General features: G+C 36.4%; 1 protein-coding gene across 1 annotated transcript; it reads right to left on the bottom strand.

Moving 5' to 3' along the window:
• Window positions 1-49,283: 49,283 nt before the first annotated feature.
• Window positions 49,284-123,540, bottom strand: LOC131069050 (protein NAR1). The gene is made up of 12 exons (XM_058004362.1): window positions 123,222-123,540; window positions 112,747-113,011; window positions 100,276-100,358; window positions 90,587-90,743; window positions 84,441-84,627; window positions 78,395-78,521; window positions 69,151-69,331; window positions 68,950-68,999; window positions 68,642-68,813; window positions 68,418-68,544; window positions 68,205-68,296; window positions 49,284-49,774 (listed from the first exon to the last, which is right to left on the bottom strand). The coding sequence occupies exons 2-12, from the start codon at window positions 112,858-112,860 to the stop codon at window positions 49,622-49,624; spliced, it is 1,443 nt and encodes a 480-aa protein (XP_057860345.1). The 5' UTR covers window positions 112,861-113,011; window positions 123,222-123,540; the 3' UTR covers window positions 49,284-49,621.
• Between the last annotated feature and the right edge of the window lie 20,639 nt (window positions 123,541-144,179).

Raw genomic sequence — 144,179 nt, 5'->3', positions numbered from 1 at the left:
GTCAAGGATTAATCCAAGTGTAAAGGCTTTTTCACTTTGGTGAAAGGCCCCAAAAAAAAATAAACCAGTTGTGTTATATGGGGTTGAACATAAGGTGGGAGATGTGGTGATCAAGACCTTGGCTGACACTTCATTTGTAGAGGCAGCAAAAATTTCATATCATGTTGCACCTTTTTCAAAGCTGGCAACAGAGGAAGAGGAGAAGAAGCATTAAGTTTTGAGGAACAGACACGTAGCCCTCACACATGACCACAATAAGTTATTTATTGAAAATGTCAGGTTAACAAAAGAGTTGGCAAGTAGGGATACTATGTCTTTGATAGGGCCCAAGCCTGAGGATTTGGAAAAGTTAAAAGAAGACTTGCAAAAGGAAAAAGAGGGTGCAGAAAAGAATTATTTTGAGATAAGGAAAACTATAATTATGCATATTTGTAATAAAATCCTTGATAGGTTGAGTGAGGTTCATATCTCCTATTCTTTGATGTCACGGCTCCTCGGCCAATTGGATGAGATTATTTTATTCTTTCAACCTATAAGGGCTACTTGGTTCCCCAAAGGTCAAACATTAAAAGAGATTCTTTTGGTAGTTAATAATGTGCCATATGCACCCCAAGTTGTGGGGACAACATGGAAAAATTACAATTTATTGATTAAAGAGCTTCCCCATGTTAAGGAAGAAAAGAAAGTATTGCATGACAGGCTAGAAACATTCAAGAGCCTCCAAAAGTGGGATATTCCCACTATTTGACAAGGCAAGGATAGATCAAATATTTGGATGAATGGAAGCAGGGATTCCAAGATGTCATCAATGTAGTCTTTGAATTCATTGCCTAAGGACTCTGCCCAAGGTGATACATATCATTTAGTTATTGACAAAATCATGGAAGTTGATTCTATGTACCATAAATTCACCTTGGAGACCGCAACTCTGCCATTTCATAGGACAAAAGAGGCAATGAATAAGCTGCAAGACTTGAAGACATTTTCCAAGCCAGTTGATGAAATTGACACATAGCACAAAAAGTATTGTTCTCTAGAAGAGAATCATCCCGAGGAAGAGGACTACTCTGAGTTTTTCCATTTTTGCACCTCCTACATTTTTGGACAAGTTTCCTATTTGGGATGAAGTGATAAGAGTATTCATTTTTCACTCATCAGCCCCCAACATACCTAACAAAGTCAGCACCCAAATATAATTTGACCTCAACAGATGATGCTATAGAAGAACGCCCCTGCACCAGTCACATCAAGCATGTTGCTCCAGTCTCCAAAAGTTGTCAACTTTGTCGCCATCATTAATGATATTTGGGAGTTTTTGAAATTTACATGTAAAGCTTCCTTAAGGCAGAATCTAGCATATAGGCAATAGAATTTTGACAAGTATCTTACTTGGCCTGAAGCTTGTTTTTGCTCCCTTGTCCTATAAAAGGGAAATCGAGGCCAGGTAAGAAGGATTCTGAAAAATCATGGTAGTATGTATTAGGAAGTGAAAGTAATAGAAGATAGTGTTTTACCTACAAGTATTTGCAAAGAAACTCTTATGTGATGTATCTCATATCTTTTGAAAATCAATAAAATACATCACTTTCAGTTTTCTCTGATTCTTTTGTGTTCATGTTGTATGAATTATAGTGTTAACGATGTTATGATTTGTCTTCTCTTAAATAGAGAATGTATGTTTTTCATGGTCAGTTTCATTTCAAGCAAATGAATTAAATTTTGTTCAAAGAACATTGTAACATATCCATCGGGAGGGGTGAGGAAATTTGAAGCGGCCACTTGAATATTTTATGTTAAGTATGGGATATTAGAAATATTGCTATAATATTGAGTTTCCATAGTGTTGTATGAGATTAACTTGCACTTAGACTATGTTTCCCATAGGATAAGCACTGATCGTATTACCCATCCAGGATCATTCTTATTTCACCTTTTATATTTTTTCCTTTTATGTTTCTGCATTAGGAGTAGTTGTTAGTTTAGAATCATTCTCAATGTATACAAGAATGACATGAAATAAGGTTAGAGCCATAACCAAATGTTTATTAGTATTTCCTTGGTATATTTTCATTGAGAAACCTGCTATGTTTTGCAGTTTCATAAGCCTAAAAAGTTGAGAATTATTTGGACACTGTATAGGGAAACCCACCTAGGTTTTGCTGAGCTTGAAGTGTGAAAGACATCATTTTTCAACTAAGTCTTGTTCGTTGGCCAAGTCTCATTCTGATTTTTTTGACAAGTCAGTGGCTATTTCTTTAGAACTTAGAATCAATTGATTTGGAAACCAGCAAAGAGTAAGCTCTTTATAGGAGTAGCACTAATTAGAGATTCAGAGTAACTCAATAGACATAAGACTCTTACACATGACCTCTATCTCATGCACCTCATATATAGGAGATACAATACAAGAAACCATCAAATGGTATTACAAAACCATTGGCTAAAACCACCCAATAAAGTAGAGCTGACCTTATCTCCAATCTAGACTATGGCATGTCAAAACACATCAACATGTGTTCCTCCCTTTTACAACTCATTTATGTGTCCAATGCATTTTATATTTCTTAGTTCAGGAGTCCAAACTTCTAGAGGCCATAACATGTGAACCGGGTGTTTGATTTACAAACCGTTTGAAGTGTTGGAAAGATCACAAAGTTTTCTATCACCTCGTAGCCCACTATGCCAATTGCACCTACTTTTTAGGATGTTTTAGAGGGTCTAAAGTACTAAAAATTAAATTTAAACCTTTCATCACACCTTCCAAAAATGAAAACTTTAATATCTTCAAAATTAGTTGTAATATTGTGATGAAAATTTACCGACATGCTTATCTAACCAATATAAAGCTTTGGAGAGATTTTCGCACCATTTCATGCTCAAATAAAAAATTAATATAAATAGTAACCTCATGTAAATGTCGGGTTGAGCCTCTGAGTTGTGAGTAGCTGAAGAATAACCATAAAATCTAGAGGCTTCTTGTGAAAGGGGGTGTTACTCCCTTCATTGAGAAAATGTAATGAGTTAACAAGGATGTTATTTCTTACTTTAATAAGCATTGGAAGGATGGCACCATTAATATGCATGGGTGCAAGATTATGGTAGATGAGAATTTCATTGTTGAAGTTATGGTTCTTTCCTTTGACGGCATGAAATACTATAGAGATAGGAATTACATAGAGACTGTGGTGCAGAATTTTTTAAAATCTAAGAAGGAAAGGGGGAAGTTGGTGAAGAAGACTACCATCTTTTATGAAATCAGTGTTCTCAAGGACATTTAGTCCAAAAACCTTAAGGTACTCATGGATTACTTTACTCTTTATGGGTGTTTTACTAGGGTTTATGCCCACCATTTTGTTTTGTTAAACCATTTATGCCATAGTGTTAGGGTTTCTTTTCCTTTTTTCTTGATGTCCTCTCTCCAGGCTAGCTTTAGAGCTCATAGGAAGAATCTGGCCAAGAACCCTATATCCTTCATGAAGGGTTGCTTGTGTTAATTGATAAACATTATCAGGCCTTTCATGCCCCTTCTTCTTATGTCCCCACTTCTTCAAATGATAATTCTAGTGTTGGGGAGTCTGGGGATGAGGAATCCATTTCAGTTTTGGATTCGGAGGATGAGACTTTCTCTCCTAAAAAAGATAAAATTAAGAATACTCCTAAAGCCAAATCTATTCTAGGAAAGGGTAAGAAGGGTTTGAAGCAGGTTGTTATCTCCTCCTCTTCTACCTCTGATGGTAATGAGACAGCTTCTTCTAGTGGTGATAGGGGCAATTTTGAGGACAAGGTAGTCAACAAGAGAGTTAGCTTGGAGCCTGGGAGTCAGAATTATGAGATTCCACCTTCGTCTCTTCATCAGGAGACTATTAAAACTATTGGGGTTGTAGTTCAGAAGGACCTTCATGCCAAAAGTGTTGAGCTTAATGATAAAAGGGAAGACTATGTGGACATCCTGGGTATGGCAAGAGACCATGCCATCAATACTTTCAGTCTTTTTCAATGGCTCTTCCATGAAATCAAAGAGGTTAAACTTAACTAGAGGGATATGAGTGGTAAGTTGGAAGTTGTACCCACTTAGACTTGTCAGGATAGACAAAATGGTGATGGTCAGTCCAACTAAGGATGAGAATAAATTTGTTGTGGATTGTATCAATAGAGTTGTTGAAGGTATTGATCATATGAAGAAAGGTTTTGAAGATAGATTCACCTTTGTTGAGGAGAATTACAAGAAAATCCAGGCGACCCTCATGACCATTAAGTCTAATAGTCATAGATTTGTCAAGCAGATGGTTGATGTTGTGAATATCATGGTGAAAAATCTTGACAGTGTTCATCAGGAAAAGATGATGGTCAATTTGGATGATGATAAAGACAAGACTCAGGGGGATTCTGGCCCTTGTAAGCAGACTAGGGGGAATTTGAAAAAGAAAGATGCTACCCAAAGTGTGGACTACAAGGAGCAGAGGTTTGTTGCTAACAAAATGAATCTTCTAGAGGTTGAATTCGCTGAGACCCTTAAGACCCTTATGTAGTTTTTGTTCTCTATTTCTCTCGTTCTCTCTTTCTAGTTGTTGGTCTATGGGTCGTTATTGGTTTTTTGTTGCTCATTTGGACTTTTTCTGGTTCTTTGGCTATCATATGTATTGTTCTATCTTTTGCAACCTGTTTTGTTTTGGATTTTGTTTTGATGTTTTGATGTTTTGATTCTAAGGCTTTTAGAATCTTCTTTGTAAAGGGTTTTAGGTACCCTTCAAAACCTATTTTTGCCTTAATCTGAAACCTCATGCAAATGCAAATTTTTTCCCAACATTCTCCCACTTGTCGAACACCTTTAAAGAGAAAAGGGAGTATCGACACAATAAATTAATTGCAAAGGACCATGAGGCCCATAGAATCTGAACACCATCTGAACTTCTTTGTGCTCACAACCTTAGTTAAAGAATCTACAACATTCATCAAAGTCTCTACCTTAACCATCTTCACCTTGCCATCTTCGACCATATCTCTAACAAAATGATATTGAATATCAATGTGTTTGGTTTGGGAATGAAATGTTGGGTTCTTAGCTAGGAAGAAAGCACTCTAACTGTCACTACACCTTGTTTTATTCCAATACCTGAACACGGTCTTTTAATCCAAATAGATTATTTACAAGCATGAGTAGTTTCCATATACTCTTCTTCTATATTGGTCAAAGAAACCACAACCTATCGCTTACTCATCCAACTAATTGCACCACCAAATAAAGTAAACACATAAGAACTAGTGGATCTTTACTATCAGTATCACTTGCTCAGTCTGAATCCACATAACCATGAATATCAAGGAAAATCATGTCTCCTACCAAATTACCATGATAACACAAATAATACTCTAACGTACCCTTCAAATATTTGAAGACTCTTTTGACTACATCCCAATGAATTCTACTAGGATTAGACATATATTTGGAAATAACTCCCACTACTTGGGCAATATTTGGTCTAGTATAGACCATAGCATACATCAAACTTTCGATTGCACTTTATTAAGGTACTCTACTCATGTCTTCAATCTCTGATGGAGATGTAGGACAATCTAAAACAAATAGTTTTCTTCCAATTGTAAAAGGAACACACAATGGTCTAGAATCTTGCATGTTGAAACTTTGTAAAACTGGATTTGCATACTTACTTTGGCCTATCCATAGCTTTTTGTTCACTCTATCTCCTCTAATTTCCATCCCAAGAATATTTTTTCTACACCAAGATATTTCATCTCAAAATTAGCAACAAGCTGAGACTTTAGTTCTGAAATCATACCTTTCCCTTTCCTAATAAATAACATATCATCAACATATAATGCAATGTTTAGGAAATGATCACCATTAGATTTATAATAAATACAGTGATCTGATTTAGAACGTTCAAATCCCAAACTCAACACATATGGATCAAATTTATGGTACCACATCCTAGGACTCTGTTTTAGTCCATGCAAAGATTTCTTCAATTTACAAACCAAATTACTTTTACCTTTTAGTACATAGTGCTCTGGTTGTGTTATATAAATATCCTCCACCAAATCACTATGAAGGAAAGTAGTTTTCACATCCATTTACTCAAACTCTAAATAATAAGAAGCAACAATAGAAAGAAAAAATATAATGGATGTCATTTTTGCAACAGGAGAAAATATCTCACATAATCAACACCCTCAACCTGAGGGTAGCATTTTGCAACCAACCTTTCTTTATACTTCTCAATGCTTCCATCTGAACCAATCTTTTTCTTGAGCACCCATTTACAACCAATAGGTTTTTGTCCTTCAACCAGTGGTACAAGATCCATTGTATCATTCTTTATCAAAGATATTATTTCTTCTTCCATAGAAATCTTCCAGGATTATACATCATTCATACCTAATGCCTCTTCTAAGAAATCTAGGTTCATCCACATTAGTATTCAAAGAAAAAATACATCTCCAATCATCGGGTGAATACCTTTCAGGTGGTTTTATATCTTGTATACCTTCTAACAATTTGATTTGGAGGTTCTTCCTCCTCTTCTAAAGATTCGAAGCTAGATGAGCTCTCCTAAACTCGTTGCCTATTTAGGGGTCTCGATTCAACTCTTTCAAGCATAGAAGGGAATTGAATCACATCTTCATATTTAGTCTATTTTGGCTGAAATGTAATAGGAGACTTAATTTCTTTAAAAATAACACTCCTACTATGTATTAGCTTTTGTGCAATAGGGTCCCAAAGCTTATATCCTTTCATGCCATAATTGTATTTGATGAAGATATATCTCACAACCTTGTTCTCCAACTTTGTTCACTTCTCCTTTGGTACATGTGCATATTCCTCACAACTAAATACTCTAAGATGTCTCAATAAAGGCTTGCGACCCAACCATGCTTCCGTAGGCATTTTCTCAACAAGAGCTAATGTAGGAGACTTGTTAATCTGCTAGCAAGTAGTGGCAACAGCTTCAGCCAAAACCTTTTGTTCTCAAACAGTGCCACTTAGCATACTCGTAGCCTTCTCCATTAGCGTCGTGTTCATTCTTTCTGCAACTCCATTTTTCTATAGAGAATACAAAATTATCTTCTATCTATTAATTCCACGGTCTTTAAAGAATCTATCAAAATCATTAAAGAAAAATTCACCGTAATTATCAATCCTCAAACATTCAATTTTCTTTCAATTTTGCAAGTCAACCATTGCTTTCAATTCTTTAAAACAACTATAAAACTTCAAATTTACTCTTTATAAAGTATACCCATATCCTACTAAAACCATCAATAAATGAAAGATAATATGTGGATTTTCCAATGGAAGGAACATCTATAGGACCACACACATCAGAATGAATAAGATCCAAAACACCACAAGATTTATGAGAACTCGATTAAAACTGAACACGGTTTTGTTTTCCATAAATGAAATGCTCATACAAATCAAAGTCAAGATTACAATTATTCAAACCTCCAACAAGGTTTTTATTTTTCAAGGTCCTTACACCCTTTTCTCCAATGTGGCCAAGTGTCTAGTGTCATAACATAGTCTTCTATGCATGAACCTGTAGCGTCCTAAAATTGCACCCTTGGACAATTTTGAACTCATTGGCTCCATACCTTAATGTTTGTACCCTTGGGCCTAATTGGGACCTGATTCTGCTCGCACAATGCAAGAATGTCTTTATTTTGACCCTGCACATTCTCCTCGCACCTTGTCCTAGCCTTAAATTGGGGTAGGACTAAAGTGCCACACTCTAGTCCTCCTCAATTGTGGCCTCTTTAAAACCCTTTGCCTTATTTCAAATTTGAGCTAGATTCCTAGCTCCCTATCAGCTCATCTCAAAAAATTAGCAAGGTTTTCGATAGGAAAGTATAAAAGGAATCTTTCTCCTCTCATTTAAACATCCGAAATCATAATATACACACATGAGATCAATAATTCAAGCATTCAATCAATTGAACAAGTAATTAGTCTTCCTTCAAGCCTTGAAGTAGCAACAAAGTCAAGATTCAATCATTGAAGTGGAGATTTACATCCTACTTTATCAAAGACTTCATGAAACCCTAATCCCATGTGGAGGCAAACAAAACTTCACATAGAGGTATACCATTTGGTTTTCAGTCATTATTCAACATATCCCTCAAAAGGAGAATCTTCATTTACAACAATTCAATTATCTTTTATCTCTATTTCATGGTTAATTCTAAAACCAAGGTTTGACTTAGGCAAGCCCCTATTCCCAACTTATTTCCCTTTCTTTCTATGTGCATAAAATAGGTACAGAGCTGTGATCTTTAGAATAGGCATTATTTGCAAAGATAAATCAACCCTTTTTGGTGTGCAAAAAGTTAGGAGGACCAGAGCGACGAGCACTCTGGTCCCATCATTTTTAGAGATTTTTTTGGGATCTGATTTGAATTTATATATACTACTTAGATCTAGGTGTGTGCTTCAATTTGATGATTCTAGCTCACTATTTCGGTGTTTTTACCTTCATTTTTAGCACTTTTCCTTAATTTCAGCATTTCAACTCACAAAAGAGGGCAAATCAATTCACACCCCCTTGAATCTAATTAGTATTCGGTCCTTATCATTACTGATTTGTGATTGAATCTATTGGGTTCACCCCTGTTTTGAATGTAATGGCAAATTAGTGTCTTTCATCCCCCTCATGGTGGAAACCCTAATTTTCCACACATTACATTTTGGTGAACCCAACTTCTTACACCCTTAATTCTGATTTTTGTTCTCAGATCTAAGTCTTTATACAATTTAAAATTTAAATTTTCATTTAAAAGTTTGATTTCCTAGTGGATTTCAGAAACTTAGTGGTTAATTTCAAAACCCTAATTTTTAAATTTAAAATTGAGCTTGTGAATTGCTTAATTTGGATTATTTATTTCAGATCTAAGTATTTTCATTTCACACTTCAAGTTTTCACTTGCAAGTTTAATTTCCAATTAAATTTTAAAAATTTTGAGGTTATTTTCAAAAACCCTAATTTCTAAATTTAAAATTGAGCTTGTGAGTTGTCTAAATTTTGGATTAATTATTTCAGATCTAATTCAAATTCAATTGCAATCTTAGATCCAATTTCAAAATTAAATTTTAAAAATTAAGAGTTTATTTTTTATAAAACCTTAATTTTTTTTAATTTAAATTTACTACTGGGTTGCATGCTCTTTATGAATTCTTTTTCAAAATCACAAATCAATTTGCTTATTAATTGTACAAACATTTTTACCCAGTGTTTGCATTGTTTAATTATTTCAAATTTTAAAACTCAAAACTCAAATTTCAAATTTCAAATTTCCCTCCCTTAGTGCATGAGTTTTACTACTATTAGTCCAACCTATAATATCTTCGTGAGAAGAATTTGTAGAATTAAAGCTTACTAGGGTTCAATTACCAAGCAGATGGGGCCTAATTTAGATAACTTGTTCCTTGAGGATGTTGGTGATTCTTTCAACCCTATAAATGACCTTGTTTATCCTCATTATTTCCTTAGTACTCATGGTGCAGATCAATCAGTAACTAGGGTGTTCATTGACCAATTGAGGAAGATTGAAAATAAATTTGAAAATCTTCAACAATGGATGAGTCAACAGTACCCAAAAAATGAGGCTCTACCATTAATTGAAGGATTAAAAAGAATGGTTCAAAGTGATAAACTTGGTGTTGATGTGTTGCATGGTATTTCTGATATTTTTAATACTAATATTATGCCTATGAAGAGTTGTGTTGAAGTCCTTGGCTATACACAACCTCCTTGTAAAGTTAATCATTCCATTCCTTTAGCTACTCGTATGGATAGTGTTACCACTTTTAGATCTAACATCATGGCTACCTCTACACAAAATGTCATACCTACACATGTTAGTCAAGGGGGAAACTCCTCTAATCATAATTCCTTCATCCCTCCTCATATGATTCTTCCATTTGTTGCCCAATCATCTCCCATACCTACCTATCATAGTGTCCCACATCCTTATTCTCAAGATCCTCCTTCATTCAATAATGTTACCCCTCCTTCTCAATCCAACATGTCCAATTTCAATCCATCCACCAAAGCTACCATCAATAAGCTAGCTCAAATAGTGTCTTCTTTACAACAACAAATAGCTTCCATTAATTAATCTAAATATAATGTGCCCACATTTGATGTACCGAGCCCATTATCCATTGACATTGTTCGTGTTGTCCGTACTAAACATGTGGAAGTCCCTCAATTAGAGCTTTATAATGGAAAAGGTGATCCTTTGACTCATGTTAAAACATTCCAAACTTTGTGTAGTGATTTTGCTCATGACCAAAGATTGTTGGCTAAATTGTTTACTAGAACACTTAGGGATAAATCCTTGCAATGGTTTTGTTCTTTAACTCCTTATTCTATTACCTCTTTTCAACAATTGGCTAATGCTTTCATTCAACAATTTCACAATAATACTGGTCCTAAGATTACTTTAACCGATTTGATGCATTGTATTGGTAGATATAAACATCTGTATTCTCAAATTTCTTTTCCTATGCCTGGTCAAGATATTCAAAGAATTTTCATTTCTAATTTGCAAAGAGATATTAGGGATAAACTTCTCTTTTCTGAGTTTACTTCCTTTATTTAGTTGTGCACAGTACTTCATAATTATGACCTTACCGTTAGTGAACTGGAACAATAATCTGCAATGGCTCCAAATGATAAAAGTGAAAGTGCTCAACAAACTTTTGTGAAGTTCAAACAGAATAAGTGATTCATCAAGTTCAATGACAACATCAATACTCAAGTAGCAACCGCAATAACACGTGTGCCTCCTTTGTCCAAATACTTTAGAAAATAATTCACTCTTAATGAATCTTTGCATAGAAGTATGTCACAATTATTACAAAGGAATGTGTTGAAACTCACCCCTATTAAACCAATTGACACAACTAAGCCCTTGTCACCTTCCTTTGATTCCAAAGCTTTTTGCCAATAGCATAATCAACCTGTTCACAACACTGAAAAGTGTTATTCCTTAAGGAGTGAAATTGGAGACTTGATTGATAACAATACCATATATGTGGCCAGTGTGAATGATAAAGGAAATAAATCAGTAGCTCCTCCTAGTCAAAATCTTCAAATTTTCATTGATCCCTTACCTTCCCATTCCACTAATGTGATTGAGACTTATCATCTTTCCTCTCTCCTAATAATCTTGGCCTTGATTCTAATAGTGTGGTGAACCTTATTGATAAAAATGAACCTCCTAAGGACTTATGCATCACATTTGATCCTAGTGGGACTATTGAAGCACTTAATGGCTGATTATATATCACTATGAGAATTAAAGGCATGCCCTCTTGAGAGGTGCTCATTGATCCAACTTGTAGGTTTAATGTCATAATTGAAGAATTTCTTTATACCTTATAATCAAATCAAGTGACATATGATAAATTTGATGTGGTGATTAAAATCTTTGATGGTTTCTCTTGTCCCGCCATTGGTTCTATTTCTCTTCCCGTTGAGGTTGGTACTAAAGCTTTAGATATTGACTTTTTTATAATTCCTACATCAGAACAATTTCATTTGAAGTTGGGACGTCCTTGGCTCTCTTCCATGAAGGAAATCCCTTCTACCATTCATAAATGCTTGAAATTCCCTCTTGATGACAAGATCATAATTGTTAATCATAGTATGTACCAACCCACAATTAGGCAAAGAGATGTTTGTCTTGATTATTTTTGGTCTGAGCAATTCCAACCTCTTAAACCTATAAATGATCCTCTTTTTTAATCTTATAAAAAATGGAAGAATGAAATGATATCATCTTTGAATGAACCCAAGAATCCAACACATAGTCTTCCTCCTACAAAGGACCATATTCCTTCTCCTCAGGATCCTCTCCCTCTTCCTCCTAAGACTAAATTCATTAGTCCTCCTAATAATGAACCTATTATTCTTCCTAAGGATAAACATATCATCCCTCCTAAGGATAGACCCATTCCTCCTCATGATGGACCTAGTCTTCTTCCTACACCTCTCATTCCTCCTTTTATATGGTGTCGTTTTGCCTCCTAAATCTTACAAAGGGAAGCGCCCAACATCTCCTATTGTCCAGCCTAAAAGACCTTATCCTATCCATCCTTCCTTAAAATAAGAAAAGAAGCCTATACCTAATGAACCTAAATCTTCACAACCTTCAGCTAAAACTAAACGAAACCGTTGTGCGAGAGAATGTCGACAGAGACGTCGTTCTAGAGCTTTCGAACTTGTTTCTCAAAACATTTCTTCTCCAAAGACACCAATTGTTGACATAATACCATTTTCTCAACCTTCTAATGAAGAGGTTCAATGTAAATCTCCAAAGCATAAAATGATTAAGAAAAACAACGATTTAAGTTTTATTCCTATTAGAGCTCCTCTTTTTGTTAATCTTGATGAAGAAATAGATGAGAATGTTGTTCATGATGAAAATGTTGATCCTAATAATTCAAATGATTAATATGAATATACTGATGTTGATAATGATTTATCTCAACAATTTTCAAAAGCATTAATCCTAGCTCCAAGTAACAAACAAAGTTACTCATCATTAGAGCATGGTCCTTGTTTGGAACTTGTGACAGCTCCATCTACTATGCTCGATGTTGCTCCTCTTGCATTATGTCCACCTTCCCAAAATAGTGATGAGCAAGATGGGTAGGTGGATGTTTTGTGTGATTAGCTTCATTTGTGTCGTAGATTCTCTCTCTCTCTCTCTCATCTCTTGCTTGTTTGTGATCCTATATTTGTCTCTCATTTCTTCTATTTATTGTCCCTAAGGTTGTCTACTTTAGGATGATGCAAAGCGTTGAGATCTCTTTTGGTCTCCCACATGTTGACTCAAAAGACACATTTGCCCTTTTTCCATGGTGGTTTTCCTCTTTTGGGGGGATGATGATAATTCTATTCATATATATACATGATATATATTATTTATCATAAAAATAATACTAACCCCAGAGTTAAGCAAAACCACTCTGTGTTTTATATCTTGTGTTCATTATCCTTTGATTTGCCCTTTCTTGGGGGCATATTATTGGGATAATGTGCTTGTATTTTTGGGTGTATCCTATCTTAAAGAAATTTCCCCTGATAAGGCATACGCAATCTCTTTAACATGGGAGCATACTCTTCACTCAGTGATCTCTCTCTTTTGCATATCTTGATACTTAAGTTACTTAGAGAACTTAGACTTTTGCTTCGTAATTTTGGTATTTTTCTTTTCCTGACTCATAGTAAGAGAACCTTACTAGTTGGTAGTCATGGTATTCTCTTTCTCTTTCTCTCATGATCTCTCTTTTATCTTGTCATTGAAGTTGTAAGATCCTAAAGTCCACCAGGGGCTTGGTGAAAGTTTTTCAATGCGAACCCTTGTACTTTACCAAGAGTATGATTGACTCCATACTCCCACTGAAGTGCCAGCTAATTATAGCATCCTTAAATTGAATCCTTATACAATTTTGATTGGATTGGGTCCCTACCTTAGTGTTTGTGTCCCTAGGCCTGATTGGGACCTGATTCTACTTGATGGATGCAAGAATGTCTTTATTTTGACCCTGCACACTATCATGGTACCTTGTCCTATCCATAAATTGGGGTAGAACTAGAGTGCCACACTCTAGTCCTCCTCAATTGGGGTCTCTTTAAAACCCTTTTCCCTATTTTGAATTTGAGCAGGATTCCCAGCTCCGTTTCGACTTATGTCGAGAAATTAGCAATTTTTTTTATGGAAAAGTATAAAAGGAAGCTTTCTCCTCTCATTTGAACATTTGGCAATCATAATATACACACATAAGATTGAGTATTCAAGAATTCAAGAAATTGAGCAAGTAATCAGTCTTCCTTCAAGCCTTGGAGTGGCAACAAAGTCAAGATTCAAGCATTGAAGTGCACATTTACATCCTACTTTATCAAAGACTTCATGAAACCTAATCCCATGTGGAGGCAAACAAAACTTCACATAGAGGTATATCATTTGGTTTTCAGTCATTATTCAGTATCTCCCTCAAAAGGATAATCTTCATTTACAACAATTCAATTATCTTTTATCTCTATTTCATGGTTAATTCTAAAACCAGGGTTTGACTTAAGCAAGCCCTTATTCCCAACCTATTTCCTTTTCTTTATGTGTGTAGGAAACAGGTACAAAGTTGTGATCTTCAGAATAGGCATTAATTGTAGAGATGAATCAACCCTTTTTGGTGGTAAAAAGCTAGGAGGACTAAAGCGACGGGCGCTCCGATCTCGGTATTTTTGGTTCTTTTTTGGGCATCTGATCTGAATCTGCATATACTACTCAAATCTAGGTGTGTGCCTCAATTTGATGATTGTAGCTCATTGTTTCCATATTTTTACCTTCATTTTTAGCACTTTTCCCTAATTTCATCATTTCAACTCACAAAACAGGGCAAATCAATTCACACCCCATTGAATCCAATTAGTATTCAATCCTTATCATTACTAGTTTGTGATTGAATCTATTGGGTTCACCCCTCTTTTGAATGTAATGTAAAATTAGTGACTTTCATCCCTCTCATGATGGAAACCCTAATTTTCCACCCATTATAGTAACCTTTCTTCAAAAGAAAGAGCACCCTTAGGTACCCAAAATCCATGTCCATCCACTGAAGGTGAAACCCTCGAATCTTTTGACGAAGTATCCACAAATTTACTTTTTACAGAAGTGTTATTGCACTCAACCGTGTGTGCCTCTAGCTTATACAAACTGTCAAACCTAAAACCTCTAGCAATCACCATAGCACCCTTAATCATCTTACATCCTACATCAAAAAAGACTAGTTGTGGACCTGCATCTATCAGTTTTCTCACAGATAATAAATTTTGTTTTAATCCAAGGACATGCAACACACCGCTAAGCCTATCCTTTTTATTCTACCATCAGGAAACCTGATCCTAACTCTACCATGACTAACAATATTTAAATGTGAATTATCACCCAAGTACACCTCACCTCCATTAAATTCTTCATATTCATAAAACCAATCTTTATTGATAGTCATGTGAAAACATGCACTTGAGTCAATTAATCATGCATCATTACCTACATGAGTACCAAAATTTGCAATGAATGTGAACCAGAATCAAACTTCTTCTTTTTGTTATTTTTTTCTTCTTTACAATCCTTATGGATATGACCTAATTTACCGTAATTCCAGCAAATGACTTTGGACTTTCTAGGATATTTTGATCTCCCTTTGGATTTGGACTTATTGCACTTCTCATTCTTATTGCCTTTTTCCTTGGGTCTTCCACAAATAGTTAAGGATTCCTTCAAATAAATGGATACTTTCCTCCGCGTCTCTTCATTAAGTAGGGCACCTACCACATCTTCAAAATTCAAAACAACAAAAGTACTATTGATAGCCATAACAAGAAAATCCCACAAATCAAGCAAGTAACAAAGCAAGATCTAGCATTTCTCCTCTTCGTCCATCTTAACACCTATAGATACCAATTGAGCCACCAACATATTAAATACTTCCAAGTGGTTTGTAATTCGTCCACCATCTTCCATTCTCAAGAAATATAATTTCTTCCTCAATAAAATCCGATTCAACAAATATTTCATTAGATACATTTCACCAAGCTTAGTCCATAGCTTCTATGCAGAGTTCTCTTTGTGGACATTGATCAGAACAGAGTCTGCCAAGCACAATCTAATTAGACCCTTGGCTTTTCGGTCCATAATATCATATTGAGTAGCTGCAGTAGGATATGCAAGTCTTGAGACATTTGCATCAATAGCATCCCACATATCTCAATCTATTAGCAGATCTTCCATCTTCAACTTCCATATCTCAAAGTTACTTCCAGAAACTTTCTCCACCTCTATTCTCCGTAACAAACTTTCCATCCAAAAATTCATGCAACAAGATCAAAAAGTATCATTTGCACAAACTCCCACTCAAATATGGATTATTTCAAAAACCCAACAACCCACAACTAAAACCAAAAGTGATCAGGCTTTGATACCACTTGTAAGGAAGTTAAGTAGTGTGACAACTTCCTACACTAACCTTGAGAGGAGGGTAATGCAAAACTGTTATAGATTGTTACAAAAGTTACAAAAAGCTAACAAAAATAAACACAATATCATGCATACAAAAACACAGTGATTTATGTGGGGAAACCCCTTTCGAGAGAAAAACCCCACACTCCAAAAGCAGCTTAATATATTATTCATCAATCAACAATAGATTACAATATACCTGTAGAGTAAGCTCTTCACAAGAGTACCACTAATCAAAGATTCAAAGGTAACTCAATAGCCATAAGACTCTTATACAAAACCTCTATCTCATGTACCTCATATATAGGAGATGCAATACAAGAAACCATCAAATAATATTATAAAACCATGGGCTAAAACCACTTATGGGGTTTACCTAACTTGCTCACACTTCACCCAGTTGGTGTTGCTCAATTCCACCAACCACTCTAGGCCAAGCTTTGCTCCAAGACCTCCAAGTCTTTCTCAATCTCCTCTGGGACTTGCTCTTTGCCAATCTCTAGGTGTTAGCAACAAGTGTTTGACCAGGAACCCTACCATTTCAAAGTGTTTCCCATATGCTCAATCTTGCTAATTTGACAACAACTTGTCAATGTTGAAATGTGGCGACCAATCAGCAAAGTACTGTACACTCAACATGTATCCTTGTCGGGGTCCGAGGCCAGGCCAAGCCCCGAGTAGGGGTTTAGGGGCGGCAGCCCCCGAGAAAAGTAGGGGTTCGGGGGTGGGAGCCCCCGAGCAAAAAAAATTTGGTATTTTTTTGATGAAAACCAACATTGTGATAAAACCCTAAAAAGGCTGACTTTGTTTTTTCCCTAAAAATGCATGTTATAAGCGGCTAGGATGCTTAAGGCATTGTAAGGTTGATGTACTAATTTTTGCTAGATAATAAGAAAGATTGGACGGCTGTGTATGGTGGACGTAACCTATTTTGGGTGAACCACGTTAAATCTCTGTGTTATCCATGTCCTATTTTATTTCTTTATCTTTTGTATTTAAATCTGCATATAATTGTTAGTTCATATTTGCTTCGGATTTGCTTGAAACCCTAACAGTCAATTTCACCCCAATACTATTGTGAGTCATTACAGAGGTGTGGAGGTGGCATTAACCATGAAATGAAGTCAATTTGGCTTTTTTGTGAGTTTTATCTCACTATCTTCCTTACCGATTTCACCAACTTGCCTAGAAATAGGGCTACAAGAAATGAGCCCCTGTTAGGCCTCAAAAATCCAGTTTTCAAGGGTTTTGAGGGAATCGGTCCAAAAGACCATGCAACAAGGTTTATTTTTCCTCAAACGCTCACCCAACCCTAATATATTTTGTTGGTTTTGGTCTTCCAACTCACTGTACAATGCCCTAACCCAAAAATGAGGGTTTGGTGGGGTTTCTGGGCCTTTAACCGGCAGTGACTGTTCAATTTTGTGGAATGGGAATCTAAAGGTCTTTTCAAGGCTTCTCCTTGTAGTTTCAACTCTGTATGGACCTCATGAACCTCTCCAAATGATTTGGCTAAGGTTTTTTGTTCACCTCTGCACTTTGCACTCAATTTTCACCCTATCTTCTCTAGCTGGGTTGTTCCTGGACTCGCCTAGAAGAAGGTGGTAACCATGTTAATATCCACTTCCAAAACTCCTCCTTGCATATTTACAATATAAAATGGGTTGCCTTCCATGTCCCAATAGGTCATGATGGTAGCACGGAGGGATTTTATGGGGCAACCATTTTACATGAAATTGCTATTTACAAGCCAAAACTGGTTGATTGGAAACAAAACAAAGAAAGTACTAACACACACTAACTAAAAAGCATGAAATTAATCAAACTACACTATAACACACCAAAAAACTACAATCCAAAATTGGATCAATGGATTCAATCTATTTGTATTCACATCATAAGCAAAATAAGCCAAAAACAATGATAACGGTCCGAAAATGAGTAGTTTTAGATTGTCAACCATACAAAATCAAACTTCCAACCTTGGTAACCATGCAAGAGGAGTTTTAAATAGTATTCCCCATGTGTGGAGGCATTCTATGGCATTTTTCTATCCCTAACTCCACCTCTAAGCTCCTTTAGGACAAAAGTTGTCATGACAACTTTTACAACTTTCCACATTTTGCTTTGCCAACCTGAACAACCTATTACAAGTCATTACACAAGACTTTTTAAGCATTCCTAAGACCATTCTAAACCTCTCTAATTCTCACACCAATTTATGCCACTTTTGACCATCAAGAAGGCCACTTCAACTACTCAAACTACTGCCTACTCACAAAGTGCAAACCGAGGAAGATAACCAACTCAACTAGGCCTACACTTGACTCAAATCAAACATCACACACATACCTTGGACCCTCCTAGAGTCCTTATTAGGAACCTGACTTGGCTAAGGTCAGTACAAGCCAAAATTGTGGAAGGACTATGAGCCTAAGTCCTAGGTGCTCCTGCACCAACCACCCAATAAAGTAGAGCCTATTTGGATAACTGGTGAACAACTGAGAGGGGGGGGGTGAATCGGTTGTTAACAGATTATGTGAATTAAATCACTTAAAACCTTTTACCAGAATAACTGACTAAGCATTAAAGCATAATTGAAAACCAGAGAATCAATACCATGCAGCCATAACACATAACAACATGATTTATACGTGGAAAACCCGGTAAAAGGAAAAACCATTGTTGGAAACCCTACCCATAGTCAAATGATACTTTTGTAGAAAGTATATGATTACAATAGGGGCTTACACATGCAGGAAGGCACACTACCTAGAGCGTACTACTCATCACAATGGAGTCTCATTGACTACAGAAGAGGCCAACCACCTCAAGATATTTGGACAACAATCCAGAAAGAAGAACTGCCTATGATAGCATCAAACATGCCAGATTACAGTTCCAGTGTAGCTCAATACCAGAGGTCTAAAACCTCTTACATAAACCCAACTCGATCACCTATGATCGACGAAATCCTCTGCACAAATTATTATTACATTATTCGCTCCTTGCCCATGATATACAATGAGATATTACATATATTTATACCAACACGGGACCTAACCAATTAAGTCGGCCACCCAAATGATAATTCAATTGATCCATTATATAATCCTGAAATAAAATCATAAAACCTGTCGGCCTAAGGCCAAACAAACATCATCCAGTCAATAAAACATCCTGGAAGCGCATTGGAGGATCCACCAACATATTACATGAAAATTGGTCCATAACCTAGATAGCATCAGACCTAAATTAGATCCACACACACCAAAGCAATGACACCAATTAGTTGAGGCACGAACGCAATCACCATCAGCATCTTGAATCCCTTCTAGAAGCTGCACCAACACCACTTATGCATTTCATCAAAGATCTTCAATAAAGCTTTGTCAGTGAAACCCTTATCAGACCTATAAAGCAAGGTTACTAGAACATAAGATAGCATCTAATCATCAAGTCAATACCAACTGACTCAAACATACTTCAAAAGAATATAAACCATCCATACAAACTTATTCCATCATCCAGATCATACTGGTGACAATCAACTGATAATCTTCCCAATCCAATCCTTCTACCGGAAGCCGGTAAACAACCATAACAGCTAGTGTTGATATCAATGACAAAATATCAAGAAACGCATAATCAATTCCATTATATTTCTAACAATCTCCCCCTTTGGCATTGATGGCAACACTAGATGTGAAAAACATCCAAGTGCCAAGAAATGCCAAACAAGTCTCCCCCTATGGAAGATGACCAACAATCTCCCATAAAATGATATAGCAATGTAGCTCTAAACCAAATCTGAATCAAAAGACCAAATACTGCCAAACTCCCCCTAAGGAGTGCAATCAATCTGAATGAAAGCTTTGAATCTCAAGGCTAACTACTCCCCCTGAGTAGTAGCATTATCTCATCAATCTGAAGAAAAAGATAGCTCTAATAATGCATACCGGACTAATGCACATCTACATCATTTAAGTCTCTACCGGAGGGGTAGAAACCCCCAATCTGTCTCTCAAATACTCAAATGATTCTCGGGATAAAGGTTTAGTGAAGATGTCTGCTATTTGTTCTTTAGTGTTCACATAAACCAATCTAACTTCTTTTGCTTCCACATTTTCCTTCAAAAAGTTATACTTGATTGATATGTGCTTAGTCTTGGAGTGAACTACCAAATTCTTGGATATGTCAATAGTTGCAGAGTTATCACAATGAATAACAACTGGATCATTACAACTCACTTGTATATCCTTCAACATCTGCTTCATCCATAGAACTTGAGTGCAATTAGTTGCGGCTGCAACATATTCAACTTCAGTAGTAGATAAAGAAATGCATGATTGCTTCTTGTTGATCCATGAAACTAACATCTTCCCAAGAAAGAATGCTCCATTAGATGTGCTCTTCTGGTCATCAACATCACCTGCCCAATCTACATATGTATATGCACATAAAGTAAAGTCTTCATCTTTAGGGTACCATAAACCATACCCAGTTGTTCCTTGCAAATACTGGAATATCCTTTTTATTGCACTTTCATGATTTTCTCTTGGATTACTTTGAAATCTTGATACAATATTGACTGCGTTCATTATATCCGGTCTAGTCTGAGTTAAGTATAGAAAACCACCAGTCATGGATTTATATCTTTTAGAATTTATTGGAGGAGATACATCTTTAAATGACAATTTTTCACTTGTAACCATAGGAGTACTAACCGGTTTGGAATTTTCCATACCAAAATTCTTCAATAATTCCCTTAGATACTTAATTTGATAGATAAAGATGCCTTTCTCAGTCTGAGTAATCTGCAAACCTAGAAAAAAATTTATTTCTCCAATCATAGACATTTCAAATTCACTCTGCATATTATTTGAGAATTCCATGCATAATTTTTCTTCACCTCCAAAAATGATATCATCAACAAATACTTCAATAATAAAAATATCATCATTAGTGATCTTATAATATAGGTTACTATCAGCATTACATTTTATAAAATAAAGCTTCAAAGGATACTTATCCAACCCTGCATACCAAGCTCTAGGAGCCTATTTTAATCCATATAGGGCTTTCCTTAATCTGCAAACCATATTTTTTTCATCTCTCAATAAAAATCCATCAAGTTGCTCAATAAATACTTCCTCTTCAAGTTTCCTATTCAAAAATGCACACTTAATATCCATTTGATAGACTTTGTAATTCTTATAGGTTGCATAAGCAATAAATAGTCTAACAACTTGAATTATAGCTATCGGTGCAATAGTTTCACCATAATCAATTCCTTCCTTCTGAGAATATCCTTTGCAGACCAATCTAGCCTTGTTTCTTACAACTTGTCCATCCTCGTTCAGTTTATTTCTAAAAACCCATTTAGTTCCAATAACATTGTTATTTTTAGGTCGGGGAACCAAAGTCCAAGTATTCTTCTTTTCTATCTGATCTAATTAATCTTCCATAGCTTTCATCCAACATTCATCTTTACAAGCTTCAATTACTGATGTTGGTTCAATATGACAAATGAAACATACCTCTTGATTTTCCAATCTTCTTCTTGTCATAACTACCTTGTTTTTGTCTCCAATGATCAGATTTTCGAAATGATTTAGCCTTACATACCTTGGTGTTTTCTGCTTTTCAGGTTCTCTGTGTTTCTCTTTAGTTACAGTTGAGTTTTTTGATGATGTCAAGGTAACTGGTTTAGTATTTTGTTCCAATATAGGCATTACCAGATCAGTTATGATGATTTCCACTATAGGTTCAATGTCATAAGATTTAGCTTGGTCTTTGTGCTTCTCATCCACTTTCAATTAGCACTCCCCACAATTCTCTGCAATCTTTTGTTATAACATCTATACTCTTTGATTTTAGTTGAATAACCAATAAATATTCCTTCATCACATCTAGGGTCAAACTTTCCAATGGAATCATCTCTTTTGATATAACACTTACTTCCAAAGATTTTGAAATACTTAAGAGTACGGGAATGACCAAACCATAATTCATAAGGTGTCTTACCAGTATCTCCTTTGATATGAACTCTATTGAATGTATAAATTGTTGTACTTACTACTTCTCTCCAATATATATGAGGCAAATTAGCTTCCATCATCATGGTTATGGTTGCATCCAAAATGGTTATGTTCTTTATTTCCACAATGTCATTCTACTAAGGTGTCTGAGGTGCAGATAATTGTCTCTTAATGCCATTTTTCTCACATTAACTGTTTAATTAACCAGATGTGAATTCACCACCTTGATCTGAACTCAGACACTTGATTTTTATTCATGTCTATGTCTCAACCATAGCTTTAAAGATCTTGAATTTCTCAAAGGCTTCATATTTATCCCTTAGAAAAGCAACCCACATCATTCTATAATAGTCATCAATGATTAAAATGAAATATATATCTCCTTGAAAGCTTAGTACGACCACATAGGTCAGTATGAATCAAATCAATAATATCATTAGATTTATCAGGTATTCTCTTAAAGGAAGTTATGATTTTCTTACCCATTTAACATTCCTTACATACCGAATTGTGAGGATTCACAATCTTAGGTAAATCTCTAACTACCTTAGTTGAACTGATTTTTATAATGCAATCAAAATTTACATGACACAATCTCTTACGCCATATCCAACTTTCATCAATGTGTGCAATCAAACATGTCTTTTCATCGGAGTTCAAATGAAAGATGTTACCTTTTGTTTGTGTACCGGTTGCAATCTCCAATCCTGATTTGCTAATGATTTTGTACTTTTCATCCTTGAATTGTAATTGAAATCCTCTGTCTACCAATTGTCCTACACTCAAAATATTATGCTTTAGACCTTCAACATAATAGACAATGTCAATGTTATGCTACCATCCAATGAAATGGTTCCTCTTCCTTTGATCATGCATGCCTTGTTATTACCAAATCTGACTTGACCACCATCAATTCTTGCAGGGTTAAAAATTTTCTTTTGTCTCCTGTCATATGATGAGAACATCCACTATCTATTACACATTCATCTTTGTCTTCAACTTTTGTTGCAAGGCCCTTTTCCTCATTTTTGATAAATGGTTCCAGATCATCTTCCTTCATAGCATAAAATACCCAGTATCTTCCATTGTTGGATCCACTAGTTGAATATCCTATCGGTTCTTCCTCTGAGTCATTATTTACTCCTTCCTCATCATCATAGTAGCATGATTTGTTTTTGTTTCTCATGTACTTATTCTTGATCTGATATTCAAGGTTAGGATTAAAAGATCTTCTTGCTCTTTCTTCCAATTTTGAATTCCTTTCAGGACATCTAGATGCAAAATGACCTATCTTATTACATGAAAAACATTTGAAAGGAGATTTTCCTTCATACTTACTTCCTGTCAGACCTTTAGATATCCTTCTAGCAAATAGGGCTTCAAGTTGCTCAAGTTCTTCATATTCTTTCCTAATCTCTTCCAATTCCTTTGCATACAAAACTTTTCAATCTTGCTTGTCGGTTGATGATGTAGATGCCTTAAATGCAATATCAATCTTTGTAGCTCCTAAAGGACCAAATTCTTCAAGCTCAAAAGAAGATATCTTCCCAACGAGAGTATCTCTATCGACAAAATAATTAGGCATGGTTCTTAGCTCATTAACTGCAGTTACCTTCATCTTATATGTCGGTGGCAAAACCCTTAATACTTTTGAAACAATATCCTCCAAGCTCAGAGATCCACCACAACACTGAATTCCTAATACAATTTCATTCACCCTTTCCATGAATGTAGATTTTCTTTCATCTTCCTCCATCTTCAAGCTTTCATATCTTACCCAGTAACATTCAAGTTTTGCAATTTTAACAGTGGGATCACTTTCATTTAGAATCTCCAACTTGTCCCATATAGATTTTGTCGATGATTTATCTGATAGTCCCATCATTTGCTGATCTGATAAGGCGCTTAAGAGGGCTTCTCTAGCTCTGCAGTCATTCTCAATGTTCTTTTCCAAGTCTGTCAGTGTAGGATTGCCAGATGTCGAATCATGAGGAGTGTAACCTTTCTAAGTTATTTCCCAAATTTTCTTTCCAACGCATCTTAAATGAGTCTCCATATGAATCTTCCATACTCCATAGTTTGTTCCATCAAGCCTAAGGCTATCCTTTTGGTATATAGTAGTTGAACTATTAGCTGCCATAGGATCTTACTCAAGCAGTTAAGCTTCTGCAAAAAGAGGATCAGGCTCTGATACCAATTGTTAGGATAACCAGTGAACAATTGAGAGGGGGGCGATGAATCAGTTAACAGATTATGTGAATTAAATCACTTAAAACCTTTTACTGAAATAATTGATTAAGTATTAAATCATAATTGAAAACCAGAGAATCAATACCATGCAACCATAACACATAACACCATGATTTGTATGTGGAAAACCCGGTAAAGGGAAAAACCACATTGGGAAACCCTACCCATTGTGATATGATACTTCTGCAGAAAGTATATAATTACAATAGGGGCCTGCACATGCAAGAAGGCACATTTCCTAGAGCGCACTACTCATCACAATGGAGTCTCACTGACTACAAAAGAGGCCAATCACCTCAAGATATCTGGAAAACAATCCAGAAAGAAGAACTGCATGTGATAGCATCAAACATGCCAGATCACAGTTCCGGTTAAGCTCAATACCGGAGGTCTAAAACCTCTTACATAAACCCAACTCGATCATCTATGACCAACCAAATCCTCTGCACAAATTATTATTACATTATTCTCTCCTTGCCTATGATCTACAATGAGATCTTACATATATTTATACCAACCTGGTACATAACCAATTAGGTCGGCCACCCAAATGATAATTCAATAGATCCATTAAATAATCCTGAAAAAAAAATCATAAAACATGTCAGCCTAAGACCAAACAAACATCATCCAATCAATAAAACATCCCGGAAGCGCATCGGAGGATCCACCAACACGTTACATGAAAACTAGTCCATAACCTAGATAGCACCAGACCTAAATTAGATCCGCACATGCCAAAGAAATGACACCAATCAGTCGAGGCACAAACACAATCACCATCAGCATCCTAAATCCCTTCTAGAAGTTTCACCAACACCACTTATGCATTTCATCAAAGATCTTCAATAAAGCTCTATCGGTGAAACCCTTACCGGACATATAAAGAAGGCTTAATAGAACATAAGATAGCATCTGATCATCAAGTCAATCTCAATTGACTAAAACATACTTCAGAAGCATATGAACCATCCATACAAACTTATTCCATCATCTAGATCATACTAGTGACAATCAATTGATAATCTTCCCAATCCAATCCTTCTACCGAAAGTCGGTAAACAACCATAATAGCTAGTGTTGACATCAATGACAAAACATCAATGCAACACATAATCAATTCTATCATATTGCCAACAGAACCAACCTTATCTCCAATCTAGATTCCCTATGGTATGTCAAAACACACATCAACATGTGTTCCTCCCTTTTACAGCTCATTTATGTGTCTGATGCATTTTATATTTCCTATTTCAGGAGTCCAAACTTTCGAAGGCCATAACTTGTGAACCAGGTGTCTAATTGAAAAACCGTTTGAAGCACCAGAAATCTCACAAAGTGCTCTATTACCTCATAACAATGTTGGCTACACCTAATTTTCAAGACATTTTGGAGGGTCTAAAGTCCTCAAATTAAATTTAAACCTTTCATTGCACCTTCCAAAAATGGATACTTTAGTATCTTCAAAACTAGCTATGATCTTGTGAGGAAAATTCACTGGCATGGTTATCTAACCAATCTAAAGCTTGGGAAGATTTTCACACCATTTCATGCTCAAATGAAAACCTTCTATAAATAGTAACCTCATATAAATGCAAGGTTGAGACACCATATTCCCAATATTTTTGAGGGATCATTATTACTCGTGGTGGTACAGCTTTATGTGCAATCTTACTTGATTAGTAACATAATATTCTTCCCTATTCTTGTCTCCATTCTTTGGAGGCAAGGATAGTATGTCAATCTCCTCTCTTTTTAGGGATTTACTTTTCCTTTAGTGAGTAGCATCTTTTATATGATTCTTCTTTCTTGCATATAATTGATTGTCCTTGTATGCATTTTACACTTGCTTGGAGGTGTGCATCCTTGTTTTAGGACGTCTTCCTTTCTAGAAAGTGATTTTATAAATGATCTCTCCTAGGTGTTTAAAGTGGATCCTTTTTTTCTTTCTTATCCACTTTCTCAAAGATGTTATCTTTGTTAAAGATAAACTCTTGGAGGTAGATGAATTTGGACAAAGATCTCTTGCCCCTTTCATTATGCATCCCTCAAAAGGATCCCTTTACATTTATTGCAAGATATTTATTGTACAATTATATATTCCTTGCTTCAAAAGAGTTATGCCCTTTTTAGCTTGTAGTGATGTACATTATTTCCTAAAGGATATCTCCTTGGTGATAAAGGTGTTTATCCTTGATGTTTTCCTTAATACATCAACATGTGACTATGTTGAAACCTCAAGGGGGGGCATATATATATCCTCCTTGTTTATTATTTTCAATTTAATGTTACATGATTTCTTCATGAATAGTGGGATTTCTCTTGTTACCTTAGTCCATGTTGTAGGATTTATTAACAAACAGTGGGTTTTGTTTGGGTATAATTATTCAATTTGTAGTTCCTCGTTCATTTTTTTGTAGGTTTCCTTACAAACAATGCTTTGTTTGGTTATCCTAGTTCTAGTGTCCTAGTAACACCTCCTTTGCAGTTGTTTGCCTTGCAATAAAAAATATTTCCTTGGAAAATTCCTTCCTTTCAATTTGCAATTATCAATTGCCTTGTAATAAAAAAACTTTGTTTGGCAACCTTTTGCAGGATGTGTTGACTAGCATAACACAACTTGCTAGTGTTGGCAATTGACACTCATTCAGCTTAGTTGTGTTATCATTGATGGCAACACACACCATTTTGGGTTGGTCACTTAACCGGTACTCACCGGTATTCATTGTTTGGAAATCAGCATTCAGTCATCTAGCACACAAGGAACCGGCACTGGTAGGAAAGAGAAATCGGCAATCTAGGTACCGGTATATGAGGCTAACACAGGAGATTGATTCGGCAGGTCTACATGGCAATGATTAAAGGAATCGATCTTAAAGTTTAATGAATTTATTTTTGCTTAGGCCGACATGCAAATAAATTGTAATATCTTTGTAAGCTGACATAAGGCATTTATGTTTGTGTTTGGGAAGGGTATTTAAGTCAATTCGACTAGGTTATTTTGGTAATGGATAAGGATGCTTAATAAGGTAATGGGATACAGTAATGTAATCTTGATCGACAGAATGCAAATGTAATATTTTATATTTGGTCTTAGATTTTGGTTTAGATATTTGGGAAGTGAAGCAAGATACCAATAAGGAAGGACACAGTGGAAACCAGTACAGACTGTGCTTTAACCGGAACTCATCCAGCATAGAAAATGCACTCTTAGAGTTCAGAATTTTGTTTGTAAATCCATATGTGGTGTCTATAATCAGTGAGGCTCCTTTTGTGATGAGAAATGTGCTCTAGGTTGTTGGCATGTGTAGACCCCTATTGTAATGTTTATTCATCTAACCAATGGATAGATATTGTGGCTCTCCAATCCCACCATGGTTTTTCCTCTTTGAGGTTTTCCACATATAAATCTTTGTGTTATGGTGTATGCTCTTGTGGTTGCTTCAGTTTTATTTGTTGTTATATTCTCTCATGTTTAACGGTTACTAAATTGCATTGTGGATAAGGTTAAAATTGATTATATCGGAAGAACATCGATTCACCCCCCCCCCCCCCCCCCCCACCCCTCTCAGTGTTCTTGGATTCCAACAATTGGTGTTAGAGCCTAGTGCCTTGGAGTAAGTCTAACAGCTTGAGGAAGATCTAGAATCCATGAAAATGAGTCTACATAAACAACTTGAAAGGATGAAGAATTTGAAGTTGCAATATGAATTGAACTCTACAAAGGAATTCATTCTTACCCTGCAGGAGAGGCTATCATCTGTTCAAGCTAAAAGGAAGGAACTTTTGAAAAATCCGGATGATCAAGAGAAGGATGCCCTTAAGGAACATTGTCAGAAACTAAGTCAGGAGAATGATGTGATGAAGAAAGAAATACAAGCCATTACTATAAGGATGTCCAAGGAGATTGAATATCAAAAGAAGAATGAGGAAAATCTTGGGAGATCTTTGAAAGACAAATCTAAGGAATGCATTAGGTTGGCACATCAGAATGATGTGTTGAGGATTGAGTTGGTACAATAACAGAACAATGAGCAAGAGCTGAAAAGAATGATGTCAATCCTAAGAAGTGATTTGGATGCTGCAAATGAATACATAGAAAATTTCAGGGTCAATTCTACAAGGCTTGATGAATTATTGAAGGATCAAAGAGACACTGGAGACACTAGAGGTCTTGGATTTGAGCATTGATAAAGCTTCGGTACTGCAAATCAAGGAAATCCACCAGACAACAGGAATCAAAAATCACCAGTAAGGCAACCCAATGCACATAAATTTAATGGTAGATATTTTTTTTGTAATAAGTTTGGTCATAGAGCAAGTCAATGTAGAAATAGAGCAAATCAGAATAACAATGCAATTCTCAGTCAATGTTAAAAATGTAATAAGTATGGTCATAGGACAGAAGATTGCAGAATGAATGTCAGATGTCATGCATGTGGAAATTTTGGGCATATGGCTAATCAATGTAGGTCAAAGAATGGTCAAGGACTCAACAAGGCAATTCAGAGAAATAATGTCACTTGTTATGCATGCAACAAAATAGGACATATGTCCAAATATTGAAGAAGTGAGAACAATCCAGTAGAAAATGATGAGAAAGGAAAACAAAAGGTTGAAGACATCTGGAAGGAGAATGAGAGGAAATGGGTTAGGAAATTTGAAGATCAATCAGCAAAATCAATCAACCCGGTTACTCAATCAGCAGAGCAGAATGTTCCTACACCGACAGGAAACTTATCCGGTAACTAAGGCATTAGCCTTAGGGGGAGGCAAATTATTGATAGATCTTGCATTACCCCCTATAGAGGTCTGAAAGCCTACTTCAGATCTTGGTAAAGTCAGTTTGGAGATTCATCGGTGCTGAGATAATGGATTTTGAATCCGGTAATGATATGTCGACATGCACTAATGTCAATGAGAAATTAGGGTTTTCGTAGAATAAAAGGGAAATATTGGTTCATTTTTTATCACATTGCATTCAAAGAAAAACAGAGTGAGTTCAAGGTGATCAAAATCATTTCAAGCGAATTCCAGTGCATTCTCAAGCAGATTTTCAAGAGCTTTCACCAGCAAATGTTGTGAGGTATTTTATCAGTTTTTTGAGCTATCCTTGTTTGTAATGACTTTTGGATCATCTTCCACTCTGGCAGGTGTGGCTACCCCTATTGTTGTCGACATCAAGGACCATCCACGCCCTATTTTCAAGCAATGCCCTCACATTGCGAAGGTCAATTATTTGGTTGGCACATTTTCTAGGGTTCCTGAAGGAGTTTTGTATGTGGAAGATGTTCGTACATACATTCATTGTACTTTGGAGGATTTGGGTTCTATTGAGATCAAGAACATGTATATTGGCACTTTGGTGAACTAGGATGGGTCGATGAAACCAAAATTTTAAATTCTGAAGGATCTGGGTTTTACCGACATTTTGGAGATGTCAGAATTTGAGGACGAATTGATCTCGTATGTACTGAGCTGAGTCCATGGCGAATTCATATGTCTAGACCAGCCCCACAAGATCACCAAGGAGGCTATTTGTGCGATCACCGGTTTACCCCAGATTGGTCCAACCCCTCGAAGGAAGAAGATATCTAACAATGAGGTGGAAAATTTGACTGGTACAACATCTGACAACCGGTCCATAAGAATTAGTACTATCAGAGACAAAGCAGTTCAATTTGCAAGCATGATCATCAGTTACAAGATAACCCAATCTAATCGGTTGAACTCTGTTTCCAGTTCATGCATTTTCTATGCTCACAAAATGATTAAGGAGAATGAAAAGCTAGATCTATGTCAATGGATGTATGATGAGTTGATAATAAACTTAGGGAAGATTAAGGGTGAGAAGAAGGGTACTTTCTGGTATGGCAACCTTGTTGTTTGTTTGATGCCTTTCTTTCTGAATGAGTTGCCCAGAACCGATAAGACTCAATGGGCATTTGATATACTGGTAGCAAAAAAAATCAAAGATTCTATAAGGAATATGGGACAGGAAAAGGATAGGGACTCAATTCTTTGGGGTTATTCCAAATCATTCCAGAAGGTAATGAAGAAGAGAGAAAGAGTTCCAAAATATATTGTAGATATGTACTCCACTGAAATCTGTTTTATGGTGAAAAAGGATGAAACACTAATGGAGGTAGTACAACTTAGGAAGATCTGGATAACTAAAATGGGCTATGAGGTAGATGTTGAGATCTTGGACTTGTATGCCAACACTCTTATTGATGCCCAGTAAATGAAGCAGAGAAAGCCTTTGGGAATGCTAAGCAAAAAGAAACTGAAGTTGAAATTGGATTCAGTAAGAAGAAAAGGGATAAAAGATCAAGAAGGTTGGGGAAGCTTTGCAGAAGATGTCCACTGAAATAAAGAATATTGTTGGACTAGTTGAAGGGTCATCTCCGGCAATAGTACAGGCTCCACTGGCAGCTACAACCAGAAAGGGTGTAGTAAAGAGGAAGAAACCGGAGACTTATATTGCCCCTGTTACATCTGGTTCTAACACTGATGTTGTGCCCTCATAGATTCCTAAAACTTTTATCAGGATACCAAGGAAGAAGGCTAAGGAAGTAAAGAAGCAGAAAGTGAAGGTTACCCCTCCGACAGCACCAAAGAAAATCTCGAAGGAGAGGAAGCCCACAGAGAAGAGGAAATTGGTTAATGATTCTACTTCTACTCCCAACAAGAAGAAAAAATCAGATGTAGATATTGCTCTCAAATTCGATAAGAGAATTGAATTCATTCCTCCTCTTTCAGTTGCTGAGTTGATTGATCAAATCATTAAAGATGGAATTTTGAGTAATATACAACATTACTATGTACATATGGATGATAAGGAGAAAATGGAGATAGAGGATTCAATTTTGATATACTTAGATATATATAAGAAGGCACTTTTAGAGATTGAAAAACAGATACCGGCAGATTTGTATAGTAAACTAGATGCTAGAAGGTTACCTGCAGTTGAAGAAGATAGACATATAAAGGTACAAGAATTGTTAACTGTGTGTGGTGTTATAACTGATGAAGAGATGCAGTAGTGTTTAGAGTTTGCTAATAAATCAATTTTCCGAAGCAAACACCGGGATGTGAGTCTCATGGTAGGTAGAGTGAATGAGATAGTTAAGGAGACACATGAGATTTGGGTAAAATTCTTTGTAGATAAACCAGGATTCTTTACATCGTCAGACGTCTCTCAAATGTCTAACACTCCAGAAATCTCAGTAGATGATAAGGGGAAAGGTATATGGGGAGTGGATACACCGGTTTTGGATCAAAAACTAATTGAGGATATTCCTCTAGTAGAGCCACTTGTACCTAATATAGAGATACAGCTAGATAACATTGATATTGTATAGGATATGCAGGATACACCAGAACAAATAATTCTGGATATAGAGGTCATTGATGTGGAAACAGCAAATAAGAAGGTTGAAGATATTGAACCTTCAGAACCAAATATACATACTAAAGAGGTTAAGGTTGAAAATATTATTGCACCAAGTGGCGAAGCCACCGGTGCAAGTCTTGAGGTTGAATCTTCACGAAACATTTTGGATAGTCATTCATTGTTGGCACTTGACTCATCTGATCAAGTTGATTTTGCACAAAAGAATATTGAGCAGCTGAGCAGTTTTGAGTTGATGTATGTTGCAGCTCAGAAGTTAAGGAAGGAAGGAAGGACTGAAGACAAGCAGGTTATTGAGCAGACCATTCTGGTTTTGCAGCAACTTACACAGAAATATAAGGTAGATTAGATTGGTAGTCCATCCAATAAAATGAAAGGTTTGACTGAGCATATTTCTAAAGAGTTTAAAACTCTTCAACAGGTATCAAACTGGCAGTTGGTTGAGCCGTATAATGCAGCTCGAAAAGTCACTTGTGACACCATGATTTCATCTAACAAGGCCAAGTTGACAGATGAGATATCAAAGATTGATGTGGCTCTACATGAGTGTAGCAATATATATAGGTCCTATACTGACACTAGAAAACTAACAACAAACCTTGAGGTGAAATTGAAGGCGACAAAGGCCCGGTTAGATCTTTTGGCTAACAGCTTTGATGGTACTTAGACACTGACCAATACCATTGATGGTCATATTTTGATTACAAAGTCTGAGATTTCTGGATTAGAAAAGGACATGGAAAGGTTAATCTGACGTGCAAGAGAATTAAGAGGTTTGGTGAGTCCCCGGTTGAACACTCTGTTACTTCACAAGAGGGAAAGCAAAGAGTTAATGAATAAACCTACTCTAGTAGACCTATCAAAAGAAGAGACTCATGCATATAGTCTTAATGGTTTTGTATCCATTTTAAGCACATTGAAGACAGGTCGGGATGCATATTTAGGATTTTTGAAGAATGCTTACCCGGATATTTTCAAGTATATCTAGATCCTGTAATCACATTCTAGTTTGCACAGAATTTCATTTCTTTCACTCATTTGCCCTGGCTTTGGCATTGTTGTCAAAGGGGGAGAGGTTGATGTGAAAAATGTTTAGGGACATGATAAGTAATGTATAGCTAAGGGGGAGCAGTCTTCCAACAGTTTTTGAGATCAATTTTGGAGTTTATGGTAGGAAACCAAAATAGCACTTTAGAGATCCATTTTTCACATGAGTGTTTCCATCAATGCCAAAGGGAGATATTGTTGGAAATTGACACTCATCCAGCTTAGTTGTATTGCTATTGATGGAAAAACACACCATTTTGAGTTGGTCACTTAACCGGTACTCACTGGTATTCATTGTTTGGCAACCGGCATTCAATCATCCGGCACACAAGGAACCAGAACGGGTAGGAAAGGGAAACCGGCAATCTAGGTACCGGTATATGAGGCCAACACAGGAGATTGATTTGGAACATCTACATGGAAACGATTAAAGGCATTGGTCTTGAAGTTTAATGAAATTATTTTTGCTTAGGCCGACATGTAAATAAATTGTAATATCTTTGTAAGTCCTCATAAGGCATTTATGTTTGTGTTTGGGAAGGGTATTTAAGTCAGTTCGGTTAGGTTATTTTGGTAATGGATAAGGATGCATAATAAGGTAATGGGATATAGTAATGTAATCTTGATCGATGGAATGTGAATGTAATATTCTATATTTGGTCTTGGATTTTGGTTTAGAGATTTGGGAAGCGAAGCAAGATACTAGTAAGGAAGGACACCATGGAAACTGATATAGACTGTTCTTTAACCGAAACTCATCCAACATAGCAGACGCACTCTTAGAGTTTAGAGTTTTGTTTGTAACTCCATATGTGGGGTATATAGTCAGTGAGGCTCCTTTTGTGATGAGCAGTATGCTCTAGGCTGTTGGCCTTCCTGCATGTGGAGACCCCTATTGTAATATTTATTCATCTGGCCAATGGATAGATATTTCGGGTCTCCAATCCCACCGTGGTTTTTCCTCTTTGAGGTTTTCCACGTGTAAATCTTTGTGTTATGGTCTATGCTCTTGTGGTTGCTTCATTTCTATTTGTTGTTATATTGTTTCATGTTTACCGATTACTGAATTGCATTGTGGATAAGCTTAAAATTGATTATACCGGAAGAACATTGATTCACCCCCCCCCCCCCCACTCTTTCAGTGTTCTTGGATTCCAACTTCTAGACTATTTCAACTCTTCCTTTCCTTTCCGTATGGAACACACAACATAATAAAACTTGATGTCCTATAGAATTTGTGCTTTCATAGATCACCTAGCATAACATAGCTTTCTAGCTTGTGGACTCCATGTTCCTTCCCTCTCTCTTTCATGGATCACCTAGCATAACACAACTTGTTATCTTGTGGAATCCATGTTTCCTTTCTCCTTTCCCATGAACCCATAGCATAACATACCTTGCTAGTTGTTGGATCATGGTTTCTTGCCTCATGAATTGATGTACGCTCTTGTTGTTTTCATGTGACCAATTATGCTTTTAAAATAGCATTCCAAGAATGATATTAGCAGTTGAGACATTTTGATTATCGAGGTCTCCTCAAATAGTTGACTTGGAGCTTTTTAGTACAAACCCCTTTTGTGTCTTTCTTTTTTCCTTGTTTATATTTTTGTCTTTTACTTTTTTTTGCTTTATTTTGTGTGTTCTTAAATGTGATTGTATGAGTTAAGATCCTGAGCATGGGAGCTTGTTCCCTCAAATTTAGTGATGTCTTATCTCTTTGTAATCTTTCTCTCAGTTGCTCATATTTCTCTCTCTTTTCCTTTGTCGTGAGTATGAGTGTAAACTTATACTCTCACTAAAGTGGGGGGTAAATGTAACATCGTAAATTGTAACCCTTTACAATTTTACACTTTTTGTGTCCTTTCCTTAGTGTGTTTCCTCCTAGCTCTTATCCAAGCCTATTTTCAGCCTTTATACTACAAAATAGATGTCATTTGTTTACATGGTGATCTGAACCTCTATCATGAGATGGAGTCCACTAGATTCATGCTTGATTCACCCTATTTTGGGTGGACAAGGGCACTTTGGGCATCCTTGTCCTAGATAGGGTCATTCTGGGTGCCCTTGTCCCTCCAACCTAAGGAAAATTTTGAATATTTTGATGCACATTTCCCACTAGTTGGTTCCTAATCATGATACCTCAATATCACCATTAGAGATTGGCCTAATTTTACAAAATACCTTTAGAACCCTATATAAGAGCATTCTTTCATTCATTTTTGTATTCATAATCATTCATCCATCCATCATCCACTATCATCAAGCATTCCAAATCTCAAGTATATTATAGCATATCAAAGTGGCATTTCATCCCATCATACCCTTCAAGCATTCTTTAGTCTGAGCATTATGGAGCAACAAGTTGCAAAAAAAATCATGCAATCATTTTTTCATGATTGATTCCTTTATGTCTTGTCATGTCATGTTAAGATCCGATCAAAAATGATCATATCAAAATGCCAAGATCCAATCAAAATGGAAAGAACGCAACAAATATCCAAATGTGGGCCCCTTTTAGACAGACTAAGGTGTTAGGCATGATACTTAACCAAGACTAGGACACTAGGTGTCATTGTCTATCCAAAAAGGGACCAAATCAAGGTGGTTACGAAGTGCACATGTCTAAGACATTGGATTAGGTCACCTAATGAGCATATGACAACAATTTGGATGAAATAAGGCATAGCCTCAAAATGACACAAAAGGAGGCACACTAAGTAAAAGGACCAAAAAGTAATGTGAAATTGGAAGAGGTTACAATTTATGACGGTACAACTTGAACATTTTTATGCAAGGTACATTCAAAGGATTCTCCAAGGGGAGTGGATTTTCTTCTAGGATTTTTGTTTCACCTTCGAGTGTTACCTTGTCTAGAAATGGTAATACCTTGAGTGTTTGTTGAAATGTTAGAAGGAGATTCAATATCTTTAGAATCCACTGCACCATCATTACAAAATTCTTGTTCTTATACCAAAGTTGAGATTTATCATTATACGTATAAGGTTTGTCATTTTTGTCCTTATTAATTTTCACAATACCTTTAGCAATGAGGGCCTCTTCAATGGTGATACCTTTTTCTATGATTGCATCAAATGTTTTAGCACATTGTATCTTCAAGTGAAATGACATTTTTGATTTTAAGTTTTCAACAAATATGTTGACAAGTTGTTTCTAGGAAGGTAATGAGAATATTTAATTTCTATATTTTGCAATCATCTTAAAAAGAAGCAAATTTCTCTTCATTTATTTTTTTTGTGCTATATAAATCATTCATAGAAGCTTCATGTTCAATGTTGCAAGAAAAATGTGAAATGATTTTTCTACCAACCCATGAAAGGACTTGATCCCATGAGGTAAATGTGAAAACCATTCAATATCTTGTCTTCCCAAGCTTCAAGGGAAAAGGTGCATTAGATAAGTATCATTGTAAGCTACGTTTGTGAAATATAGGAAAAAAAACTCTTACATACTCATGAGAATCACCTTTTCCCTTATATTTGTCAAATTTAGGAATCTCAAAGTATTGGGGAAAAGGTATAATAGGTGTAGATCTATCAAATGAATCATGGCATATATGTCTTCATGTGTATATATATTCTTAACATGTCCCATTTTCATGTCTACTATCTCTTGTTGCAAGCTCTTAATTTGGGATGCCAAGTAACTTAGGGGTATCAATAGATGTGAGTTGATTATAAGTGCAAATAGGTTGTTTAATTTATCAGATGCAAGTGGAGGAAAGAGGTTGATTAGGTGGAATGCAGTTTTGGTAAGCATAAGCATGAGAGGCCATTTGTTGACATTTTTGATATTTTGAGGAATGAGAGGCCATTCGTTGACTTTTTTGGAAGGTGGAAAGTGGGATGTGGTTTGTTGTGCTATGGATGAGGATGGAAGGTGAGATGCAACTTGGATCACTTGTTTAGGATTATGTGGTAAGGACAAGCCTATGGATGAGGAGTGGAAGATGTCATGGGAATGGATGGATTTGGCGTAGGTTGATCTATGATGGTGGAGATATCAAATTCAAGAGGTAACTTGACCTACTCCTTTGAGCTAGAAACCCAAAATATTAATTAGGATTTGAATCAAGTATAATTTATATCACCTTTATACATTTAGAATATTGTTAAGATTCTCTTATGTCTTCAATTGTCGATTCATGTTTCTTATGTTCTTCATAAAGAGGGTTTTATGAGATTGTATGTTCACTTTATGAAGTAGGCATGTTGTGAGAGTGATATAAAGGAAATTATTGTGAATGTGTTCCATTCTTGATTTCTCCTTGACTTTCTTCCATTTTTTTCTTATGTTGTGATCATGTGGATGACATATAAATATGTACTATCTTGAATAAGGTTAGATATCATGATTTTGATTAAAGTTATTTGTTGCTTCAAACATAAAATTGATCAAAGTTAAGATAGATCTCCAAAATGACAAACATAAAGATAAAAGTAAAATACATCAACTCTATGGTAGACAATTAATCAAAAGTGAATATATTCACCAAAGATAAGATGTATTTCTTCAACTTGGAATATACTTATGAGACCAAGGAAAAAGATAAAATGACCAAATGATAAAGCAAAATATAGCAGATCCAACTTGAACTTTAAAAAATTTGACCAATGATATGGCAAGCTTATTGAACCTTGATCTTATTCACCAAAAATTATTAGCATATGTAATTTTTGGTTCACTTTTGTAAGTTTTTTATTGTTTTAATTTTCAAGTTTGATTATTTTAGAAGTTTTGATTTCTTTGGTAGTTTTTTTTTTTGAATTTTTTTCTTTGACAAGATATTTAGACAAGATAGATAATTTAACATTTTCAAAATCATCGAAAGATAGATAAAGATAAAAAACTTGTTCATTTAAATTACTTAATTTATTTTGATACAACATGCACAAGAAAAAAATATGAAAACACTCCACCTATGGCTCAATTTGGACTTTTGTCCCCTTTGGTTTCAAGTGAGAAAGGAAATTTGAAACACAAGCACATAAAACACATCAAAAAGCCTACTCAAGTGGGATTATGAATCCTTGTCTGCACAAGAAAAGATGCAAAAAAAGGTTCAACTATTCTTCACAAGCTCAACTAGGGCTATCCTCTATATATCACAACGAAACGTTAAGGCCTAAATCTATAGATGAAATAAAATAATGTCAAATAACCAGGAGGAAAGGGAAACTCACTCTCTGCAAGTTGAGGTCATCCCATAGAGTGATCACTTCTCTAGGCAAGCCCCCTAAAAGAAAAAGCAAGATCACTTATTTATGATCACTCAAGTTTGGCACTAAGGTGCAAGAGGAAAGCATGTGTAAGTATACCTTGGGGATTAAAAGACAGTGGTTTATTTTAGATCCCAAATCCAAATGTGAAAGGTTGATTTTAAGCCCAATTTTAATGTGAGGGAGACAAACCAAGAAAGATAATCTAAAGCAATAAATGATTTTATGATAGATAGAAAATACTATGATCACTATAAAAATATAAATGAGAAGTTTTAGAACAAGTGCGCCCAGATTTAACACTTTCTAATTGTGTTTGAAAGCCCTTGATCCAATATGATGAGGTCCAAGCTAGCATTTATCAACATCAAATCAAGTGCAAAAATATGTCAAACAAGATAATCAAAGGTAAAGAAATAAATTGCAAAAATTAATTATTTATGATAATATCTCTTTTAATAATTATAAAGTAATGGTATGATGCAATAAAATATACGTAAAGAAAATATAAGCTTATCACAAGATTTTCCTATTTATTTGATGTTGTGCTTCAAAATGCCTTCCAAGACCATTAGTTTTATGGAAAGAATGATGAAACGCTTCCTATAAGAAGGTTTGAAGGAGGTTAAGAAAGTTCCATTAAGAGGATGGGATATTGTGTGCCTTCCCAAAGAGGTTGGAGGAGCGGGATTAAAGAAGATGCAGAAAGAACTTGGCATTAGGTGCTAAGTTGTTCTAGAAAATTTATGCCAAGCCTAATAAACTTTGGACAATCATTCTTAGAAGGAAATATTTAGACAAGCATAATCCTATGAGAGTTTTAACCTAGGCAAATGCAGTTAGAGGTTTGACTATTTGGAATTTTATTTGGGATAGCCATGACATCATCAATAATCATATAACTTGGAAAATTGACAATGATAAAAGGGCAAAGTTTTGGTTGGATTCATAGAACGAAGAGGAGGCTTTGACAAATTTAGTTAATTACTCAGAGTGGATTGAGGATGTCATTGGTCAAATTTGGGATGGATTGAGGATGTCATTGGTCGAATTTGGGATGGATTGAGGATGTCATTGGTCGAATTTGGGAGAGGGTGACGGATTATGTTTGTCGAGTAGAGGATGTTTCGGGTCTGCAATTTTCATGGAGGAATCTAGAGGATTTGGGTATCCTAGAGTGGGATTTGACATGTGGTGAATGGAGCTTTAAGCAAGAGGAGGATTGTCCTATCTACTGAAGAGGATGAGGTGATCTAGAGTGGATCGAAGTTAGGTGATTATTCTATGAAGAGGGTTTAAATACAAAGTATTTGTGGAGCCCCTATGGAATGGCCTAGGAGATTGTGTTGGCATAGATTTGTCCTCCCAAAGGTAGGAACTTTCTTGTGGACAACACTACATGGGCATATTTTGACAAGTGATTGACTTATGCAACTTGGAATTCAAGGTCCTAGTGTGTGTAGCTTATGCTTTATCCACGGTGAAACTATGAACCACATTTTGCTTAATTGTCTTTATGTGAAGGAAGTTTGGGATTGGTTATGTCATTTGCTTAGTTGGATGGGAGTTAGACAATATTCTCTTTTTCATTTTTTGTTGAGTTGGTTGGATGTAGTTAAGGGGAATGTATTGAGTGATGTTTGGATTTCTGCCCCATCATTTCTAACATGGCACTCGTGGAAGGAACGTAATCATAGAATATTCCAAGACAAGTTGCTCCAAACTCGAGATTTGATCAAGAAAATTGAGGTGGCAATTTGTGAAGTGGTTAATTTGAATCAAAAGGGGAAGAAGAATCATTTCTTTTCCAGCTGGGACTCGGAACTTCAAAAGAAGTGGGGAAGGTTCAGACCATCAATTCAAATCTCACAGAATCAAGGTAAGCAGAGTAAAGATGTTAAATGGTGCACGCCAGGTGCAAGTAGGTTCAAATTAAACTTTGACAGAGCATCTAAAGGTAATCCAAGGGAAGCTAGGGCAAGGTGTGTTATCAGAAATGATAAAAGTGAATGTATTTGGGCCTTAGCAAGGAAGGCTGGGATTGCTTCGAATAATGAAGCAGAATTTGAAACATTGGCATGTGGTCTAAATCTTTGTATCATTAAAGGTTTTAAGGAGATCAAGATTGAGGGAGATTCCTTACTCTGTGTTAACGCGGTTAGCAAAAATGTTGTTCACAATTGGAAACTCAAGAAATGGTTGCAGATTGTTAATAATTTAATGAATTACATGGAGAATGTGAATATAGCTCATGTGTCTAGAGAAGTGAACCGTTTTGTGGACAAATTGGCCAATATCTACGCTGAGCTTGATACAAAAGAAAAGATATGGAATTCAGAAGATTTGGAACGGATATTGTGGAATTGGAGGGATGAGGTGGCACAGCTCTGGTCATCAAGAACAGGGTACCTTTCAGACAAAATTGGCATTAATAGGTTCCTTGGTAGATTTGGCAAATAGCAAGGATATTTCCCCAAAATAGCAGAGATTTACGCATAATAGCAGTAATAGGATTATGATCCTTTCACGAGTCATGTAGTATCTAGAATGTCCATCTAGGCTTTTTATATTTGTTGTGTCCAAAAGGAATAGATACATATCTCTGTGTAGGTTTTAGGTGGAGATATGGCGAGGAGAATTTGTTTTTGAGTAGTATGTTTGTGTGGTTTAGAGGAGTTTGACGCCCAACTGAAGAGGCTTTTTGTGGTCAGGGAGGATTCGTTGTTGCAAACAATCAAAAACATCTTAGGGGATCATTTCTACATTGATTCCCACATCCATGGTGAGCTCGTTTTGGAGCACTTTTCCACTATGGTGGCGTAAGCAACAAGGAAAATATACAAGGCAGTAAGGGTGGCGAACATATTGCTCCAACAATGTTATAAGGAGGGAGTACGAGCGGTTATAAGGAGGATTGTTGAAGCTCTTGGCATCTATCGAGACGGATTAGATAGGAATATGACTATTCCCTTTGCTGACTTTGTGAAGATTCATGAGATTTGTTCTTCGCCTTTCAGATTGAGATGATTAATGTTCTTATCATTTTTCTCTCTCCATAGATGTAATGTTCTATTTTTTAATGAATGAAAATGGCATCTACTTCCTATGTTAGAGGCTTATTAAAAATAATAATAATAATAAGCTTATCACACGATTACAATTTTATTTTTTTGATCTATTCAAACAAGATCCGATTATTTTGCAATATTTTTTACCTAAAATAATTCTAAAGAAGATACCTATATTTAATTTTTAAAGCTTTCCAAAAATGTAAAAAAAAAAGGAAAATTCCTTAATTTGCACCCTAGAAAGTATATTTATGAAAAATCCCTAATTTTCAGAGATCTAATTTTTTATTAATTATTTGATTTCAAAATAAAAAAATGTAAACAAAAAGCCCCTCTATGATTTTGAGACTTTTCTAGAACTATAAAATTTTCCAAAATCTTTGTTGATTTGTGATCAAAAATTATGATTAATTAAAAATAATAAAACCATCATAACTCACTCAAAAATTATGATCTGAACCTAACTACAAGCTCCTGATATGATCCTTAACCTTCAATTAAAAATTTGTAGAAAATTTTGTAGTCGTTTCGAAGATATAGTAAAATCATTGAAAACGCTAAACAAAACAACATGATAAGGTTACAAAACCTACAAAAACATAGATCAAATAGAAATGTGGGTCCCAATGATCATGCCAAAATGAGAAAGGTATGAAATTGTGAATCAAATTAATGGAAACAATGCAATGCAAGATCCAAACTCACAATTCACATAATCACAAAGTGAAGTCTACAATCTATGCTCAAATCAAATGACAAACTGTAATACTAACACAAATATCTTAGATGACTCCATTTTTTCTTGACATTTTCTTGAATGCTTTGATATGTGGGTTGCTCTTCAAAATAGCATATAATGATGAAGGATTTATACTTGACAATTGTGTGATAATTTGCCTATAGTTAAGTGCTTAAAAATGCTACAAGGAAAATAAGTGATTGAAGGTCTTATTTATATGCCTTGCATCATATTTTATCAATGGTAAACATTAAATTGCAAGATCAATTCTTGCAAAAAATTGAGACTTTGAGACCCATAATGCACATGGATTGATGATGTGGAAGGATAAAGTAAGGTGAAAATGCATAGAGGAAATAAATAAAATATTAATTTTACTCATTTGAGGTGGGAAAAATAAATACATTATTTGTATTTATTTAATTTGAAAGGAAAATGTTAGATAATTTAATTATTTTTAAAAAATGAAGTTAATTAATATTGGCTAAAAATGGTAAAATTGATTAAATTAAAAATAATAATTAATTATGGATAGAAAGAGCTGATGAAATCATTAAATAGTTAAAAATATTTAATTAATATGGATGGAAGAATTAATGAGAAGGTGACATGATAAAAATGCATTAGTCATTTTTAGATGTCTACATAAGGCTCTCGAGATACACATTGGGGTAGTGTAACCAAAACGGTCAAGATATTGGGTTGTAAAACAACGCTCACCCTAACATTAAACCGCCCACTTCAATGTGTTCATGGTCAATTTAGCTCAATGAGAAGAAGAATGTAAAATATGCCTCCCAGTAACTTTTTACTAAATGTAAATTGTGCCTTTTACAACTTTTGAGACATCGACACCGTGATAAAATGATGGAGATTTAAAAAATTGAGAGATTATTGTGGATGGACCCTACATGCACCTATTTTCAAATGGAATGTCATATCATTGATTTTGATAAATAGTCCATCATAGTTTCATATTTTTTGCACTTAAGGCTCCTAAGAGATTTCATTGATATATTGTAACTCGAAATGATCGAGATAGATGGGGGTGTAAAATAGGTACTTTCCTAGCATCCACACCAACATGTTAATGCAGTTGATTCAATCCCATGAATGAAGAATTCAAAATATGCCTCTTAACAACTTTTATTGAACATAAATGACATTTTTTATAACTTTAGAAACATTATTGCCATGGTCAAACAACTTGGAGATTTAAAAAACAAGACTAATTTTGGAGAGACCATACATGCACCTATAGGTTCAGTTGGAGCATTTTTAGGTTCCAAGAATTACAATAAATAAATTAATTTTTTGCACTTAGGGATCTTAAGATAATGTGTCAGAATAGTGTAGTCTAGAATGATCAAGATAGAAAAGGTGCAAAATAAGACCTTTCCTAATGTTTAGCTTCCCAATTTAATGTTTTGGTACTAATAACTTGTCCTCATGATACAAACAAAAAATTATGCTTATCTACAATTCTTCGCTAAATGCAATTGACACTTTTTACAACTTTTGAACAATTGTCACCATCATCAAAATGAATTAGAGATTTTAAAAAATGAGAGAGGTTATAGCAGAGGGACTCTATGTGACCCTATAAGTTTATAAAAAAAATTCTTGTTCCACAAATTTGGAGAAATAGTTTGTCATCGTTCAACAATTTTTCACAATTAGTGCTCTTAAGATATTTTAATTAGTGTATAACAAAAATTATTAAGATATTGGGGTGCAAAATAGGACCTTTCCTACCATTCACCTTCCCACTTGGATGTGTTAGCACCATGATGCACAAAAACAATTATGCTTGCTTGCAGCTTTTCATTCGAATGTAAATGATGCGTTTTGCCAGCTTTTTAAAAATTGTTGCCATAGTCAAATAGATTGGAGATTTTAAAAATAAGAGAGGTTATTGTGGAGGGAATTTGTGTGATCTTGTAGGTTTAGATGGAAAAAATTTAGGTGCCACAAATTTTGAGAACCACACTTTTCTTTGTATTTCAAATTCTTTGCACATTGTTGGTTAATAGTGACGAAATTTAACCTCTCATTTGTGTCAAGATCCAATTTTCATATCAAACATAAGGTCCAAATATTTGATGAGATTTTAATGGAAGTTGTATAAAACACCAATGTTTTGGTAAGAGAAGAAATCAACTAGTTCAATTTTACATGCACTATATTTTGATTGTTTCCATTGCAAATATATTGTACAACCTTCTCGCCAAAATAAACCTATATAGATGATAAAATGAATCCAAGTGAAAGGATCATTACTTTCTTAATTTTTGGGAGAGTTAGAAGAGAGACACAAAGAAGACATGATAGGATGGTGGGTCATTTAAGATGTGCAAGATGTCATATTTTTTAGTAAAAGATCCTTTGGTAATATTTTAAACACAACGATTGTGCTCTCATCTAGCCTTTAAATGTCCTCAAAAAATCATTACAAATATTCTTAAGCAATCCAACTTATTGAACCATAAATCTCAATATTGAACCACTTTGTACCATATTTTTTGACACAATCACACCTATATAGTTGTATAATATGCTCAATACTTTTACAACCTTCTCACCAAAACATCCATCAAAATAGACCTATATAGATGATAAAAAGAACCTATGTGGAAGGATCATTGCCTTGACAGTTAGAAGAGAGACACGTGAAGAACATGTGATAAGATGGTGTGTTGTTTGAAATTGCCATGCCCCCGCCAAAAAGCCACATACCACAAGATATTGAAATCATAAACTATGTAATTAAAGTATAAAGTAACACCCATGTGATAAAATTTGTAGTTAATAATACGATAAAAGTAGTACTAGCAATATTCATAAAGGTAGTACTAGCAATATTCATAAGGTAGCACTAGCAAAATAATTTAATTAAAATTAAATTTGTTTTCCAAGGGCGGCAATCGTACGAGTGTTGGTGACACTTTCACCAATAGGGTATAAAGGAGAAATCATTTCATTAAAACGGAAGCAACAATTGGGAATGAATATCAGCGACTTTGTAAGTAATTGCCACAGCCAAAGAGGACAAAACCCTTCTATCAATTTATTCACTCAAAACCTAAAACTTATCTAGATATCAAGGACAAACATTCAAGGGAAAATAGTTGTAAATAGAAATGAAAATTATAGCAGAAAAACAAGCTAAGTCTATTTTCAAAACAATATCAAAGTGATAAAAGAGATTATTTTAATAAACAAATTTTTTTATTATTATATTTAAAAATAAATACAACTATCATTTTTTAGTTAGAATTATTGTTTAAAGGCAAAAGTAGGAAATTATCTAGAAAGGGACATTACACTTAGTATCAAAACACAACAATCTTGCCAACCTTTGAGCCAAAGGGCTCAAAGAGCTTTGGAGAGAGAAATTAAAAAAATAAAGGTAGAATTACAAGAGAAAAATAAGAAAATTGGTGGTAAAACCAAGATGGTTGATCAAGTTGAGCGGCAGATATTTATGGAATAAATGGTTGAAAGATGTGAACAAATGCTAAAACAACATGAGGAAACCAATCGATTACTCATATAAATGATGCAATACATGAATAATTCTCATCAAAACACACAAAACGATGGGATAGAAGTTAGTGACACTAATTTGAATAGACTAACCATAAATAACAATAGAAATGGATCAACATGACATCCTACTCAACCCACATTTCTACCTAGAACAGAACCACCTCAAGAAAAGAGTCAAATCAAGAAGCCTTTGAGGCCTGTGTATATGAATATTCAAGGATTGATCACGATTTTAGATGTGATATCCCTTTCATAAAATTATGTAATGCTAGGAATGGGTTTAGGGGAAAACAATCCATGCCACAAGATAATAGAGGCCTACAACGAAGATTAAGCAAGATGTCACTTCCCACATTTGATGGTTCAAGAAGAGCCACAACGAGAGCTTGGGTCCGAAAATTGGATACATCTCTCACTTAGTCATATGATATAAGAGGAAGCCGTTAAGTTAGCTATTCTTCAATTGGATGGGATTGCACGTGTGGTAACATCATGGAATAATCACACAAAAACGTCAACTAATTGGAACGTATGTTGAATTTAAACAAACTTATAGATAGATTTTATCAAAAGTATATAAAGCAACATTTCAAAGAATTAACATGATTGAGGCAATAGGGATCAATAATGAATCGTGGCAAAATTTCAAAGAATTTCAATCATGGTGGTGGATGTTACCAACAAATAATTCCCTTGTTCATTAAGGGTTTGACAGAGTCTCTTTATGGATTGGTAAGCACTCTTGACCCTCCATCTCTACAAGATGCAATTCAAAAGGCATTGTGGTTGGAAGACTCAACCACCAAGAACAAATTTCAGCCCAAGAATATACCAACATATTTGCATGAGAAATCCTTCCAAAATAATATCCCTTAATCAATAGAATTGCCTCTAAAACCAAAAGGGTGAAAAAACTAAGAATGAGGTTCATGGGAAGAAGTGCTTTTCTTGTAGAGAGCCATAGGAAAATACACTATATAAAGGTTCATTTTGAGGCAAACTTAGAGATAGGACCTAAGTTTAGGGCTATGATTAATGAGATAGAGTACAAAGGAAGAGAAAAGGGGATTCCATGAGGTACTCTTGCTACTCTTTCTAAAGTCCCCAAGTACCATGCAATTAGGATTTGAGGAGTCTTGCAAGGTCACAAGGTGATAGTGTTGATTAACAATGGGGCTACTCGTAGTTGCATGGATACATATTTGGGTGTAGGAAAGGCTTAGGTACCAATAACTTTAATGGGTTTATTGTTAAGCTAGTGGATGGCCATATTATTCCTTGTAAGAGGCAAATACAATAGCCTAACTTATCCTTGGAACGATATCAAGTTAAGGATTATTTTGATGTGTTAGGCATGGGTGATACAGATATAGTTTTGGGCATTCAATAGTTTCATTCTATTGGTAGATGCTGTCAAAGATTTTTAGAAGATGGAACTAAGTTTCCAACATAATGGGAAGGAGTTGATACTTCAAGGCATTTCAAATGGAGTGCCAAGTTGGATGGAGATGAAAAGAATGTTGGTACACATTCAAGAAACCCAAGCCACTCAATGCATGAAGATAGTCAAGGATCCACTCCAAATATTGACAACACAAAACCTTTCAAGAAGGAATCAATATTGTAACATGGCTGGTTGGAATTTTAATGTAGAGGTCATAATAACTATTATCTTCTTCTTAGTATTGTTCCTAGCTATTTTTTCAGCTTTTCCTATCCCTTTGGGATAACCATAAAGAAGAGGTTGAAAATGCACCTCCAACTTTTTGAGGAGGCATTTGGGAATGATGCAAGAAGGTTTCCAGCCACACTTCTTTATTTTTTAGCAAAAAACAAAATGACAACCATGACAGAATATTTAAATCTTTGAATAGTTTTATACCAATAGAGGGAATGGTTTGGGGGATCATGATCAACAAATGCAAATTCAAAGATTAACTTCACAACAATGACTTGGAAGTTTTCATGATCTTAAAGCTTACACATATGATGATAAGATCATTAAGGGAGCAATGATGTTATGGAAACTGAGATTAGTGAGTATTACTAGTAAAGAATATAATTTAATTGTAGAAGTGCCCGGAATCAATAAGCATTAAACCATGTTATGTCATCTTAGCATGAATGAGATAACAGTTTTTGGAGTTGTTGCTTAACAACAAGCAATCTTGGGAGAAATTATTTCACTAAGAAGAGGCATCACTTGGGAACGAATATCATGCCTTTTGAAGTAATTATTAAAGCCAAAGACAATGAAAACCTTTCAAATTAAGAGACTTAAGAATGAAAGCCCTTCTCCTATCAAGTTATTGAACAAAAACCCATAACTTGTCTAGATATCAAGGACAAACATTCAAAGAAAAATAGCTACAAATAGAAAGGAGAATTATAACAGAAAATCAAGGTAGGTTTATTTTCAGAATTATATCAAAGTGATCAAACTAAATAATATAATAAAATATATTAAAATAATTATTACATTATATTTATAAATATAAATAAAAGTCATTTTTGAGTTAGAATTATTGTTTAAAGGTAAAAATAGGAAATGTTTTAGAAATGGACATTACAGAGGTGCAAGTTATCACTTTGTTTTTTGTTTTTTTTTTAAAAGCACCTCTGTACTGTTTTCTGGACAACAGTTGGCCTCTCATCTAGCCTTTATATGTCCTGAAAAAAATTCATTACAAAAACTCTTAAACAATCCAACTTATTCAAATATCAATCTCAATACTTAACCATCTTTGTACCATACTTTTTTGACAGTCACACCTACACAATTGTATAATTGCTCAATGCTTGTTACTTACATCTATTTTTACAATAAAATCGATCTTAGGTAGGGAGCAAAATCTTTTGAGCAATAGATTGAAGGTATTATACGTACCTACCTTGTGAGAAGTTATTATGACAAGGGCCCTTATTCATTTGAAGATTGCAATTAATTAAAACAGTTAAATCTATAAAAAAGTATCAAAACGTGAATATATGCAGTACCATTGCCCACCATTAAAGTGCTTTGACCATCCTAGTAAAAGGATATCTCAATTAATTATAACAATCTTAATCGACATACTTATTCACCCTTGTTTTGCTGCTTTTAATATCAAAAACATACTTACTCACCCTTCAGTTTCTCGCATTTGCTCATCTTATGCAAATTGTTCACATAATAAGGTATTTGATGTGAATGCAATTTGCCATAACATTTTTTCTTTCGGTTGTCTATTAGCCTCCAAGAAAGCAAGCCTACTGAAGGTTGGAATTTACCTGCCCTATCGTTGGATCAAAGTCTATATAGCTGTGTCCACATCTAGGTTGCTTGCTCTTGCTTGAAGACGGGCCATTAATCCCTTCCTACACCCAAGCTGTGTAGTATATGATCTAAATGGTTGGAAGTAGTCTCATTTGCCCCATTACATGCATGATTTTCCCACTTGCCTAAATATTGAACCCTATTTTGCCCATGTAGACCTAAGTTAGCTTGAGAGCATTTTTTATTTAGCATGTTCCGCACTGGTTATATTAACCCTCCGAAGTAGGACTCCATCAAACCAAGATTCAAACTTTTGGTACGTATATGATTTTATTTTCTATCATAAGTGATGAACACCAATAAACAAAGACATCCTGATGTAGTTAAAACACTGGGCATGTTTTAAAGCACGATATGTCTCTTGTATGGACAGTCAAAGCAAGTTGCAAGACTATGTTTGCACCGAATGACAAAAGCTAAGCCATAAAACATCCTTTTTATAGATATTTTTATGAACTTGTGTTTTTCCTATCTTGTCTTCGCAAGTTATACCAAAGGACCGAATTCCATCATTTTACTTTTAAATGAGTTTATGCAAGCAATCATTAAGCTTCATTAATGATCCATTGTAGAGATTTGAAAGAGAAGCATGAAATCAATTTCAAAAGAATTTGAATGGAAAATTGGGAATATTTATGGTAGCTCTGAAAGGGAATAATTTACTTCCTCTTTCATATACGAGACACAAAATTGTCACAGATGTATGAGAATAAGAATAATGTCTAGAACAGATAAATCAATGAAATTGCAACTTTCCCACTAGCTAATATTATTATCATACACATTTCATTTTTTGAGAGAATACAATGAATATGAGTTGAAACTCACTCATAGGATTTACTCACCTGTGGATACCATTTTAGTCACCTCTTTTTCTAAAGAAAATTTTCATACCCTAAATATGAATTATCGTTCACCAATTAACCAACTCTGAGTTTAAACTTCTTTCGCGATAATGATATTCTGTATGCATGAACTTTTCCGCTGTCTCTGATCCAGGTTGGCCTAACCACTCATCATATAAGCCTTTTACCAAGGTGTTTTCAAAGGGATCGGCTACTAAGATCTGCCAATCAGTAAACACGATGTTGTCATGCTCTCTAATAAAATGTCAACTTGAAGCAAACTACTTATATAATTAGATAAAAAGAATCGCTTACAAATGAAATGCACATACAAAAGGCTGTCAAAATCATCCTAAAAGATAACAATGAGAATTTCCACACATGCACTCTCATGCACCATACAAGTTGGCTAAATGAAATCTACAATCAAAAAATGTGTTCCTATCCCTGTTACGACCTAAAACAATCCAGCAAGAAATTAACAATGTAAGCAGCTATATCAGCAAATGTTCCATGAAAGAAAATGCAAGTGCGTGCATATATTAAATGGTAATGATAAGAAATGTAGAAATGTAACTAAATCCAATGAAGAAACATACTTAATTAAAAACAAAAGGCAAAATGTACAGATATATAAGATGAATGGTTGGCCCCACTAAAAAAACTTAATAAAAGATTTCCTTACCATAGAATTTTCAGCCTCTTAAAATATACCCATAACAAGATAGGTCACAAGTATAACTATAAATTGAAAATTTATAATGCACATAAAAAATTTAATAATAGTCACTCATTAGTTTTAAAATATTCACTACTAGCTACAATATAAACATCTACATGAGACTTGATTATTCCCAAAGCTTCCAAGCATAGTTGAAAAACTCACAAAACTAATGAGTACTCACGAGCCAAAAGGCCAAAAGCCTTCACAAGTTACTTTACTCACAATTATTTACTTGCCTAAATGAGTATAATTTTTTTTCATGTGATGTTAAAAGTTTTATATGATTTTAAAGCCCTTTTATAAACAACAACGTGCCAAACACCTAATTTTGCTCCTAAAGTAATTAAATTGTGAAAATGGCATACACCATGTTGGTTGAAAATTTTGTACACCTGGGGGATGTACAAAATTATGGTTTCAACTACAATGTGTGAGTATGATACTCTCCTAATTTAGGGAAGGCTCCCCCTATCTACAAACTAAACTAATCTAATATGGGTGAGAGAGCAGTCTTTCTTATTCTTTCAAGAAAAACTATACTCTTTTCTCTTCATAGAAAAGTAATAGCAATTGGAAATAAATAACAGCAAATACAGAAATGGGACTTTTTTTTGTAGGATTTTTGGAACATAAAGGGAAGCAAAGTTTCCATGAAAGCGCAAAGACCTTCATCACTTCCCTAGGACGGGAAAACAGAAATGAAAGCACAAAGTCTTCAACACTTCTACTGTCCTATCAACCTTCTCAAAATGATAATAATGTACAACACGCAGTAGCTCAAAGTCTGTCTATATGATGCACTTCACCTTACATACACAAGTCTTGAAAATAAAAGCAGCAAAAAGTCTACAAGTTATCTCCTTACTTGAGCTTTCTACACTAGCTTCAAACGTGATAAACAGCTCAAAGCCTGCAAGACCAAGTCTGAAAACCAAACCTATATCTCCAAAAACAATTAGCAGCTCAAAGTCTGCAAGATTGAATTTAAATACCTCTTTAACAATATAACAAAAATCACAATCAACTCCAGAAAATGTCATCACATAACAACTTGCCTCTTTTATTGAAAGCAATTTAATTTACATCTAAGCTCAAAGTCTTAGAGTGCACATATAAACTGGCAAAATTTTGTTGCAATGCCAAAAGATCTCTATTACAATAGACACCCAAGGCTCCTCTCCTAACTAACTTGAGAAATTCTCTCAACCAACATGACTTACTCCAACTACAATCCTAATCTAACTCAACTTGTAGTTGTTTTACATGTAATTACATTTTACAAAAATGCAAATAAAAGTGACACTTGCAATTACAATTTTTGTTTTTATATGTAATTTGTATCTATTCTATGCATCTAAAGACATGACTCTAATTACATCATCCTCTGTTTTGAAAATCTTCATGCTGCTTCAGGATGCTCTATGATCGAGGTAAATGACATCTTGAACTAGAACAATAACTTGCACCCTTGATAGTCTTTGTCTTTAACCAGCAAACTTCAACCTCTCACATGCTTGGGGTAGTACTGACTTTTCAGGAGGGAAGTTCTCTGTAAGGCTGAAGTAAGAAACCTATCTCTATCTTGAACGCATCCTATGCTCTCAACCATTCATGTCACCTATCCATCTCCTTGTGTGGCTCAGTCATGTTGTTTTTCTCCCTTTGTATCATCCTCCAATCTTGAAATCTGCTTGCAAAATAAGGCCCATGCCTTAATTCATTGATTTGGTAGGTCGTGTGCGCAAACAAGACTGACAAGGTAAGGGATAAAGGGACTGCAAAAGTGGGGCCAAAGCTCAATTTCGGGTTTTGGAGACTACATTACATACGTGGAAAAACAAGAGCATTGACTTGCAATTATGGAGGATAAACATGCAACTTCATATGTGTAATGGGTAACTACAAGTTTGCACTTGTAATTGGACCTTTAAGACTTATTTTCAAGTGTTTTTTAGTGCATTTTGGAACAATTTCGGGTTTTGGAAGGCTGAGTGCAAGTGAAGACACAACTGCAATTGGGTTTTAAAATTCCGATTGCAAATAGACTTTAAATGGGAAAAATGAATGAAGGGAAAAACTTTGCAAATTCACAAGTTGTATTCAAAGGGCAAAACAACTTGGGAAGATCATATAGAAACCTGAAATCTTGCTTGAAGAATGCCCTAGACCAAAACAAATGAACTTGGGAGAAACCGTAATGCTCTTATAAATATGTAAGGAAGCCACCACGTTGGGATTCCAAACAACAAACAAATCGGTTTTGCCTTTAAACCTCTCCACAAAAATGGCTTGGAAAGAGAAGTATATTTGACTTCAAACACTCTACAATGGAGGAAAAATGCAAGACGTGTTTGCAATGTGGCAACAAGGTCGAATTTCAAGCTCCAAAACGTGGCAAAAACTTCAGCAAAAACGGATTCAAAAAACGTCTCCATGAATGCAAGATGTGTTTGCCAAAACCATTTTCTCTAAAAACGTGGCAACTACCAATGATTTCCAGCAGCATAGCAAAAATGTGGGACGGATTCAAGGGAAGAATGCCACAAAAATCGGATTTGTGAGAGCAAGGATGTAGATCGGGTTCTTCCTCTCCAACTTCAAGCAAAACATGCCCTCCAAAGATGCAATCAGGTTTCTAAAACCCCTTTGCAAGTTTTAAATTGCATCACTTTTCATTTACTTGAGCAAATTCAAGTTTCTAGGGAACAAAAGCACAAAAATAAAGAGCAAAACAACTTGCAATGGGGAAATAAAACCCCAATTACAACTAAAACAAATAAAAACATAAAGACTTGTAATAGGGAAATAAAATCCCTATTACAACTTAAAAGCACAAAGTAGGAACTTTTATGAATACTTACAAGTTCTCATTAAACTTGTAATTGAGAACTTGTAATTTTAAATTCACTTGCAATTTGTCCAAAAAGTTCCTACAAACAACTTAAAAGACAAAAAGGGAAATGGAAAAAAAAAGCAAGTTACAAGTTACACATTTTTTTTTATAAAGTTCACTTGTAATTGCTAGAAAAAAACCCTCCAACACAAAAACAAAAGAAAACTCCTAACTTGCAAAAGAAAGAAAATTTCCAACTCTCAGTCAAGAGGAAAAAACCTCGAATTTGAAGGAAAAACATAGCAAACGAACTCTGAACGTGATAAAATTTGAAACATGGATCAAGGATGAACCAAAGATTAGTCCAGTTCATAAAGAAGCGAAAATGGTGCCTCGGGAAGCGTGCCTTAAGAGTAAAATCTCCAACTTGCAGTGACTGCTCTGAAACTCGAAATTGCACAAAACTAAGAAAATGAAGGCCAAAACTTACCAAAACTTGGACAATGATGGCAAAGACACCCCTTGATGATTTGACACTAACAAATGTGAGTTTTGCACCTCGTAAAACATGTCTTGGAGACAAAAATGAGGCATTTTAAGCAAAAATTTGTAGGGGTTGTCACATTTTTGAAAATCCAAAAACGAGGACAACACACCATCAAGGTTTGTGTGGTCTCAAAAGCCTTAATTTGGGCTTGGTTGTGGGAGCTCCTCCCCTTGACTCCAGCCTGTACCACAACAAGTAGCATGACAAGGGCACTGCCCCCCGACCATGCAAAAGGCACTACCCCACGACACTGCTAGGGGTATTGCCCCCAAAGCCACACAAGGGGCAGTCCCACTCAACCTCATTTGGGGTGTTGCACCCAAACCTCCATAAGGGGGGCACTGCCCTTCATCCCCACTTGGGGCATCACCCCCAAAACCCCTAGTTGATTTTGTGTAGTATTTACGCCTTGATACATGTTAACCCTAGTGCATTTTTCATATACTTGTAAGATGTATAATGTGTCTAGTTTCATGCTTTAATTGATGAATATGTTCAGATGACTGTGCATATGTGAATGATGATAATTATGCTTTCTATGATGATTTGATGTACTTTGATTGACTAAATTGATGAAATTATAGTTAATAATATGACATCATGTTTTACTTTTGTCATGAATTATTAATTGTCAGAACTAGGCAGGATTTGGATCTAACCGATTTCCGTGGGCCAAGTGTGTGCAGGAGACCATCGTCCTCCACGAAAGGAGGGAAAGTATCATCAGATCGAGAAGTGAAAGGAAGGAAAGGACTCAATGTTGTTTGAAAACCCTAACCTAGCCAAGTAAACCTATGTTGACCTTGTCAGACCTTATTAGCCAGTGCGCCAGGTAACCTAGAGGGTCAATGCAGAGAATTTAGGGTTCATAACCCTAGGGCTTGTCGCTTCTCGAGGTAATTATTAATTATTTATTTCATTAGTTATTAATCAAGTTGGTTGGGACTAATGCTAATTTTATTATATAAATATATATTTATGTATGTGTATATATATGTTACATATATATCCTATATGAATACCTGGGTACGAGAGTACATATAAATGGTCGTATACGTACTACCACAGTCAGGTATTCGTAGGGTGTATGGGTCGCATATATATAAATATAAATAAATGTATATTTAATCAATTTATAATTTGTATGGCAATGTTTATTTTTAATTAAATAAATTATTATTTGCCAACTTTAAATTGGCAACTCTATAATCAAGTGAAGGTTATGTGAAGGGGAGATATGATGTTTGTCCCTCCTAAAGTTGCTAGGTGATTGGCTTAAAATATATTATGACAATATTGAGAGGGATATAAGTTTTTAATTAAACCATAATACATCGCTCCACCTTGCCTCGTGATTTTGTAGGATATAAGGAGGTTTGATAAAAAAATTGAGAAAGCAAATTAAAAAAAAAGAAGAGAGATTAAACGCATGAACAATACTAACTTATACATTTCGATATCAATTGAAAAGAAATTTGGAAAGCACATAATATATACTATTTTTCCTACATTTCATACTATATCAATGGGAAAAGATATTTTTCACGGGAAGCATGTTTTGAGTGCCAAGAATGCTTATCGTGTGAAGGAGAAGCTTCATGAGGAAGGAAAAATGCAGATCACGTGAGGAAATAAGCATGACTTGTGTGACTCCTTGGGCGGCTTGAGAATTCCACCTTGTATTAGGGCGTAGCAAGCAGGATAATCGTTTTGGCAAATACATAAACGAGGAAAAAAAAAACGGGACGACACTTCATTCTCTTCTTCTTCTTAGACGGCTAAGAATAAGGGTTTTGCTCCGCAATTTTACCAAATTCCGGCTCAGCCATTTTAAAATATCAAGGGTTTTGTTTGGAAAGGGCGTTTGAGTGCATTTTCTGACATATTCTACTTTCTCAGATCATGTAGCCCTACGAAATTGACTATTCTTCTTTTATCATTCTAGTTTCGAAAAAAAAATAGATAGAGGAAGTCAAAAAATGCATAAATGTTTTCTTATTATGTCTTGAAAACTTTTGGAGTAAATTGCATTTTGTAGTTGAATGTTGAAAGAGTTTCAAAATGGGTAAGGGTTAACCCTTATGCTATCAAAATAAAATATGTAATGTATCTTCAGCATTTGTAGGAAACCATAATTATTACTGTTTGAATCGAGGAAAGGTTTAGGGAGTTTGAAAATGGGAAAAGAAATATATGTACCACACATACATTATTCTATAGTTAACAAGAATTACTGGCTGTTATTTTGTAATTTAGGAAGTAATTTCTCTTCCAATCTGCTCTTAATTCATATAGAAGGGCTTATGTAGCTGTGACTGCATTTAATTATTTTGGTTCCTCTTAATATGAGTAGATGTACTAGGTTTTATACATATATATTTGTATATACATGAAGTATATATTAATATGTGTGTATAAAAAACCTACACAGCGGTTTCTACAAGTCTGATGTAAAATGTGAAGGTATAATAGAACCTATACTTCCGATGTTAGAAAAGGGTTTGAACAATTTGCAAATTGTAAGGAAATTTAGACATTATTTCCTATACTTCCGATGTTAAACAAGGGTTTGAACAGTTTGCAAATTGTAAGCAAATTTAGACATTATTTTCTGCTGTAACTATGCTGTTAGCTTCTTTCAACAACAAAACCCAGCTTCCTTCATAAAAAGATTTTGGGCAACTATAGATATCTAAGTTCTTTAACGGAACTACTGGCTCTTCATTATATCAGTGCTGGGTTATAAAGTTTATCTTCCCCTCTGTTATGAAACCTATCTACAGTAGCAGCCTTTATGAAAACCTAAGCATATAATTGCAAACCCCTGCTTACGATCTTACAGTTACGTTGCTTTAAAACAAATTAAGCCTAAACCTGAAGAGTCTGATAATGCTTAAGTGTATGTGAGGGTGCGGGTACAGATGCACATTTACACACGTACTTTGACATATATGGCAAGTATGTACCAGTGTGATTTATAACTGGTAATACTTGACGTATACGTAAAGGTATTTGTGCTCGTGTGTCCGTGTATGCGTACCTTAACATGCACTAGTAAGCATATTTTACATAATGGTGCAGACTTATACCATTCATTGGAAGGGTGTTCTTTTCCGAGACAACTTAACGAAGATTTTGACCTCTTATCCAAGATTTCAGAACTTCCTTAGACTGAGAAGACAAGACAGCTCTTAGAAAAAATTTATTTTATTGAGATTAACCTCTCTAGAATAAGGGATTAACCTATACCCTAGCCTAGGAAGGCGGTGGGTAGAAGAGCACTATTGTACATAATGCAGTTAGCATCACTATTGGGAGGTCATTCTCAAGAGGCCGGACAGCAAAGACATGTCTGGCAAGATATATTCCATACTTAGGAATTGTGTGTACAATTGGCGGCTCTTATGCCCCCTAATTTCCCAAGCTAGAAATTCGGTTGATACATTATAAAACATTGCAATTTGAATGAGAAAGAAATAAATGATAACACTTAAAGAGTTCTAAAATTGTATCCATTGAACGCTAACACAAAAGTTGGGCCTTAATTCCGTTTTGACTTCAGTTGAACTCCTAGAACCTGGACTTATTGCCGAGAAGGGTGAGATCATTGACAGCGCGTTAATTCGTGCTTACCGTGTAAAACCTTGGCCAAGGTGGTGTTGCATAATGTATGCACTTGTCTGATCTTTAGTACCAGATACACCTCTAGTCAGAGCGTCATACTAGTAGGGAGTTACCCTTAGTGTATGACCGACTAAGCGTGTAGGTCCTACCACCAAGTCTTAAATGGCATTGAGTTCTCTTTTTCCTTTACCTCCTTGCGAAGGGCCAGGCCAATCCAGAACTATATGGCACGGGGGACTAGACAGTCTGTCGTTGGGCGTATAAGCGCCCTAATGATACTTTCCCTCCTCACCAATATCATGACAGAGTTTGGAAGTTCAGAACTTAGCATCAAATGCAAAGTACTCTCTAAACCCTTTCTCTCTTTAATTTCATGCAAAGTTATTTATTTCTTAATCTTACATGTATGCTTAATTTTAATTCAATGTAATTAATCTTTTAGTTATCGTTATTCTTTTTTCCTGTTTTAAAAAAAAAATCCCTTCTTTATGTTACTTGCTATGTTTATGTTAACGGCTCTATTTGCAACGGCTATTTGAACTAATATATCTTTTAAATTTCTAGCATGTTACACATGGTATCAAAGCATCGGGTTCAACACTAAACGTAGGGCTCACCACATCTACAAAAACATAGAATAAGAAACTGAAACAAAATACTTGGCTTTTTCCAAGATGTTTCGGACAACCAAACGAAAACAAGCACGTGACCCGGTTTACCTTCGGTTGTGGAAGGTAATCAATCGCAAGTATGACTACTCATACTGCTCTTTGTCCTCTGACAAGAAGACCCTAGCTAATGCCCTGAAAAGAATCGTCAAGGAAAGATGACCCTGGGCTGCTGCCAGTAAGGCAGCAGTACGAACAAGAATATTAGCAAACATAGCACCAAAACTGGTTAAACCTGCAACTGAAGAGATGTAATATAACACATCTATCATTCATCCCGAACTTGAAGAACCAAAGACGGTTCGCATACCCCGACCTGTGTTCGGGTTGGTACCTTTTTCTGACTTTGAGGGGCAAGAAGAGTCCATCACAAGATCGGAAAGTAGCTCTTAGAGAGAGAGAGCCTTTCTTGTATATATTGAATCCTAACCCGAACTATTTTTTAGAGTAACCCCTAAGAGGGTTACATTGTATATATTGAACTTTAACCCCACTTACTTTTGACAACAGTTTAAGATAACATCTTCATGATATAACATTTTCATTGATGAATACTAAGAGGGGGGGTGAATTAGTATACCAAAAATTACTGTAAACAAACTCTTAAACAGTTTAGCAGATAATCGGTGCAACAGTTTCACTAATAAACCGGTTAAGATAAATGCAAACCAAATAGAAAACAAAGCATTCACCCACAAAAGCACAATCACCATAACACAAGATATTTGATGTGGAAACCCAAATGGGAAAAACCACAGTGAGCAGAAACTCACAAGTAACTATCTACAAAATAGAAACCAGACCGGTTAAGGTCATACAATGTTCTTCACCAGAACAGATCCTATTAGGAATCTAGATCTCTGTTAGGAGATAAGTCATGTTAAAGACTACCTTGTTAAAGGATTTCAGATCCACAGTTGTGAACCACCTTGTTAGAGGATTTACAAAGGCTTTGCTAGGCCTACCGGTTAAGGGTTTCAGACTTGTCGAAAATATTAGTAATCAACAAGTGAATGATCTAGATAATAGCACAGTATGCTTAGTTAGATCCTTGACAGCTCATTGTTAATGCATTTCAGCATTACTTCAGTCTTCAATATCTCCACACTCTGTCTCTTCACACAGACCTAATCTTCTCTTCAATGATCGCACATAACCTTTTCTATCACACATCTCTCATGCAAACCCTAGACACGATGTCCATATAATGGAAACTCATTTCATGTCGATCCAATAGGATTAGACTACAAGTTCCTAGGTTCAATGCATCTAGACACATTTGGTAACACGGCACAAAATCACCGCCAAAGTGTCGGTGGATGATAACTCATCACACATTACAGAAATACCGGTTGGTAACTCATCACAGAGTAATACCGGTTGGTAACTCATCACAAAATAATACCGGTTAATACAATATACCGATTACTAGTTGTCAAAAATGAAGACTGGTAGATCATAGTGTTCCGATCAAAAGTTAACTACCGCTTGGGTCCTTCGTACCACTTGTGATCCTCGAACCGCTTGGGGTCTCCATACCGCTTGAGCTCTTCAGTCAATCTGTGACCGATAAACATCTTCTGCAAAATACCGATAGTCTAAAGACTATACATTCAATAATACACAATACCGGTTGGAACAATTACCGGTTGAGCATAACTCATAGATCAAGAAAGTGTGTGTCCATCGTCAAGAAAGTCTGTGTCCATCAATGACAATCAAAACATCATCAAAATGCCAACAATCTCCCCCTTTGGCATTGATGGCAACACTTAAGAAAATTGACATCTAATTGTTTTTACAACAAAAATTGCCATAATCAAAATTACTCCCCCTAAGCATATACACTATCCCTTTTGCAGAAATTACAATGTACACTACTTCCCAAAATGGTAACATGAAAGTACATGAAATGGTAACATTCACCAAAATTTTAATGTACACTACTCCCCCTTTGCCAACAATGACAAAGTAACCCCTTTTTGCATATGTAACAAAATAGAGTAGATGTTCATGACAATAAGGAATGAAATTTCTCAAAAACAGATTTAAAGTCCTGCATAAAAGTTTGCATGGCCAATGTCCATGACTCAAGTAATGAGGTAGCAACCTCACTTTCAGTCTTCATCTGGAATACCAGTTCTTCCATTGCATCAATGGTACTCATCTCTTGAGTTACCGTGATAGCTTCCTGGTTGAGAAAACATTTCTAAAGAATCTGCAGTCTTGGCAATAGGAGCAGTTGAAACTCTTGCAAATCTTTAGACCGGTTGCTGATCTCTAAGTCCATCTTGGCAGTCTGATGCTGATAATGATGAACGGTTTGTCCATAGGTAGTGAATGAATCATATGGTATCTTGAAATTGTTGATATATGCCTGTAACTTCAATTGGAGTTTAGCTTTCTGGTTAACACATCGTCACAAAATAGATAGGGTTGGCAGATTTTACTCAACAGTAATTTACCTTCACCCATAGTAACACTGATATCATTTTGCTACTTCAGTAGTTGTGTCCGCAGTTCATTCATTTGCTTGACTAAGGCAGTATTGAGTGCCTTTTCATGGTTCTTCTTTGCAATGGCTTCAGCAACATCTTCCAAACATTGTACCTGGTCCTCCACTATGGTACAAAGAAGTTTGAGCTTAGAGAGAGAGGAATGGGTACTGGGGAGGTTGGTACCGAGAATCAGACTAGTAAGGGTGTCAACCGCAGTTTGTATGACATCCTATTCTTTCTTCCTCCGTAATGCTTCCAGTCTCTCCTGAGCAAGTTTGATGCTTCGAAGCAGCTCAGACTCATCTGTTGATTGAAGATCAATAGGACTGGTGGTATCAACCTGTTTGGTTTGATCACCGGTTGCCTTAGGAGTCTCTGCTTGTTTGTTCTTCTCTGCTTCCTTCTCCTCTTCTGCTTTTTTCTTATCCTCTTCTTTCTTCTTTTGCTCCTCTTCTTGTTTCTTCTCCATTTCTTCTTTCTTCTTGTCCTCTTCCTACTTTTTCTTCTCTTTCTCCTTTCTTTCTTCTTCCTTCCTCTTGTCTTCTTCTTTCTTCTTCTCCTCTTCTTTCCTCTTCTCCTCTTCTTTCCTCTTTCCTCTTCTCCTCTTCTTTTATGTTATCTTCCTCTTTCTTTTTCTCTACCTCTTTTCTCTTGTTTTCTTCCTGCCTTGCTTTTTCCTCTTGCTCTTTCCGCTTTCTCTTTGCCCTGTTTCTCTTTTTCAGCTTTTTCTTTGTCCTGTTTCTCTTTTTCAGCTTTTTCCTTGTCCTGTTTCTCTTTCTCTGCTTTTTCTTTATCCTGTTTCTCTTTCTCTTTGTCAGGAGTGACATCCTCATTGTCTAATGCATCAACATCAATAGGTTGTTCTATCACTCTTTCACCTTCATTGTCAAATACTTCATCCGGTTGGCCCGATGATAGGTCAGGTTCTTGTTCAGCCTATCTAGCGGCTTTAGATACTCAGTGCATATTGACAGCACCTTTCACATGTATGTGAGTATCCTTTTCCACTTCAAAAGCTTTACCTTCTAGTAGCCTGAGTCTTCTCCTTCTCATGAAGAAGATGCCTTTGTTCTTATCCATTATCTCAAATAATTCTGAATTAGAAGCATCAGGAAAGTATTGTGCAAAAATTTTCTCCCTGATCTCCTGTTCTTTCTCAATGGCAATGCGCCATTTATTATACAAAGAATCTAGTGTAACCGATCTAATCTCAGATGGCGACTGATCATTAACACATAAATCTTTGATGACTTCTTGTTCTACTTCTTCTTTCTCACTATCAATAAAATCATCAAAATATTCCTTTAAATCATCAAGCACTTTCCTCTTAATATTCTTTAATGTCATCTGACAATGCGTCATTGGCTTATAAGAGGAAATATCTATATTTACCGATGCTGAAGTTGCAGGAACATTACCGGTAGACTTCGCCTTCTTGCTCGATTGCCTTGTCTTCTTTGTTTGTATTTCCGGTTCAGTGTCCTCTGACTCCGGTGAGTTGGTTTTGGTTTTTTGCTTCCTCTCAAATACGTTCTCAGGTTTCTTCTTAGCTGGTGACCGCTTGGTCACTTTCGGACTGGCAGAGGTAACCGATGCAAATACCGATGGCACTACTTTGTCCTTTTTTTGTTTTGGTTCTTCAACTGGTGTGACCCTTTCTAAGTAGGTATCGGTTCTCTTTTTCTTAGCATCCAGTGGAGAGGCAAGTAAGGTAGAGGCATACCCAATCAACATGTCATACATCACTTCATACCCCATAGGGCCAACTACTTCCTTTCTCGGTTCCACTGCTTCCATTATGTAGTCATCAATCCTTATTGTGAAGCAGATGTCATCTTCATACTTCTTCACAATATCACCAAATATCCTTATTCTCTGGCTCATCTTCCGCTTGAATTCATCAAAATATTTATTCAGAACCTCAGGATATGTAGTTCCCACTATTTGTAGACTTTCCTTAATTTGTTTGGAGACCGGTAGGTTAGTAGACCATTGCACATCACCTACTCCAGGGAAATAACCTTGAAAATAAAAGAATAAGCCGACCAGAAGTTGGCCAAATCTGAACCTTAGAGAATTGTCTTGTTTGATGGACTTCAGACTTAACAGCAATTGCTTCTGTAGACAGGTACAGAGGTCAAATGTAGTGGCTTCCTTGATCATTCTATAAGCAGCATTCACCGCAGCAGCAGGGACAGAATTCATTCTACTGGCATAAAACATCCGGTAACCAATCACCATGCAAGCATATTTCACCAGATCATCTTTAATGGTGTTGACGGTCATTGCCCGTTGGTCACTCACAGAACCCATGAGCTGTGTCACTTCAGTTTTGGTGACCTTCCGTAAAGCCAGTACCTATCCAGTTTTGCAAAAACCGGTGACAACATAAATTGCTTCCAGTGTGATGTCATGCGTCCGCTCGAGATACATCTTATCACCGTGCACTCTGCATAGGATGGTGCGAATATGATCTTCTGTGAACTCTTCCAGAAAATATACCGCATTGTGCAGTTTCATCTTTTCAAGGATACTATACTCAGGTTTGATCTTCTTGTCATCCCCACAGAACAGACTTAGCTGGGAATGGATTACTAGGGATCTTAGGTCTTCCAACTTACAGTCTATATACCCTAAAATGTCTTCCTCGACAATAACTCCGACGGGTATTTGAGATAGGGCATTGTATTTCATTTTCTTTTGAAGAAATTCGGCTGAATCTACAAGTGCACTAGAACTAGAGTGTGATGCAGAAGCCATGATAAGAGAGAATTTTGAGAAATACCTTCACAATCCTAAATTTAGGGTTTGTCAATGTCGCCCACAATACACCACTTCAGTTGCTAGATTACTGCTTAGTGTTCTTCACTGATAGATTGAAAAAGATCGTTGGATTCCTCTGCAAGATTTTTGAATTCCCTTTGAATCGCTAGACGAATCGCTCTTTGTTGCTCTGCTCTTGAAAATTCTTCTCTCAAAAACTGATAAGTGATAATGATGACGAAAATCCCTTTTAAACAACTCTCACCTACCATAATAAATGCATCACCGCTAGGGCACAAACCCTAATTTTGTCTTTTACCGCTTCAAGTCTTTTGCCGATTGATAGGTAACAAATACCGGTTAAGGTCTTTACCGATATAAACCGGTGGTTCAAAATGTTTCACCGATGTGTTCCCCCTAATCTTTTCTAAGCTCAGTTTGTCGGTTCAGAGACTTCCACACTAGGTGCAGAAACCTCAGTTACCGGTTCTTGCCTAAACTGGCTGGGTCCTGGTCCTGGTCCCTGCCCGGTCCTGGTCCCAGCCTGGTTCGCCCTGGGTCCCACCCGGGTCCTGCCCAAGCGGCTGGGTTCCCTGTGGGTTCTGCGTGACAGGACCCACAGGGAACCTAGCCGCCTAGGCAGGACCCGGGTGGGACCCAGGGCGAACCCAGGAGGACCCGGGTGAACCCAAGAGGACCCGGGTGAACCCAAGCCCGTGGGTTCCCAAAAACGGGGCCCACGGGTTAGAAAGCAATTAAAAACAAATAAAAAACAATTTTTTTATTTTTTTTTTACATCTAAACCCTAATCTGCCCCTCTATGATGCATTTCATGCATCAAAACATGCATTCAACCTATTCTACTTGCATTTTTGATGATTTATGATATATCAATATCAGAATATTTATTGGCATTGGCAATTATGGATTTATGATTTATCTGTTATCATTTATATATCATTGTATGGGAAAGTTACATTGTATGTTTCATATTTGTACGTTTGAACTGTGAACATATATAATTTTGATGTTTGAAGTTTGAACATATATATATATATATATATATATATATATATATATAAAAAAAAATTAAAATATATATATATATATATATGTACGGACGAACCCGTACCCGTACCCAAATTTTTATTTTTTTTGCCGAATCCGTGAATCCGTACCCGAATCCGAACCTGAATCCGAACCGGAACCGGTAACTTAGGCAGAAACAGGTTCATCCTGTGATCCTTCCTCTAATTTCTTTTTCCAAGTTTGATTCATTTCTACTTGAACGGTTTCAACATCAATCTTCCCTTCTGGAGTGATCGGTATATCACCCGATTGATTCTTTCTCAGTCTGCGAGTTCTGGCAGTGTGTCCCGGTTTGTTGCAATGATAACATACCATTCCAGGTGTTCTCCATGGTCCATTATTCATACTACCATTCTTTCTTCTGCATGTTGCAGCAATGTGACCGCTACCACGACAGATCAAACAGGTTGCTCTCCAACTAGTTGCCGCTTGATAACCAACTGACCGATTGTCATACGTATTGTACCGGTTGGGATTCCGGTTTACAGAAGATTCAGGAATAACTCCTTGAGTCCTTGGAGGATGTCTCCCAGTGTTGTGCAAAATCGACCTGCATTCAAATGCTCTATGCCCAAACGTGTTGCATGCATAACAGTTTCCATTGAATCTATTGGATCTAGGCTTATTGTTTAGAAAATAAGGAAAATTGTTGTAGGCCTTGCTTCTACATACATTGGCAGTATGTCCTTCTTTGAGACAATTAAAGCAAACAGATTTAAATTTTTGCTTACCTTTATCCTTGGATGTCGATTGCTTCTTTGATGCTTCAGCTTTTGTTCCAGAGGTCTCACCTTCCTCATACCCAGAGAAACCAAGTCCAATGGTATTCTTTACTGGTTTTGCCGATTCCAGCTTTTGCTCTAGCTTAACAGTACTCTTATTGAATTTGGCAAGTATCTCCTTTGACTCAGTAAGTTCCTTGGAAATAGCAGCATTGGATTCCATCAAGGTTGCATTCTCAGAAATAGCCATGTTTAGTTCACCTTGCATTTCTTCTTTTTCCACTTTACTTTCTTGGAGATGAGCGATAAGGGTACTGATTTCTTGCTTTAGCTTGGAGATCTCATGATCTTTGTCTTTTACCAGATCTTCAGCTTTCCTCCTATTCTCAGGCTCCTGACTCATTCTGATAGTCAGTCCTTCCAACTCCCTTCTCAGGTTGGCTTTAGATTCATTCAGTTTTTCAACTTCTTCAACTAGGGTATCCATGTCAGCTTCATCAGAAAAGCTATTTTCAGTAAGTTCCATCAGTTTCTTAGCATGCTCTCTTCTTTTGGCCAAAGAGGCTTTATACTTGACTTTGAGTTCATCATAGGCTCTCTCAGTCTAAGTGAGACGATGAGTAAGTTCCCTCACACTGTATTCCCCCAGAAAGGTTGGCTCTGATACCAATTGATGAATACTAAGACGGGGGGGTGAATTAGTATACCGAAAATTACTGTAAACAAACTCTTAAACAGTTTAGCAAACAACCGGTGCAACAGATTCACTAATAAACCGGTTAAGATAAATGCAAACCAAATAGCAAACAAAGCATTCACCCACAAAAGCACAATCACCATAACACAAGATATTTGACGTGGAAACCGAAATGAGGAAAAACCACAGTGAGCAGAAGCTCACAAGTAACTATCTGCAGAATAGAAACCAGACTGGTTAAGGTCATACAATGTTCTTCACCAAAACAGATCCTATTAGGAATCTAGATCTCTGTTAGGAGATAAGTCCTGTTAAAGACTACCTTGTTAAAGGATTTCAGATCCACAGTTGTGAACCACCTTGTTAGAGGATTTACAAAGGCTTTGCTAGGCCTACCCGGTTAAGGGTTTCAGACTTGTCGAAGATATTGGTAATCAACAAGTGAATGATCTAGATAATAGCACAATATGCTTAGTTAGATCCTTGACAGCTCATTGTTAATGCATTTCAGCATTACTTCAGTCTTCAATATCTCCACACTTTGTCTCTTCACACAGACCTAATCTTCTCTTCAATGATCGCACATAAACTTTTCTATCACACATCTATCATGCAAACCCTAGACATGATGTCCTTATAATGGAAACTGATTTCATGTCAGTCCAATAGGATTAGACTACAAGTTCCTAGGTTCAGTGCATCTAGACACATCTGGTAACACAGCACAAAATCACCGCCAAAGTGTCGGTGGATGATAACTCATCACACATTACAGAAATACCGGTTGGTAACTCATCACAAAGTAATACCGATTAATACAATATACCGATTACCGGTTGTCAAAAATGAAGACTGGTAGATCATAGTGTTCCGATCAAAAGTTAACTACCGCTTGGGTCCTTCGTACCGCTTGTGATCCTCTAACCGCTTAGGGTCTCCATACCGCTTGAGCTCTTCAATCAATCTGTGACCGCTAAACATCTTCTGCAAAATACCGATAGTCTAAAGACTCTACATTCAATAATACACAATACCGGTTGGAACAATTACCGGTTGAGCATAACTCATACATCAAGAAAGTGTGTGTCCATCAATGACAATCAAAACATCATCAAAATGCCAACAAGAAGAGCCCATCACAAGATCGGAAAGTAGCTCTTAGAGAGAGAAAGCCTTTCTTGTATATATCGAATCCTAACCCGAACTATTTTTGAGAGTAACCCCTGAGAGGGTTACATTGTATATATTGAATTTTAACCCCACTTACTTTTGACAACAGTTTAAGATAACATTTTCATGATATATATATGTGGATACTTAGATGGTTAATAAAAAATATTATGCTTTCATTTCATGCTCGTATTTGTTTAATTAGACAAAAACTAAAACTTCATATACTGTAATAACAGGTTTAACAAGAACTATAACATGTCTCATCATCAAGGAGGTGGGGGAGAATCTGGAGGTCCGGAAACATCAAATGATAAACAAGACAAACTCATCCAGAAGGTTCAAAACACGCAAAATATGCTCCAAGACTTGGAGCAAAGAGTAACTGGCCATACTAAAACACCCAATGGGGAATATGAGTCTCAATTTAGAGACCAATACATTGAGCAGGTCTCAATTTAGAGACCAATACATTGAGCAGGAGCACACTCGTCAGAGTGGGTTCCAAGAAACACAAAACCATAACCAGAACCCCAAGGGAAAACAGCTTATGGGGGTCATATCAGAGGATATGAAGAAAGTAAAACCTCAGCAGTACGATGGGGCTGAAGGAGGATATGCTGCTGAAGCCTGGCTTACAAGCATGGAGAAGTACTTTGAGATCAAACTTACCTATTCACCTACCTCAATTCAGCTATTTACCTTAATGAGTTTGACTGTTATTCCATTCCAAGACAAGTTTGCAGGTCAAACTTGAGGTAGTGAACTTGTCCCCTTCCAGTTTAAAATTCAAAATTCAAATTTGGCCAACTACCTCACTTCACCCTTCTACCTTGGGCCAACTAAACACACATTTGGTGCAATTCGATGCTATGTGCTGGTATTTAAAGATAATCTAAGCATTCATTCTAATCATCAAAGAATTTCCTTATCAATGTGAAGAAGAAAACCAGTTACTTTTCTTACGAGCAATCAATGGCAACATGCTTCAACTCATCTATTTGGCAGGATCATTCAGTTATCATTTAACTCTCTAGCTTAGCATTCAAGTATTCTCTCCACAATCAACTTACTTTAATCTAGGCTGATTTATTGCTCATGTATATGCATTTTATTGGATTAGCCTAGATTAACCAAAAGGAAACATTATTATCCTTTTTCAATGCACAGATAGCCAAATTATAACAAAAGAAAACAAATTTGTGTAACGCTGAGATCAGCCATTCAACAAGCTATGATAACATTGCACTTCACCAAATACAAACAATTTAGCTAATTTCATTCAAGCTATCTTTCCACCATAAAAAAAGGCTCACCTCTTGCAAATATGAACGTTCTAATGACTGAATCAAATCCTTCATAGATTGTCCCTTCTTGGGCTTGATCTGACCTCCACCATTCAAGCAACCTGAATGCCATAATTTTAGAACAGGTGTTAAGATTGACTTGGCTATTAATGCAAAAATAATGCTACACTGGAATAAATTCTATAATTTGTATCATCTGGAATTAAGAGCTTGAGAAGGGACCTGCAGGACAAGCCATGACCTCCACAAAGTGATATTCACACTTTCCCGCTTTTATTTTCCGAACAATATTCTGGAGGTTTCGGAATCCATAACAAAGTGCAAATTTTAATACACTTTGTCCATTGACCTACAGAAATCAGATTAAATGTTATGCACCCTAAGCACTCAAAGTAGCCTTTAGATAGTTTTAGATAAGTGAGATGGTAACTTTGCTTTATTTTCACCTCTAAAGAAACTTCTCGGAAATCTGAATTTCTTAATATTTTGAATTCAAGTGGTCCTTCAATGTCTTTTTCAAATATTTGTTTAGCTGCATGGCAGAAAATAGTCTCGGCATAACCACCAGAACCCCCTCGAACACCATATAGGTGGCCTTCACCGTCAACATTTGTCAACCTACAGAACATGCTATCTATTGTTAATCGACATGTACACACTCTACTAATAAACATTCTGACAATAACATGACCAAATAATACTTTAATGCAATAAACTACTCCAAGTACAATACAGAAAATAGTCCACAACTTACAATCTATCAAGAGGGGCTTCTTCTAGGGACATGAAGTCAATATTTTTTGCCTGCAATTCATGCAAAATAAAAGGAGATTAATGTCCTACAAAAGTGTAAATCATTTTGTTTTAACAAAATATATCAATTATGAAAAGAAAGTCTAACACTATGAAAAGCAAGTCTAAGATATTCATTGACCGCTCCTATCACTCTCCTCACCTTAAACAAATCTAACATTTCTCCAGATGTTAAAACACAATCCACTTCAGATACCCTGGGTCCCGCAGCTTCTTGACCCGTCTCTCCTTGACGTTCAACTGAAAATATAAAATCATCCCTTGCAGCTTCCAGTTTCTTGTCATAACAGGGCATTATAGTCACATGGTACACTTTTTCTGTCCTGTAAGTTGCAATTACCTAGTGTTATTGACTCTGCCATAAAAATTAATAGAATGTGATTTATTTGAAATATCCTATTTCTGTTATTTTTGTCTTGCAGAAATGCAGTAAAAATATACTCAGAGCAAAAGGGGAAATGATTAGTCACAACTATGGCAAAAAGATCTAGAAAACAAAATTTCCCTGACTGGTATAGAAATTTGATACAGCATCATAGGTACAACAAATTACCATGTTTTTCTGTGTGATGTTTATTTCTGATATAAGAATTATCATCACCTTTGAAGACTATAAACTTTGTGTTTAATAAGAAAAATAGTTTCATGCTGGCTAGTAAAAGTGAAAATCCAAGATGACAAGTCTGTATTAGCTCAAATTTTTAGAAAATGATTTCTGGCCTAATAATGCTAGAATTAACTTAAGAATAAATGATAAAACTAAACAGTCTGTAACCCATAGAACATCTGCCAAATATGTATTGCTTCCTAAAAGAACCAAGCACGTGAAAGTTGAGATAAAGTCTATAATTTGATTCCAGCAAAGAGTTAAACCTGGAGAGATATAATCTACTATCACAAAAATGCTGGCCATAAACTCCATGCAAAGAATACAATAAGATTCTCCATGCAACATTTTTAGGTATAGAAGCCTCTGGTCATAAACTCCAAACTGCTATACAAATTGTCAGAAGATATCATGACTCTTCCTTCCTTCAATACCGTTTTCTATGTGGAATCTATGATCTAATGGTATAAACACGAATAAGATACTGACTTATCTCAACATCTGCAAAAAATTATCTTAATTATATTTCATATGTTTCTATTTTTCTTCTAACTTTAAAGGTTATGGCTAGTTATCGATAGTCTCACAATCTGCTCATAGAATGAAAGCCCTAAAATTTTCTCACACAACTCTTAGTCTTCCAAGCTTGTAGATTCCATGGGAAAAAAACAAATCTCTTGTGTTGTGTGCCCTTGGTCTCCTTGTGTTTTGCAGCCCAACGCTCGGGTTTGTGACATGTCTTAATTGCCTCCCATAGATTCATGAAGTCTCACGGTTGTATTGAGCATTAACAGGTTGATATTTTGGTGCCATGCCAAACGTGTTTCCAATAATTGTAAGTGGGAACCCACCAATTGATATGACTTATGTTAGTGTAACACACTCTAGACTCCCATTGGGTATGTACCTAGGGTTGGGACCCACCCAAAATCAAGCTTGCACTAGCTATTTGGTGGGCCGAAAACCCCTCTTAACGCTGGTGGACACCATTCACCATTAGTCCAAGCTTTTGGTGTAGTGGTTGCCTTGCTAGGTATCAAAGCCAAGGCCTCAAAGTTGAGCCTTATGGAGCGTGGTGGGTTGTGATGCTCTTACTGTACGAAAACCCAATATGTTGGCTAAACCTCGGCAAACATTCCTCTGATGTTTTGGTAGGTATGTACCCAAACCAAATGGTGGGAGTCGGGACCAACAACCACATGTCCACAAGGGGGTTGGCCAGCGTTGACACTATGGTGGGATGGAAACCCCACTCTTAACGTTGATGGGTGCCATTCACCACAAGCCTGGGCTTTTGGCATTGTGGTTGTCTTTCCCAGTATGTTGGCTAAACCTCGACAAACATTCCTCGGATGTCTTGGTAGCTATGTACCCAAACCAAATGATGGGAGTCAAGACCAACAACCACATGTCCACAAGGGGGATGGCCAGCGTTGACACTATGGTGGGATGGAAACCCCACTCTTAACGTCGATGTGTGCCATTCACCACAAGCCTGGGCTTTTGGCATTGTGATTGTCTTTCTTAGTAATAGAGCCAAGGTCTCAAGATCAAGCCCTACAAAGCGTGGTGGGTTATGATGTTCCAACCAAACAACGCAACCACCACACCAAAACCTCGAACTAATGGTGAATGGCGCCCACCAGTGTTAAGCATGGGGTTTTAGTCCCACCAGGGTGCCAACACAAGCCAGCCCCCTCGTCGACACATGGCTGCCCAATTGTGGGTGGGTCCCAGCCCCAGGTACATGCCTTGCAGGAATCCACACCACCGCAGCATTATGGCTGGAACATCACAAAGGTTATCAAGGAGAGGTCCAAGTGACCTTAAATGATTGTCAGTAAATGTCTTCCTTGTCAACTCTATTATTACAATCTACAAGGGAAGAAAAGAGGGTCATCTAAGCAATATATAAATAGAGTAAGCTGGTCAAACGAGGTATCAATAAACTAAAGAATCAAACTAGCATCAAAATGCTGAAATGATTAGGAACTAGTGAGACCTAAGAAGAAAAACTTCTCTAAAGAATAATGTCAAATATTGGAATTAAGATTTGAAACAAAAAAATAAATTTGAATACAATAAAGTTTTAGTAGTTTTTGCTTTTAGTAGGTTTTGCTAACCCAAATGAGCATTCTCAAAGATGTTTCAATTGAATAACACTCATTTTACACTAGATATTTGCTTAGTCTTGATACTTCAAAATTAGCAAAGCAAGTCATGGAAGAGAACCTTTTCTTCCCTCCTTCCCCTCAACCATCTTTCTAAAAGAATGTATCGTATTTAAAATAATGTAAACACAAGGAATACATTAACTCTCAACTTGTCTTCCAAATAAGCCCAACATAGGAAAGAATAACCAGCATATCATGATTTTGGACACATTGACTTCCTTGTGTTACCTTTTAGACTAACCAATGCCCTTGCTACCTTCCAATCTTGCATGAATCATCTATTTAACAAACAACTAAGAAAATTCCTCTAGGTATTCTTCGACAACATTCTGATTTATAGAAAAACTTGGGAAGACCACCTAAGACACATAGATGAAGTGTTGGGGATACTTAAACAGCAATCACTATTCGCCAAAATATCCAAATGTGAATTTGGATTGGAGGAAATTTTATATCTAGGACACAAAATTGGTGCCCAAGAAGTCAGTGTTGATGAAGAAAAGATTAAAGCCATACAGGATTGCCCAAGACCAAGGACGTTAACACATCTAAGTGGATTTTTGGGACTTTGCAACTACTACAGAAGATTTGTTAAAGGCTTCTCAAAGATAACTGCCCCACTAAAATAATTAAACAAGAAAGGTAAATTCTCATGGAGTATCGAGGCCCAACAAAACTTCAAAAAGCTTGTTGGGTAGGTAGGAGAAATAATATAATATAAATGCTTGAGACTTAGAAGCCTTAAGAATGCCCATGCTTATCAACTTAGTTTGTTCCATCATCAACATTTCATTGAAAGCATCAAATGTAGGCATTGTGTAGCTTGAACCCATTGTCATCCTATGGGTTTGGAAACTAGAAACAAATGCTGCATATTCTTGTGGAAGCTTGCCTATCAAGTTGAATATCAATTGAGTATCCTTTTTATCAATGCCACAATCTTTGAGTTGTGCCCTCAACTCATTTGCCTTAGTGACATAATCTTGTATAGTATCAAAGTTCTTGGGATCTAACATGGTGAGATCACTATCAATTTGATATCCCCTAATCTCATCAACTTGACCATACAAGTCTTGAAACTTTTGCCAAGCATCCTTGATTAGAGTACACTTCTCAATATGAAAAATGAGATCCTTTGATACATACTTTCTTAAGGTACCAATTGCCATGATATTTTTAGTGAGCCAATCTAAGTGACCAACTGGATCAGCCTTAGGATCAACTGGAGCAACAATAGTTCCATCAATGTAATGAGTGAGTCCTTTTTCCATAAGTTTACTCCTTGCATCAATTTTCCAAGTAGCATAATTATGTGGAGTTAAGAGAGGAAACTTAGAAGAACCCATAGCAGCAAAAAGGAAGGAACACGAGCACAAAAGCACAAGAGACACCCCCCCAAATTCACTTAATCAAAGTACCCCCCCTAAAGTGATGATTTTGGCACTTTATACTTAGTGCGATTACAATGAGCCACTTGCAAAACAAGGCAAAGTGGACTTATGATGCAAATTTTACAACTTCTCAAATGAGATACAAGAGACTTCAATCAATAGTGCAATGAATCTAACTGAGATTCAAGCAAATATACAAGTACCAAGAGAGCCAAAAATGGCCAAAATCTGAAAGTACAATTTCTACTTACAATGGCATCAATCTGATAGCATCATGTGAAAGTAGATGAAAAAATACGCACTTTCAAAAAAAACGGCACCTGAAAAGGAGGTCGGATGACCCCAAACGAAGCCTCTGAAGTTGCAAAAACTGGGATTACTCAGGGACAGTCACGAAAAACTGTATTTTCTGAAAAATTCATGCATCAAAATCAAAAAATTTCTTCACCACTGCGGAGAGCATGAAATTCTAGCCCATTTCAAAAAAAATTGCACCCAAAAAGGAGCAAAAATGAGCAAGTTATGGCCATTTGAAGTTGAACTACAAAATCAAAAAGCTCAATGAGTGGGGGGTACAAAATTTTCAAACCCTGCTGATGTGGCGCTGACGTCAGCAAGTCACGGGGTTAAATTTGACGACCGTCTGACCGTCGCAGAAACTTCGCCCTACTGACTGGGCATCCGTACCGTACAGACAAATGACGTGGCCAAGTGGCTGTGTATTCCGTACCATACGAATTTTGCTAACTGAGCAGGTCTGCGTGGCAAATGACTGTGGCATACGGAAGTCTGCGTGGCAGTGTACGGAATGCTGCGTGGCAGGGTTTGTACCACGGGCCAGTGGCCGCCTACCACGTGGCGGGCGCGGTCCTCCGGTCTCGTTGACTTGACTGGACTGCGACGCGGGAGCTGGCGCGGGTCTCGGTCTGCGGGAGCCGACGCCGGTGGTGGTGCCGGGAGGACGAGGGCGGCGCCGGAGCCGAGTGGCGAAGTCTGCAGTTCTCGGCGCGGTGGCTGGCGTCGGGGTCCCGGCCGGTACGGGCTCGGCGGCGAGGATGGGACACTGTGCACAGACCGGTACGTGACAGGCGGCGTTCGGAGCAGGGAAGTCGACCGACAGACAGGACGACGGGACGCGCAGGTCCGTACCTGCAGACTACGGAATACGGGGGGGGTCTGCGGACCCCCAAAAAACCCCCTTTTTTTTTTTTTTGATTTTTTTTTTATTTTTTTGATTTTTGATTTTTGAAAAAAATATATATTCAAAAAAGGAAAATTTTTTTTTTTTTTGAAAAATAATGGAAAATTCGAAATCCGTACGAATATAGCAAAATTGGAGAAAAAAAATTTCTCACCAAAATAGGCCGACTTTATAACCAAAATTCATGGAAACGGCCTTTTGGACGCAATGGCGAGGTCGGATCTGGTCTAGGATGCCTCCAAAAGATGCTGCTCCTCAGATCTACCTCTTGACGTCGCAATAATGCCTCTTCAAGACGAATCAATGAAGCCCCAATGGCTCTGATACCATGTTGGATTTTGCCAAGATCAAGAGCTCAATGAAATGTACAAAATAGAGACACAATATAGGACAAGAATAAACTGTATTCTCATCAATAGAAATGATCAACAATAATCAACTGGATTCACTAGTTACATACAATGTAGAAGAGCCTGCTTATATAGGCAAGGCCATATGGATGTATGAGCACACAAATATGACATGTGGCTCAATGAGAAACAAGGGTAGGTAGGAAATAGGTGTGGGTAGGTAGGAGAAATAATATAATAGTCCACATGAGGTGGATCACCCACTGAATGTGGAGTGTAACAACAAGAGTGGAGTGTAACAACAAAATCAACACCATAAAAGGTGGAATTTCTCCTACACACACTATTCCAATGTGGCACAAACACCCAAGTGTCTCATATCCAAACTACTATGAAATGCATTATCCTAAGTAAACTTAAGTAAGGTGTAATAATATCCATGATGAATAATTATTTACACCAACAAAGCTTAAGGAAATAATGAGCTCCTACCCAGTTTGGCCATTCCCGATTTTTCATTACCATTTGAGTTAGAATGTGACACTTCTGGAGAAGGTGTTGGAGTAGTATTAATGCAAAAAAAACATCCTATGGCTTTTGAAAGTAGAAAACTAAAAGAAACTCAAGGGAGATGTTCTAAAACACATTAGACAATGCATGGTGTGTCAGAGGAATAAAGAACAAAAATTTCTCATGGGGTTCAACCCCTACCTATACCTAATCAGAAGTAGGAAAGTATTTCAATGGACTTCATTACCAAAATTCCAAAGGTGCAAGGAAAGGATTGTATATATGCTGTTGTGGACCATCTGACTAAGTATGCACATTTCTTAATAATATCTACTGACTATAGAGCCCCTCAAGTATTTGATGTCTTCAAATAAATTTTCAAACTGCATGGTTTACCTAAAAACATTGCCAGCGATAGGGATAGCAGATTTCTTAGTTTTTTTTGGCAAGAGCTCTTCAAACTAGCAAGGACTAAACTCACCCCAAGTACAAGTTACCACCCACAAACCGATCGACAAATTGAAATTGTCAATAAATGGCTTGAGGGATATCTAACAAACTGTCACCGAACAGTTACACCTCGAGGAGTATTGCTATAACACTACTTATCATATGTCGATAGGAATGAATCCTTTCAAAGCCTTGTATGGGTACGAGGCAATCTCATTTGGAGATTTGATTCTCACTGAAAGTTGAGTACTATAAGCCAAAGACTTAGTACAACAAAGTGTAGATATAATGAATACACTTAAAGATAACTTGCACCATGTGCAAAATCAACAAAAGATATATGTTGATCGAAGAAGAACCAGAAGGACATTTTGGTGATTAGTCTTCCTAAGATTGCAACCCTTTAAGCAATCAACAATCAAAAGAATGGAGCCGAGAAACTGAAATCAAGATTACATGGGCCAGTGAGGTTGCATATGGATTGGAATTACAGCAAATACCAGAATTCATAATGTCTTCCATGTATCTCACCTTAAAAAGGAACTAGGACCACATATCACCCCATGTTTAGAGTAACTCTCACTTGATGACGAAGGAAAGTTGATTTTGGAACTTGAAGTCATCATTGATATGCAAGAAAAGAAGTTAAGGAATTAGACTATCCTGAGCATGCAATTAAATGAAAGAACTTGCCTATAACAAATGCCACTTGGGAAGTAACAAAAAAATTTGATCGCCCAAATTTGAAATTGCTTGAGGCCAAGCAATCTAAGCAAGGGTGGACTGTCATGCCCCCACCATAGACTCAGATCGCAGCATTTATAAATTATAAAACCTTGCCTTTAATCCAGCAAAGGAAACACAAAGGGCAGCAATTCATCCAAACAGGTGCATTATTTACCCAAACTTAATTAAAAAGGCATCAATTAGTTTTTGACGAGGAATGATTAAGATGCTTCTCTTGAAGTTGTATCCCTTGTAAAGGGTTGCAAATTAGTCTCTTCATCCCTTTATGAGAATTATAAATAGGGTGGGTCTACTTGTGGAGAAGGCATCGATTGATCATGCATAAAGTACAAAAGGGATTAAAAAATCAGAACTGAATAAGAGCAGAAATAAATGTATTATAGCAGCAACTAGACCAAAAGATAAATCTGTGAATATAGTAGAATAATAGGCATATCATATATCCATTGCCATAGAGATACTTGCAAAAGTTATTGATCTTTGTGAGTAACCTAAATACTTCTTTTTACTATGAAAATGTAATGAAAGATTCATATAATAATCCATTCAAACTTTAGAGAAAAGGATTGCAAATAGGAAGGGCAGCCAGCCTTCTGAGTTCACAAGAGGTGAAGGAAGAGCGGCCTTCATGCTCTTATCAAGTACGTCACCCGTCACCCCATCAGCTAGGAGGTGGAATGGAAGACCAGCCTTCCATGCTCCTTGGCTTGATCGAGGAGGGCAGCCAGTTTCCAAGGTGAATTGAGGGATGGAAGGGTGACCCACCTTCCATGCTCTCACAGTGCAAGGGTGACCAAACTTGAGATTGTGGTTTGCAAACGTTTCAACAAATTCCTAATGAGATTGGAATCCACATTGGAATGGCTATTGCCTTAATTAGATTTTTTAATACGAGTAATGTTTATATGATATCATGATGCATACTGATGATTAGTCAAAATAGATGCCATATTGGCTTATGATTTAATGTCAATTTCTAATGACTAATATTGTGTGCAGGACCTAAACCAAGATTTATCTTGTAAAAGGACATTTCAATTGGTAAATTTACGTTCTAAGATGTATTACATTTCTTATTTTTAATTGGAATTGTGATTTTAAGGCAAAATATAGGAATATCCCCAAAGGGGACATTACATATCATGTTGTTTTTAATTCAGTCAATTGTTGTAGTAGGTTAAGCATAATATGATCCTCATAAAGGATAGGTAATATCCTTTCAAGGGCTACCTAGTATTTTATTATTATCAAGATATACTATACCCTATACATCTCAAAAGCAGATTGATCACTATAAATTCATTTTGCATCTATAAAATTGTTTTAAAAATATTGTTTTTCTTGAAAAAATAAATTTACTGTCCAAACAAACATTAAAGAAAGTGCCACAATGCTTTGTTTGGCTGCAAGTTTTATGCTTGCCTTGAACAAATTTAGAAGAATAGCTTGAGGGCAAGACCCTCTAAAGAATGGAATACATCTCGAAAGCAGATATATACCTGTAAAGTCGTTTGCATCTCTCAAATTGTTTTAAAAATTGTCTTTTTTCAAAAAATATATATATATTTATCCTCCAAAAAAGTATTAAACTGCCACAATGCTTCGGTTTGTCTACCAATTTTTATACTTGTCTTAAACAAGTTCATGAGAAAAGTTAGTAGACAACATATTCTAAATAATGGAATACACAGAGGATAAGAATATTAAGATATAAATCAAAACAAAAATTTGAGTAAGCTTATCCCAGCTGTAAGATTATACTTAAGGCACAATGAAGGTAACGTGAGATTTTTTTGGTCATTTTCATAAAAGAAATGCTAATTCCAGATTCCGTGTAATCATCAAGTATTTAATAATTTTATGATTTATCAATGTATCGTTGCAACAAGTTTCAGTTTACTAAAGTGACAATAACATGTAAACAATAAAATAACAATCAAAAGTTTAAATCCTTACGTGAGGCCCATTTTCTTGCAGACATGATGCTTGATAATTGTGCCAATTGCCTGTTGAGGGCTTTTGGTAGTGCTGATATATGGTAGAATGTATGATCCAAGTGTTTTCTCAGCATAGCATATCCAACCTAAAATGAATAGCATAAATTAGTAATTACACCATGTAACAGATCACAGTACAAACATCTTTCGTTACACATCAATCTGTGTGCTGAAGATCAAGAAGTATTCCCTAGCAAAGGACCAAGTAGGAAAATTTTCATCTTGAATACATGCAACCATGTTATCATGTAGTAGGTTCTTCATCTTCAAATTATTCATATTAAAACACTGTACAGGCATTTCTCCATTTTATCAAATTCCATCTATTTATTTTTAGTTTTTATGTTTTCCAAATAGCTATTTTGATACTAGCAGTTTCCAATGTCCCTTTTATAGTCCAAGATTCCACCTAGAACATTGAGATTTATGTGAAGACACTAAATTCTAATAAGTCTAATGAGCTGCAGGGAAATACGAAATATAATAATATAGAACTTGCATAAACGAAAGAAAACCTCGATAGGTTTCCAGTTATATCCAAAAGTATCAGTAGACACTTGATTGACCTGAGATAGTGTGCCCAATATACCACTAATTCTGAATTGAAACATAGATGAAATTGTGTACACATAAAAAGGTGTGAAATGAGCCATTACGGTTACTCATAAACAAACTCCCTAACTGAAAATACTTTTCACAATTTGAAATTCAAGAGCATCAGTATGTCCATTGTCTCAGAGATTCAATGTGTTTACTTATCAATGCCTTGTAACGCTCAAGGCTTTATGGTGACCAATGCATCATAAACTTTGAGGGCCTTCACTAGATCACATCATATGCAAAAGGTCTCTCTCTCTCTCTCTCTCTCAGTTTGAACAATTGATTGAAACTCCTCTTTTTCTACCTTTTTCATTTACTAGTCATTGTCTCTTTCTTCTATCACCCTTACCATATTATCGATTATTTCCTGTTTAAAATCTCTGTTGATCCATATTTTGGCCTCTCTTCCTTTTGTAAAGTGCTGGAAATGTTGGTGGCATATCCTATGAGGTCCTCGGAGGATGTGAGAGTTCACCCATCAAAATGATGCATTCTGGAGTTCAATTATTTGCTTCTTGTTCTGAACCAGGTAATAGAATAATGCAGAATTTACATATCCCAGGTTGATCTATTGTTCCTTGGCTCGTTGATTTCTAAACAGCTATTATTTGTGTTGGCGTACAATAAGATTCTTACTGCTTTTTTATCCACTCTGAGAAGGCCCTCTGAGATTCTAGATTATTTAATTGGTGCATGAATGGCTGTCAATTTGATTGTTTCTATTTTCTGGCTTCAAATATGTTCAAAAAAATTCATTCCATTCTATATTTTTTATTCTTACGATTTTCCAATTTCTTTGCAAATTTAAACATCATATGACCTATAGGTTTGGTATACCAGTCCACAATTGTTTAATCTTGCTTCCAAAAGTAGGATCAAAGAGCCAGATACTTTCAAGTATAAGGATTGGTTTCATTTTGAAAGAAAATGGCCAATGATCAGAGAGAGTGACCTCTAGTACCCTGGATTGAACTTCTGTTTCCAAAGTGATCCATTGATTTGTAAGGAGAATTCTATCCAACTTCTCTGCCATGAAGGTTTTATCCTTTTGTCCTAGTTCTTTTCTAGTGTACCTAAGGTCCTAATGTGCATTCCAGTCCCTTTAACCTATTCTTAGTCATTTGTGGACATTAATATAATTTCTTTCTTTCTTTCTGCCATAAAGTTTTCTATCTTTTCTCCTGTTTGTCCATGTCTACTTTCTATCTGCAAAATCCATATCCATCATCCTGATGGTAAGATAAGTTTCAATAGGCATCAGCAGTTCTTTTGTTGAATCTAGTTCCCTTTTTTGTTTTCCTTTTGCAATTAGATGGCTCTAGTGCTGAAATTGGAACCATTTTTGTAGATCATCTCTGAATTCTTTTCTGTGGTTCTCTACTAGCATACCTATCTTTAGACAAATATGGGTAAAGTACACCGAAAGATATCATATTTGTTATTTCACTTAAAAAATTATTACATTATTATATTGTACTTGATATTAAATTATTATTATATTATAATATCTTAAATAATATTTAATTATTATTAAGATATTATTACATTCTTATATTTTTTATATTTCTATTAAACTCTTGACCAAAGCAATAAAATCTATTAAGACTACATTATTGTTATATTATCATATCTTTATATTATTATTATAATATTAGATTGAGATAATTATGAAGTTAATTGATTGCATGATGGAGATAGACAATACTGATTGATAGCAGCGATAGTTGATAGGAAAAAATAAATAAAATGTTTTTTTTGTTTTTCATGCACTTAAGTGTCATAAACATGTAAAATTAAATGCTTCTAGTTTTTATTGACCGACATTTTTGCATCCAATATGTGAGAGTAATACGCCTTCGGCATAATAAGGAAAACGCACAATTTCCATAAAATAAATATTTGCATTATGCAAGCTGACTGGACTAAGTATAAGTTGATTGGACCATACACTATGTATTGGATCCATATCCAAATAGAAGTAAAAAAATAAACTAAAGAAACTAAAGAAAAAACAGCAGTTATGAGATCAATAAAAATGCATGTCTTCAAAATATTTTTGTTATTTAATTTAATTTCATTTTACTTATTTTTTTATTTTGTTTAATTTAATATAAGATATTTTATTTAATCTTATTTATTAAACAATTATTAAATTTAAATTAGCTTAAAATTTATATTGTTATGGTTCCACTTTTCGAAAAGGGTCTCTATGAAGTAAGAGTTTATTATGCAAATTACGTTTAAATGACCTACACTTAATTTAAGTTATTCGATTTATCATGGAAATCGAATTTAAATGACCAACACTTAATTCAGTTATTTAATTTATTATAGAAATTGAGTTTAAATGATGAGCAATTAATTTTAGTTATTTAATTTAATTTCATTTTAGTTATTTAATTCAATTTCACTGACAATCACAAGCACGTCAAATTAAATGCTTTTAGTTTTTATTAACAAATGTTTTGACATCCATATGTGAGCGTAATAAGCCTCTCGGCATAATAAGAGGGATACAAATATTTGCAATATGCATATTCAGATTTATATTTTACAAGAGAGTATAATAGATTACTCAACCCCTATTAGAAAGAGCTAGGAGAGATTGTTGCATGCCTTTGAGGGTTCCATAGAGTGGCAATCCTTGGTTGTCAGATAGAAATATATTTGTTTGCTACCCAAGCACCCCACAAACTTGGCTTCTTTGATGTTACCTGATCTTGCAGTTAATTGAAGGACGAAATCTATTCTGTTTCCCTATTATTTGAATTGTCATTGGAGGAGGTGCTTCTTATTGGTGACACCTATTCCTCATACGCTGCATGAAAGTAAATGCACTCCAGATCTAGAAATTTGCCCAATTAGTTCTCTCAAGAAGTCTAGATATATATTGCTTTGGATATGATATCTTGTGTGACTTTCTAGATTGGGCTCTCCTCTTTTTTCCAATTATTAGCTTGACGCTCCAGCTTAGGGGTGCTCCCAAGATATTTGAGCTCAAATTGATGCAATTTGTCCCTTTCAATTTTTGTCTTTTTAAGGAATGTGATGAGCATGCATTGAATTATACTAATTCTTAATAGCATGGCATTATGGTTTGCCCTTTCTATTGGCAGTGGCCCAGCGTCCCTCGCGAGGATTCGCGACATGGTTTAACAGCCTCTTGTGGATTCTATAAGTCTAGTGGTTGTATCGGGCATTGGCAGGTCAATCTTTTGGTGCAACGGCAACCACACTTGTAACAAGCGGTATCAGAGCTTGGTCACAGGTTCGAATCACGCAGGTCGTGACGAGTGGCGCTGGGAGTGGGATTGTTGGCAGTGGGCCAGCGTCCCTCGCAGGGATTCGCGACATGGTTTAACAACCTCCTGTGGGTTCTATAAGTCTAGTGGTTGTATTGGGCATTGACAGGTCGATCTTTTGGTGCAACGGCAACCACACTTGTAACACTTTCTTGGTAAAGTTATTGAAGCCATATTCTACTTATTAAAAGTTGTGCCAGATCTTGTGTTTTCACATCCTCATCATTTCCAGCAAGGCAAATTATCACCATATAGCATGTTAACAGAGACTTGGCAAACATAATATTACACATTACCCTCTCTTAGTGATCATACATTATACGACTCTCTAAACGTGATGAATTGATCAAATCCAAGGGGTTTTGAAAACATGTCAGTTGTGTGTTCTTCATTTGCACAATATTGTAACTTTGTTTCTCCATTTTGCACAAGCTAAAGATTAAGTGATGGTGTAAGCCTACATTTGTTATGAGTGCACAAGATACCAGATTTTTGGCCATTTGTAGCATGCTTTATTTGTCAAAATGAAGCACTATCGGCTCCATTTGAGTCCTTATACATCAACAAGCAACCTTTTCAACCAAACTACCTGGTAGGATTGAAGATCAAAACTTTATACTTTACTGTAGTGAAAAGGGGAATTGTTTGTTGCTTCTTGCTAGTCCATGAAACAACTACCATCCTTAGGTCAAATGCATATCCTGTTGTAGAATGCTATCATTTGTGAATCATGCTTGGAATCAATTATCCAACTTGTTGAAAAACGAGAATTAAATGAAAAATCCCATTATTGACAGGAAGAAACCTCTAAAAAAGCAATAGAGGAATTGAAAAACACACTCATCTGGCATTGCAAAGAGATGCAATGATACTAACAAGTCATATAGAAATGCAATAGTTTTGTTTAACTTTGACAACTCATTAGACATCAGCATTTTTTTTAGGAACACTAAAATTACATGCTCAATTTTAATTTTGTTTCATAGATTAATGAGGAGTATTAATGAACCCCAGAGCCAACAGGCTACAAACAAGACCAGCATTCAAATCCATCAGAGCGGAAGACTAGCAGGGTCAGAAGGCCCAAGAGCATTCTGGCTGAGCAGGGGTTTGAACCTGAGTAGCAAACCAACCAGCTGCAAATCTCAACCATCACACTTTGCCATCAAAGGCATGCTAAATTTAAATTTTAGAAAGATAGTAATCTAGATTTTGCTGGGATTTTTAAACAGAAAAATTTCTGTTTAAAATAATAAGATGTGATATGTCACTATAAATTATTTAACTTGCTTGATGATATTAGAAAATCAAGTCACATTCGGGTAATGATTCTAAGCTTCAACAAATTTAACAAACAGCAAACCTGCTCGATTCTCAGATAGATTGATCACAATAGTTGGTATGAGACTCAGCAAGTACTCAATGAGTCTAATCTGAGTCCAACAACCAAAAGAAACAGACAAACAATTAAATATTTAAAACTACATAACCATGACAATAATTGTTTATCTATTAGATATTTCACCAAGTCTTAGTCCAAGTCCTAAATCAGCTTCCCAAGTTTTCTCCAAGTCTCAATCTCGTGACCATAATAGCAGTATTCAATGTACAAGAAAACATACATGGCAAAGTTGAAAAAGGAAAAGAAATTATACAGTTTACATTACTTTTTTCAATTTAATTATATTATAATTGAGGATTTGAACAGAACTACCACAGCCTTGCTATTACAGCAAGGAATCTATTAGATATTTCACCAAGTCTTAGTCCAAGTCCTAAATCAGCTTCCCAAGTTTTCTCCAAGTCTCAATCTCGTGACCATAATAGCAGTATTCAATGTACAAGAAAACATACATGGCAAAGTTGAAAAAGGAAAAGAAATTATACAGTTTACATTACTTTTTTCAATTTAATTATATTATAATTGAGGATTTGAACAGAACTACCACAGCCTTGCTATTACAGCAAGGAATTACACATACCACAATCCACATTAATGTTCACGGTATAAGCAATAACCCTATGTTGAAAGGAATTTAAAAATTTATCTAGGGTAATAGAAGCTGGTTATAATTACACCACTTAAAGAAACATCATAATTACCAGGACAAGCAGATGCCAACATTGGTAGGCTTGACTTCAATTGCTCGACACCACCCTTAAACTGTCCCTTGTATCGCTTGACAAACTCTACACAGGATTCAATAAGTGACAAGTCTCTGCTACAGCTCGTGTCAAACACTGCCTTAACACCAAGAGACTTCAAAAAACCAGTGAGCTTCTTAAATACCTGAACAGCACAGGAACCAAAATCATAAGTCGTCATCAATTTTAGATTAAAATACTAAAACAAAAAATAAGAAACAACAATTACAAAGAAAAAGATCATAATTTATTTTGCAACACAAAAATCCACATAATATTACTACCCATTATATATACTAAAAAAAATATGTTTATAAAATATGGACTACATAGATCAATGCCAACTGTATTATGTCTCAGAACTAGAAGCAAAGTCTAAATTGGTTTCTAACTTTCTAAGCATTTTGTGGACCTGTAACTAGCTTATTTAAATGCAATCAATCTACAATAGGCTTCTAGGAAAAATATTAATAAAATGAGATGGAGATTAAATAGAGGTGTCATTACATGGTCAACTTATACAGTAGTTTAGTATTAGTCCTAGTACAAACCAGAAATACGCAAACTCAGAAAGCTGATACCTAGTAAAATAAACCTTCTCTTACCATAAATAGGGTGAGGTTTATGAGGCCCAAACAGACAGTGAAGGTCTATTGTAGATTTAAAAATTTGGAACAATGCAAGTAATATTACTTCAGAGAACAGAACACTGCATCAACTCAACAGCAGGGATACAAAGCAAATTTCTTCCTTGGGATGCTAGATCAGCTAACATTTGCACGTGTCCTAGAAGGCAAAAATTTCTCTTTTCCAAAAAACTTGAATCTAACATTAACCAGCATAATCTATGCTTTCTTAATATGCTTCACTTACCCTGGACTGAGAAGGGATGGATCCTCAACCAAGGTAACCTTGCACCTTAATTTCCAAGAGAACCCATTAGAAGTCAATCATATTAAGTGCCGTAACAGTTTGCAGTTGTTCTAATTTTCAAAATGTATTCAAGGAGAGGATCATTCTCCAAAGGAGGTGATAATAATTAAATTCAGCTTGAACCAGTACCCAAGTACCAGATGGGCTCTTCCAAAAGACAAAATCCAGTGTTTCTTCTCTACCATGAAGCCTGCAAGCACCACCTAGAGCCTACATTTTGGAAGCCTTGTCTTCACCACGAGCCATGTTATTAACCACCCTACCAATTTATGCTTGAAATCAGATTTTTCCTTCCAAGCAGATAGGTACCTCCATTGCCAGCACACTTCATGGTCCCTAGCCCGCTCAATTGTGGGGCAAGAAAGACCTTGTGTCTGATGTATTCAACAAACATGATTTGTCATAGAATAGAAGGCCCACCCACTATTCAATATCCAATCTTGCTAAATAGGACCCATCTTTTGCAATTTTATTTTAATAGAATTATTTCTAAGGATCCATCTGCAAAAACCCTGATACACAGAGTTGTAAGCTCTATTAAATGAAGATCACGCCCAAAGTCCCATTATTGATGTTTACATACACCTCTTCAGTGAAGAATCCCTTGTAAGGGACCAGACTGATGTAATGTCTCCACTTTGAAATAGAATTTAATAATAAATAATAATAATAAAATTTAACTATTAAAAATTAAATTAAAATATAAAAGAATATAATTCAATATAATTAATTAAAATTTAATTAAGTTAATGAATGGTCAAAAGACATGGAAGGAAAAGTTGTGACTCCCTCAACAATGAGATACAAAAGGGAGACGAGAACCTCATTTGAGAGGGGGATAATTTGGAAATCAGAAGTGCACATCTAATTTAGCAGATCTTGTTATGAAAGGTTATTTCCCTTTCAAAAGACAGAAATAATGAATAGTTGCACTCTTTCAAAAGGTGCTAATGGTGAAAGGGTGTGTCTCTTGCCAAAGGGCATGCATGATGAAGAGGTGTCACCTCTCCCTCACATTGAGAGATATAAAGGAAAGGAATCAAAGAAAACAGCAACATCACCATGGATTGGATCAGATCAGAACTGTTATTAAGTTACAGACAGTAGCATCTTTGTTCTTGGTGGTATGCAGTGGAATGTGCTAAATATGTATGCTTAATATATGAAGCTTGATAATGTTGTTATGCAGAATTTAGTAGTAATATTAATATAGACCGCAATATGTATGACAGTCATACTTAATTTCATATATATTCATAATACATGAGAAGTTAGTATACTTACAGTCTAAATCATGTTATTACTGTCAGTATTTAAGAAGATGGAATTGAGTTGTTTGCAAGAGGGGCAGTCTAAATCCAGCCAATAGGATGATTCCCAAGATAGGGTAGGGATCAGCGTCCCGTAAACCTTGACAGCATAGTCCCAAGAGAGGGTAAGGGCTTGGATCTGTAAACTTTTAGGGAGCCTATTGAGTTTGGTATCTAAGCGCTTGGCAACATAGTTATCTCCTCCTTCCTTAAAACTGGAGTGGTAACAAGAATTGAACTTTGCATTAAGAATTATGGATGATACAATTAATTATCTAATAATAGAATTAATTGCCTACTATGGTGGATTGACAATTTATTCATGAATAATTGATAAATTATTTAAAACTATGGAATATCACAGATTTAATTTATGTTAAGCAAAGAGCTAAAAATAGAGTTGTCTCCTAATCAATTTAGTTTAAGTCAAAGTATATTAAAATAAATTAATTACTGTTATAACAGGCCTAAACTTAGTAGGGGACATTACAACTGACTACTTGAAGAGGTGAATATCTAGATGGATCGTGCTGTAAGATCACAAGCATCCTACCACCCCTCAAATTGTCATTGAAGAATGTCTGCCACCATCAGACTCTATTAACTGGAGTTGAACCTGAAAACAGGAAAGCCTTTGCACTATGAATTATATCACAAGACCCACAAATCTTAAAGGGTTCCCTAATAATCTGAACCTGTTGAGCAACTTAGATCTGGAAAAAAATAAAATCCACCAAGGTGCACCCCCTTCATAGCACTCACAATACGATTTCCTATCTAATAAATCTCCTTAAGCCCCTTTGTCAAGGATACCCAACCCTGTGAGGATCTCATACCAAGGAGGATTTAGACACTGTCTGAAAAAAATATTGAGAAAAATAGTAGAAACAACCAATGGAATGAATTCTGCCAACAATCGCAACCTTCATACCAAGGAGGATTTAGACACTTCCATGATTGATTTTGTTTTCAAAATTAATATTATACTCCCATTAATCAATAACTAAAGATTGTACATAAAAACTGGGTGCAGAGTGGACAATTTCCCCTAGTTTTATTAGCTTCCATTTTTTATTCAAGCCAATTTGGAGGTTGAATTTTTTGAATAATGAAAACTTACATTATTTCCTCACCTAACACCACATCAATACGTTCAAAATGTGCAAGGCATGAATATTTTTTACCATAGAAGGGTTTGTCAAGCTATGCATGAGGGCAACTTTCAATTGACTACCCTTTGGTAGAAAAATTCCTCTAATTTTACATTGCACTCTAGCTACCTCCAAAATGAAACCAAAGGCATATATTTCTACATCACAAAAAAAAATCAAGCTATTAGCCTTGCTGACTATTATTTCAAGAGAACATAATCTGACATAGCAAAGGGTAGCAAAACAAGAGACTCCACAATTCTCTAGAAAAACTTAGCCAAATCCCAACAAGGCCAACATAATATGAAAGAAATTCATTCAATTCTGTCGCAATCCTTATCCAAATCAATTTTCAAGAAGATTTGAACAATTTCACAAGGCCAAGTTGTGCGGTTAATAAGAAAAGGAAGAAAGAAGAAAAATACATTAATGTCCACAAATGCCCAAAAATAAATCAATGGGATTGGAAGATACAGTAGCAAAGTATTACAGCCAAGAAAGGAGACCTATACAAAAAGAAGACACAAACGAGCACTATCCAAAAAAAGCAAAGCCCAACAAGTACACTGATAAAAGAGAAGGGATAAGACCCTGCAACATAATAAACTAAAGGAGGCCATCCAAGTGAGCAACGGAAATTCTTGAGTGTCCATGTTAAGAGGTGTGTTAGACTAGCGAACAAAAAATTTCATCGATCGCAATAAGAGTACCAATGTAGAGTCTTAGAATGCTCACCTTAAACAAGCTAAGGCAGCCAGGCTGGAAAATCCTAGGAGGTAGCCAAACATCATGTAGAACACACCCATCATTCAAGGATGAAGAGCTTCCGAGAGTGCAAAAAAAGCTGGTAATGTGCTTGCCATTAAATTTGTGTTTAACGAAAGAAGTTTTCTCCTTTCTAACAATTCATACCACCAATAAAATAACCTTTCCAACCAAATGTTTTGCTAAACTTTGTAGGAAACATTTCTAACAGTAACTGAACATCCTCCAACCAACTTCATTTAACACTCTTTAGAAATAAGCTTGACAGGACCTGCATTGACACTACATCAAATTTGCTAGCAAACATGTATCAAAAAGAGTATTAGTTTTCTCTACTTTGAGCTGAATCTTTTGTGAAACAATTTAGTCATCTCACCCTCATATTGAGGTCCCTTTTCACTCATACACACACCCTTTCTGATGCAGAAGCATCAGGGTCCACAGGCAAAATTGCATTGCCCAAAAACGTTTCAGTTTCATTTTCAATTTTGGTATGTGTAATTTAGTTTGTTTTGGCTAGTTTGGCTTCCCTCAACATCAGATTGCCACTAATTTGATCAGAATTGGAAGATTAAAGTTTTAACTTGAACACAAATTTTAATGGTTCATAGGCTGTTTTTACCAAAATAATTATTTAGAAAAATCTATGAAGGCTGGGTTAAAATCCTTTTACAAGGATATTATTGTGTGTGTTATATACAGAGTTACCAGAAACGGCAACCCCCCACCCCAGGTACACATATCGGCGTACTTGGTACGGATATGGAAACGATATGGAAGTGGTATGGCAGAAAAATGTTTCTGTGCATTTTGAGAAACATGCCTTTTTTTATCTGTGCCAGATTCAGCGGGAATAGATTTCTAAGGAAAAAATGCTGAATCTGGAGTTTCCATGGGTTCAACTCCAGAATTAGCTTGCTATAGATCTCTTTAATATATTTTGTTTTTGTCAAAAAGACTACAAAATTGCTTATTTTTGCCCTCATCCTTGATTGTGTGGTGATGGCAGTTTTCTTGACCTTATATTGCCTTTCCCTTTGTCCTTTTCTCCACCTTCCTGTTGTGGTTTACCCTATTTCCAACCTTGCAATGTTACTATAGAAACCTCATTTTCTCAGTGTATAGAGGTCACGTCAATATAAAGGGACTGATGATGTGACTTCTATACACAGAACCCTATTCCAGACCATTTTCTCAGTAAATACTAAATAGAATTCACATCACCATTCTCTAGGTATCAAGGAGCTCAGAAAAGTTAGGTGACAATCAAGTGGCATTGCCCAAAGCCTGTCAAGCAACAATGCCCAAACATTAAAGTTTTACAAATTGGGATAAAATTCACCCATGACCAATTTCCCAGCCTTCTGAACCCGTTTCTGGCATCAGATCTAAAGAATTCCAGGTGGATAAACCACATTTTCCACTTTCTTTTCTATAGCATAGATTTATCATTTAATTACAGTTTTCATTTCCTAGCTCTTTTACTTGCTATTTTGTTCTATATTTTCTTTTCCAATCTGATTTATTACTTACTAAATATAAGAGAAAATAAAGTTAACTATTTTTTAAGTAAACACATAGTGTATTCCTACCACACCAATTGCGTGTATTGCTTGTATCAATATGACAGAATATTACAAAAAACTCTGAAGAAAAAAAAAACTACTCCTCAGTCATTATCTGTTACAGAAATGCATTAAACAAACTGTACATAGAAAAGCTAACAAGGTGCAAGAAAAACAGCAGGACCAAAACTATGCTAATCTACCAAATCAAAGCATAGAGAAATGTTAGACAATGAATTACACACCAGTTGCTTGTGATGTAAAGTCTTCTATTGAGAGAGAGCGATAAAACATTGGGGAAACTGTATTCAGCTAACAATAAGTGCCTATTTTATTAGAAAAAAAAAGGGTAATGATGTAATGGGATTCAAACGGAGTACCTGCAAAGGGGTAAGACCATAATAAGTTGCTAAAGATGCTCTGGACTGTGGGGAAATTGATACAATAACATCAGTTTCTTTGGCTGTAATGCGAGAAAGAAACTCACTGACACTTTGCTGCTCCAGCATAACTGTCTCCGCAGATGTTAAGCAGCCACTGCACAAACAATAAGAATGAACACTTAATGAAACTCTTCAAAGAAAAAACTATTCAACTATTTCATTGCAGAAACTGTTATATCACAATTTTCACAAAATTTCATAACACTTATTCTATGATTTTATCAATTAACTGAAAGTGCACAAATTCAATCTAAGTTACTAACAAATTAACAATCACATAAGAGCTTAAAAGACCCCAAAGTAACATGTTGTATAATCTCTATGGTCTTGTATGACAGAATCAAAAGGAGCTTCCAGTCTATATCTTTGACTGCATATCAGAGTAGCCGGAAACTCTTTTGTCCCTCCCTGGGCACGTGTATCCCCATATACGTTCCCGTTTCCAAAATGGATACGTATTTGATACAGCCCAGATACACATCGAATATTGTACCCACGCATGCCCAAAAATCCTTGATTTCCAACCCTGCTAGATACCATGTGATTTGATTTTTTTTTAAATTTGACATAAAATCTTCCTAAATTTAATTTTAAAAAACTTCACACAAAATGAGAAAGACAAATGAAATGTTTTTCTATTTCATTGACCCATTTTTTGGGTTATCTTCCAATGCAACTCAAATATTTTTGCATATCGTAAAATGTTAAATCAACTTATCATTATTTATGTAGCAATTATGTGTCTATATTGCTTTTGAAGCAATGAAAATCTCCTCAAGTAACTTAGAAAATTGTGTTAAATATATCTGTATTTGTTTTTTATGAATGACGTATCCAGCTGTATCCATATTGGGGGTCTTAAAAAATGGTCGTATCCGTATCTGATACCGTATCCGTATCCAATACCGTATCCGTGTCCATGCAACTTTGCTGCATATCATATAAAGTCATAAATTTGTAATTGTAATCAATCAAAAACTTGCAAACTATCACCTCTTGTGCCATGCAATCCAATAACTGCATATGAAAGTTACAAAGCATACTATTTCATACTCAACTCTACATATTTCAGGATTGAGAGAATACTGTGATGCTTTGTTGCTTTAGATATAGTACATCCTAGCTTGCATATGGTTAGCCAGCCCCATGAAGTCCCCCCACATTTCCACAACATTATGGCCAAAAAAATTTAATTGCCAGCAATGGGGAGCCATTTACAAGACATCCATGAATCTCAAAACCGTCCCCAGTATGGGAATGCCTTCCCAGGGAACAGAAAATCAAAGCCAATGCATCCTCCATCAAATAAAAAAAAGGGGTCATTAACTTTTTTAAGGGGCATCCTAGGGACGTGACCCTTTTTAAGGGGTGTCTCAACTATTTTAAAATAAAAAATGTGGGGGAGGAGAAACCTATCCTATCCCCATGTCCCACTGTATTCCAAACATCCACGACGATTGTTGCATCTCCGGGATGCATCACCTAGGAGCATTGAGTTAAAGTATGTAAGTAGGATCACCCCTAGAAACCAAGGATCTTGTCCAAGACAGATTGTTGGGTCCAGAGGACACATCCTGAAGGAACACTATATTAAATTAAGTGAGTAGAAACACTCCTAAAAACCATGCATCTTGAATAAAATTGGATGACATATTAGATCCGCATACATGGCTTTTAAGTACCACAATCAGACAATTGAACTATTCCTGTTTTGCATTTCAAGTTTCCCACCCATAAGGGAAAAGGACTCCTGAGAAACCCCTTTTTGCATCTTAAATATGCAAGTAATGTATTGTGAAAGGCAATAAAGCTGATTTGTTGTGAATAGAATACTCACGTTTCTGTTGTTTCAAGGGAAACCTCTCTAATGCTTCTCACACCTAATGAGATGTTCAAAAAAAAATCATTTCTTTGCAATGCTCAAACATTACACATTGGAATGTTTAGCTTAGCTAGCTAAGTCATAGAGAGTGATAACTTTACTGTAATGTCCCCTACTAGAAGGCAACCAATTCCTGTAACTTAATAATAGTTCTGATCTGATCTGATTGATGGTGCTGTCATTGGAGGCTTTTGATTCCTTTCCTTTATATCTCTCAATGTGAGGGAGAGGTTACAACTCTTCATCGTGTATGCCCTTTGGCAAGAGACATACCCTTTCACCATTAGCACCCTTTGAAAGAGTGCAACTCTTCATTATTTCTGCCCTTTGAAAGGGACACAACCTTTCACAATCAGATCTGCACTTCTTATTTAAATCAGATCTGCACTTCTGATTCCCAAAATTATCCCCTTCTCAAAATGAGGTTCTCTTATCTCTTTTATATCCCATGTTTGAGGAAGTCACAACTTTTCCTTCCATGTCTTTTGACTATTCATAAAATTAATTATATTTTAATTATATTTAATTATATTATTTTATATTTTAATTTAACATTTATTTTTATTCTTTTCTGTTTTAATATTATTATTATTATTTATTATTAAATTCTATTCCAAAGAGGGGTCATTACTATTCACACCTAATGAGATGTTCACAAAAAAGATCATTTATTTGCAATGCTCAAACATTACACATTGGAATGTTTAGCTTAGCTATCTAAGTCATAGAGAGTGATAACTTTACCCTTTCGGAAAAGCATAAAAATTCAATGCACGTATTCATATCAATTATTATTTCAATTGGCTCTATACTAACAATACAATTTAACACACGAGATACTGAAAAAGGGAGTAAATTTACTGAATCCAATAACTTCCTGATTCTAAATTATAGCAAATTTTCTTCGAGTCACCCACTTACTTAAATGAATCCTACTGCACTTTTCACTATACTAAAGATTAGAGAGAGAGAGATACACACTTCATTTCTCTGTCCATTACAACCTATTTGCTCTAACAACTATCTAACTCTATGTTATAGGGTATGTGCATCTGGTCCTTCACACCCGCACCGAGTTTGCTAAGGTCCAAGTTCGCCAGAGGGTACACCCAAGACGCACCGGGTTCCCTATGGGAACCTAAGGCATCTAAGTCACACCCTGGGCATACCCAAGAAAATCCAGCAGGTTCTAGGGCCAAAAAGTGCCCAAAACTCGCTAAAAACCTTTTTTTCTTTGAAACCCTAAAACACCCCTTTAAGGATCATTTTTCCCAAGAGATTTAATCATTTAAGGTAAGCATTTTACCCTATTCTCTAGACTTTTAACAAAAAATTTCAAGTTTCTTTTAGAAAAATGAAACAAGTTTCACTATTTGTTATAATGTTTATCTTCGTTTTGAACCTTCGTTAGTTTGTACATATTGTAGGAAGTGCATTTTTTTTTGCTAATTTAAAATTGCATAATTTCTTATAATAGCAAAATTAAATTGCAAGAATGGTCACTAGTTCAAGTTTAATGGGTGTGGATGCAAACAAAAAATATAAAATTGATAAAGCATCTCCTTTAGGAGACATCCTATGATGCTTGAACAACTTCCAAGAGGTAGGGGATACCTTTGGAATTGTAATGAGTGTAAAACCAACTTAAAGAGCTCATACAATTTAGTGAGACTTCACTTTTGTTGCCCTGCTAGGAAAGGAATTAGAGTATGCGAAGGGCTAGATAAGCAAGGGTTGTTTGCTGAAAGAATTGCAGCATTCATTAGAGAACAAGAAGAAGTCGATGCTATGGTTGAAAGAGGAAAACCAAGATCTCATCCTTCAGCAATGAAAAAAACAATGACTATACCTGCAAATTCTCAACCAGTAATGGCCTCCCAACATCCTTTCTTGGAGACACCCTCTATCAAAGTAGAAGATTCCAGTCCTTACCACAAAAGAGGCCCATTGGACAAGGCATTTAAAATGGAAGAGAGAGACATTGTAGAAAAAAAAGTTGCACGTTGCATTTATGCCAATGGTCTTCCTTTCAACTTGATGAGATCGCCATATTGGTAGGAAATGGTGGCAGCAATCAATAGTGCACCTTCTGGTTTCACAAGTCCTAGGTATGAAAAGATGTGCACCACCTTATTAGCAAGAGAAAAGAATTTTGTAGAGACATCACTCAAACCAACAAGGAATTCTTGGTTTGAAACGGGAGTTTCTATTGTTTCTAATGGATAGAAAGATTGCAAAAAGCATCCACTAATAACTGTTATTGGAGTGTCCCCCAAAGGAGCAACGTTTTTTAAGGCGGTTGATTGTGAGGGACAAATCAAAGTTGCAGAATTCATTTCTAAAATCCTCATTGAGTCCATAGACATGGCGGGTCCTAAAAATGTTGTCCAAACCATTACAAACAATGCAAAAAATTGCAGGGCTGCAGGTGCTTTGGTTGAGCAAAAATATGACCACATTTTTTGGATACAATACACCGTACAGCAAGCAATAATCTACAAAAAATCGCAATTATACCCAATTAATTGTGAATCGTGGAGCCAGCCGATTTATTCCCCAAAAAAATCATTGACCCAATTTTCAACATTTTTCTGCATTAAAATCATGTTAAAAAACTCAAAAGAAGGCAAAAAAGTTGATAAATATCATTGCAAAAAAAAATGAAACCCTAGAAAAAATCGTGAAATTACAGAATTGCTCAAAAATAGGGCTGATTCCAAGACGGAATCAAAGTCAAGGCAAAATCAACATGGAAACAATTTATATTTTGTCCCTTAGTTTTCTTTTTGACCTCTAAAAAAACCCTAAATAGAGGAGCAAGAGGAGCAATGGTGATCATCAACCGAATTTGAAAGGGCCTCAATCATCCTAAATCGTGGGGGGCATATGAGATAGTGTTGAAGTAGCTAGCAAATCTAATCTAAATCATGACTTCGATATGACTCGAGCTCTCTGCACACCCTACCCCATGGATTATGACACGAAGAAGTATATAATTAATATTATACACTAGCTTTAAAAGTATAACTATTATGCACTATTATAGATGGCACTTTGACGAGGAAGAAGCGAATCCCTATAATTTATAATTAATACTATAAAGTAGCTTTAAAATTTAAACTATTATAGACTATTAATATATATTAATAGTTACAATCTTCGGACATGTAGTGTCGCAGTTAAAACACTTCGTTGGTGAAGCGACCACCAAGGTTCAAACCCCTGCTGGGCCATTGTGCTCACAGGTCTTGTGTCTTCATTGGGTCATTGTGCTCGCGAGTTTGAACAAGTGAAGTGTGGAGATGAGGTCCCCTGATTGTGGCCTCACCGGTTCATAGCTGCGGGTCAAAAGCGTTTCACGTGGAGCTGGAGGGGATGTCATGCCAGCCTCGCCAGTCACGTTAAAAAGTTTACTAGGCATTAAAAAAAATAAAAAATAAAAATATATATATTAATAGTTATATCATTAACTATAAATTTGCCCAAGTAGACTTAGGATAAAATTATTATTTTCTCCTTTCCTAAATCGTCCATATATTAAAAATACCTTCTCCTCAATTACTGATTATTGTCAAATTGAGGCAAGAATTGTAGTACTGGAAATCACCAAAACTGAACTGGGTTGAAGCACTAAATTGAACTGCTATAAATAGCATTGTCGAATATAGTACTTACTAAAAATAGTAAGTCCTGAAAACATCACCAAAAAGATCACTCTTCGAACCCAGGGGATGAACTCAGAATACCCAGAAATCTTGAAGGCTGCCACCAACTTACTAAAAATAGTAAGTTCGGAGAATTTCTCTAAACTAAATGCATGTCACACCCTTGCGAAGCTCTCAGAAAACCCAAAAGGAATCCACAATCTGAATTGTAGAATTCCAACTTGTCAATCATCAAACAGCTCCAGCAAACCTCCTCAAAAGTTGGAAACCCTAATTTATGCTTCCAGTTAGCCTACGGGTCTCCGAAATAGGCTAATGGCCAACAGAACTTCTCACCATTGAGAAGTGGACATTACAGAACAAACAAGCTTACATACTTGTAATAAAACAACCTCCAACACATAATCATTAACATCTATCTCCACCTAAAATAGTAGTTGCAAACTAGGTGTTTCCAAAACTAGTGGCTTGCTAATCTTTTACGTTAACTAAAGAAATGTTTTTTGTTGAATTCTACCCCATATAAAGGACTTACCAATTGCAATTAGGAAACATATTTAGCAACGCAATTGTGGAATATGATTTGATAAGCTTTCTCAAATATTGAAATGCCCCTAGAAAACTTCTTGCCTCAATCACAATGAAAGTCTTGGATCACTTCAAAATGGCTTCCACTTTTCCTAAATTCCCAACAGTAGTTAGATCATTGTTTGATAAATTTTGATCTCACTTACTTCATTGACTTAGCTAATATTTGATCTCAAACTTAGACCACTATTTTGTGTATTTGGTGACTGCCCTTTTAAAAAGTTAGCTGAATAGTTGTCTATGTAATCAGCAATATGAATATAAACAACAAAAATCTATTTTCTACAATTCATGGGTTAAACTCTATTTTATTTGCTCTCTATATCTCTATGCTATGGAAAATTGCAATTAGGAACATAGAGCATTGCAATTGTGGAATATGATTTGAAAAGCTTTCTCAAATATTGAACTACCCCTAGAAAACTCCTTGCCTCAATCAAAATGAAATTCTTGGATCACTTCAAAATGGCTTCCACTTTTACTAAATTCCTACAGTAGTTAGATCATTGTCTGATAAATTTTGATCTCACTTACTTCATAGATCTCAAACTTAGACAACTATTTTGTGTATTTGGTGACTGCCCTTTCAAAAAGTTAACTGAATAGTTGTCTATGTCATCAGCAATATGAATATAAACAACAAAATATATTTTCTACAATTCATGGGTTAAATTCTATTTTACTTGCTCAAGTATATCTCTATGCTATGGAAATGCCCTTAAGTTTTTTTAAAAAGTAGTTTTTGTCTATTTTTCTACAATTTTTTACGACTTTTTCTAAATCCAATTTTTTTCCCCATTTTAAAAAAAAATCTTGTACTTTTCATTTGCCGATTTTTTCCCCAAAATATTTTTGTTGCTATGTCGTACACTCCCTTAACTTGGTGATGCAAGCAATTGGCACTCAAATAGAGTGGGTGGAAAATATATACCAAGATGATGAGGAGATCCAAATGTTTGTAACAAACCACAATATGTCACAAGGCATTCTAACGGTTAGAAGTGTTGAAGCTAAATTTAATTTTTTAATTTATTTTTTAATTTTATTTATGCCATGTTTAATATGTATATAATATTTTTTAATGTGTTATTAACATATCTTTCACATGATCCTAGGTTGTTGAGACCCCGATTTGCATCACATACGATCGTTTTGAGACGACTTTTGAAGGTGTGTGAGTCATTCGGTGCAATAGTTATTAGTAACCAATGGAGTGTTTGGAAGCAATCAAATTCAAAGAGGGCCTAGAAGATCAGGTCATTGATCTTGGATGACAATTGGTGGGCACGTCTAGAATATGTCTTGAATTTCACCAAGCCTATCATGAGTATGATCAAGTCTGCCAATACAATACACCACATTTGGGGGTGGGGGGGTTGGGGGGGGATCTATGATGGCATGGACTCCATGATAGAAAAAATAAAGGGCACAAAAAGAGAATGACCCTAAAGAAACATTTTTCAAAAGGGTGTAAAAAATCATTCATCACTATTGGAACAAGATGAACACATTGTTGCACCTCCTTGCATATGCATTATCTCTAAAATACTATAGCACTATGATAATTGCTTTGCCAAGGAGAATTCCAACATATAGAGATAGTGAAGTTGCCAATGGGTGAAGTTGCATTGTTGCCAATCCGGAAGTAGTGGATCGTGTTAGGAAAGAGTTTGGCTTGTTCATACCAAAACGTGATCATAGTCCTTGTGCTATTAACGACCAATACACTATCGATGCTTGTACATGGTGGTACCTCCATGGTCAAGATTATTTGTTCCTCCAACCTCTTGCAATCTAGATTCCATTACAAGTATTTTTTTATTTTTTAACATTTTGTATTGTAGACTTTACTAAACATTCTTTAATTCATTTTGCATTTTTTATTTTTAAGTTGTTTTGGTTTTCTCTCCAATTTCAACAAGTTGCAAGTTCTTCCGCTGAACGGAATTGGAGTACATACTCCTTTATCCACTCAGTGAACGTAACCGGTTGGCTGCAAAAAAAAAAAAGACTTGGTTTATGTTCATTCCAGTTTGCATCTTCTATAACATAAGCAACAACATTACAAGGATGGGTCAATGAAACATTGGAATGAAACCCTTGAGTGTACGAACTTGGATGCATCTATTAAAGAGCTTGTTGGAGTCACTATGGATGATGATGATGATGATGATGATGAGACACTTTCACATGATGTATCTAGTGGAAGTAGCATTGCATTTACTTGTGGTTCAAATGATGTTGCACTTGAAACAAATGATGATCATGATCTAGATCCTTCTGATGATTGATGAAGATTGAAGACAATTATTATTTTTTATTGTCAATTTTGTAATTGTAATGATTTTCATTTGAATCGTGACCCTAGACATACATAATACAGCCTGAATTGGCGTAGAGGTGTAGAACTTGTGCTCCTAAAAGAGAGGTCACAAGTTCAAATCCCACAAGGGGTAAGGTATGTATGGCTCATTTGTTACACATAGATCCCTCCCGCAAGGAGTACGGGGTAGTCCATATTGCTATAAGCCATTTGTAGACCCATATACAGACTGCCCGACATCGTAGGCTGTAAAAGTTTCTTTCTTTCTTTTTCTTTCTTTATTATAGGGCATATGACATAATATTGAAATTCTGAACTATCAATTGGCATTTAATAGCTATCTTTATCACTACCATTTTGGCATTTGGCATTGATCAATGATGAAGTATAATACTATCAAATGTATTTAGTTTTACAACTCTATATATTTCTTTAAAAAAAATTTGAATGCATATATAAACACATACCCAAACATAACGTACCCAAGGGAAAAATATTGCCATACCGGCATACCCATGTCCCGTATATGTTCCCATTCCCATACCTATACTAGCAACTTCGATCTAACTTAGATTATAAAAAAAGAATTACATTCCAACAAACCCTTAAGACTTATGGCTCAAAACTACATAGTCCATACTTTATATTTTTTTCTAAAACTTAACTAAATATAAATTCACTTCACCATTTTCCAATTGATCTCTAGAAACAGCAATGCATCTTCAAGAATTCAAATTTTAACTCAAACAATTTATAGAAAGGGTAATCAAATTCTCCTATTTGTCAACAAAGCATGGAACTTTTTGCCCAATAATGGCAGGTCATTTTTATTAAAAATAAATTTTGATTTTTAATGTAAAGGAAGAGAGATCTATCCTTCACTTTATGGATCAGAAAAAAAAATTATAATTGTAATTTACATTGAGTTGAAAAAGAAAAAAATACTTGACAAACTAAGACAGCTATCAAATAGTATTTCAATACTTAAACAGTTGTAGTTACTAGACCTCAATTGTTACAGATTTCATTGGCTCATTTTTTTCAGATTCTAATTTTTAAAATAAGGGAGATGCCTTGTACCTCACTTTCATTGATAAAACACCATTCTGCAATCTAATCACTTACACATCTATCAGATGTGATTGACAATGTAGAAAAGATCATGTACCTGCATGCCAAACAATCATGGAGCGTAACTTTGACTGGCTCTACTTGAGCGGGGTCTAATCTTGAGGGTTGCCTCTCTTGAATCTGCATCAAAACATCTAGAACAATTATCAAAAAAACCAAAGAAAGAGCAATAGATTCTCTTGCAAAAATATTAAAATATTAATCAAAATGCAATGAACCTGGGTTTGGTACAGCTGGGTATGGCCATACTATATATATAGTTTTAAAATTATTTAAAGATAGCTATAATTGCAAAAAATATACGATATTATATACAGAACACAGCTGATAATTTTCAATATCAAATGTTAAAGATAAATCAAATCAGTTTAAACTTTATATATTTCAAAATACAGCAATACCCAGAGGTTATTATGTGGTTAGATGCCAGGTGGTTAATTTAGTTTTTTGAATTTTCTCTTTTTCCATTAAGAAAAGATACTTTTTTGTTCGAGGGCATGGGGTACCCAGGTAAGGCCCAGCCTGTGGGACTGCCCAAAGGTACCTGTACCTAATACACACCTGGCATAGAGAAATAAACAACCTTTGATACAGAAACTAGATAAAACAAACCATAGAGCACTAGACAACACAAAATGTTCTTATTACCAATTAGTTTTTTCAAAATACTACTACCAACCCAGCATCTTGTGAACCCTAATGTGGTCCCTTTTGCACCAAAATCTCCATCCATGCTGCAGAAATGGGCAAAGGGGAATAATATTGATAATATAATCACTGGTGGAGCTTTATTGTCAGACGATTTGTGCACTCTAACCCCTCTAACCATCAGACACATGGATGCAGTTACACCAAGCAAAAATGCTTTAGATTCGGCAAAGAGATACCATGCTCATGAAGTGTCCAGGGCAGAAAAAAGGGGTCATTGTGGTTGAGTCTTCACATAAACCAGATGTGGGGCTGGCATCACCTAGAGCTTATGCATCTCTAAATAACCATGCTGAGGCAAGCAAAGCCAATGTTAAACCTTCAGATGTTAAAGATATTTGAAGCAGCAGAGGAAAATGGATATAAAACCTGAAGAGCACAAGAATATACTGAGAGGGGAGGGGGGTGAATCAGTATATTAATTACCTTTAACTTTTTCAACTTCAATCACAAGTATATAACTTCTCATAAACATATTCATTGCATACCAACATTCATGTGTGATCTAACTAATATGAACACAAGTAGAACACAAGAGAACCCTTACGGGAGAAAACCACAGCAAATCAATGCTTGTATTCAATTCTTCTTTTACAATGTTTGTAGGCACCAACCCCTACATTTGTGAGCATCAACCCACTAGAAGCACCAACTCCCAAATCTGAATTTTGTGAGCACCAACTCCCACTTCAGAATTCATGAGCACCAACCCATTGGAAGCACCAACTCCCACTTCAGAATTCGTGACCACCAGCCCACTTCACATAAATCTGATTTTCCAACTTGACAATGTTGCTATGACAACGGATGATGGACAATTTGATCTTTTCAATAGTTATTCTTCTCTACTCAGATGTGCTTATAATATTTTTCTTACACATATACTCTTCCTTCAAATCTGCATATATTCCTTTTCAGAATTGCATATACTTTCCTAATCAGCATATACCTCTCTTCAAATCTGTATGCACATCCTTAAATCTGCACATTGTATATCTGTTACTCAACACGTCTCTTTTAGATCTGCATATGTTCATTATGCACTGCCTCTTCTATTAATGTCTATTGCTGCCTTCATATAATTCTTTTTCTATTAATATTCATTGCTACATTTCTTTATTTTCTTGTAGAATGATCTTTATTCTTTTTATTCATCACACCACACACACGTATATTTCTTCTATGTCTGCTTAGAATACAGCCATTATATTTTTCTTTATTTTCTTCTTAAATTATCTTTCTTTTTATTTACACACTTGGTGTATACCTTCGATTTGTCTTTCTTTTCAAAAAACACACTCTAAGTTGTAATTTTATTTCATTCTCAACTCTCCACACGGTTCCTATTCTTCTGAAATATATTTTATTTCACTCACACATCACACAACACTTCTACAATAATATCTTATATCTCTTCTTTTCTACATGAAGAGACATCTTTTCATAATGGATGCAATTCCTCCAAGAGAAGAACCTTTCCAAGACTTAATTGCTACTTTTAGATGTTAACAAATGCTGCCTTTTCACATAATAAATTCGATGCCTGCTTAATGAATAATCTCTGCTTTAATCCTCCTTTTATCGCTACCTTATTGAAGCACTCCTTATATTAATATAATCTTCATCACACCTTTGAGAATATATCAAGAATGCATTAACACGTCCTTTCATTTAAGAAATGCACGTTGGCTTGACTATTCACTAACCTCTCTTTAATGAAATCGTGGCTCTTCTACTAAAATGGCACTCCTTGTTAATGAAAATTCATCCTTAACAAATCAACCCTTCACACCTTGGTTAAAAGAAATTGCATCATCTGTATTAATGAATCGCTGCTTATATTTGACTATTCTTGTTGCCACATTTCTGATCATTACTCTTTAATTGTTGATTGTCTTGGTAATTTGTATCACCACATTTCATGTTCACTAGTTAATTAAATAATAACTGCCTTTTTTAAATTGCTTCATGTTGATGTGTTTTTTACGCACATGCGAACACAGAATAAAATACCCAAAAGTATCTTATCCTCTCTTGAACAAAATCTCTCGGATGCTAAAGGTTAGCTTAAGGATCATTCGAGGAGACTCCAAGGTTCATATGTGAAGGATCACTACATGTGGATAAGCTTTGTTGGTTGATGTGATTCCTGGTATCACAAGGGGACTTACGTTTGAATGCCTGAATGCATTAATTTGTTGGAACTTAGGTCCTATCTACTCAGCTGGAAGATTAAAAAGGGCAAAAGGAATAGGGTTTGAGAAGTCTATGCTAGGACCTAGAATGTAAAAAGATGAATGAATGACTTTATGGGATCCTACTGAGCGAGGTCTCACCATCAACCTGAACAATTCGACACAAGCTCAGTGCAATCTTCTAAGGACGTTTCAAAGATGTATGAATCAATACCATCAAACATTGATCACCATTCAAGTTAATGCATAAGCAATGAGTGTAGAATGATTCGAGGTTAAGCTCATATCATTCCAGTTGACCACACAAGGCGCACTTACAAGCAGCAAGAGGTTAGTGGTATGGACTAAACGGATTCCACATAAATACATTCAACAAATTCCTCCATTCAATCTAATTATTTACCATCTAACACGAAGATCCGACAAGAAACCATGCCATTGTAAAGAAACAACACACTTCACCATAACTTCAATGAAAATGGAGCTCATTTACAATTTATGCCTTCTCCTCCTAATCTAACTTCTATTCTAATTGCTATTCTATTCTTCTGTATTTCTCTATTACCACCTATTGACTGTTAACCTTTACAAATGAAGAGTTTGAGCTTTATATAGAGAGCTCATTTACAATGAACGGCTAGGATTGATTCTCCATCAATGGCCAAGATTTTACAATGAAAACCTTAATTAGGGTTTGTTACAACAAACTCTCCTTAGCCAATGAGAAAATTACATTCAGAGAGTGTGGACCAATAGATATCAGGGATAGGTACATCGGAGTTTGTGCCATCACTAGTGAGTCAAGTACATTGCATCTAGACATGCTGATGTGGAACTTCTTCAATTGGTGGAGTAGTGACCGGGATGCCACCTCATTCTTGCACTTTGTAGACTTGATTTGATTCATCATCATGAAAGGATGTTGAGAGATATCTCTTGATACTTATCCAATTTGCTCAGTGTAATGATGATGATGAGAAGCAAACTTTGATTAACTCTTCTGAAACTATATGCTTCTTCAATCATGTTCAACGTAGGTCCTGTGATGACTTTGGTCGATCCTCCTCTTGCTCATGATATTCTTGATGAAAGGTGCACCTGGTTGAATGTAGCTCTTCCTTGTACTGACTTCAATTCTTGGATTCCTAAAGGGAATTCAAGATTGTCAAACATCCCTCCATCATGTAGGTTATCTTTCTTTATGTACCACGGCCTCGAGGTAGTTGAATGATCTTTCTTTACAGTCTATGCTAACCTCATGCTTCCGTGATGTGGTGAGAGCCTTCGAACACCTTGAGATCTTTTCTTCTTTGATGTTTGTTGATGAAGTTCTTTGAAGGCATTTTTCTTGTATCTAGTCCTTGGTGTTGAAATTTTCTCCTTGAGATCCTTGTTACAATCTTCCCTCCAACCTCTTCCTTTTGATCTCTTTCCTTACCTCCTACAAAACAAACAAATGGGCATCAAACATACATGATATATAACCTTTACATACTCCCATCTTAACTTGATCTTTTATTCTATATGTTGCAGATCTGATATATGCAGGCTTAGGGGGGGTCGATCCTTTGCTTGAGAAAATTTGCTGTCCTTTTGATGAATTCACTCCTTCCTTTGTGAATTTGCTGTTGTTCTGATATAATTTGCCCCTTAGAGTGACTGATTCTGCTCCTTTGCCAATCAGATTTGCTAATGATGTTGATTGGGTTCCTTGCCTTGCTGATGAAATTCGCTGACCTGCAGCTGACCTACTCAAATTCGCACTTGTGCTGCCTCAATTTCCCTAAGATGCTGATAAATCTGATAAATTTGCTACCTTGTTGAAGAAATTTGCTGTCTTACTGGTAAAATTCATCTATTTGCTGGGTAGATTCAGTAGGTCTGCTGTTTAAATTGATGGCGGAAATGAATGTTTTGACCCTCCCCTTATAAGTGTTTAGAGTAACGGTTATGTCTTTTGGGGTGCAAGGTCGACTTGATAAAAAATTACCTTTCTCATGCTGGCCGACTTCACCTTCTTGCCAAAATGCTTGAATTTGAGGAATTCGCTCAAAACAGGGGGCAATGTACATTATTTCACCAAATTCGCTTGGGACCTTGGACAAGGTACCTGATTTGACAAACTTCGCTCCTAACCTTGGGAAAGGTACATGCTCTTGACAGGTTTCGCTCCAATCAATGAGTGAGGTACATGTCCTCAAGGTAAGATTCGCTCCAAACATGATGCGAGGGACAGATTCAAGACAAATTCGCTCCAATCTTGAGGCAAGGTACATAATCTAACCAAATTCGCTCTTGGTCTTGGGCAAGGTATGGAACCTAAATGAAAAATTTGCTCTGATTGGAGGGCCAGGCATATGACCTAAGGAAATATTCGCTCTCAATCCTTAGCAAGGTACACAACTTGGTGAGAATTTTGCTCTGGACCCTTGGCAAGGTACGCAACTTGGTGAGAATTTCACTCTAGACCCTTGGCAAGGTACGCAACTTGGTGAGAATTTCGCTCTAGACCCTTGGCAAGGTACACTGCCTTAAGGTATTTCGCTTCAGCTGGTCGCCAAGGTAAATGAATCTTGGAGAAATTCGCCCCAAAGTTGAAGTAAGGGACCGAGCCTCAAGGTGAACTCGCTCAATTTGGAGGGCAAGGTACATTGTTTTGATGAAAATTCGCTCCAAATTGAGAGCAAGGGACAAGGTCTTAGTAAATTTGGAAATGAGGGGAGTCTTTGCAAGCAATTACCTTAGCGAAAATTTGAAAGAGCATTGCAAGTTGATCTTCATGTCAGAATTTTGATTCCCCTTTGCAACTCCAACACTTGATTGGCTTTATTTGTGTGAGTTGATCAGATCTGATCAATCTTTGATTGCTTCGATTGATATCTTGCTAAGTAGAAGTTTCATGTCTATTTGCATTGACAAGTTTACTTGATCAGATTTCGATTATCTCACCTTATATAGACCAATCGGCTTTAATGGCTTGATTTGTAGGAGTTGATCTGATTGATCAAACTTTAGTTGCTCTTTTCCAATCCATCCTCTAGCACATCATCTGCACTTGACAACTTAGTTGGTCATTATCATTTGGTTTGCACAAGGAAGCCTGATTGTATTTTATCCTTGATCAGATTTTGATCACCTGTCCTGTGAAGACCTCCAAGTGGTTGAGCTAGTTTTCATTGCATTGTTGAGAAACATTCATGATTGTGAATGCAAGAACAAATTGTAACAATGAAAACATTAGTTCATAATCTTGCATTTAAAATAACTTTTATGAAATCACTTTTTAAAAGGAGGTTTGTAAAGCAAATTTCATCATGTAAACAACTGTTTCACTGATCCTTTCCATGATATCTAAAAATCTGGAACTGATGATGTTGATAATGAAATCCACTCAGATTTGTATGTAATCCAATTGTTTCTCATTCACAGTTGCTCTCTATCGAGTTATTAGCATCTTGATTGTTCAATCATACTTTGGAAATTATAGAAATGAAACAGTCAAAAAAAAAATGATGAAACAAAGTGCTCAAATCTGGGCATGAATGCCCTATCGCTTCTTCCAAAATCCTCCTCCTTGGCTGGCCTCTCCCTTATCCAATACATGTCTCTGAATTCTAATTTGTATGTTCAGTTTCGTACTTGGCTATTCCTTTTCTGCTTTGGAATTATTTGAATTGCCTCATGCCAGGTAGGCCTCCAAATTCACCCTTGAATCACCTTAATTCTACTATCAATTTGCTGGACTTGATCTCCTTCAACGTCTTGTTCTAAATCCAATTCTGCTTTGTTATAAGTATGCATCTATCTCTGCCTGTCATCACTTAAGATTGACAGAAGAAAGTGATGGCTTTTGCACACAGTTCACTCCTCCTGCTGGGAATTCGTATTTTGAGTCTGGCTTAAACCTGCACCTTATGTGAAGTGATTGCTTGAAACAGTCTGCTCTTTTATAATCTGATTTTGGACACGTCTTTTGTTTCAAGGGCCAGCTTCCTATCCTTTTGTTGCCACACCTTGCATCATGTCTCATCGTGGCATGTGCTGGGATATTAGGAGCCAAATAGAATGATGAGGTGGCTTCTTTCATCTTTAAGCTTTGGTGGGCCCAAACAATGATACGGTAGGAAGTCAAAAGAAATGCTCTAAGCTTTAAAAGAACCTTTTTAAAATCTCCACTTCAGATTTGGTGGGGCCAAGCATGTGATGAGGCAAGGATGGATGAAGAAATGTGAGGTGTTGAGGAAAGGCCACGGGTGAAAGCATAGTTTTAAAACTCGTGGACTCGCCACGGACTCGCGAGTCCATGGGAGCCACGTCCATCTGAAAGACTCGCGAGTCTTTTGCATGGACTCGTGAGTCTTTCAGATGGGACTCGCGCGACTTAGAAAAAAAGACATGCAAGCTTTAAAATTGAGTTTTTTTAAAAAAAATTTGCCTTCATTTGGCATAATTGAGGAGTGAAAAATAACACCCGACACCTTTATAAAAAAAATTTTAAAACTCCATTTAGATGCAAGCGATGCCCCTTTACCCCAACTTGGGGGCACTGCCCCCAAACCCCCGTCGAAAAATATAGGGGGAAACCGCGCATATGAGAGTAGGGAAAATTTAACCTCCGAGTCTGATTAGGCTCCATATAACAGCATAATTAGCATTGGAGAAATCTTGGTATTATGCCTTCATTTGGCATAACTGAGGAGTGAAAAATAACACCCGACGCCTTTATAAAAAAAATTTTAAAAACTTCATTTAGATGCAGGCGATGCCCCTTGACCCCAACTTGGGGGCGCTGCCCCCAAACCCCCGTCGAAAAATATAGGGGGAAACCGCGCCGATGAGAGTAGGGAAAATTTAACCTCCGAGTCTGATTAGGCTCCATATAACAGCATAATTAGCATTGAAGAAATCTTGGTATTATACATTTTAGAGTTGAAAGTTTAAAACTATGAGTATGTATGTGTAATGTTTCAATTATGGCTCTTATGCTCTCTAAATGCATGAATTTCTTTATGTTTTTTTGTAAAACTATGGTTTTTCTTTTTGCCGAGTCCTTGCCGAGTCTTTCATGAGTCCGAGTCTGAGTCCAAATTTTTGGTTTGCCGAGTCCGAGGCGAGTCCGAGATTTTCAACTATGGGTGAAAGGGAAGAAGAGGATGTTGGGGAAAGGGAGACATAAAGGATATGGATGTGGGGAAATAGGGGATACGTGGGGAAAGGTAGATTTAGGATGTGGGAGGTATAAGGGATAATGGAAGGAGTTAAGATATGTGGGGAGTAAACTGGAGTCGGAGGTATAAGGGGGTGCTGCGGTAGATAGTAAAAAGGGTAAAGGGGAGGTATGGGTGACGTTGGGAGTTATAAAGGGTAGGAAAAAGGTAATTAGGAATGAAGGTGGGAAATGGGAATAATTAGGTAGGTAGGGAGGTTAGGATAGGGATAGGATAGGGGTAGGCTAAGGGGTATAGAGGTAGGAGGGTGGAAGATGTAGGTGTGGGCAAAGGTAGGTATAGGCGAAAGTGAAGGTATGTGTAGGTCATAGTATAGGTGATGAGATGGAAGGGGGAAATGGGGACGGCAATGATGAGGGATGGAAATGAGTGAGATCGGGTTTGGACGCCCACTGACAGTGCTGGGAGAAGTGGAAGTGATTGTGCCTTGGCTGGGCAAAGGGAGTGTTGAACCTCACTTCATCCTTAAGAAAGAGACTTGATCAGCTCCTCAGCAACTAGAAACAAAAGGTTAATAGCAAAGACTCGGCAACAACCAACAACTAAGCTAAGACCACTAACCTAGAAAGCGAAAAAGTGGGGGTCCCCATTTGCAATGGGGCGATGTGTGAATACATCACAACACTTCCTTATCACCCTTTTTATGTAGGATTATTTTTGTCTTTAGTGGGGGCTAGCATAAGGAGGTGGGCCCCATAACTTTTGTCTTTTAGAGGGGACTCTAGCATAAGAAGGTGAGCCCCTTTATTTTTATTTTTTATTTTTTTTATATGTTTTTTCTCTTTTTTTTGTCTTATGTTTTTTTGTTTTGTCTTTTGATTAAGACAAAATAAAGTTTGTCTTAATTGTTGAGTTTCATTTAAATAAGACAAAAGTTTTTCTTATATGATTTGTCTTTTTAGTCAACACAAACTATTCTGCTGCTTACAGATAAGACTTGCTCTATATTACTGGCTGCAGATAATCTTCATACATCTCTGCTTATTATCTGTATATCCTCTTCAGTGATTTGTCTTCACCTAGAATGAAAAATACTCAGCCTGTGTTTGGAGTTCATCTTCAAGATATAATCAAGTGTCTGAGCAATCATCTTTAAACATTTCTGACATCAACCTTTCATGACATCAATGACAATATTTTCACACGTTTGACATCAATGTCTATAATTCCAACAAAACATTTGTTCTAGGCATCATCTAATCATCTTCGTGGGTTAAGATGTAGCGTCTGAAGAAAACAAGTACTCTATCCAAACACTGATATGCACGGTTAATTCTTTCTGGCCTAGTCTAATCAATTTGTATTAATGGATAAAAAATTATGGCTTAGGGGTCTCAAACAGGCGAACCTAGTAACTTAAAAAAATAATGATTATCAATACTCGTTCATTAATAATTAGTATTTTTTGGATTAAATATAATCATTATTTTAAATTTAAAACTTAAATAGTACCAACAATGAAAATTTAAATAAATAAATAAAAATTTATATTTTCAACAATAGTTTTAATTAAATAATTTTGGAATGGAGGCGCTGCGGAATACTACGGCAGCTAGGGTTTGTGCGAAGAATGGAGACGTTGGTGTGCACAGTGGGAGGCGAGGTGAATGGGCCTCGGTGGTTCATTATGGCCTATGTCAAAAGGTTAGGGCCCCTTTCAAGGTGCAATCGTAGCAGACATGACATGGTGTAAGGGGCTTGAGGGGTTCAAGCGGTGATCATCCCCAGTACGCGCGGGGCTATAGACAAGTTTTGCTAGCGTGGGGAGGGTCTTCTCTCTCTGGCCTTCCCTCATCGTCTGGAGCTGCGCAAGTGCCTCCCAAGACGTTTAAGTCGTGGGAAGATGGGACAAGATTAAATGGTATGGTGCGCCCCTGTGCAAAATCTTTGTCGGTGGAGCTTGTTGGAGAGATTGAAGAGGTGGTGGAGCACAATGTGAATGTTTTTTTGGGGCTTGGGCTAATTGGTCGCTTTAGAGGTATATGGCTGAGTTTAAAAGATCTTCATAAATGGATTTCTGAGAACTAGGAACCCATTTTGGATGGGTGTTCTCAGATTTATCCGAGTGCTCGTGGCTTTTTTAATGTAGTTTTTGATAATGTGAATGATAGGAATAAGGTTCTATGTGAATAGCAATGGTGTTGGGAGAACAAATACATGCTTTTGTTGAAGTCGTGGCACATAGCCTTCGATCCATCCACCGAATCTTTTGACTGGATGCCTTTGTGGGTCAGAATTCTAAATCTACCTCTTCATTTTTGGTTTGATTCTTGTTTTGAAAAGTTGGGGGATTCTTTAGGCAGTTTCTTAATGGTGGATGAGGGTTTGTCTAATCTCCTGCACTCCACTTTTGCACGGATCTTGGTGGAGATGGATGTTAATGCTAGGCTCCCAAAAGAGATTTCCATCAAAACTTTGAAGGGTGGTTGTTGGGTGCAGTCCTTGGACTACGAAGGGATTCCATTTAGATGCAGGAGATGCTTTCAGACAGGTCACATAGCTGATCAATGTGGCAAACGGAGAGTGGATAAAACTACTTCTTGGTGGAAATATGTTTCTACTCTCCATTACTCTATGGAGAAAGTGGATGACAATATGAAGGATTGCTCAATGGCCCCATGCGGTGGGGGTTTTGGAGTGCCAGTTGTGGAACCTCTTTCAACTGGCTTCTGTAATGGTAATGTGAATCCTGCTCCCAACAATGTTGATGTCGTTGTGGATCCAATGTCAAAGCATATGGATGCTCCTGTGGCATTAGAGCGTTCGGAGTCTAGTGCTATTGAATCGACGTGAGACATGGGGAAGGAGGGACTGCCCACTACAGGTCTGTTGGGAATGTGTCTAATCGAGACAAGGGGATGGAGGGGCTGGTAAATGTCAGCTCAATAATAGGGTATGTCTCAGGGGAGATTAATGAGAACCAAATTAGTATGCAATAACCGAAGGAAGGGGGCAAGGATGGGTTAGGTGTTTCCAAGGTGAAATTACTGGAAAATGCAAACAGGATGGATGGATAGAGGTTAAAAGGAATAGAGAAAAGAGAGTGAAGAATGAGAGTATCAACATGTTCCTTCACTCTCATGAGAAGGGGGGATTTGAATCAGCAATGTAATACCTGTTCCATTATGAAATCAGATACTTATGGGGCAGGTGGCTCCCTGATTGTAGCCCCACCTGGTTCGGGCCAGCTTAAAACCCAATTTCTCAATAAAATCAACTACTATTACCGATCAAAAAAAAAAAATAGTTTTAATTAAAACTATGAACTAATAATCAATAATAAATTATCAATTACTAATTAATAACTAAAGTTAAATCAATGGACAACTACGACCATTTGACAACTCTAACATTTCTTTGGGTTTTGACACAGCAATTTGTTTTCTTCAAAAGAGCAACCTTTTTTATTACAACACAATTTGGTGACAACAAATAAGTTTTATGTAATGAAATCAAGTTTTGGATTGGGTATAACACATTCTACATTATAATGGTTTGCTTCACAAAGATTCAATAAAGACTACACACATTCCTACAGGGAATTACCTGGGATTTGGTTCAAATAAATATAGGTCTTTTGTTAAATCATACCCTTGCATGTAGGAGTTTAGAGACTAAGATCAAGTTTTGAAGGACATAAGCTTTTGCATTCTGAAAAGTTTCCAGAAAAATATAAAAAAATGAACTATATTACTGGGTTCTGACCTAGATGCCCCTGTACCCATACCAGTACTGCTCTGGTACTGGTAATGCTCCGGGTACCTCCCGGATACCTCATAGGTTCTTCTATTTTTCTGGGTACCCGACTGTCATAAAAAACAGTGCAGATCCAGGTAGGACACTTGTAATATAAACAAAAAGGAATGAAAAATTTTAAAAGCTATAAAAATTAAAAAACCAACACAACTAGTATGCTGATAGTCCCATTGCATTTGGTTCTAAATGTACAAATGATAAGTGAAATTGTTTTATTTTATTTTATTTTATTTTTTTTTTTTTTTTTTTTTTTTTATTGACTCGTCAGGCAGAAAAAATATTAAAGTTCTATAATCAAAAACCAATTCATTCCCCATAACAAATCGATCTGGGATAGAAAAATGTAACAAACCAACTTTGCAATCATAATCCAGTGTTTCTCACATGCTTAATCTCTAGACTCTTGGGCAAAGCATGATCTGGAGATCTGACATTAGGGAGGAAAAAGAAGCAAAAGGAAAAAAAAAATTGTATATCAAACATGTCATTCAAAATACTTTAGTGCAAGAAATGTAAGTGCTTTTAGACATTATCAACTTTTTTGCTGCTATAATTCTCTTTGTACATCTCTTATTGAGGATGGAAAATGAAAGCAAGCAACAATAGGGAGAAATATAGAACCTCCGCTTTTGGGATTGCCTTGAGCCCTTTCAAGGAAACAATACAAGACTGCGAAGGGGCTATGAAGTCATTGAGGTCACCCAATCTCAAAGTTGCAGAAAATTTTTCTGTCATGATGACAATAATGATTTCTTCTGTCCTTTCAACTTTACTGCTGCTTTTGATTTTTGTCTGTTCTCGTCCCAGGGCAGTGAGGAATTGCTATTATTGCTTCTGCTACTCCAGCTTCCTTCCTGAATACCTTTTCTTTTAAATTTGGTTGTTGCTGCAAGGAATGAAAATTGAAAATAAGTAAGAAAAAAGGACATGGCTAATTCCAATTTCCATTTTCTCTGATCTGTGTCAATATAGTACTCCATTCTACTGCTGCACATTCCAATTTTCAATTTTCTGCATTGCTTTCATTTTCCTTAAATTTTACTCACTTGACAACATCAACATATCCATTTTTAGTTTGAGTAAAATAATCAAATTTATGGAATCAGTATTTGACAAGTACAAAAAATTGCTTCCTAGAAAAAATTGCAAGATTTCTTACACCAAACATACCATCAGTTAATTACATCATTCCTTTTTTATTATTTTGATCCCAGTAAAGGCCAAAATTCATTACCTAATGTTTTCCAACTGCAAATAACTATCTTTGGTGTAATGATTGTCACACCCCAAATTTTGGCTTGCAGATACTTTTAACTTTTACGTTAGGGTAGGGAGGAGGCGAATTTGGAGGTGATCGTAAATTTAAAAACATGGAGGCAAATTTCACAGTAACCACTAAAAAGCAGCAGAAGGGTTTCAAAGGAGCTGTGAGCAAAGATAGAATGTCGGGGCTTTTAAGATTCAAGGATGCAGAGGCGGTTAACACGGTGATGGAGATCATGGGGCCTTTATTCATGGAGAATTCTTCAAGGTGGAAGGTGAATTTGGATATTATTTCAATGGTAATAGCTTGGGGTCTGGAAACTAGTGAGAACACAGAAACAGTAAAATGGGCAGTTACATCCATTTTCGAAGATGCAATGCTCGAGGGTTTGGACTCCATCTTGGAGTGGGCGGTGCCTGGGGTTGGTTTTGACTACTTAGAGGGTTTTGAAGAGGCCAAGGATGCTGATGAATTCAGCATAGTTTCCTTCGTTCAGTGGATTGGGAAGGTGGATAAGGAGGCATATGTTTTGGAAAGGGTGCGGGCTTGGGAAAAACTCAAGTGGATAATTCGGAGTCATGAGAAGGAAGACAATGAGCTGACACGGGCATGGTCGGAGATGATTCTTAAAGGCAAGCGGTCAGGGGTGAGGAAACGAAGAATGACTGAGACAAGCTTCACAGACGACGATAGGGCTGCTCCGGTTTAGACTGAGTAGAAGGTTTAGTTATATAAATATGACTTATAAAGTGTCGTAAGATAGTTATAGTTGGTTTTTACAATGCTTAGTGTAGTATGGTGGTTTATAGTTGGACCAATTTTCTGCAAGATGTAATAGGGTTTGGGTGGTTCTTGGTTATAGAAAGATAGGGAATGCAGTTGGGTTTTGGTGCTTAAGTGTTAAAGAATGTAAGGTTAATATCCATAGTAGGGCTATTTTGCAGTCTGGAAGCCCGAATTTTTGATGTAATTTCTATATATTATAATGCAATAAAATACAAATTATTACCGACCAAAAAAAAAAGAATTTATAATTTTGTTAATTTTTTTTTTATATTATTTTATATGAAATGTCGCTTTGTAAAAATGTTGTTAACGATAAAAAATAAGTTATTAAAGCTTACATTAAAAAATTCACAAGTCATCTTTTAAAATCTAATAAATTTTAATATCACCAATTCACATCATCTTCAAATTATTAATAGTTCGGTTGCTATGGGTGATAGAAAGTCAGAATTGATTTAAAATGCTGATTTGGCCAAAAAGTGGTACACTCTATTCTGGGTTGACCTTGTCGAGTGGACCTCCTCGATGATTGAGGTGAAGGTTCTATCCCTTCTTTGAAACTATCTAAGCTCTCTTCCTCTATCATGTCCCGTCCATAACACCCACATCCGCACCATCTCTAAGTACATTATGCATTAAGGAAACGTACACGCAAAAAATTGTCTTACACTGAAAACTTCACAATTTTTTGTAAGTCCGATTGGACCTAGAACAACAGCGGAAGAAGGAGCCACCTCGTTATTTATTAAAGCAGCGGTCTAGTTATTTATAAGGTCGGAAGAAGGAGCCACCTCATTATTTATTAAAGCAGCGGTCTGGTTATTTATAAGGTGGTGATCTTAATCTGAATAATGCAGCAATCCACATAATGTAAACAACAATTAATGTTAACACTAATACAGGTTGTCAACCCATGATCAGATCCGATAATCAGCAGAGTAATTAATTAAGTAAAAAAGAATTTGTATGAGGAGTTGCCACCCTTGCAATATGAGATAGCCAAATACAGGCATACAGAAATTTAGTATTACGATTGTAATTTGGTATGAAGTAATGATTCTTGTGGTAGATAGCATAACGAATCTTATGTATAAGATCTCACTTATGAATAATGTGTATGCAATCTTATTATGCGGTCTTTTGTATATAGAATATAGACAATAATATGTTTCTTTATATATCTGTTTAAATGTTGCAATCGACCATTATAGGAATAGTAAGGGAATACAAGGAGGGGAAAAATTATGAGGTCCTCTTCTAAGTACGCCACCTCATGGTGGTGACTATTAGTCCCATGAGGCCAAGGAGGTGCAAGGAGTGCCCCACCCTTGGGCTTAGAAGGGAAGGATGTTCCAAACACCCTATTGTAGTTTCCCCCAAACCTCTACCACGGTTGACTATTGGATTAAGGAACTTTAATCACAGGGAGGAGAATAAGGGTAACAAGAAGAGGAGAATGGCTATAGGATTCCTTGCTAGGTACACCCCCTCATAAGGATGGCAAAGGGCCACATGAGGCCAAGAGGGATGGTATATCCGCTATTAGGCCTAGGGCAAAGGATCATTTAAGGCACCCTAGTATGCCCCCTTATCCTAACTCTCCTAAGGTTGAATTCCATAGATATATCTTATGATTAAGTTAATGTTCATAATCCTAGAAGGAAAGATCCATACTTTTGACTTAAAATAATGTTTCTAATAGGAAAAATCTTTTTTATGAATTATGCTTCAATGATTACCTAGCATATATGCAAGATCTCAATCATGTAAACGAATCACTAACTCTATTCCATGTCTTGTTTCACTTGGAAAATGTGATTTAAGGCAAAAACTAGTGCATTTACAAAAGGGGACATTACAGTTGGTATCAAAGCATCAATTCTGCCAACCTAAGGGACTAGTTGATGCACCTTAGCCAAGGGGCTTTAAGGGCTCCAAAGAGGGAAAAGAAAAAAATTGCAACAAGTAACAACAACACAAGGAGTGAACAAATGAAACATCAGTTTAGGACTTCAAGGAACAAACAAACCAAGCCATACAAAATATAAACGCCACCATGGATACTCTTAGATCTCACCGAGGAAACGGTAGGGAGGTCACCTCAAACCACTCTGAAAATGACAATAGAACAACTTAGGATCCACCCCAAGAATAACTCGGCCTCCCTTCATAGCTAGGGAGGGGCTATCAAGGGAAGAGGAGAAAATTGACACACCCAATCCTGATTTGAATGAACTTTTTGAAGCATATGCAAGGCTTGACCCTGAAGTCAAGAGAAGCATTCCATTCATAGTATATTGAGAGGCCAAGACAAGAAGTACCCATAGAAGGGGGAGAAATCAAACTAATAAAACCTTGCAACACAAAGTAGAAAAATTGACCCTCCCAAACTTTGATGGATCAGATAAGGTCACAACCTATGCATGGATCAAATAGTTAAATACCTACTTATCTCTTTACCCCCTATTAGAAGAAAACGCAATTAAGTTTGCCATATTGCATCTAGAAGGGGTTGTCCATAAATGGTGGTACCATGGCTTAGTCACCCAAAACCATCAAAACATAAAAACCTATGATACCTTCACCAAAAAACTCATTGAGAGATTTGATCAAAAACATCCCAAAAGATCTTTCAAAGAATCAACAAGAATAAGGCAAGAAGGAACCATTGAAGGTTATTTGGCCAAGTTTCAAAGACTATCAGTTATAGTACCTAGAATATCGGCGAAAAGGCTCATCTAACTATTTATAGATGGATTGTCACATAACACTCGTGGCCTAGTAAGTGCCTTGGACCCTACCACACTCCAAGAAGCAATCCTAAAAGTCACTCAGCTTGATACCACCAAAGCAAAGGAAAAGGATCACTCTAATAAGATGACATCAAAAGATAAGCACCTTTATGGGATGGACAGGTGCAAGAGAGCAATTCTTTCTAATGACAACCAAGAAGAACTTTGGAAGAAAGGTCTATGTTTTGATTGCAAGAGACAATGGGAACGCAAGTGCACTTGTAAACAAGAAGAAAACCAAGAGAAAAAGTTGTGTTTTAAGAGCAAAAATATATAGAAGCCTAGACATTTTTGCAATTGAAGGGACATTAAACGAAAAAACTTGTGCTACAAGTGCAAAGAGAATTGGGAGCCAGGATGTCTATGGGACAAGAAGCCAAGCTCATAATATTGAAGTAGTTTCCAATGAAGGGACAAGAAATGGAGAAGAAGACCCAAACAAGACATGAAGAGGATGGGGAATGTGGAACCTTGGCTTCCATCTCAAGGGCATCCAAACATCAACCTTTTAGAATTCAAGGTGTTATTAAAGGGGAAAAAGTAACAGCCCTTGTAGATACTGGAGCAACCCACAATTTTATTGATGAAAACTTATTTGCAAGACTAAAACTAGGAGCGGAAGACTTTAAAGGCTTTAAGGTAGCCTTGGATGATGGATCTACTACTCCATTCACAAAGAAAATCTCCCAACTAAACATCACTTTGGGTAAACATCAAGTCAAAGACAAATTTTCCATTGTAAATATGGGGGATACCGATGTGATTTTGGACCCCCCATGGTTACACTCCTTGGGCCCCGGCATCCTAGACTTCCCAAAATTGGAGATATGTTTTAAACATAATGGAAAAAAGGTCCTTTTATAGGGACTATCCGATGGGTCCCTGAAAGTAATATAATCCAAAAGAGTGGCAAGAACCCTTAAGCATGGACAAGTAGAATGGGCCACCCAATGTTTGATCCTAAACAAATCCTCCACCAAAAGAAAATCAATTGTTCAAGTGTAACAGGGTTTTTAGCAACATCCCTCCATGACTTCCACCAAAGAGGGGCTTAGAGCATTCTATTGAGTTAGAGGAAGGGGCAAAACCTATTGTTACCACTCCCTACTGTCATCCATGCAAATACAAAGAAGAAATTGAAAAGGCCATAAAAGAATTCTTAGAAATGGAACATATCCAACCAAGCTCTAGACCTTTTGCCTCTTCTATCGTACTTTCAAAAAAGAAAGATGGCACAATGAGAATGTGCATTGATTACAGAGCATTAAATAAAAAGACAATAAGGAGCCATTACCCCATTCCCCAAGTCGATGAGCTAATTGAAAAACTCGGGGAGGGATGCTTCTGAAAAATTGACCTACAATCAAGGTATCACCAAATAAGATTGAGGAAGATATACCCAAAACAACCTTTAAGTGCCATTATGGTCATTTTGAATTTCTTGTCCTACCCTTTGGGCTAACAAACACCCCAGCCACTTTTCAATGTTCTATGAACCACATCTTCAAGGGACAACTAAGGAAATTCATATTGGTCTTCTTTGACGATATCCTAATTTATATTAAAACTTGGGAAAAGCACCTAAGACGCATAGACAAAGTGTTGGGAATACTTGAGCAACATTCACTATTTGCCAAACTATCCAAGTGCATATTTGGGATGAAAGAAATTTTGTACCTAGGGCACAAAATTAGTGCTCGAGGAGTTAGTGTCGCTGAAGAGAAGATTGAGACCATAAGGAGTTGGCTAAGACCAAAAACTTTAACACACCTCAGAGGTTTATTGGGACTTTGCAGCTATTATCGATGATTTGTCAAAGGCTTCTCAATGTTGATTGCCCCACTAACTGACTTAACCAAGAAAGGGGCATTTTCCTAGAACGAAGAAGCACAAGCAACCTTTGAAAGACTTAAAGAAGTAATGAGTTCTTGCCCCATTTTGGCAATACCACATTTCTCTTCACCTTTTGAATTATATTGTGATGCTTCGAGGGAAGGCATTGGGGTGGTTTTAATGCAAAACAAACACCCCATAGGTAAAAAAACTCAAAGAAATAGAAAGAATTTATTTCGTTTACGATAAATAAATGCTAGCAATCATGCATGCCCTAGCAAAGTTCACACAATAGCTAATTTGTGAGAGATTCCTAGTGAAAACCAATCATAATAGTTTGAGGTTCTTTCTAAATCAATAGAACTTGAATGATAGCAAACAAAAATGGGTAAGCAAGTTACAAGCATATCTCGTGTGCTTGGGGCTCCTAGCCTGGACCTAGCTCTGATACCATGTTGAATTTTCTTACAATACTAGGATCACAAGAAGATGACCATGCACAGTGATCATAGGGTGTGCTTGATTAACCACAGGCAATGATTCTCATCATTGTTGCCCTCACAAGCATAAACGATATACTGTTATCGTCTCCCCCGAGCACGGAACTTATATCTCTGATATATATATATATATATATATCAAATCTGGATATGACTTTATAGTATTGCTTCACTTCTTAAAAATATATGAACAAGTTAATTTGCCATACAAAGAATACGATTTGTACGTAATAAGTTTGCTCTTCTAATGAATTCGCTGTGGCTGAAGAATGAAGTCAATCTGCTATGTAAGACGATCAGCAGTAGACCAAACACGAACTGTAGATGATAATGCACAGGCTGAAGGTGAAGGCGGGTCTGCTTGCTCTTCTAATCGATCTGCTTGTATGTCTTGTATAATTCAAACTGCCTTCAGTATGTTCAATCTGCTATACACAGCGATCTGCCTTTATAATTATTATCAAGTCGATCTAATCTTATAATATCAATCTGCCTTTCTTATTCGATAATCATCCTCCTCAATAAGATCGTTCCTCTCAAATATATATATATATATATATATATATATATATATGCGTGGCGCCCTTTCACCAAGAGTCGGAGCCCTTTCAAACCTTAACAAACATTTAATCAAGGCCCAATCGGTTATACACATACCGATTTAAATAATATTAGTTCGCATATTAATCATGCATATAAGAATTAAACGAATAGTGTATAAAGCATGGTAACAGTAAATAATCGGCTTACCAAATATGTAAGGCCGATAGGCCATTCACATATTTGGTCTCAGTTAGTCAGCCTGTAGGATTACTACCGACGCTATATATATTATCAACAACTCAAACAAATAAGGGAAAGATTCTCATGGAAAAACCTAACCAACAAACCGAAAGTTGCACAAGCCAACCTTGACAACTATTAATGTGCTTGCTTTTATAGAACAAACTTGCACAAAACCATTAAGTTGTCTTACATAAACCATGTGGCTCAAAACCATGAACTCGATAAAACATGACACCAAAATTAAAAATTTGGTACTAAGTGGTTCCCACATTAAATATTTATCCCAAAGTCGCATACAACATACAAGTGTCCCCAAAATGCATTTCCCATGTGGTATCCACATCTTTAAATGCGCCACAATTAAATATTTATTTTAGATTGTTATTATGCAAGGTGTGTTGAAATTTTTTTTGCCGTTTTTTGTTGATGAAAACCGACATTGTAATAAAACCCTAAAAAGGCCGACTTTGTTTGTTGCCCTAAAAATGCATGTTATAAGCGGTTGGGATGCTTAAAGCATTGTAATGTTGATGTACTATTTTTGCTGGATAGTAAAAAAGGTTGGACAGCTGTGTATGGTGGACGTAACCCATTTGGGTGAACCACGTTAAATCTCTGTGTTATCTGTGTCCTATTTTATTTCTTTATCTTTTGTATTTAAATCTGCATATAATTGTTAGTTCATATTTGCTTCGGATCTGCTTGAAACTCTAACAAGGTGCTGGTTTTCCCTCACAATTACAAATTTGGAATTTTGTCAAACTTTTTAAAGTTTAATATGCATCTCATCGACAAGCTTCAGCCAATTGTGTAGGTACTCGCTGTGAACCATTCAATCTACTTTCTCAAAAAATGTCAAAAATACAGGAAAGTGTGAATGGACCATAAAATTACATATGTTCCAGGTTACAACAGAAATTTGACAAAAAAATGAGTTTGAATTCTGACCTTTCCAGAACTCAAATTTGGGATGTGTGCACTTATTAAGAATTTTATTTTTTAAAATACAAAATGCCAATTCATAAATTGATATTACTAACAAGGTATATGAACAAATTTAGTTTTAGCATGCAACTTAATCGTGGTGGAGTCTGAAACCTGAGTCTACAGAATTTAACAAAACTGTGTTGACCAACTCAGTTACAACAAATTGAAGTTCAATCGACAGAAATGAAGATCCATACACATTATTTGGTGGAAAGAAAAAAAAGGAAACCATTTACTGATTTAAAAAAAAGTGCATACCATAATTTGAGAGGATTATCTTTTGTAGCTTTGAATTTGCAAGTGTATTAGATAACTGTAAGAAATTTCAGCATCAATTGTATGAACCTCTGATCCAATAATGACGGATGGCTCTTTCTCTACCAGCTAATTTGAGATTATTCTGCTAGCCGATAGATTAATAAAAGATTTCTTCACTAGATCCACAATTTCTTTGTGTTTCACAGCACCAGCTGAAGAGATAACCATTCTATGTGCCATATAATGAGTCGAAATGTACTATTGCACTTGCCAATGAGGTTTTTTAACTGTTTTAATATTCATTGTAGGTCCTAATATAGTTACTCCCATAAGACAATATTAAAATAAGGTTGCATGTAAATGGTCAAACACAACCTCTTCCATTTCTCTCATAATTATATCCCTCTCCCTAGAAATTCACCCTCCGCAGAGCACTAATCTGCAAAATATCAAGGGCTTTGGGCACATCCATCTTCCAAAACCTTGGCGTAATAAGTAGTTTGCTCCCTGGAAGTATAGGCATTCAGGTGCCCTCCCATGTTCTCGATCTCCACCTTGAGAACCCTTGTAAAGCACCTCTCGCTCCTCTTAAAAATTAAGTGCTGTCCCATAACAGACACATGGGACTGAGAGCTGTGGCCAGTACTACTACTTGTAGTAGCATATCCATCTCATTTCGGACATGTTTGCCAATGCTACTAGTTCTTGTTTGTAAACATAACAAAGCAGATGAATTTAACAGGGATTATTATAAAACTTTGTTGCCTTGATCAATCTTCTCCTTGTAATGACAATACAACTGTCATGCTTATTCTCACACAAAAATGCTATTATACCACTGTTGGTTCAAGCCCACAAAATAATTTTACAAAATGAGGAAAGAAAGACAAACAACAGGCTTAGTTCATAAAAAGAAAAAAAATTGATAAAAGGAGTTAGGTAACAGAAGAAAGCCCCAACATACTACACGAACAAAGATAGGAAAAATAAATACATGCTCAATATTTTAATTTCTCCAACAACTCATTAACCTGCCGAACCAGCTCGTCACACGAATACAACTTATATTCTAATTAATTCATTATTGAGGATGTTCGATTATTTCAGTTCTAATATACATCCTAACTTCAGTCCACAAACCCAACACCTAGTCGCCAGTAAATGGTGCATTAAGATATAGGAACATGTACATGGATAAAGGCAAAGACGACATTTAAAAATAGAGCACCGAAGTACATGAATAAGAGTATCACTAAATTACATTTTTATTGAGAATCATCTGGTGATAAGGGTATGATTTCCTGGATGATGGAGCCCTTTTTGAAATAGGGTGCCCAAGTATATGGAAAAGGGTAATCTACAAACAATATTACTTTCAAATATAGCAACCAGTTTCAGCCTCTGTCCAACCCCCAGTGATTACATACAATTCACACAACCATGACCTTAGTTAAGATGTTGAACGCGACATATTCCCTCAAGTTGAATGAAAATTGAACACCAGGCATTCTGTTAAACTCGTATTTTTAATCAAAAGCCTGGGGTGCCGAATTACTGCCAATAGTAATTTCCCGCATTTATCTCTATGTTCCAAAGCGACCACAAGATGATCTACATATCTTAATTAACTAAAAGTGGTCCAAATCATATATGTATATCTAAAGATAGCAAATTTCAGGGAAATGTCAAGTTACTGATCATATCTAGCATAACTTCAAAATACACAGTTAGGACACCAGACAAAAACATTTACTTAAGTCTCTACGCAATAAATCTCAACAAACCGAAGTATATTTTCTTTTCCCTGTAACAGACAAAAAAAAATTGAAAACCTAGTAAACAAAAATACGTGGCATCCAAGGCCGAGAGAGAGAGAGAGCGGTATTAAACCTGGGGGATATAAATAGCAGAGTCGAAGGCGGCGGGAAACTATTTATCTTGAATGAGAAACTTGTGAGGCAATAACCATAATTCAAACCCTGACCTTCTTCAGTAAGCCAGACATGTTATGTTTCCTGTGCCAGAGGAGAGATCTCCACACAAAACAGCAATTGTTCAGTCTTACGCCTTCTAGTTCACATTAGCAATATTGATGACAAAGAGAACCTTCATTTGTAAATCGGATGGTCTTAAACTCTTTAGAAGCGTGCAAGACGATAGAGTAGATCGTGTCCGTTCATCACTTTTTCCATTTTTGGTCGAGGGGCTTTCCGCTTCCCTTTTCCGTCTCCGTTTGATCATGCAGACTAATTAATGCCTTTCGATGAGTAAATCGTATTAATAATGATGAAGATGTTTTGAAGGTTTTTAACATTTTGTAGGCGGAATTTACATTGGTGTGCATATGGTAAACCTTACCTTGTATTTATTTTCATAAAATGAAATGTATTTAGAATTTTCTTACATGGATGATGGAAAATGGACCTACTTTTTCGTTATGGCAATTTTTATTTTCCATTTACTATTTTTATATATGTTTATTAGTTTTTATTTGTTTTAGATTTATTTATTTTTTAAAATAATTAGATAGATTTTTGTAAATGCACTTCTATACACTGGGCCATTTTGTTTAGTTATAATTTAATTTGTAAATTTTTAATTAAATTATATTTATTTGTATTATAATAATTTATTTTTAAATCTAAAGATAAGTATATTAAATCAATTTTATTGATGAATTAATTATATTTAAAAAAATTAAATAATAATAAAGATCAAATTTTATGATTTATCATTTAAATTATTTTCTATTTGTCAAATAATCTTAAATTTGTTATTTAATTTAAATATATCTATTAATTATTAAATATCATATTTGATTTAATATAATATAAATTATTATGATTAATTTTTCACTAATCCACTTAAATAATATATCTTTAATAATTGTAATGAACCTTTGATCATGATTACATTATTTTGATCAATGTGAATATTTTAATATAATATTAAAAATAAATTTTCAATTAAATGATTAATTATAGAAAATGTGATCCTTAAAAATTACTTTAAAAAATAAAAAATACTAAAAAGTTAAAACCTAATTGATTTTAACTTTATATATTAGCCGTGATAGTGAATTTACCTTACGATTTAATTTGTCGATTTAATTTGACGTTGTTATGTTGTTGTGACAGATTTTAATCCCGGTTCTTGAGGGGGAAAAAAATAATGAAAAAGCATATCATAAAACTTACATAAGGCTACGGAAAAAGAAACCTATTAACATATCAAAGAAATCTTTTTCTTTAAATTTTATATTATGATGTTTACCTTTCGTTAGAGAACATTACTTTCAATTTTTTATTTTTAAGATTTTAATGATTATTAATAATTAATATTGTTAAATATAGATATTATGTTTATTTTGTTTTTTAAATTTTAAAAATAAATCTATGAATAATTGGCATGTTTTAAAAAAATAAATAATAAATTGATTTTATTTTTTTATAAAATACAAAATTAATAATAGCGCAATTATTAATTAAAAATAGTTCAATAGAATGAAGGAAATCAAACAATTAATCACGGAGAAAAATACGTCTTCTCTGCGTGAAGGGCGAAAGTTTTCTGTTTTTTTACTGCTCCTCTGCTCTGCGTGAAGGGCAAAAGTGTGATCTGGACAAAAAGGCTCTGCATGAAGGGTGAAAATGGATTAATCTCTTTGCTATGCATGAAGGGCGAAAACATGGCGTTAACGGTGAATGTGTGAAGGGCGAAAAATGTGAATTGCATGAAGCCGAAATCCAGTAGAGGACTGCTGAAAGCGAATCGTCAAATCTGGATTGAGGCGCGTGAACACTCGATGGTTATGGAGGAGGACTCCCTCCTCCATGCAGTTTGCAGACAATTCTCCCTTATACTCTTCATTTAATGCTCTTATTTACTTTGTTTCCTCCGTTTTAAATACTTCTTCTGCGTGTGATTCTTTGCCTGCCCTAATGGAGGTGGAAACGGATGGAGACCCTCAGTCTCATCCTTCACCTACCTCCTCCCAATCCCCTCTGCAACCAAAAAAAACCTTCAGTGAAGTCGTGGGTAGGGTTTCGTCGGCAATTGACCAAGATGTCAGATTCGTTGTCGTCGGTGGAGATGGTAGAGTGAGTCCAAATGGTATGGACCTTGGCCTCGACTCCAACACTATCTCCATTTTGCTTAATGATTCTATGGCCAATGAAATTGCTATTGAAAAAAATAGGTTGAAAGACACTGCAATTTTTTTTGCCTGTGTGGATGCCGATAAATGCCCTCCTCATAAATTTATGGATGATTGGTTTCATAACTACTGGAATTTAAAATTAGGATTTCGAATCTCCTTCTGTAGGCAAATTCAGAAAGGACTGTTCATTTTTTTTTAGTACGCATGAAATGCAGTTAGAGGTTCTTAAGAAATTGTATTGGAATGTTGGTAAAACTTCATTTCATGCCCTAGGATGGTCTCCTGAGGCAATTTCTGAAGAAATCTTGGCTTTGTCGTGCCCTAGGTGGGTAATTATCAAGAACATTCCTCCATTTTTGTGGAAATTTATCCCTCAAATTATGGAACCCATTGGTAAATTCATCTGTATGGATGACTCTCCACGGCTCGTGCCCCATCTCGATGCCGGAGTGCTCATCTCCATTAAACCTATGATTGATCTTCCTAATATTCTCAATCTCAATATTGAGGGAGAAATATTCTCTTGCCCTCTGGAAATTTTAGGGGGTTTAAACGCGTGTTTCCCCTGTAAAAAAGATGGTCATGTTCATAAAAACTGCCCTATTCTTAATAAGAAATCCTCAAGTTTAAACTCGCGGAGAACCCATACGGATAACATTGGCCCCCCTAACCCTATGGCTCCATCCTCCCCTATGGTCCAGTCTGTCAAGAGCAGCACCCCTACAACTATTCCTGACCTACCCATATTAGATACGTGCCCTAAAAGCTCTCAAACCAATATGACTCCCCCTTGCTCCCCTATTACAGACAATATAGAACAACCGGGTATGGAACAACAAGATAGTTTTCAAATGGTTATAAACAAGTGTAAGAAGCGCAGAAGGAAGAATGCGGAACAATTATCCATTGATAAGATTAGGTCTAATAATGTCGATGTTAACCCTACACAGAATAATGTCAATCTCACCCCACCTGCAGTTGATGCTAGTTTTTCAAAAGTTAAGAGTATCATTAATAATTTTGAAACCCTCGGTAGGTGCACTAGTGATTTCCATATGGGTGATGGCTCTGTGACTTCTCCGAGGGCTAATCGCATCTCTGATAACCTCGACTTCGTCAATCCCACCCCTGTATCGGTATTACTAGTGAATCTAGTGTGAGTTTGCCTCCGAAAGTCTTCAAAGAACTTGATGTTGATGACGTGATTCAGGTCATCACTACTGATACTAGGGCTGATAGAAATTCTATCTTTTTTCCCTCTAACCTATCCTCCACACAAATGCCTTAGATGGCAGTGAATGATACCACGATCCAACTTACTACCTACGTGAAATATTCTGAAAATGTCTCTCAAGGAGATGATGATTCTGGTAAGACCATGATGATCAAATTAAGGGTTGTTCCAAACCCAAACCCAATAGAAGAGGAGGCCCCGTGGGCTCAAAGAACAAGGCCCCCTCTGACAAGAAGAAGAAGGGCAAGGGTTTCCCTGCCTGTGATAGCAGCCTTCATGCTGCTAAGCGCTCGTAATCCCCCCCCTGTTTACCATGAAGTACATCTCATGGAATGTTAGAGGGCTAGAAGCCCCAGACAGAAAGCAGATTGTTAAATGTTTCTTGGACTCTCATAAAGACTTGGACTTTCTGATGCTTCAAGAGCTTAAAACTATTAATTTTACCTTGGATATTAACCTTAATTTCATATGGAAAGACTCCATCGAGATTTGCTGCAATCACCTCAGGGGTAAAGGTGGTGTTGGACTGCTCATTAACCCTAGATGGTCAAACAATATTACTGACAAGGGTTACTCCCCTTGTAACAAGGTTGTTTGGGCATCTATTAATGTTGACAACACCCTCATTGGGGTGTGCTCTATCTATGCATCCAATGACTATAAGGAAAGAAGTGCCCTTTGGGATTGGATTGCATCCTTACCTGATATTCCCTGGATCCTTGGAGGAGACTTTAATATGATTGAGAATTGTGATGATAAAATGGGGGGTAATGCTTTTGAATGGAAAGTCTCTGAAAAATCCCATTGGGATAGAATGAAATTTAAGAAAAACTTGTTTGATCCTCTTCTTGATAATAAGGTTGATACAAGGGGTCTTTGGAACACTTGGTGCAATTTCCAAAAAGGTTGTAATAGAATTTATTGCAGACTTGATCGTGTTTATGCCAATAAAGATGCTTTTTCATTTATCCCTAGTAACCATGGCAATTCTATTATTGTCTGGTCTTTTACTCTCTTGGATCACCACCCTATTACTGCTCACATCAAACTTGCTAACTCCTTACCTGCTAATGTGGTGGGCCTAAGAAGTTCATTCTTAACACTAATTTACTGAAAGATCTTGATGTTCTTGCTGCCATTAACCTCATTAGACTCCTAAATAAGGATAATAAGAACTTAGCTTCGCATATTGATAGGTGGAATTATAATGTTGTTTCTTGGCAAAAACTCTTTCAAACTATTGGTCAAAAAAGGGCCAAAGACTCTAGATTTATGGAAAAGACTCTTAATCTTAATTTGCTTCACCTTGAAAATGAAATTCAGTTGACTTCTTCCTGCCCTAACCTTGCCAACCAAGTGGTGAAAACTAGGGATGCCCTTAGATTACATCAACAAGTTAAGATCAAGGGGGCCATGATTAGAGCATGTAGCCATTGGCTCCAATTTGGCAATAAAGGCTCCAATTTGGTGATAAAGGCTCCAAATTTTTCTTTAATCTGCTTAAAACATAAGCAAATCCAGGAAAATATTGATAGACTTATTGTTGATAATCAAGAAATTATTGATTTGGACAACATTAAAGCAGCCTTTGCCCTCTTCTACCAAAAACTTTTCACCTCTGAAGACTCTGAGGCTGCCAAGGCCCTCAGACTTAAATGCAAATCCATCATTCCCCGTAGGATCTCCGAGGGGGAATATTGCCTCCTTAAACATAATTTCGCAATTGATGAAATTCAAAAAGCCATCAACTCCCTCCATAATGACAAAGCTTTGGGGCTTGATGGGCTCCCAATTGAGTTCTACAAAGCCAACCTTAACTGGATTTTCTCTAATGTTCTTGATATATACAATGAGGCTTTGGGTAAGGGTTCCCTTGGAAATGTTAAACTTATACCCAAGGATGTTTACAAGGCCCATGTTAAGAACTGGAGACCCATTACCCTTCTCAATGTGTCCTATAAGATCCTGGCTAAACTGTTGGTCGTCCGACTGAAAAAGATCCTGCCCAAGGTTTATCTGCCCCACCCAAATCGGCTTCATTAAAGGTAGGTATATTCTAGAAAATCTCATCACAAGTTGGGAAGCCATGGAATGGTCTAAGGTTTTTGGTCAAGACACTGCTATGTTTCTCCTTGAATTTGAGAAATACTATGATAGGGTGGAATGGGACTTTATTATTACGATGCTTGAAGCCTTTGGCTTTCCTAGTGAATTATGTACTTATGCCAAGGTCCTCCTTCAAGATGCCTCTGCTCAGATTGATGTTAATGGCTCCCTCTCCTCTTCCATTATGCTCTCTCGGTCCATCAGACGGGGCTGCCCCTTGGCCCCTGCTCTCTTTGTTATTGCCTCTGACGATTTATTCTACCTCCTTAGGGACAACTCCCTCTCCCCAAAGGTTAATGGGATTAAGCTCCATGCTGATAATGAATTGATGAATATTCAGTTTGTCAATAACACGGCTCTTTTTCTTGAGCTCACCAAGCAAAACATGGATAACCTTAACCTTAAAATCCAATGCTTTGGGTCAATTTGGTGAGCTCGGATCTCCCAGACGCATGTGACGTAAGAAGGTTCTATATGAGACAAAGATTTGTCTATTAAGATAGAAAAATTTCCTTTTTTTTATGAAAGCCTTTGAGTTCAATGGTCTTTTCTTCAAGTTGATATGTTGATGAAGATTCCTCCTTCTCAAAATGTGAAGAATGGTCATATAGTTTGATACTTTGTTGTTTTTGCACTTTGATTCTGATCTTTGTTGGTATTTGAAAATGTTTTGTGTTGGATGAATACTTGTTTTGGAATTGATTTTTGATTTTTCTTTGACAAGAAAACAAAGCAAGCACACAAACACAAGAATGTTGCCTCAAAAGGCACAAATAAGTGTAGGTCTAGATCAACCCAATCTCTAGACTTTTATGACCCTTTCCTTCCAAATGTTTTTGAGTATGTTTTTTGTTTTTTTCAAAAAGTTTGAAGTCGACTTAGTTTATCACTGGTCTTGACACAAAACGAAAGTACTTCAAACACTCTTTAGCCCTAAGGTCAAATGGCCAGTTGCGATAATTTCAGACCCCATCTTGATATTTCTTCAACTTTGGTACTACATACCTTATAAATCCCGTCGTGGCAGGTAAGGATGTGATATACTAAGTCTTGCACGAGCATAACAAATATATGATCCCTATGATGGGGGAGTCACCACTTTTATTATGCTACAAGTAACCTTTCAAAAAGCTATGCTTCTACTCAAGGAAATGTGTATGGTGAGTATCTTGGGAGCAAAACCTTATACGCTCTTGCACTGAACTTCTCACAAATATCCTCAATCAATAGAACGGGTGGGCTACTACTTAAAGGTGTTTAATAATTTTTGATGTTTTTGGACATAAGTTCATTCTGCAGTGACTCACTTAAGAGCCTTGTAACTTGTGGTGGGGCCCATTTGTCCTTTCGGCAAGTTACAGTGTAAGAACAACTATACACAAGGCTACAACTTTAGCTCACACCTGATTTCTATAGCGGCTCAAAAGATTTACCGTGCGAGGTTGTTCCCAGAAGTGATGTGTCTCTTGGAAGGTCTGTCTTAAAAATATAAACTTTGAGTGTTATTGACACTTTTCTCTTGCACCTAGGACCACGAAAACCAAGGGAAAGGATAGTGTGTGTTAGAAGTAGGACCACTTGACAAAAAAATTGCACAAGTGTGCCAAACACAAAAGACACTTGTTCTTTTTAACTCATCATTGCAATGTGATCAAACTATTTGGAGATGTTGCTCCAACAGTCATGGTGTTCTTTTTATCCTTCAATGGCAAAATGTGTTGTAATATAGGAATTGGAAATCCTGGTCAACTGAATTAAAAGCATTTTTTGCTTTGAATGAAAATCGCTTTGAGCTTGAATGAAAATCGCTTTGAGCTTGAAAGAAAAGTGGCTTGTTCTTTTTTATTTTGTCAAAAACAAAGTGTGGATTGTGAATTTTAGTTTGAGTTGATGCAAGAAAATCAAAATTTGTCTTGTTGAGTTTTAAACACCAAAATGAAGTTTTTGAGTTGCCTAACTTGCAAGAAAAACAAAGTTTGTTTTGTTGAGTTTTAAACACCAAAATGAAGTTTTTGAAGTTCTCTGACTTGCAAGAAAATCAAAGTTTATTTTGTTGAGTTTTAAACACCAAAAAAAAGATTGAGGTTGATTTTAACTTACAATAAAAGAAGCGAATTTCTAAAATCTAAGAAAAATTGGGTTAGTTCAAACCTCCACAAAAACCAAAAAGTTAGCAAAATCCGCATACATGGTGGGCCTCTACAAGCCTAAAAAAATTTGATTTGTCGGTTACAAGGTATTTTTTACAACTCTTTGTTACAATAGCGCTACTCTGTGTGAGAACAGAAGCGCTATTTAACACGAAAGCACAACAGTAAGTACATAAACACTAAAATAAATGTTGTCAAACAGAGTTACCTCTGTCAAACAGAAAACCAAAAGTGTTAATACTAGAACAATAGCACTACTTCATGGTCAATAGCGCTAGACTATAAACAAAAGCGCTAATTTGGAGACAATAGCACTATTGGGGGAACAATAGCGCTAAAATACCAAATTGCGATAGCGCTAAAGTGTGAACAAAAGCGCAAGAGCGTGACCTATGTGTCAATTAAAACAGTCAAAAATTAGTAGTTTAAAAAAAAAAAAAAAAATTGCTCTTCGATTCACTTCAGGTTCACCAAATGATGCTCTGCAAAATGGGAGATGTTAGAAAAACCCGTGGTGTTATAACACATATGAGAAAACAACAAGAAACAAAGAGTTGTTAGTGTTAATCAACCAAAGACTATTCTAAATAGGCATACCAAGAGAGACACTAAAAAACATAATAAAGCATTTGACAATGAAAGCAAATACAATAAGGCATCTCCAAATGCCTTCCACCATGCTTGTAGCTCATTCTCCCATGTTCCTCTCATCTCCAAGTTCCAAATTATTGTAGCTCTCAGTAGCTTTTTGCACTATGGATGCCTTATCGAGGTTCAAGATTGAAAAATGGTTAATCTAATGCTATGCAAGTGTGGACAAAAGCTAAAATAAGAGATTATCTAATTAGCTAGTGTTGATTTTAAACCAAAAGAGTGAATATGATTGATTTATGCTAAATGCTCTCTAAAAATGACTATAATGTAAATGCATACAAGTTTTCAGGATCTGGATTATGAAGAAATGGGCTCTATTTATAGGAAAAATGGAGCAATGGATGGTTGAGATTGAGTAATCTCAACAAGGGTCAGGATTGAATGGTTTATGATCCATGTGAGGACTTTCAACCCAATCCCAGGATGACAAGTGTCAACATGAGATGGGTTGAAAGGGGAGGGAGGAATCATTAAATGTTTGACATGACCCGAGGGTTAACTTGGGAGGTAAGGTTAAGGTTGGGCTGAGTGAAAAAATTCATTATTCAAATAATAATGCTTTTATCCAATGGATAAACTCTTGTGCAAGAGTTAGTGAGGATAACCATGGTCAAAACAATAATAGCTTGAGGAGACACATGGGTTACATGAGGGTTGACTTAGGGGTCAAAGTCTCTAACCATGGGTGCAACCATGGGTGCAAGTGGATTTAACCATAAATGGTCGTGTAAGAGCCATTAATGGTTTAGAAGACTTTAGAGGTTAGCTTATTGAACACATCAAACTTTAAATGATTTTCAAAGACTTTGGAGTCTTTGAGAAGTGACTCCAAGTTGCTTAGGAATGTGACAATAATTAGGGGATGGATTAGGCTAATTAGGAAGGGGTTAGAAAAATCTAGAAGGGGATTATGATTGCAAGTGGGTTTGGTGGGTGAGGGAAAGTAGATTTTAAATTAAAATAAAATTAATTTATTTCAACTTGTGATTGCAATTTGCATTTGTAGGAGAATGCAAGTGGGGGGGATTTTAATGATTTAAATAAATGTTTTATTTAATTTATTTAAAAGAGGAAAGGGGTTAAATAAAATAAATAAAATTTATTTATTTAATTGATTGTGAATTTGGTTTAATGAATTAATTAAAATAAATTGAATAATTTATTTAATTAATAGGAGAATTATTTGAGGATTAATTAATTAAATATTACTCTTGGCTAGTGGGTTTTTAATCAAATAAATAACAAATATTCATTTAATTAAAACGGACAAATTTATGTGACTACATTTGCCCCTCTTTGAGACGGTGCGGTTTATCGCGTCATTTTAAAGAAAGAAAAATAGGTGTGACAAAATATGCCCCCTCGAGAGATGGATCAAAAATTTTGAAAAATCGGACGATCTGTTGAAAAATGATGAAAATTGGCGGGGTGGTAGAAGAGAAGAATTTAGTAATACTAGTAAAAAAATAGAAGAAATCGAAGATAAAACGAAAAAATGGGAGGTGCTGGAAGTTCACGGGGACCACGACGGTGAGCGGGGTAAAATTAGGTTTACGACGGAGGGTATATATGGGGGAAGGGGTGAAAACAGGTTCATTTGCATTCGTCTCCATAGTGGTTTCTAAGCTCTGATAGTGACCTTTTCGAGAGATCAAGCAGCAGTTAGGATGCCGGTATCGATAGCAGATCATCGACTAGAGCGAGTTTGTCGATTCCAGCGGCCAATTGACTATGAACCAGCAGTATGTAAATTTGAAATTTTGATTTTCATGCATTTTTTATATGTTTTTTGCTTGGTCCAAGTTGAGTCAAAACAATAGCGTTAAAATTGTGTTTTGGCGTTGTTGTCAATTTAATTAGCACTATTGTGCCGCTATAGCATTTTTGCATAGTGGTTTTAGCGTGTTTGCAAAGTGTAGCGCTATTGCATAGTTGATTTAGTGCTTTTGTAGGTTTGGCGCTATTGAGTATTGATTGTAGCGCGATTGTTTTGATATGGCGCTTTTGCATAGTTATTGTAGCGATATTGTTTGTTTAGTGCTATTGTGTAGTTGGTTTAGCGCAATTGTCAACATAGTAGCGCTATTGTTGGCAAAGTAGCGCTATTGTGTGCAGAGTAGCATTATTATTAGGAAAATAGATGTCCCAGTGTTGTGAAAAAGAATCTCCTCATACCAATGGTAGATGGATGGAGAGGTGAGTTGATTTGAACCATAGCAGCCCTGTTGAAACTTAGATCATTAGGATAAATGCTTGTTGTAGTCTAGGTGTGTCGTGATTGCTTACCTGTTAAGACCCGAAGATACTGGATCAAAGTATCTGTTGATAGTCTAGATTTAAACTGAAGAAAGTTTGAAACAAAACAACTGATGATGATGGTTGATGTACGTGTGTAGGAGGATCTTTGCGTCTTACAGATGTGGGAGAGGCATCCATCCACACATGTGCTGCATGATCGATTGACAAAGGTCGAGGTTGATTGCATTGCAGCGACAAACCTATACGATGTTATGTATATGCTCGTGATTCAGACAAATCGCGGTTTGATTACAACATTGGTAGAGCAGTGGCACAGTGAGATGTGTACATTTCACTTAGCACAAGGGGAGATGACGGTTACACTGGAGGATGTATGGTGCATCCTACACATTCCCATTCGAGGAGAGCTGGTGATGTATGACCAAGCTTGGGGGACAACAGCAATTCAACTATTTTTTGATGAGGATGTATTTATTCACGTTCGCTCGATAGCATGGGAGGATATAGCTGCTTTGTATGAGCCACTACAAGATGTGTTATTAAGGATTGTTGGGGGCCTATTATGCCTAGATCGACGATTGCATGGACTAGCTGTTGGTTGGGACCATGTTATAGAGCAGATGATGACAAAGGGGACCCACTTTGCATGGGGACCGTGCATGCTATCGCACTTATATCGGGAGCTGCATGAGGTAGTATATTGAAAGTTGAGGTCATTGGAAGTGGGGATCACTCTGTTACATATTTGGGTGTGGGAGCACCTTCCTGTGACTTGACCGGTGAGTCTAAGATTTAGGGCAATGGACCAGCCCTATGTATATATTTATGGTGGGTGATGAGTCAGCCCCACCTGGGGAAGTTAGAGTGGTTGCGACAGGCACTTGATGATTTAGATGTAGTGATTTGGAGGTCGTATATTGAGTTCGAGCCTTGGGAGGATGATGCAGAGGCCTTGCCATGTGTGTTTATGACATGATAACTGATTAGTAGGACAACCTATAATGTGGAGAGACAAGTACCTGGGAGAGTGTTGAGATAGTTTGGATGGAGGCAGGGACTGTCGAGTGGGTCTGGAGAGTATGTGCGGGTGGTCCGAGAGAGGTTCCAGTGGGGACCAGTATTACCTTATGATCAGGCTTTAGCAGAGTTTCAGACTTTACAGGTGAGACCATGGAAGATGAGGCTGGGGGTTGTAGATGCAGGTGTGATTGAGGAGTACACGCAGTATATTGCAGCACATCTGATTCCTCGCATATCAGATCGAACAAAGATGATTTCATCCTTTGAGGAGGAGAGGAGATAGAGACGGGGGAGGAGAGGAGGTCGCGGAGTGGTAGTAGGGGGACGAGGGAGAGGTGATGTAGGTGGTGGGGACGGAGGAGGAGGAGGATGAGGAGGAGGGGTGGTGGATTCAGAGGTGGAGGTGGGGGTGGTGGACAGTTACAGCGGAGAGGGAGAGGTGGGAAGCCATTGCAGCTATCACAGGGACCTTTGATGCAGGGAGGAGTGAGATTAGGAGGCAGCGATACGGGGGAGGGAGAGGTACCTATGGATACATTGGAGGGGGCCACTGTAGAGGGAGCCACTGGAGAGGCACCTATGGATATGGGGGATGGAGCTACAGGTGGTGGAGATTTGCAGGATCACATGATATTGGTTTTGCAGAGCCGGTTGGAGGATATGGAGGCGAAGGTGGCAGCTAGAGTTGTGCAGCTGTTTGTACAAGAGTCAGAGTTGACTGTAGTGTTGTGGGAGAGAGATCAGGTCGTTGACAAGGTGATCTAGCTACTGGAGAGATTTCAAGCCTTGGAGGGAGTACAGGGACATGGGTCATCGACTGATTCCTTGGCGAGAGAATTACGACGAGCAGGCAAGAGGTTGATTACTGTTGGGGTCTATATGAGAAGGAGGTGCCATCTAGTCAGTTGGCACTGAGTTATTTTTAGATGCGTCGGGAGAGATCAGAGCGGTCGTAGAGGATGCAGAGCAGTGGTGGTGTGACGGGTCCTCCATGGCGAGGTAGTGTGGGTGGTGCAGGGGGTAGTGGGGGAGCAGGTGGTGATGGTGATGCAGCATCTGGCCATAATGGCATTTGAGAGAGCATTTATGTATGTGAATACATTGTCATTTTGGACTATGTCTTAGATGGCTCTTGGTTGCTGATATTGTGGACTTCATTGTACTCTGATACATGTATATTTTTTCGAGATGATATGATATATGAGGAGATCCCATTTTTTTTGTGATGATATGTATGTTGATGATATGTATGGATTTATGCAAGATGATGATCTTATGATTTATACTTAGATGGGTTTTTGTACTTGCTATATGTATGCGTTTATGAGATGATTCCTATATGAATGTTTTATGATGATTATTTGTATGATGTCTATGTGCATGTTTTTATAAATGTGATACTAATCATGTGGATGGAGGTTGATATGCATGATTTGTTGATGTAATGTTTTATGTAATGTAATGCCATGATAGTGATGTATGCATAATGTAATGACGCCAATGATGATATAGACAGTACTTGTATTTTATGTCGATGTAATGATGAGATGATGATATGTAGTGATGAGTGATGCCACGAATGAATGGTTTATGTCAATTTATCTAGATGGTTAAAAATGAATGTACTATGGATAAACAAATGTAAAGTACCAATGTTTATATGATGATTTCTAAATGAATGCATATGTAAAATGTATAAACCAATGTTGAGACAAATGGTTTTGTTATGATCTAAATGTTATGAAATATGACTAAGTGAAATGTTAATGTAGTGATAATGCAACTCACTGGTAATGGATAACTGCATGCAATTTTAAAAGGACAATGAATGCATTTTTAATGAATCCTAAATGAAAGATGAAATGAATGAGTATAAGAATATACTAGATGGATAAATGAATGTTCTTAAGTAATGGATAGATAAATGAATGCATGGTAATGGTTAATGATGGTAGTAAATGTAATGATGAAAAATTTATCATACAAATGAATCTAAATGTCATGAATTTGTAATGATGTAATGATACTAATGCAAGTAAATGATAATGAACTATATGTATGAAAATGCAACTAAATGATATTAAATGCACTCTAATGAATATCTAAGAAATTAATAAACCTATATGTAAGTGCATGATAATGAACCTGGTTTATTTTGAATGCAACTAAATGTAATGAAATGATGATGTACTCATGATAGATGAATGCAAGGTTGTTTAGACTTTTCATGATGCATTGATGATGTATCAGAGAACTCTATCGTGATTATACCCAGGACCAATTCATTTTTCAAATAACTTCTCATATTAATCTTTGTTCACACTTGCACACAAAACTATGTATATGAATAACGAATGATTAAATGGATGGGTGATATGCAACTGAATGCAATATAAACAGATGAGCTAGAATGACGATACATAGTGCTTTATTTTCATCATTGAGCATGGTAGTATCAATCTTGGATGAGGCAGTAGGAACCAAGGATGGAGCATTGTACTTGCAAACAAGCATAAATAAAAGAATAAAGAATATGGACCCTCCATAATGGTTCGTGCTCATATGGTCGAGGTATATGTTGTAGTCAGCAAGTCGTAGTGATCCATGACTGTAGTTTGCATATGATCACGTAGCTCAGTGAAATTCCCACGTAGACACCATTAGTACATGCCCCAGAACTTCATTAGAATAATTCGCAAAAGATACACAAACAATGCTTAGGAACCATCCCGGCCACTCTAATCACTTGTGGATATCCCAGAGTAGCATAGGAACTTGATATATAAATGAATAAATAACCTACAAATCAACCAAGTATTTGATAGCTTAAACATAATTTTCTTGTCAAAGAAAAATGTCATCTTGTCTTTGTTTTGGTAAGGAAGGATGCATCCTTGTTAAGACAGTTTGCATGTCGATGTTGATTGTTTAGTCGATATAATAAGTAGTCATCGTTTTGAGAATTTCTCAATGATTGCTTGGTATCTGCTTGAAAAGCGTATGTACAAGGTGTTGCCATTTTTTTGATTGATTTTTTATGTTTTTGGATTTTGTGAGATATTTTTTAATGTTTTTGGAATTTTGTGATACAATTTTCCAAATGTTTTTGGTGTTTTGTGAGACATTTTCGAATGAAGAACCCAATGAATCCAAGTAATGTAGAATCCACTTCCATCGATAGGTTAAGGGCATTGCCCCCATTTTAGACATGACTATGAAAAAGTAGGATGCAAGATGCATGAAGTACTATCCTTGATTGCAGATTAATAACAAGTCATGGTTTGACTGGCGGATGAATGGATACAATGAATGTGATCGCAACAAGCCCGAAAGACAATGGAGCCATAGCCTTTACGAGTGGTGCCTGTTTGCCAGGTTTTCACCATCGTACTTACCCAAGGTGCCACCGGAGTGGTTGTTCACTGTTCAAATGCATGATTTTTCTTTACTAATTTTATTTTTTTGTATTTTCTGACAAAATAATAAGAGTCTTTTTCCATGGACAACCAATAGTATCCAACGCATATGATCTTCTTTTCTAGTGAAGGACCACTTGCGTGAGTCCCACAAATTCCTTCATGTACCTCTTCCAAGGCCTTTGTTATCTCATCCTATTCCAGACATCGAAGGAGAGTACCATCAAGACTACATCGGTATAGGGTTTCACCAATAATGGTATATTGAGCGGTTTGGCAAATGAAGGTTTTACGTTGGTTATTTGATTGGTTAGGAGGAAGTATGTGATCGCGTAGATAGGTGTAGAACTTACCGTACCATAGGGATTCAAAACCGACAAGTGACATATCATCTCGGATTTAGGGATATCATAAGCAGGAATCTAAAGCTGTTCTACCAAGAACTCATAGTGTGTTGAATTTTGTGGAAGATCTAGGAGAGATGCGATGGTAGCCATAGCATCAGCAGCTCGATTCTGATCTCTGGGTATTTTCTCAAAGGTGATAGTAGTAAATGATGCCTTTAAACTGTCCACCATTTGCTTGTACAACATGAGTTTGTCATCCTTGGTTTGATATTCATCAGTGACTTGTCAAATGACTAGTTGGGAGTCGCCATATATTTGTAGCTCTTTTAATTTCCATTGTATGGCTAGTCCGAGTCTTGTGATCAAGGCCTCATTTTCTGCTATGTTGTTTGCACATGGAAATGTGAGCTTGTAAGACTTCAGGATGCTATCACCTTGAGGTGTGATAAACAAAATGCCTGCCCTCGAGCCATGCCTAGTGTGTGAACCATCAAAGTACAATTTACATGGTTGTGTTGCTGTGATCATGAAGATCTCTTCATATGGAAAATTGGAAATGAGAGGATGATTACCTATGAGAGGTGCATGGACCAATTGATCTGTAATAACTTGACCCTTGATAGCCTTACGGTCCACATACTCGATGTCAAATTTACTTAGAATCATCACCCATTTGGCCAGGTGACTTGTCAATGCTGCTTTGCTGAGTAAGTATTTTAGTGGATCAATCTTCGCAATGAGTTGTACTTTATGTGTCAATGGGTAGTGCCTCAATTTAGTGGCTACCAAGATTACTGCTAGGAAAGCTCACTCAATAGGTGTGTAATTGAGTTCATAGCCTACCAATGTACGAGAGATGTAGTAAACAACACACTCTTTCCCTTCTGCATTGTGTTGAGCCAGTAGCACTCCCAATGTTGTATTTGTTGCTAAGGTATAGAGTAATAAAGGCTTACTCAGATCTGATGGAATTAGCAACGGTGTATTCATGAGATAATCTTTAAGCATCTAGAATGCTTGTTGGCATCTGGTATCCCATTGAAAGCGAATGTTTTGTGTAGCAGGTGTGTAAAGGGGTGACATTTATCTGCCAGTTGTGCAATGAATCTTCAGATGGATTGTAGCCGCCCTTGTAATGTCCTTAGCTGACTGATGTTATTTGGAGGTGGCCTATCCATGATTGCTTTGACCTTTGTTGGGTCGACCTCAATGCCTTTGCTTGAGACAATGTATCCTAGAAGCTTCCCTGAGGTTACTCCAAAGACACATTTCTTCGGGTTGAGTCAAACATGATATTGTTCCAATCTATTAAATATTTTCTCTAATATTTCTAGATGACCTTCTCTTGTGAGTGATTTTGTCAGTAAGTCATCAACACAATCTTCCATTATGGTATACATCATATCATGAAAGATGGTGGCCATTGCTCTTTGCTAGGTCGCTCTTGCATTCTTTAGACCAAAAGGCATTACATTCCAGCAGTATGTCCCCCATGGACATGTGAAGGTTGTCTTATGTTGATCCTTTGGTGCGATCTTTATCTGGTTGGACCCTGAAAATCCATCCATGAGAGAAAGCATGGCATGTCCTGTTGTTAGGTCCATTATTATGTCGATGTTTGGTAGGGCAAAGTCATCTTTAGGACATACCTTATTTATATCTCTAAAGTCAGTACAGATACAAATGCCCCCATTTGGTTTGTCAATATGCACAATGTTGGAGATCCAATCTGCATAATCAATTGGTCAAATAAAACCAACATCCAAGAGTTTCTTAAGTTCTGCTTTGACTAGTACCGCAATCTGGGGATGCATCTTGCGAAGCTTCTGCTTGACTGGCTTACCTCCTTCTGCTATAGTAAGGTGATGCATGACTAAATCAGGATCAAGACTAGGCATGTCTACGTATGACCATACGAAGTTGATCTAGCATTTCTAGAAGAATTCGACAAACTTAGGTTGTTCCTCTGGAGTTAAAAGAGATGTCAGATGTATGTGGTGAGGAGTTTCAGGAGTCCCCATGTTGTATTCTTTTGTCTCTTCGATAAGGATTATTGATCGTTCATGATGTGTACTAGAGGGGAGAATGTCAAACTCTTCATCCTCAAGTGCCTCAAAGAGGTTTTCACCATTGGATACATTCTTTCTTTTTACTTTTGTGGGATCAAACAGTGCCACAGTGTGGTTTTCACTAGAAGATCCATGTTTTAGTGTTATATTTTTGCAGCTGAAAGGTTTGGCATCCACCCCAAAGTATGTTGCGCTATTAAGTTCAATGGCGAATCCAGCTTTGTGATCCCCGCTTGGTATGTTATCCCGTAGTTCCAAAAAGTCAATGATTGCCTCATCGTTTTGGAAGTGGTCAAGGCATGGGGGATTAGATTGGTTCCATTCGATGAGTTCAGGATGGATAATGGACATTACCTCATCGATCAGGTTAAGTGCATAAGATGTGTCAGTGAGGGTTAAGAAGTTGGGGTGAGGGTCGTTGACGGTACTCTCCTTGTCAGAATCGGGCGTAGGATGTGACATAGGGTTTGTGGAAGATGTTTCCAGTTCAGGAACCCAAGAGGTTTTAATCCGCGCTTCTCCATAAACAGGGATTTCTTTGTGAGGTGGAGATGGTGATACGTCTTCCTCATATGAAGTATTTAGATGTACTAAATCAAATTCCCACTCATGTGAGTCAGTCTCTGAGTCACTTTCCAATATCCGATTACTATACCATACTGGGATATCCTTTGAGTTAAACACTGCAGGTGTGATCGGCTGACGTACCATTGTAGAGGAAATGATCGATGTTGCAGGAAGGATTATGGGGATCAATGAATCCGATACGGGGAGTATTGACATTGTTGAATCTACCGCTTCTGCTGGAATTGCTAGTGCTATTGATACTGTTGGGGATCCCGATACTGCTAATGGTTGCTAATGGTGCTATTGATGCAATTGCTATTGTTGATGGGGTTGTTGGTTTGATTGGCGGGATGATTGGTGTTGTGGATGTTATTGATGAAATTTTCAATTATACTGGAGCAATTGGTGTGGTGGATGTTATTGATGGAATTTTCAATTATACTGGAGCAATTGGTGTGGTTTGTGGTGTTGCTAATAAAATCAAGGGTGACCTCTTTATGTTTGTATTAGGCTGATATAGAGGTTTGTTGGGTTTTCCTTTGAATCTGAGCTTAGGAAGGATCTCTTTTTGAAAGCCTAATCTAGTGTTATATTTAGGCTTTAATTCCAGTTGCAGCAGTTCATGTCGTCCTTTCTTGCAAGGTTCCAAAGAACTCTAACCATCATAACCCATTCTTTGCATGATGAGAAGGCCTTTTCCATACTGATATGTGGGAAGCTTAGCTTGTGGGATGTTTGTGGTGATAGGATCTTTATAGATCCATTCTGTTAAGTCCTCATCTCTGGTCTCTTCTTGTTAACTCTTTCCAAGGATGAAAGGTGTCAAAGTGCATGTTGGCTTGACCAGTGGTGTTTGAAGTAACTATTGAGGTTTACCATGAGTTATAGGAGAAGTGGGCATTTGTCCAACAGAAAAGAGCTGGCTTAGATTGTACTCTCCAAGAACTTCCTCTACCATTTTCATCTTGAGCTTCTCTTGCTTGGGTATAGTGGTGTTTGAACTGGAAAGAGAGGTTGGACTAACGTATGAGGTGGATGAGATAGCTTCTCTGTTGTTGGGAATGGTAATCACTAGTTGATGGTTGATATTGTGACAATATGCAAAAGGATTTGCATCGCCCAGGATTGTAATTTCTACACCGTTATGAGGGAACTTTAGACATTGGTGGTAGGTGGATGGAATGGATTGCATGTCGTGTATCCAAAGTCTTCCTAACAATAAATTATATGACAGAGGAAGGTCCAGAACTTGACATATGATGTGCTTAACCACTGGGCCCACTCGGATTGGTAACACAACTACTCCTTTGGATGAACGCTATGCATCATCATAGGCTTTTATAGTTATCTTTTTGTGGGGCTCCACTAATTCAATTGCATATCCCAATGTTGTGACCAATTGTAATGTACATATATTTAGGCCTGCCCTATTATTGATCAAGACTCGCTTGATTCTATGTTGGTTGATAAATCCTTCAATATGAAGTGAGACATTATGAGGTTGCTGGAAGTATGTATTGTCACTTTCAGAGAAAGTGAGACATGGTGATGACCTCAGATTACCAACCATAGCTTGAAATTGATCGGTATTTAGATTTATAGGGACTGACGCCTCTTGGAGAGCTTGATCCAAGATTGTTTTATGAGATGGGAATAGGCGTAAAAGCTCTAAGATGGATATAAGTGCGGGCGTCTTATCTAACTATTTCATAAGGTTATACTGCTTTGGGATGGAAGTTGTGCCTTGTGGAGCTTCTTTAATGGTGATCTTGCCACGACGTGTAACAACATTGTAGGTAGAGCTTAGATCTTTAATGGTAATGGTTGCAATTTGTTCATTGGCATCATATAGGTGATTCACAGTGTAATTATAGGCAACTCGCGTATAATCAATGGTATCTGTGTTTTTCCCACAAGTGGAAGGACCCCTTTGATCTTGTGATGGAAGTGGATTCTTGAACATAAGATGATCATTATTTGTAGTTTTTGGGTCATGTCCTTCAATTTCAATATCGCCTTGGTCAATAAGATCTCGAACAAGATCTTTCAATCTGTGATAATTGATTGTTTTATGCCCTTTCCCTTTATGTAATTCACAATGTTCATTATCCCTCCACCATTAAGGTTTGACCTAAGGTTCGTAATTGGATGTTTTTGGTAAGGTTACCAGATTTGAAGAAACCAACTGACGTAACATTGTTTCAATAGGTTCCCCTAAGGGAGTGTATGTATGTTTTGGTTTAAAATTTTGTTGGCGTTGTCTTGGTTCCTCTTGAGGTATATTGTGTCCTTGATTTGGGGGAGCAACTGTGTTATTCTTGGGTGGGGGGTTTTGTCCCGCAAATCGGACCATAGGTTGTGCACTTTTGATAGTCCTTGCATCGACAACCCCGTCATTGACGATGTTTTTGTTTTTATTCCAGAAGTTAGGTTTATCACTGTTGAAGCGTGGGCGAGGGATGTCCTTTGGTTCATTATATATCTTGATAAGCCCCTTTTTGATGAGGGCCCATTCACATTTTAAACCCTTGGTGATCATCTCATTGAAGGATTTTGTGCCTTTCATGTCTAGGTGAAATTCCATTTCTTTGTTCAAGTTGGAAATAAATATTCCATAGTTCTTGTTCATGTAACTGAAGAGAACGTCTGCTAGACATTTGACGCCATCGTTGCAGAAAAACTGAAAAATAGCTATTCTGGTTTTTGCTTAGTGTTACAAAGATCAGCCATGGTGATATCATGTTCAATGTTATGTGATTAGTGTGCAAGGAATTTCTAGACCAGTTCTTCGAAGGTTCTAATACCACCTACTAGTTGGGTAAACCATGATGTGGTTTTTCCTCCCAAACTTTGGGGAAACAATCACA

This window comes from Cryptomeria japonica, chromosome 4 (assembly GCF_030272615.1).
Source record: "Cryptomeria japonica chromosome 4, Sugi_1.0, whole genome shotgun sequence".
Taxonomy (NCBI): domain Eukaryota; kingdom Viridiplantae; phylum Streptophyta; class Pinopsida; order Cupressales; family Cupressaceae; genus Cryptomeria; species Cryptomeria japonica.
Note: the sequence above shows the minus strand (reverse complement) of the source record. Positions and strands in the feature narration are given on the sequence as shown.

Coding starts and splice junctions, on each gene's coding strand:
- LOC131069050 (XM_058004362.1), bottom strand. CDS start 112,860: ATGACAGAAAAATTTTCTGCAACTTTGAGATTGGGTGACCTCAATGAC. Junction 100,359..112,746: donor AGGCAATCCCAAAAGCGGAG/GTTCTATATTTC, acceptor GTTTTGATGCAG/ATTCAAGAGAGGCAACCCTC. Junction 68,814..68,949: donor GAAGCCCCTCTTGATAGATT/GTAAGTTGTGGA, acceptor CATGTTCTGTAG/GTTGACAAATGTTGACGGTG.